This window comes from Acomys russatus, chromosome 6 (genome assembly GCF_903995435.1).
Source record: "Acomys russatus chromosome 6, mAcoRus1.1, whole genome shotgun sequence".
NCBI lineage: Eukaryota > Metazoa > Chordata > Mammalia > Rodentia > Muridae > Acomys > Acomys russatus.
The window spans coordinates 17,461,179-17,605,357 of NC_067142.1; positions in this window are offsets into that span (position 1 = coordinate 17,461,179).

Genomic DNA, 144,179 nt, shown 5'->3' on the forward strand with positions numbered 1-144,179 from the left:
TTGGGTTAGGCATCAATCTATGAGTATGGGAGAATACCATTAGGCATAATTTCAGTTGTGTAGCTTTGTCTTCTTGTGGGACTCCTACACTGGGAGCTGGGGCTATCTCTGACTCTTGACAGCTTTTAGAATCCCTTTCCTCACACTGGATCACTTCATCCTGCCTTAATATGAGGGAAGGTGCCAAGTCTCACTGCAGCTTGTTATGGCAAGTTTGGTTGATATTTATGGGAGGCCTGCAATTTTCTGAATAAAGACAGAAGAGGTGTGTGTGTGTGTGTGTGTGTGTGTGTGTGTGTGTGTGTGTGTGTGTGTAGAGGAGCAGAGAGGAGGTACATGAAATGAACTTGAAGAGAAGAGGAAAGGGAAATTGTGGTTGAACGTAAAAAGTTTCTTAAAAGACAATATTTATGAATAATAGAGGAAGAAAAAACCAAGCTCAAAGGCACAGAAAATATTTTCAACAAATTCATAGAAGAAAACTTTCCAAATGTAAGAAAAAAGATGTCTATCAAGATCATAGAGGCATAGAAAACTCCAAATGGGCAGGCCTAGAAAAAGAAGTTCTCTACATCACAGAATAATTAAAACATTAAATATTCAGAATAAAGGAAAATATTTAAAATGACAAAAGACCAATTCACACACAAAGGCAAGTCCATCAGATTAACACCTGGCTTTTCAATGGAGCCCTTGAAAGGGAGAAAGGTAGAGGACGATGTTATACCAGCTCCAACTTTCCAGAGACACCGACCCAACCTGCTATACCCTAGCAAAACCACCAGCCATAATTTAAGGAGGGAAAAAAGTCTAGGATAAAAACAGATTTAGGGAGGATCCAAGATGGCGGCGAGCAGTGTGGACCGCGTTTGGAGGCTCCAGTGAACAATTCAGGGAATTGCACAGATTTCTGAGCCAGGAACACCGAGGTCCAAACATCACGGCAGCGGGAGTGCTCCATGGTTCAGAGGGACCAGGGTGCAGAGGACCTGCGTGCCCCTGCACACGGGAGGAGCGTGGTTTTTCTCTGATCAGAGCGGCAGCGGCAGAGGCAGCAGCACTAGCGGCACCAGCAGCGGCGGCACCAGCAGCGGTGGCTGAGGTTTGCAGCTCATAGCCTTCCGGTGGAGGCGACTGGTGTGGTAGCTGGTGGGAGTTGCTGCGGGAGAGGGGACTCGGGGCAGGATTTGGGTTGCGTGGAGCCTTTGGACCCAGACTGTACTCGGCGGACAGTTCGGCCCCAGAGTCCCGGGTACTGGCCCGGCCCAGCAAGCAATTCTGCCTGAGGCACTAACTCACCGTGGCCACAGCTCCCCTGCTGTGGCACAGGCTTAGTTGAGCGCGCAGCTCCACCCTAGGCAGCACCTAAACTCAGCGGCAGCTCCCCTGTGGTGACACACTATGGGCGGAGCACTTGGTTTCACCACAGGCGCTAACTCAGAGCAGCTGCAGTTCTCCTGCTGTGGCGCAGGCTTGGCCGAGCATTCAGTTCCACCCTAGGCGCCACCTCAGCTCAGTGGCAGCTCCCCTGCAGTGATACAGTCTGGGCAGAGCACTTGGTTCCACCATTGGCGCTAACTCAGAGCAGCCGCAGTTCTCCTGCTGTGGCGCAGGCTTGATGACGTGCTCAGTTCCATCCTAGGCACCACCTCAGCTCAGCGGCAGCTCCCCTGTGGTGACACAGTCTGGGCGGAGCACTTGTTCCACCACTGGCGCTAACTCAGAGCAGCCGCAGTTCTCCTGCTGTGGCGCAGGCTGGACAGAGCTCTCGGTTCCACCAGCTCTAAGACTCTGGTTGGAAACAATGTGCAGTTTGAATCCAGAGTTCCTGGCTGAGATTGGTGGTCAGTTCGGGACCTGAGTCAATAACTGACCAAAGCACGCACTTTGGGCCAAAAGGCCCTAGCGGAGCTTGGTGCGTAGTCCCAGCCCAAAAATTCTGGCTGGACCCTGTGTGCATTTTGGGCCCAAAATCCCTAGCTGAGCTTGAAAGACGGTTCAGGCCCTGAGAATCTAGCTGAGTTCAGCCCGTGGTTCGGTCACAGTGCTCCTGGCTGGACTTGGCAGGGAACACAGAAGGCTATGGATACCTTGGCCTGACCCAACGCTCATTCAGAGACCCAGAACAATTGCAGGATCCACAGCAGAGAGGGGCTGAGGATCACTGGCTGTGAGAGACCAGAACAACAGGGCTAACCTCCTAACATCCACACCAGTGAAGCTTTGAGCTCGCAGCCTAGGGAAATCATGAGAAAACAAGTGAATCTATCGTCAGACACCCTCCATCCAAACTCTGGAAGCTACCCAATAAAAAGAAGGCGGCAAGATATCTAAACGACAACGAAAAAGCATACGCAAAAAACCCCAAAACAACATGGCGTCTCCAGTTTCCAGCTATCCCAAAGAAAACAACCCAGAGAACTCAAATACTACGGAAATACAAGAAAATGACCTCAAATCCTTAGTAATGAGGATGATAATGGAGGAAACAAATAAATTCGTAATCAAATGCAGGAAGACGAAGACAAACAGGTGAGAGACATAAAGAAGCACATAGAGTGGAACTGGGAAAAAAAATGCAGGAAAATGCAACAACCAGATGAAAGAAAGAAATAAAACGGTTCAAGCTCTGAAGACCTATAAAGAGGCAATGGAAGAGAGTCAGGAATATACAAAAAATCAGATGAAAGAAATCACAAAATCAGTTCAAGATCTGAAAATGAAAATGGACTCAATGATAAAACACCAGGACAGAAGAAAACGAGAACGTGAGACCTCAGAGAAGAAGGCGAGCAACACAGAGGTGAGCTTTTCTAACAGAATCCAAGAGATGGAAGAACGAATCTCAGGGCTAGAAGATACAATCACAGATATTGAATCAACCATTAAGAAAATGCCAAATCTGGAAAATTCCTGACACAAACATCCAAGAAATTAAGGACACCATGAAAAGAAGAAATCTGAGGATAATAGGCATTGAAGAAAGAGAAGACATCGACTCCAGGGCCCAGAAACTATTCTCAACAAATCATAGAAGAAAATTTCCCCAATCTAAGAAAGAAATGCCTATAAACATACAAGAGGCCTACAGAACACCAATAGAATTGACCAGAAAAGAAAAACAGCCCGCCACATAATAATCAAAACACAAAACATGCAGACAAAGAAAAAATATTAAAAGCTGCAAGGGAAAAGGGCCAAATAACATTTAACAGTAAACCTATCAGAATTACACCCGACTTCTCAGCAGAGGACCATAAAAGCCAGAAGGGCCTGGACAGAGATCCTGCAAACCTAAGAGACCAGAGATGCCAGGCCAGACTACTTTACCCAGCAAATTATCAATAAACCATTGATGGAGAAAACAAAATATTCCATGACAAAAACAAATTCAAACAGTACCTATCCACAAACCCAGCTTTACAGAAGGTACTAGAAGGAAACTCCATCCCCAGGGTCAAGCTAAACCAAAACTACCCAGGAAATAGATAACTATCCCATGGCAAAACACAACTACACAAACGCTCGACAGGAACCAACATCAAAATTAAGACTCTTAACAGTCACTGGTCATTAATATCTCTCAACATCAATGGCCTCAATTCTCCAATAAAAAGACACAGACTAACTGAATGGGTGCATAAACAAGATCCAACATTCTCTGCATCCAAGAAACACATCTCACCCATAATGAAGGCATTACCTCAGGGTAAAAGGTTGGAAAAAATATTCCAAGCAAATGGTCACAAGAAGCAAGCAGGCGTAGCCATTTTACTTGAACAAAATAGACTTTCAACCAAAATTAATCAAAAGGGATGAGGAAGACACTTCTACTCATCAAAGGTAAAGTCAACCAAGATGACATCACAATTCTGAACATCTATGCTCCCAATACAAGGGCACCCACATTGTAAAAGATCTCCTATAAAAGCTTAAACCACACATCGATCCCCACACAATAATAGTGGGAGACTTCAACACCCCACTCTCACTGAAGGATAAGTCATTGAAACAGAAACTAAGCCGAGAATAACATCATTAACCAATGCCATGGGTCAAATGGATCTAACAGATATCTATAGAACCTTTCACCCAAACAAGAAAGGATATACCTTCTTCTCTGCACCCCATGGAACCTTCTCCAAAATTGATCACATCGTAGGTCACAAAGCAAGCCTCAATAGATACAAGAGGATTGAAATAATACCTTGTATCCTATCAGATCACCATGCTCTTAGGCTGCAATTCAACAAACAACAGAAATAACAAAAAGCCTACACGTACGTGGAAACTAACAACTCTGCTAAATGACACCTGGGTCAGGGAAGAAATGAAGAAAAATCAAGGAGTTTCTGAAATTCAATGAAATGAAGAACAACATACCCAAATTTGTGGGATACATTGAAAGCAGTGCTAAGAGGAAAATTCATAGTACTAAGTGCCTTTAAAAAGAAATTGGAAACATCGCACATAAGCATCTTAACAACACAATTGGAAGCCCTAGAAAAAAAAGAAGCAGAAACGCCCAAGAGGAGTAGACGCTGGAAATAATCACTCAGGGCTGAAATTAACAAATTAGAAACTAAGAAAACAGTCCAAAGAATCAACAAAACCAAAGCTGGTTCTTTGAGAAAATCAACAAGATAGACAGACCGTTAGCCAAACTAACTAAAAGGCAGAGAGACAGTATTGAAATCAACAAAATCAGAAATGAAAAGGGAGACATAACAACAGACACTGAAGAAATTGAAAGAATCATAAGATCCTACTTTGAAGGCATATATGCCACAAAATTTGAAAATCTAAGGAAAGGACGATTTTCTTGATCAATTTCACTTGCCAAAGTTGAATGAAGAACAGATAAACAAGCTAAATAGTCCCATTTCCCTACAGAAATAGAAGCAATCATCGATGGTCTCCCAACCAAAAAAAGCCCAGGGCCAGATGGCTTCAGTGCAGAATTCTACCAGATCTTCAAGGGCGAGCTAATACCGATACTCTTCAAGCTACTCCAAAAGATAGAAATGGATGGAAAATTACCAAATTCATTCTATGTGGCCATAGTCTCATTGATACCTAAACTTCACAAAGACTCAACAAAGAAAGAGAATTTCAGACCAATTTCTCTTATGAACATTGATGCAAAAATACTAAATAAAATACTTGCAAAACGAATACAAGAACACATCAAAGATATAATTCACCATGTCCAGGTAGGCTTCATTCCAGGCATGCAGGGATGGTTTAATATATGGAAATCCATCAATGTAATCCACCATATAAACAAACTGAAAATAAAAAACCACATGATCATCTCCTTGGGTGCAGAGAAAGCATTTGATAAAATTCAACACCCATTCATGTTTAAAGTTTTAGGGAGATTGGGGATACAAGGCACTTTCCTCAACATAATAAAGGCTATATACAGCAAGCCAATAGCCAAAATCAAAGTAAATGGTGAGATACTCAAGGAAATTCCTCTAAAATCGGGAACAAGGCAAGGCTGCCCACTCTCTCCATATTGCTTCAATATAGTACTCGAAGTTCTAGCCAGAGCAATAAGACAACTAAAGGAGATCAAGGGTATCCAAATGGGAAAGGAGGAAGTCAAATTATCCCTCTGTGCAGATGGTATGATAGTATACATAAGTGACCCTCAAAATTCCACCAGAGAACTCCTAAAGCTGATAAACACCTTCAGCAAATTGGCTGGATGCCAAATTAACTCAAAAAGTCTGTAGCTTTCCTATACACAAATGACAAGCTTACAGAGGAAGAAATTAGAAAAATCACACCCTTCACATTAGCCACAAGCAATATAAAATATCTAGGAGTTACCCTAACTAAGCAAGTGAAGGACTTGTATGAAAAAAATTTCAAAACTCTGAAGAAAGAGATTGAAGATGAACTGAGAAGATGGCATGATCTTCCTTGCTCATGGATCGGGAGAATTAACATAGTAAAAATGGCCATCCTGTGAAAAGCAATCTACAGATTCAATGCAATCCCTATCAAAATACCTACACAATTTTTTAAAGACATTGAAAGTTCAATTCTGAACTTCATATGGAAAAACAAAAAACCCAGAATAGCTAAAACAATCTTGTACAATAAAAGGTGCTCCACAGGAATCTCCATACCTGATCTCAAATTGTACTATAAAGCAATAGTAATTAAAACAGCATGGTACTGGCACAGCAACAGGCTGGTTGATCAGTGGAATCGAATCGAAGACCCAGATATGAATCCACACACATATGGTCACTTGATTTTTGACAAAGAAGCCAAATCCATCCAATGGAAAAAGGATAGCATCTTCAACAAATGGTGCTGGTCTAACTGGAGGTCTATGTGTAAAAAAATGCAACTGGACCCATATTTGTCACCTTGCACAAAACTCAAATCCAAGTGGATTAAAGACCTCAACATAAAACCAGAGACACTAAGCCACTTAGAGGAAAAAGTGGGAAAGAGCCTGGAACATATTGGCACAGGAGACAACTTCCTGAACAGAACACCAACAGCCTAGGCCTTAATGTCAACCATTAATAAATGGGACCTCATGAGGCTGAGAAGCTTCTGTAAGGCAGAAGGCACTGTCAAGAGAACAAAGCGACATCCTACAGACTGGGAAAAAATTTTCACCAACCCTACATCTGACAAAGGTCTAATATCAAAAATATATAAAGAACTCAAGAAATTAAACACCACCAAACCGAATAACCCAATTGAGAAATGGGGCTTGGAAGTAAACAGAGAATTCTCAACAGAGGAGTATCAAATGGCTGAGAAACACTTAAAGAAATGCTCAACCTCCTTAGTCATCAGGGAAATGCAAATCAAAACAACTCTGAGATTCCATCTTACACCCATCAGAATGGCTAAGATCAAAAACTCAAGCGACACCACATGCTGGCGAGGATGGGGAGAGAGGAACACTCCTTCATTGCTGGTGGGAATGCAAACTAGTACAGTCACTTTGGAAATCTCTCTGGTGCTATCTCAGAAAAATGGGAATAGGGCTTCCTCAAGACCCAGCTATCCACTCCTTGGAATATACCCAGAAGATGCTCCAGCACACAACAAGAAAATTTGCTCAACCATGTTCATAGCAGCCTTATTCATAATAATACCAGAACATGGAAACAGTTAAGTGTCCCTCAGTAGAAGATGGATAAAGAAACTGTGGTACATATCACTATGGAATACTACTCAGCTATTAAAACAAGGAATTCCCAAAATTTGTGGATAAATGGATTGAGCTAGAAATCATCATAATGAGTGAGTAACCCAGAAGCAGAAAGATCAAATGGTATATACTCACTTATATCTGCATACTAGCCCAAGGGGCATGTCCCACGAAAGCCTTCACTTACCAGGAAACTGGGACATAGGGGAAGACATCCTATTGGGACTCTAAATGAGAGACACATGGGAGAATAGCAAAATAAAAGGATACAGATGGTCCTAGAAATCTACTAGTAGAACAATATGATAGGCAGATTTGGGCCCAGGGGTCCCGCTCAAACTAAGGCACCAGCCAAGGACAATACAGGCGGTAAACTTTAAACCCCTCCCAGATCTAGCCAATGGTCAGAACATTCTCCACAGTTGAGTGGAGAGTGGGATATGACTTTCTCACGTACTCTGGTGCCTCACATTTGACCATGTCCCCTGGAGGGGGAGACCTGGTGGCACTCAGAGGAAGGACAGCAAGTAGCCAAAAAGAGACTTGATACCCTATGAGCATATATAGGGGGACGTAATCCCCCTCAGGAACAGTCATAGGGGAGAGGAATAATGGGAAAAGGGGGGGGGGAAGAATGGGAGGATACAAGGGATGGGATAAACATTGGGATGTAACAAGAATAAATTAATTAAAAAAAAAAAAAATACAACAACAGATTTAGGGAACTGTTGCCCACAAAACAAGCTTCAGCAAATATTACAAGGGCTACTTTAGTTTGAAAAGAATATTAAACACCCCCAAGAAAGCCCAAAATTATATAATCTTCATGTTTTTCTGCATCTGACTGGTGAGCCTGGAGTCCACACCCAGTTGGTCAGTCTAGGCGCTGCTTGCTTCCAGAGGAGAGTGGGTGGACCTCGGGAGTTCAAAGACCCCTTTTCTCTCTCAAGGGCAGCTAGAAAGCTTTAGGATGAGGCTTGTACGCTGGGCACTAGGCTGGCTTCCTGGCTTCTCTGGGGGAGGTGGAAAATTGATCCCCAATGTAGGCAGAGAGACAACTGTGAGTGATACTGCATAATCGCAAAATTATATTTTTAAACAGAAGGTATCGTAAGTTTCAGAAAATGTAGATCAAAGCAGTGTTATATTATTTTCTCATACTTTTATTTGTCTTCAAATTTATATGCATATATAAATATGTGCATTTTGTATTTTTAAAATATTTTATTTATTATTTGTGTGCATACACACATATGTATACATGCTGTGGAGGTCAAAGAACACCTTTTTCTATGTGATTTATGTACTTATTTTTTACTAAGGGAATTTTTGTTAATATCCCAACCAGTTTCCATTCCCTCTTCTCCTGGTTCTTCTACCCTCCCTTCTCCTACCTAGCCCCAATCCACTTCTTTTTCTCCCTCTTCAGAAAAGGGCAGGCCTCCCATGAATATCAACCAGCACTGGCTTATCAAGTTGCAGTCAGACTAGGCACCTCCTCTCCTATTAAGGATAGACAAGACAACCCAGTAGGAGGAAAGAGTCCCAAAGGCAAGCAACAGAGACAGTTCCTATCCTCCATTAGGAGTCACACAAGAAGAACAAGCTACATAGCTGTAACATAAATGCAGAGAGCCTAGGTCAGGCCCATGCAGATTCCTAGTTGATGGTTAAGCCTCTGTGAGCCCTTATAAGCTCACAGGTTAGTTGAGAGAACAACTTTCTTTATGAGATGATTCTCTTCTTTTGTGGAAATCTAAGAATGGAACCAAGTTGTCAGGCATGGGCAGACTGCACTATAACCTGATGCGCCCCCTCACTGGTCCACTTGTGTAATTTTGGATGGATGTGCAGGGACCCATGCTCAGCAGCCACTTCTCATGAGGATTAGGCACTGAGCATGGAGGGGGACTAAATTTTCACAGTAATTATGCAGGACTCATTTTTTAAGTGCAATTTTCTTCAAAGGAGACTGTATCATGGATTTATAATATTTTATCAGTTTAATTGTACATATAAGTTAATCCACTCAACATTTAATTTTCTGAACCTAATCTCCTTTATTTCCATAAAAATTGAAATAGAACAACAACCTATGAATGCAATATCTTTATGTGTAGGCAAGCTCATCAATCACTTAATACAGAGCAAAACCAAAAACAAGTTGCCAACAACTCTTCATCTAATCAACTTCTTTTCTTGTATATTTATTTAATTTCTATGACTTGACCTTGCTAGGTATCCAAGCTAGCCCAAAGCTTACAATCCTCCTGTCTCAGCCTCCTGAAGAGCTTGGATAACAGGCATGGTTGCCCATACCTTGCTTTCTCTATTTATTACAGAGAAATAACATTCACAATCTCTAAGACAATCAATGCCAATTAATGTTTGGCATTTCAGTGAAGAGCCGTGAAAACAAAGTAAGAAAAAACAACAAAAGACAAATGGAAAGGAAAATACACTGTCTGTTGGCAACTATGTTTCATAAACTACAAAGTAGGTTGTAATCTCCAATTTCAAAGTTATGTGAAAATGATTATTAGGAAATAAAGAAAAATATCAAAACATCTCCCATCACAAAAAGATGACAAACTTCAATTATGCATTGCAGTAGCCATCACATAATAGGACATTTTTTCCTTTCTATACAGGCCCTTCAGTATCACAATGGCAGGACCCTCCACTAAGGAAGGCGTCTGGGCAAAAGGCAGGCACAAAAGGGAGACACATTCAGGTGTTTTGCCTAACATGTACCTATGTAGGGGACAGACTGATTCTCTAGTGAATACTTAGTACAAAACTCCATGGAAGATAAAAACAAATAGAAGGCCTCTGACATAGACAGAATAGCAGCAGTAACAGTGGTGCAGGGAACATAATCTCGGGTGACAAAAATATTGGAGCCACAGATTCACGGCAACAAACATGACCATATGTTCATCATGACAAGCACAAAATGTCTCTTTTCTTAAGTATATTTTTTTCACAGAGCATTCTTCAGCTTTCCCTGGGATTAACTGCAAATTCTAGAATGGGAATAGAACCAATCTGAAAAAAATTTTTAAGTGTGAGTGAAGTTGATGTCTCTTGGTATATGCTTTTCCCATTTTCCAGTTTATCTCACAGAATCCTAGTGCTATTGACTGCTTGTGTCACTCTATGGTGCTCATCTTTACTAGGTTCTGGGGAGGGAAATTAAATATGTTGTTATAATCCATTGAGATTTAATGGAAGACACCCACAAAATATTCCCTCTATAGACTGCCCTTCCTGTTATATTTACCCTTAATGAGAATGTGTCCTGCTTGCATGCACAGGGGAGGAAAACCCAGGGCCTGAGCTCCTAATGATTCTGGTAGAATTACAGCAGATGCTGCTCTTTATCTTTGTTTCGCCATTTGTACCCTGCAGTAAGAACCCACCTGGGACTTCAGATTTGGCTCACTGAACTGTTCCCCTTGGGTACTAAGCCAATTGGACATTTTTAGCTAAATAAATTGTATTCATATGATCAATTACTACATCCACTGATCATTTTCAAACTAGTCTGTATATTTGTGACCAGACAGTGCACTTAACTTCCTCTTTTGTAAAGTTAAGAATATCTGAACATGGGAGAGGATTTTCAAGCAACTGTAAACATTTTCCATTTGTGTGGCTAGAAAGAAGCTAAAGTTGCCTGTCTCCTTCACTGATTGGCCAGGTATCTCCTAAAAAGGCTTCTAAGGTAACTAATTCACAGCAAGCCCACTAACAAGCATTCAGTCTCTCCTCTGCGTGTTTGCATGTATTGCATTAAATTGCAACCGTGGTCTGATGAAGTATGTGCTGGGATTAGCCAGTTTCTGTCATGAAGCCTGCATGGAATCAAAGAAATGAATTCAGTGCACACAGGCAATCAGTGAGCAGTGGGTGTTGACTTCACGGTTCCATCTCCTTTGTTCTACCCAGTTCTAAGAATGTTCAAAACTCAGGGTTCATATATGTGGTCAGAATCTGGTTCCACCCTGCCCTGTTATATGCTGTGGGAAATGGCTCTAGTTATTAACAAGTATTCCTTAAATAGTGAGCTAATCACACACAAATGGCATCTCATACACCTTTAGTTTTGTCTTGGATGTAGTTAGCACTCTCCATTTAACATGTAAACACTTTCTGCTACAATTACTACAATTTATTTTAACAAGTTTATCATATCCATTTAGTAAAACAGGAGTACTAGGTTACCCTAAGCCCTAAGCTCTCCAAAGTCACAGGCTTTTGACCAGGTTTACAACACACACACACACACACACACACACACACACAGAGAGAGAGAGAGAGAGAGAGGAGGAGGGAGAGAGATGAGAGGAGAGGAGACGAGGGGAGAGGAGGAGAGAGACGAGAGGAGAGAGAGGAGGGATAGAGGAGTGAGAGACGGAGGAGAGAGAGAGAGAGAGAGAGAGAGAGAGAGAGAGAGAGAGAATTACTTCCTTGTGTAGCAGCCCTAAAGCCAAGCAGAAAGCTGTTGGTTAGCCTTTAAACAACCATGCCACTATTGTCCCTGTCATGCCACTATTGCCTCCATGTCTGACGTTTTTCACGTGAGTTCCGGGGTTCAAAACTCAGGTCTTTGTTCTTGCACAGGAAGCACTTTATTGATACCCATCACTTCAGATCTCTTTTTGTTTTAATTCACTTGTCAAATAGGAAGTACATGAAACTTGGAGAAAGGGGAAAAGGTTGATCTAATAGAGAGAGAGAGAGAAAGATGAACAAAACAAATGATAATAAGAGATTAAAGTGATGGGACTAATGAAAAGAGGCAAGCCATGAAATTCACATAAATGAACCAACACATTCACCTCAGACTCACTATAAGAATCCTTTGAGGATTCTTAGCTACCCCTTTTCAATATGTTGATGCATATTTTCTAGGAGTTGGCTAAGTGATACATTTGGCTCACGACAGGGAAGTTAATAGTGATTTTTGTAACTTGCAGAGCCATGGTCCAGCTTATGTTTTGTGTGGTTTGTTAATTTGAAGTTCTCAGTGTAGTCATCATGGATGAGCACAAGCACATTCTATCATACATGAGATGAACAATGTTTTATATATTGAATTAAAGCAATGATTATTTATGGATTGTCATCTATCCTGCAAAAAAAAAAGCCCCAGGGGCCTTTGCTGCACTTTTGATAATTCCCTTAGAGAAGATAGAAGAATTAGATCATTGGGGCTGGGGATGGAGCTCATGCTGATCAGGCATAAAAACCTGACTCCAGATCACAACACCTGTTGAAGATCCAGGTACAGCAATATCTATCTGTATCCTCAGCACTGAAATGGCAAAGACAGGAGGACCTCTGGAATTTATTGGATGACCAGCCTAATCCTGTCGAAAGCTTCAACTTTAGTGAGAGATCATGGCTAAAAATAATAAGGAAAGGATCTTTAAGAAAGACACTGGATGGGGCTGGAGAGATGGCTCAGAGGTTGACAGCACTGCTGTTCTTTCAAAGGCCCTGAGTTCAATTCCCAGCAATCACATGGTGGCTCACAACCATCTATAATGATATATGGTGCCCTCTTCTGATGTGCAGGCACACATGCAAGCAGAATACTGTAAAAATAATAAATAATAAATCTTTAAAAGAAAAGAAAGAAAGACACTGGATGTTGTTCTTTAGGCTCTACTTGTGTATTCACACATGTGCATATATCTACACTCACACACACAGACACACACACACACACATATATTTATATATATAAACACAAGCATACAAAATTCAATGCAGAGACTTGAAGCACTTATGAACCCCTAGAAGATCCCACTATTCCAGATGCAGTTAAACATGATTGTGTAAAGCTTGTATAGCCTCTATACCATTAGCAAGCCTTTGGAGACTGTGTAACATCTAAAAGGTCAATGGTGCTATGTAATAGATGACAAGTCATTATGCCTTTCTAGGTGTTTATTGTAATGGAATAAACTGTGATGAATCCTTAACAGTCATCTGTACAGTTCCACCGCATTTCCATTGTAGCTTACCAGGAAATAATGCACCACACTTTTACAGCTCTGCTGCCTTGAGAAAGGAGCCAGAGGCGAGGCATTTTAAGGGTAATAGTTTTTCAGTCAATCTCGAGAGCACAACTATGTGTGCAGTTCACCCTGCTCAAGAGGTCACCTGTCTTCAGTAATGGCATTTGCATTTTATTGGCTTATCCCTCATCCAACCTAAGTGCCTGACCCACAGAAAGCATTCTTCAATTCTGTTTTGCTTCCCAGCATTGAGCAGTTAGTTGCTGCAGCCACAGGCCTCTACTAACCTCCCACTTTGAAAACCCTGTTGATGTGAAATATGGCATTTCCCTAGAAGAAAGGAGTCATTTACTGCACAAAGCTTATAGAGTGCTGAGGAAGGTGGGGGCCTGGCACTAAGAACCTGCTTTGGTGGTTAATACTGTCCATGCGGCAAGATTTAAAATCACCATGGAAACACAGCTGGGGTTGGTGGGAAGACCTACCCTGACAGTGGGCAGCACTATGGGCTGGGTGCTAAACACTGTACAAAAAAGGAAGTCAGCAGCCAGCTTTCTTTGACATTCATCTCTCAGCGCTTCCTGACTGTGCATGCAATGTAACCAGCTGCCTCACACCCCTGCCACCTTGCTGTCCCCACAATGATAGCCCTTACCAGTGAACAATGAGCCAAAATACATCAGTCCTTCCTACATTCCCCTTGTCAGACACTTGGTCATGGTACTGAAAGAAGCAACTAATACAGTGACCCCACCATGTCAACAGTACAAGGAAGGAAGCTAGGATCCCCACCATACCCTGCCCTGTCTTCTCTGAGTAATGCTTATAATTTTTATGAAAATATTGCAATATGATACATATACCACCATCATCTCTTATTAGAGGAAAAGGATAGATTGACAGCCAAGGTAATAAATTCTCAAAGGTAATAAATGTCAAAGAAGACACCAGTAAGTTGAAGATCTGAGTCTCTCACTTGACCTAGGCTAGATGTCCAGGGAGCAACCAGGAACTTTATGTCCCCAGCACTAAGATTGCACACATGTGCTGCCATGCCAGCTTTATATACGCATGTTGGGGATCCAAGCTCAGATACCATGGTTGTTCAGAGAGCCCTCTCTCAATTAAGCCAAGCCTCTAGCCTTGTATATAGGGAATCTTATTGTATTTCAGATTTAATTGCCTTGTTTCAGGTCAACAACATCGTGCATCCTAAATACTCTTTTTGAAGTGTTCCATTTTTAAAAAATATGTTAAAAAGCTGAAAGAGTACGTAAATCAATTTTTAAAAGACAAATGTTACCTCCTTTCTCACTTTAAAAGGCACCGTGAGTGTTAGGGCTAGAAATTTGAGAGTGCTTTTTTACTAAAATCTTCATTTAAGATGAAAACCTTAAAATCTAGTAAACAAACCCAGGAAAGCAGAGCCAGCATTGACTGGGATGTATTCTTCAGTGCCCTACCTTGTTTTTGAGACATAGCTCATCGAACCCAGAGCTCACTGATTCTGCTAGACTGGCTATGGGGTGTATTCTACAGCTCCCCACCTTATTTTTGAGACGTGTCTCATTGAACCTAGAGCTCACTGGTTCTGCTACACTGGCTGTGTTGTGAATCCCATGGATCTCTTATCTCTGTCTGCTCAGCATAGAATTTCAGGCATATGCTTTTTATATGGGTGTTGGGGATTCAAACTCAAACCCTCATGTTTGCAAAGCAAATATTTTATGCTCAGAGCCACATCCCCAGCCCCCTTTCTACTACACTCTAGTGAGCATTTCCTGGTTCTTTATCTTTAGATGTCCCTGCTGCTCCCAGGACAGCTAGTCTAGGTTCAGTGAGAGGCTCAGCTCACGAACTTCCTGGTTGTCGTATTTGAAAATCAGTATATTACCTTAGCTATCAATATGCCTTTTTCCTTTAATAACAGATTGTTAACTAGTTCACAGTTAGATGACCATTAATATCATGCCACTGTCAACAGACTTAGACTATAACTCAGCCAGTTATTTGCTTGAATAAATGGAGCCAGCTGCTTCCACGGAGCCATGCTTCCATTGTAATTCTTCGGTAGTGCCCCTTCATCAGGCTCATTGATGCTTTGTCAGTTCATGCTCCCCACTGGCATGCCATAATGACTCCAAATAGACCCAGCCTATTCATTTCAACAATGGGCATTTACTAAGCATCCAGCGTGTGTCAGGGTCAACCCTAGCTTCTGAGGGATCAATAGCAGCTAATGAGGAGAGAGGTAAGAATAGCTAAGTAACTCGATGATCGCAATACTTTCATTTCATTAATTCAGTAATGATTTATTGAACCACTGGCCACCGCTGAGCAGGTAGCTAAATCATGAACAAAAGCAGATGTAACTCCCAGCTCACCAGTGGAGGCAAAGGTGAATCAGATTCCAGAAGAAAGGTGCAAAATTGTCATCTGGATGAGCTACAGGAGAGAAATAGGTTGAGAGTGTCATGAGAGTAAACTGCAAACAGGATGGAGCAAAGCCAGAGAGGTGGGGGAGATAACTGAGTGAGGAAGTGATTTTCATGCAAGCATGAGAACATTAATCCAGGTACCCAGAACCTACATGGAAAGCCTGGGCTTCATGCCAAGCCTGTGGTCCCACTGCTGGGGAGGCAGAGACTGAAGGAGCCTTAGGGCTGGTGGACAGCCAGTCTAGCCAAAACTGTAAGCTCCGTATTCAGTTAGAAGCCCTGTCATAAAAAATACGGCGGAGAACTTAATTGAGAAATGCATCTGATATCAAGTCTGGTCTACACACATACACACACACATAGACACACACGCACATACACACACACACATACACACACACACAGAGGACCAGAAAAGTTAAAGAAGAGTTTCAATTTAGGGGAGAAAGTACGTGAATTGGGGTGTCGGGAGTGACATTCTAGAGTACTGTAATGCAGGCTAGTGCATGAAAACTGTTGCCAAAAGACTGATTTTGGTGAAAGCCAGAAAACAAAAATAACCAAAGAAAGGTTTTACACTTTGCATATCATACCTTCCCAGGATTCGTGATTCAGAGAAGTCAGGAGTGTGTCCAACCTGATAGATTGTACCACAAACAGATTTTAATGTAAAGTCATAACTTCCACCTACTTTTGCCTTCTTATAAGGCATTAAATTCTTATAAACATCTACTATAAAAGCAAATTGTGTCTTGTAAAAGCTCAACATGAGAACTTCTACAATTTGGAAATAATACTGGCTTAATTTCTTTAAAAAAAATACTATCAATCATTTTTTTCCCTTGCAAATGTCCAGGGTTATCCTCTTGAATAAAAGGAATCTAACAGGAAGTAAGTTAAGTTTTCTGTATTTGTGCATGTGTATGCATGCGGGAGGGGCGGAAGTGTGTGTGCATACTCATGTATATGAATGTGGGCACAGGCATTTCACCGCATTAAGGTCAGAGAACAACTCAGGTATAATTTCGTTTTCCACCTTGTTTCTTGTTCACTGTTGTGTATACTAGTCTAAATGGCCTGTGAACTTCTGGAATATTACTGCCTCACCTCCCTTCTCTCCATTAGGAGCCCAAGGATTGCAAATTCCTGCTACCACCCTCCCTTTTTTATGTGGAGTCTGAAGGTTCAAACTCGGGTCCTCACAGCTGCCCACCAAATATGCTGGCCAGTAATAGATCTCTTGGCTGACAGTAGTGACCTTTTAAATTATTTATTTATTTTATTCATTTATTTATTTATTTATTATGTACACAGTGTTCTGCTTACATGTATACCTACATATCAGCAGAGAGCACCAGATCTCATTGTAGATGGTTGTGAGACACCATGTGGCTGCTAGGCTCAGGACATTTGGGAAAACAGGCAATGCTCTTAACCTCTGAGCTCTCTCTCCAGCCCAGTAGTAACTTTTATATTAAAAAAGATTTATAAGCAGTTTTGATTATGTTTGTGTATGAATATCTGCATGGAGGTTTGTACACATAAGCTCAGTGCCTATGGAAGCCAGAAGAGGAAGCCAAGAGCCCAGGACCTGGAGTCAGAAGGAGGCACTAGGCAAACCCAGGTCCTCTGGAAGAGCAGTATGCCTCCTCAACCACTAAACCACCTCTCCAAGCCCACTAGTAGAGACAGTTTAAACGTTTTAAATTTTTGAGAATTCTATACATGAGCATTGCATTCACACGATTAGTAACTTTTTAAAGACAAAAGCTCCTGCAACAATCAAAGCTCACATCAGCATGAAAGGAAGAGGTGTACAAAGGACAAGTGGTGAACACATTTCACTAGTCATAGTTCTGCCACAAGAATGGCTGACCACCTCAGTAACAGCATCAGATGACAGGAGCTCTGAGCATTTGTTGTGACCAATTAGAAGCAGGAGGAGCATTGTCGGCCTCCTCCTTCCTCATCTACTCAACAAACATGTACTAGTTGTCTGTCAAATATAAGACCATGCACCAGAAGAAGTCACTTGATGTTTTAAAAAATTACAGCTAAAATTACTCTTTGTTTAACCTTTGTACTAAATCAAACTAACCTTTTCTTCCTTACCCTTCTCAGTATATCCTCCTCCTTCACACCCATATGCTTGTTATATTTAATTAGTGAGATTGCCCTTTATTCTTCATTGGTAAGAACTTTGGAAATAAGTAAAGACCATGTAACTAAGAACAAACAATCTGTTTAGTCATAAATTTCTGTAGCAAGGGAGTTGGCCACCAGCCCTTGAGCTTGGCAGAGACTCAAAGGAAGGCAGGGATAGGGGAAAGCACTGAGATTAAAAAAAGGAGAGAGAAAGGGAAGGCTTCAAGTCAATGTGATGGGAATGTTGGCATGAGGACATGGAGTGAGCTAAGGAGAAGTAAAGCATCTCATACAATCAGTTTGGGGACCACACTTGACTTTGTCAGGTTATCCCTAAATTGGAAGAAGATTGGAGTAGTGGAAAAATAAGAGAAACTGTTGAACTTTGATGAAGCCGAGGCCTCAGGTATGGAGAGCATGTGGCTTTGATTAAACTCGGGCCATGATGGAACGATGAAGCAAAAGTTGTGACTTGGCTTCCTTGAATGACTGGACTGATGTGCACTTTCTAGTACAGGTGATCTGAGTATGTTCACTTGTATACTCAGTCTCTTGATCTGCTCCTTTGGTCAGCGTCTTCTATATGAAAGCTTGACTGTTTCACAAAAGGATAGCGATCCATATCTACTCTATGATAAGATCATCTAGACCTTTTGGCTGTGGTAGCATAATGACAATTCTCTAACAAGAGAATTCTACATAAGAGTAAGTAGACTCCAGATAGAATGCAACAATCAACAGCATAATGATGTAATAGAATCGGGCTACGGAGATGGCGCCATGTTTAAGATGGATCTTGCTGTTTTTGCAGGGGACCTGAATTTGATTCCCAGTACTTCACAGTACATATGTCATCTCACAACCACCTATAATTCCAATCCCAGGGAATCCAGCACTCACTATGAGTACCAGGCAAGCGCACGGAGCACATACATACATGTAGGCAAGACATCTATACACATCAAATGAATAAATCTTTTTTAAAAAAGAACAATTAATAGTCCCTGTAAGATGCTTCAAATCAATGGCTCAACCTAGACCAAGAGTGAATCAATATAGGACAAACAGCAATCAACAATAGGTCCTTGATTGCAAGCCTGACAGACCACGTGACCCAGGATCCTGTGAATTTGACTTACCAGTCATGATGGACTATACCCTTGAAATGTAAGCCAAAATACATCCTTGCTTCCTGAAGTTGATTTTGTCAGAGCATTTTATCACAGCAGTAGATAAAGAAATCAAGACATAAAAGGCTATGGAAAGATGTGGTCTACCTCATCATTTGAAACTTAGGCCTTTAGAAATGTTTCATAGATGGAATAGTAAAAGATTTTGGAATTTGGGACTGAGGAAGCCCCTTGTATCCTACAAGCAGAGCTTAATGGGTCCTTCCGGTGAGAGCTTAGAAGACAAGAGCACAAAGAGAAAGACAATCAAGACCCAGATCATGAGGATTTGAAGGAAAACAAAGACCGAGGAAATGGATAGGTACCATTTATGTGAGATTTGGGTCAAGTGTCTGGCTTCAGTCTGCCCATAGCCTGACAACTTGAGTAAAGTTGAATTTAAAGATACTGGACTAATGTCTTTATCATTTCAAGGCAGGAGAGCATTCAACCTGAGATGTTAGGCTGTGAAAGCAAGTATATATTTAAGCTGAGATTTGGGACGAGAAAGTAACTGTAATTGTTAAAGAAATCAGCACCACTAAAGAGAAACCTGTGCCACACTGATACAACAGAAAAGATTTCCTGATGGAAATAACCTTCCCTCAAAACTCTATCTTGTGAAGATTCATATTCATTTGAAGAAAGAAAGAGTCAACTGAAAGGGCTCCCTGCTTCTAGAAGGCAACTGCTTAGGAAAGTTTTACCCAGGGCCAACACACAGTAGCAAACACAGCTGTGATCCAAGTGGGACAAACTATGTCTCAAACTAGGAAAAGAACTTTGCAGCAGCACCCACATGGTACTGGTTTTGCAAGCATGGGGGATAAAAGAGGCATTTTGGAATCCTGCTTCACAGTTTTAGAAAGCAACTTTATCAGTTATGTTTTGCTGCTGTGATAAAAGAGCCAAATGAGAACTGATGGAAGAAAGAGTTTATTTTGGTTTGTGGTCCGAGAAGGAGAGTCCATGATGGTGAAAAAGACTGGAAGCCTAGAACGGAGCCAGAAGCTGAAAGGTCACATCTCCAAAGACAGGCAGAAATCACAGAGGAAACTGAAAATTAGACAAGCCTATAAACACACAAAGCCTCCACCCAGTTGTGAGACCACACCCTAAGAGTTCTATGACCTCTCAAATGGAGCCCCAAATGGCAGTCATCATGAGCCCACAAGAGACATTTTCACTCTAACTACCACATTCTGCTGCCTGGCCCCATAGGCTCAAGGACAATCGCCAAACCCAACATGGCCAGGTTCTTCAGCATAAGGAACACCTATTTCCTGATATCAACTTCTGCATTAGTAATTTTTCTATTGCTGTGACAAAAATCCACATCAAAATAATTCTAGTGGCTGGTTTATAATTTACATGAGTAAAGTGAATTATAATTTACTCATGTAAATTATAAACTGAGTCATCTTATAAACTGAGTCTTTCATGGGTTTACAGTTTCAGAGGATTGGTACCAAGGATAGTGGAGCAAAGGCATATTGGCAAGAACAGCTGAGGGTTCACATCTTGATCCACACGCAGGAAGCAGAGAGACAGTACACTATGAATGGCCGGAGTCTTTTGAAACCTCAAAGCCTTCCCATGGTTACACTCCTCCAACAAATCCACACCTCCTCAAGCTTTCCAAACAGTTCCACCAACTGGAGACCAAGAGTGCAAACATATGAGCTGTGAGGGTCATTCTCATTCAAACCACCAGAGTTACTTTGATGTTGCTGTGATAAAGTAACATGGCCAAAAGGAAATTACTGCAGAATTTAGCTTAGATCATGGTTCCAGATGGCTAGATGTCTACAATGGCTGGGAAAGCATGGCAGCAAGAGCAGGAAGCCAAAAGACCACATCTACACACACACACACACACACACACACACACACACACACACACACAGAGAGAGAGAGAGAGAGAGAGAGACAGACAGACAGACAGACAGACAGACAGAGACAGAGAGACAGAGAGACAGAGAACAGGAAGTGGAGCAAGACTATAAATTCTAAAAGCCTGTCCCCAGGAACATGCTTCAGCTAGCAAGGCTCTGTGTCTTAAAAGTTCCGTAACCTCCCTGAAACAGCACCACCCACTAGGGATCAAGTAAATGAGCCTATAGGGGACATTTTTTTTTTTTATTCAAACCACAACAACAGCTGAGACCGGGCAATGTGTGGCTGTGTTGGAGTCCCTGGAAAGAGGCCCCGAGAGACCATTATGTGGCACGGTGAAGATGATGCCTGAATTGGAATAGAGATTTCAGAATACTGGAGATGTCAGGAAATGCTTGACCTTATTTTATGAGACAGGGTTTCCCACTGGCCTGGAGCTCACTAAGCACTTTGGAAGTCTTGGGGATCTGTTTGTCTCCTCTGCTACAGCACTCAGATTACAAGCACATTCCACTACACCAGATATTTTTCGATATCAGTTGTGGAGATCAGCCTAAGGTCCTCATGTATCTCATAGTTCTGTGCTTAACACATTTGCTCTATTTTAATCAGGACTCTACTACATGCAGTAGCTTCTGCCAGGTAGACTGACTTTGCCTCTGGCTGTAATATATGTGGGTATCCTGATCAGCAAGTAGTTGGTTGAGAAATGGGCCACCTACCTGTTTATCTGCAGAACGTGCACTTATAAGTTTTGTCCTATTTTAAAATTTGATTTAAAAAGAAATGTTCTTCCAGATGTACTTCAAGAAACATAGGCCATCTTCCATTATTTTTTTTTCTGATTTTTAATTAGGTCTCCAATCTCAGATTTAAATCCAACAATAAAAACAAAATAGTAACTGTTATGACAGGATTCTGATGAATATGCTCGGAGAATATGCCCTCATCTGTCTGGAAAGTCTTTTACAGCCTTCTGTTCCCTTCCCAGGGGTAAATTATAATTCAGACTCGAGAATTATTTTGGCATGGATTAATGACTTTTTTCTTGACCCTTAAGTTTACTGTAGAAAGAGGCATTCTGTAGGTTCCTGTAGCTTCTGAGGGCTGCACAAAATCTAGCATCAGATACACTGGGTCACATGTATTCAAAACATTTCTGAATTTGATTGTTACTTGCCGGCTTGAGCTGTGTGTATAGAAAAATGTCCAGTCAGCTCAGCTTCTTGATTTAACTTCTTCAGTTATGTGCATACTACATTTATGGTATCAAAGAAACTGACATCAAAGGCATTAGGAAAGCTACCAATGGAAAAAGGGGTCCTACATGAGAGAAGTTAGGTGCATGAGTTCCTGGAGTTGATGAAGGAAAATGACAGAAGCATAAGGAATGAGAGAGGAAAATGGATGGTGGGTAGTCACTGAAAGATAATTGCACTGATTTACCAAAAAAATGAACCTGGTGTTTTGTTTAAATTAGTCTTGTTCCTCATTAAACTTGACCAAAGTGTCTCAGTAAAGAAATTATGCAATCAGAATTTTTGTTTGAAATGCATTTGGTTGCAATCCAATCCAAACTGCCTCCAGAAGAACCTCACAAATCATATTATTGTCTTTTTCTTAGGTGTGTGCCAAATGAACAATTCTCTTTCACCCAAGGCTTCTCCAGAGCGGCCCCTGGAAGCCTAAGGCATGCCTGATGAATGCAACTCATCTCAAGAGAAACACAGATGTAGAATGAAGGGATAAGTAAGGGGCAGGCATGCAATCTGGAGGAGGCAAGATTTAGACCCGGAGAACCCAATAAGACTCAGCAAAGCTGAGACATGAATGTCTAGGCATAGACAATGCTTCTTATTGGCTACAGAACACCTACGTATTATTATTAGATGCCATTCTTCATATGACATGACTGAAAATTTACAGATGTCCTTCTTTCTGCCCATACAAAGAGCAGAAAACCAGCCTTAATTGTTCTATGCATCACACACACTTTATACACTTATAATTTTTAGGACTGCACAATGCTTGTGAGAAATTATATGCTTTCAGAACAAAAAGAACTGGACACTGCCATTGGATCAGACCTGACAGGGCACTTTCCTCTCAGTATGCTGGACACTAACATGCTGTATCCCTCAGGTTCCAGCACCAAGTGCTTCAATTGCTGCTACCCATCAGAACACAACAGCTCCCAGGACACTTTCAAAGAAAGCTTCCAATCCCAATTGGTCCTGCATTTCAGACTGTCCCACACAGAACTCTAATTAAGCCTGTAATTTCTCAACGTTCAGAAACTGGACCACAAATGTGATTCCTAGCTTGTTTAACCATTTCCCTAATTTTATTTGGGCCCCTACTAGATATTTTTCATCCTAGATCATCCAGAAGAAACATTAAGAGAATGATGACTCATTTCCTTTAAGGGGGTCAGGTAGGTTTTGGTTGCTTCCTTGAGCTATGGAGTGTTACTATTAATGAGAGTTGGTTACAAGTTATTATTGGTCTTATTTAAAAAGAAAACAAGGTTAGATTCAACAATGTCTCTCTTTTCCCTTATCTTACATACTTAGGTTTGGAGATAGGGGTTGAAAAGAAAGAAGGGGGAATATAGAAATATATAGGGAAGATAGAACAAAAAGTAGATGAGTGAATCTACTCCTCAACTTAATGCCTCAATTGTGACTCATAAGATTATTTTTAATGCACTTGTATAGTATTTTGTATATAGATGCAAAATAAGTTTAATTCTAGATACAGTGGTATAGAATTCAAATGTAACCTATATATGTTTCTACTCTAATATGAGGTATTATACCTATATAACTCAATTATTATACAAGGTTTATTTCAAATGCCTTGAAAGTGCTATTGAAGGCTGTTTAGGATAAATAAGTTATACAAGTTAATTGTCAGCTGATCAAATCATGGTCATGTCACTAGTCTACTTTTATCACAAGAATATACATCTTGGGCTGGAGAGATGGCTCAGTGGTTAAGAGCACTGACTGCACTTCTAGAGGTTCTGAGTTCAATTCCCAGTAACCACATGGTGGCTCACAACCATCTATAATGTATACATAATAATAAATAAATCTTTAAAAAAAAAAAAAGAATATACATCTTAGGTGTGGCGGACAGATATGATTCTATAGAAAGTTAGGATAGTTAGATAAGGTCTTCAAAAACCTCAGAGTCATGCAGAATATGACATTTTAGAATGTTTTTATTATTTTGACGATTCACTGACAATGAGATAGGTTAAATCCTGACAACATCCAGCCTCCTTCAAAGAGGATGATGAGCATCAAAGAACCTTCTTATGGAGATGGCTTCAAATGTACCCAGTAAAATGTCCTACTACAAACAGAATTCTGCCTTAAAAAGGGCAAGCTTGGATGCAGGCAGTGTTGAAGGCCAAACTCTGCCAAGACAGGGTAAGCAAGTCCTCAATATTTCCTGCCTCACAAACATGTCTGTCAGATATATTGGGCCAGAAGGCTGAAGAAGATGCTCCAACTTAATAGAGAGCTTTGGGTGACTCTTTGTTCTCTTCTCATTTGGAAAGCTACTAGCCTGCACTCCCAGCATACTCAGGTAATCAAGTTTATTCCTTCTCAAGTCTCTGATGGAGTTGAAGACCAGATAGCTTAGTTTTACAATGAAGCTTAGTTGTTTAGGGATTAAGATGTTTTTAGGTCTAGATAGATGTTTTAAGTTGATAATGACAAGATGTGACCGAGACTGATTTACATTCAGACTTTCAGATGCACTAAGATAGGAAAGATGTTTTCTTCAAGGCTATCAAATACAAATGGCCAAAAGACTAAGAATGTAACATTTATATAATTCCCTATTGTGTCATGGTTCTTCTTGCTATAGGTAGTTTATTGTTTATATGTGTAATAATATAAATGTATATGTAAAAAATAAAAAATGTTTAATTTTTAAACAGACTGAGTAAAATTCAAAAAAAAATGTGATGCTCATGTACTTCACGTTTTAGATTTCCAACATGATAACTGCTCTTATGGAAATGAAGCCTTTACATGATCCACCCCTAGCAGACAAGCAATAGAGAGTAACAACAAAGCTCCTAGCTAAGCACTTAGAATAGAAACAGTAAGATAGACTAAAAAAATCTAATTATTTGGACAAACAGGTAGCAGTCTAGTGGGAACCACAAACCCATGATCTCTGAAGGTGGCTTCAACAGGAAGCTTTGTAGTGTCTATCCCCCACATTATACCCTGACTCCCATTCTTATGATAAGCAACATTTGTAAACAGCATGACATAAACCAGAAGTGTAAAAGAGTGTAAAGAGAAAATGAGCAAGTATGGGCTGACTCAACCAAGAATTCAGTCAAAAGGGAAACATGATAAAACCTACTCAGCAAACTGAATAATGCCCAGGTGCTCAATGCCAAGGCAGTGGAATGCAACTAATGCTGCCTTGGTAAGCTGGAGCTACACGACACTAATGCTGCCTTGGTAAGCTGGAGCTACAAGACACAGGGCCCTCGTACACATCTTACTTCGATGCAGGAGGAAGCCCAACAGCTGGTAGTGCAGCAGAATCCCGTTCTCAACATAAGCTATCTCTCTGTGATAGTTTCAACTTCAGAAAATCCAGAGTCACTTATGAGACAAGTCTCCAGAAATGCACAAGGGATTATCTGGATGAGGATACTTCAAGGCAAATATCCAAGAGGTAACTTAAATCAGATTTATTGAGGTGAGAAGACCCACTGTAATTATGAGTGGTTGGGGTTTTGGACTAACCACCAAAGAAGAAAGTGACCTGAATACTAGCCTTTATCGCACTCCTCCTCAGCTAAATTTGAGGCAAGCCCCTCTCCACTCCTCACTGGGATTTCTTGGCTTGAGTTTTCACAGGTCTTGTGCATGCTAACACATGTGCTATGAGCTCATATTGTGGCTGCCCTACTGTGTTTAGAGAACATTGTTTTCTAGCAGTTATCCACAACCTCTGGCCCTTACAATCTTCCCATCCCTTCTTTCACAATGGTCCCTCGGATTGTAAAGGGAATGTGAAATCAATGCCTCAGTTATGTCTGAACATTCCACATTCTGAACAGACTCCCATGTGGGCCTCTGTGCTAATCACCATCTACTGATGAGACCTGAGAGATCTAACAGTGCCATAAGCAGTCAGTTTAATAGTATATCCATTTGAAAGAATGATAGGAAGAGGGGCTTACTACCTCTCTAGCCACAGTGTGTTGGGCCTGATAACAGTACCAGGCATAAGATTCTTCTTGCAAAGTGGGTCTTAAATGCAATCAGAATCTCATTGCTATGGCATTTATGGCACAATTGCACCAAATGGGTATGCCTTACCAAGCCAATCATTATTACCACTTACAGGTATCCTATGATAGATATTCCCTAGGGAAATGAAATGCATACACACACCTACCTACCCCAGATAAAGACCTCATGACAGACCAAAGTTTAGATGCCTCTCAAGTCCAACTTGGTGATCCAATTTGTTTTATTAGGGTTTCTTACAATACGAGAAATGACTCATGCACAGCAGCATCTCGGTGAGTCTAAACCTCTTTCAGGCAGCTCTGCTGCTTTCTGCTTCTTCCAGGTATATGAATCTGGTCTTTGCAGATTGGCTTGTCTGAGAGTCACTCTCCAAGGTATTTATTATTGACTTCTGGGAGCAGGGACCTAGCGAATCTGATAACTTTCAGGGATGTCCTGAAGCTAGTTTTAGTTGTTTACATTTTCTTCTGTCAAGGAGCTCCCCTGCAAGATGGACTATTTCAATCTAGAATGAGATGGCTGCACAACATCCCTCCCCTTCTTCCATCTCTTACATGTTTTTTCTGTCCTGTCTTCCACAACAATCCCTGGGCCTTGGAGCAGGTGACTATGTAGACATGCATTATGGCCACAAATTGGACCATTGTACCACAGGAACGGTCACTTGCCCTTAGGAGTTTCAGCAGTGGTTAAGAGTCGTGGCTAACAACAAGAGTGATTTATGGCTGTAAACATGCATGTTTAGAATGCGTTTAGACATGTGCATCACATCCAGCTAGTAAACCAATACAAGTTGCTTCCCTAATGAAACCTATGAACTTCCCAGCTATAGGTTTTTGTTCTGGCTTTCAGTACCAGATGTGAACTCCTCTTGTGGAGCAGACCTTAAGTCCAACTGGAAGGCTCTGGGTCTTACCCATGACATCTATACCATGCCACTACTGCACAAGCAGGTGCGTCTTTCCTGGCATGTTGGTATACATAACTGATAAGAACTGTCAATGACAGTTCTCCACCAGCAGTCTACATGGCCCTCTCCTGCACTGTGACAGCTAGTGACAAGGATGTTTCCAGTTCAGTACCAGCTTAATTTCTCCATGTCCTGAGTCAAAGTATGTGGTGTATTTAGCAATAGAGTCTCACCATCTAGTTCTGGCATACAACCAACAGTAGTAGCAATACCCTTTATGGTGTATGGAGTCTCTGGGGCTTCCTCGGCTAACAATTCATAGAGATTTTCATCCAATAACATTATGGCCCTAGTAGTCTCTTTTTCAACCTATATAGGGTACCTTTTGTATTTAGACTCTTTAGATGTTTTAACAACTAATTTTTTTTCTTTCAATTAACCTAGCTTCAGTAGATAGGAGGAAGTACCACTATACCTGGTTGCCTTCAACCCAGTTCTATACACAAATGTTAATAAAAAGACTATCTCTGTCACTCTCAATTCTTCATGAAGTCCCTTACATTAGATTTAGTTGGGTGAGACCCATAATGGTGGCCTCACCTAGTGCTTGCTTGCATAAGAATGCTTATTAAAAAGTCGTATGATAGTGTCCACATGGGTGTGGGCATATTTGCATCCCTTACTGACAGGCATAGGCCCTATGAACTCTGTCTGACATTCCCTCATAAGACAGGCTGATTTGTGAGTCTGTCCCATCAGAGTATCCATTTGTCAAAGCTGTAATCAGGAAACAGGGCTTACATCTCTGGACATCATGCAAAATATCAGAATATTTCACATAATTCCAGCAGCCTTAGATATATTAGCTTATAGTGGTTCCCGTATGGCCAGACTTTATATGATGTAATTGGACCCAGTGCTCAGCTTTTGAGGGTACCTGAGAGGAAATGGTCTATACTTTGATAAAAGCGTTTGCTTCATGATTTCCAGGGGGACTCAATGGGCTGTGGGCTACCACATGGAAAACTACCAGAAGTTCTGGTTCCTATTAAACTCTGGTTGTGTATTTCTCTCCACACTTGTTGGCCTCCCACCCAGTCCTCCTTTCCCACTAGGTCATCCATAAAGTGAATCCTCAATATACAGTTCAGCTGTCAGTATATATTGTCATGGCCAAGTCCCATAAGCTATTACTATCCATACCACTCTTAACTCGGTCCATTGGCTACTTTTTCCTTCTCCTTTTTCTAGCCACATGGTATCTGTGTTCATTTGTGTTGCTACAGCTACCCATTCTCACTTGGTGTGCCGACTAGTACCATCTGTGTATGAGGCATCTACAGGAGTGGCTGGTATTCCTTTCAGTACTTTATTATCTGGCTTAGCCATTGGGTCAATTGCTAGGGGATGCTCAGTAGCTTAATAGACACTGATCCTACAACAGCCTTCATGGCACTTATGATGGGCTTGCAGACATCACATCTCATTGCTATATGTGTTCATCCCTCCTTTGTATAATTTGAATCTGTACCATACCAGAAAGAGGTTTGCCCAGAAGACCTTCACTAAAGCCCATCTTCAGGCAATCTTGTTTTACAGTAGCTGAGGTTTACCCTGTTGTAGATTCCACCTGCTGCAAGGCTTTATTCAACTCTCATATTTGCTGCTTTCCTGCTGTGCGCCAGGCTTCTGCTACTTTCCATGACTGAAACTAAAACCCCTTTGTGACCATTTGCTCAGCTTCCTTTTGCCATAGTCCACAGCTGTAGCCTTCTGAACTCCTGATGACTCCTAATATTCAGGGATACTGGGGTAGTGGGGCACACAGCTGTGTAATCTGTCCTATGAGGATATTAACCTACTCAAATCACCCTTGAGTCTCTTTGTTTCAATCCTATATAGTAATCTTTTTTTATCAAGTTATACAGAGGATGGTTAGCTTGGGCAAGACAGGGTACTAAAATCTTCCAATATCCACAAATCCCCCTAAATACCTATATCTTCTTTATTTTTACAGACACAGACTAGTGTAAGATTTAATCAATAAGTCTTAGCAGACCATAATACCCACAGGAATTTCACAGGTGTGCTTGGCCCTTGTACCATGTGTAGACTACTGTATCATTCCTGTTCCTTTAGATGCTCCTGTATGTCCTTTATATACCCTTCTAAATCTGTAAAAGACTCAAACGTTAGCAGCATGTCATCGTAGAACAAAACCTTCTCCAATGGATGGGCAGCACAAGAGGGCAAAGGTTACAAAGATAACCTTGGTGATGTAAAGAGACACCCGAGCCAAGGCAACTCTTATAAAAGAACCATTTAATTGGGCCTTGCTTATAGTTTCAGAGGTTTGGTCCACTGTCAAAGTGGGAAGCATGGCAGCACACAGGCAGACATGGTGCTGGAAAAGTAGCTGAGAGGTCTACATCCAGATCCACTGGCAGTAGGAAAAGAGAGACACTGGGACTGGCATGGGCTTTTGAAACCCAGAAGCTCACACCCAGTGACAGGCTTCCACAGGCAAGGCCACACCTCCTAACCTCTCTCAAGTAGTGCCACTCCCTGATGACTAAGCATTCAAATATGAGAGCCTATGGGAGACATTCTTATTCAAACCACCACAATGAAGGGCTCTGGAAATCTGTTGGCATCTGTTCTGGGGAAGTATCAAGTCATCTCAAAAGTTCAACACTAATATTTAAGTTCTATGATGTCTGAAAATAAAGGCATTCTGGGAAACTTTCAACTGAAAAAAAAAAAAGTTCACAACTAAGAAGACGCTAAAGTCAAACATAAACAAGGCCCAATATTAACATGGAAAGGCCCCATGCAATTACATCAGTTGCTTCCTCCACTGATCAAGGTTTCATAGAAAGTACAGATAGGAGATGCTAATTTAATTAGCTCTGTAATCCTAAATCATTCTCTCTGAGCCTTACATTTCTATAACCTGTACCTCTTCCATGGAGCCTCCCTACATTTCCTCATGCCAGAAGAACTCACTGGGCCTGACTTAAACTTCTCAGTTTTACCACCCAGGACCAAAGGAGAACTCACCCTGCCTACCCCTGCTGTGCTTTCTGGATCCCTGCATTTCCATAGACCCTGTTTTGGCACTGTGGCTGCAGCTATAGACGTTCTGCCCTCATTCTCCATTCCTAGGATTGAGGGAGGTCCTGGGCAGCAAACCTTCTCCACCTGAAGCATAACCTTTCGCTAGCGAGAAATGTGTCCTCAGCCTGTGGTGTAATTACCCGCTCCTAGCACATGCTTGACCATCTTCACCTGTGTTGTCCTAACTCTATGTCTTCTGTGAACTGCTCCTCCTCAGGCTTTATAACTGCCAAGCTCCTTGGCACAGAATTTGGCTTCCTGTAATTTTTTTTTTAAGGAACTGCAGTCTACCACAAATCTTGCAGCCTTTATTAAGTAATCCAGCTAGACCTTTTCCTCTGCTTTGCCTTTCTTTTATCTCACTTAGGTTGCTCTTTCACTTTTTGGACACTCTTTACCTGCTGTTCTAAGCCACTGAAATCTGCCAAAGCCTGCCCTACTTTATAAAGGCCTTGGCCCAACAAAGCCACTAAATCCCTACACCAGTCTCCAGGTCCCTGCTTAGTCAGCCTCTTCTTCAACATCTTTGTGAGCATAGTTCAACCTGTCCCAGAGAACTGGGGTGCCAATACAGCTTTTCTTATAACTAGTTCCCTAGACAGTAACTGTTTTTCCTCTACGGTCTTCCAGCCTCTGGTATTTGTGGGGAGCTCAGATAGAGATGACAAAGTGTTCCCTAATTCCAGCAGGTCAGGTGCTGAGTGCTTCCTGACTACCTTAGTTTCTTGCACTGGACCATTGTAAAGACTCTCATCTGCAAGTTGGATCTGCGAAAGGTTAGACCTACCGAGTATCTTTTACCACCTCTCTCTCTCTCTCTCTCTCTCTCTCTCTCTCTCTCTCTCTCTCTCTCTCTCTCATCCTCTCTTTTGTCTAATTTACTTGCCAGATAAGAGGTTAACAAGGAGGATTCTGGTTGAGTCTGCCTCTCTGTTGTAATTTCTCCTTTACATAAACAAATTTCTGCTACTATCTTGGCCTCAGTTTCATTTCCATCCATAGATAATAGTTGCCAGGCAACCTCCAGGTCCAGTTGCCCTTGTGCTCTAATCTCAAAGACTGAAAATTTCCCTCTAAACCTGGGCATCACAAACATTTTCTGGAAGATGCAACACATCTACCACCCCAGACAGGAATTCCACAACAGCCCAAAGTACAGATGCCACCAAAGTCTAACTTGATGAACTAACGAGTCTTATTGGGATATAGAAAAGTGAGTGGGGGATTACTCACAGGGATATAAATAACTCAAGACAGCAGTACCACCAAGCTTCACCACAGAGAGTGACAGCTCATAAAAGCTGGAAACCTGGAGCATGCTGCATAGTCTTAGGGCAGCTAATAGGTTGGGGAGTGTCATTTTCAAGTGCCTTGGTAGCTTGGCTGGTTTCATCTCCAAAGCAGCTGGTCTGATCTCAATCTACTTGGCAGTCATCTGAGAGTGATTTCTTGTAAGACTTTATTGTATACTCTTGGAAGAGAAGACCCTAGAAAATTTTGTTAGCTTCAGGGACTTCCTAAAGCTATTTTGAGTATTTCTATCCTAAGGAGCATCCCTACAGGATGGAATGTTTCAATCATGGAGGAGACTGTGGTGCAAGAACAGGATTCGGGGCTGGACAAGATTCATGATTACTTTTCTCCTCTGGTAGTATGCACAGCACCTTCCAGGGTTTTGAAAGCTAGCCAGTGGAGATGAATTTTCTAGGTTAGTACCAGTTTGGTTTATCCATATATTTATGATTCATATATGTGGTGTCTTCATCAATAGGATGTTACTATCAAGTTCTGTAGAGTAACCAAGAACATTGATTTGGGGAGACTGTGGGACCTCACTCAGCATCAACTCCAAAAACTCAGCAACTCCAACCCCATTTCTGACACTGTGATGGTTTATTGATTTTTTTTTCTTAGCCTGTGATGTCTAATAGAGGCATTGTCACCCCATTATAGGGTAACTCTACTTGACCTCTTTTGATGTGTATGTACTTTAGGAAGTGCCTACAATAGTAGATTTGTTATGACTTCTACATAAGGTCATTAGCATTATTTATCCCTCATATCCCCACCCTATGTACATTTTTCTGTTATGCTATTTCTCTTCATCCCTTTATACCACTCTCTTGAATATAACCCTGGTATCTTACTGATTTCCTGACCCTGTGTGTACTCAAATGAAAGCTACATATTTAAAGAATCAAAGTTAACGTCCATAACTGATATAAAACATGAGTCATTTTTATTTCTGAGTCTAGATTAACTCACTCAAAATTGTGTCCTATTGCTGGACCATGTGATAGATCTGTTTCTAGCTTTATTGATGAATCTCCACACTGACTTTCATAGGGTCTGCATGATTTTGCAATTCTAGGAGAAATGAATAAATATTCCACTTTTCCTGTATTCACACTAGCATTTGTAGTCATTTGTTTTTGTTTTTCTTTTGTTTTGTTTGAGACAAGGTATCACTATGTAACTCTGGATAGCCTGGAGTTATTGCTATGTACATGAGGCTGAGCCTGAATTCACAAAGATCCTCCTGCCTTTACCACGTGAGTACCGTGGTTAAGATGTGTCCCACCATGTGTAGTCCCTGCTTTTGGTTTTTTGTTTTTCAATCTTAACTGTTCTGCCTGGGGTAAGATGAAATTTCAAAGGCATTTACTTTTTACATTTCTGTGATGTTTAAGAATTCTGACCATTTTTAAAGTTTTTTCAACCATTTGTATTTTACCTATTTAGTTCTGCGCCCCATTTTAATTTAGGTTGTTTATCTTTTTATGCTTATTTAGTTGCTTTAGGTTTCTATATACTCTATATACTAACCTTGTGTCAGATGTATAGACAGTAAAGATTTTTCCCATTATATAGGCTACCCTTCCCCTCTAATGATAGTGTCATTTGCTATACAAAAGCCTTTTAGCTCCATGAGACCCTATTTATTAATTGTTGGTTTTAAAGCCTGTGCTAATGAGATTCTGTCCAGAAAGGCCTTTCTTGAACCTAAATCCAAGCAGATTCTCTACTTTCTTCTATAACATTTGAAGGACAATGTCTTAAATTGACATCCTTAATCCACTTGGAGTTGAGTTTTGTGCAGGATGAAAAAATAAGAATTTATTATTATTTCTCTACGTGTAGCTACCCAGTTTGACCAGAATTATTTGTTGAAGATGACTTCAACAAATGTCCTTTTGGCCACTTTATTTAAAAATCAGGTGGCTGTAGGAGTGCGGGATTAGTTGTGCATCTTTGATTCTATTACATTGATCATACGTCGGTTTTTATGACACCATAGTGCTGCTTTTATTATTGTAGCTTTGTAGAATAACTTTAAATCAAGAACAATGTTACACCCACAGTTTGCTGCTGTTGTTATCCAGGTTTGTTTTGGCTACCTTGGACCTTTGTGGTTCCAATTGAAATTTAAGACCATTTTCTCACATTTGTGTGAAGAATGGCATTATAAGTTTGACTTGGATTGCACCAAATTTGTAGATTAATTCTGGTAGGATGGCCATTTTCACAGTCTTAATCCTACCAACATATGCACAGGGGTTAGTTCCATCTTTTCTTCCTCAGTGTCATCTTCAATTTCCTTCTCACTGTCTTTTTTTTTTTTTTTTAGAAAAATCTGGGGGGTGGAGAAAGCACTATTTCTTTCTTTTTTTTTCTTTATTTTAATTTAATTTTATTTTTTTATTAATTTATTCTTGTTACACCTCAATGGTTATCCCATCCCTTGTATCCTCCCATTCTTCCCTCCCTCCCATTTTCCCCTTATTCCCCTCCCCTATGACTGTTCCTGAGGGGGATTACCTCCCCCTGTATATGCTCATAGGGTATCAAGTCTCTTCTTGGTAACCTGCTGTCCTTCCTCTGAGTGCTACCAGTTCTCCCCTTTTCACAGTCTTAAGATTTTGATTGTAAAAAGCATTCATTCCTGTGGTTAGATTTCTTTCTTTCTTTTTAGGGGTTGTTTTTTTGGGGGAGGGTCTTTTTTATTTTATTAATGTATTCATATTACATCTCATTTGTTATCCCATCCCTTGTATCCTCCCATTCCTCCCTCCCTCCAGCTTCCCCTTACTCCCTCCCCTATGACTGTGACTGAGGGAGACCTCCTCCCCCTGTATATGCTAATAGGGGATCAAGTCTCTTCTTGGTAGCCTGCTAACACTTTTACACTATTATGAATGGGATTGTTTACCCAAATTCTTTCTTGTTATATTTGCTGTTTGTAAACAGGAAAGCTACTGATTTTTATGTGTTGATTGTATATCCTGCTATTTTGCTGAATGTGCTTATCAGTTATGGAAATTTTTTGTTGGAGTATAGTATGATTTGCAAATAAGGAACTTTGACCTCTGCTTTCTCTATTTGTACCCCCTTTTATCCCTCTCTTGTCTCATTGTTCTAGTTAAGACTTCAAGCACTATATTCAATAGAAGGGAGAAGAGAAGGCAGGTATCCTCATCTTGCTCCTAATAAAAATAAAATACTTTGATTTTTATATATAAATAAAATAAAATAAAAACTTTGAGTTTTTATTCATTTAATTCATGTTAGGTATGACCTTCCTTTGTAATGCCTTTATTTTGTTGAAATATATTCCCTGTATCCCTAGATTACCCAGAACTTCTATCATAAAGTGATATTAGATTTTTGTGAAGGGTCTTCCTTGTCTGTGTCTAATGAGCTAATCGTGTAGTTTCTGCACCTGAGTAAATTTATATAGTGTATTGTGTTTAATTTATTGATTTGCTTACATGGAATCATCCCTGCTTCTCTGGGATAAAGCTGACTTGGTCATGATGGATAATCTGTATATATGTTATAGAAGTTGGTTTACAAGTATTTTATTGATAATTTTGCATCTATTTGTTTTTTGTTTTTTAATTAATTAATTTATTCAGATTACAACTCAATTGTTTTACTCCCTCCCTCCCACTTTCACCCTATTTCCCTCTCCTAAGTCTATGACTGAGGGGGACCTCCTGCTCCACTATACTTTGAATTTATTTTCATCAGGGATATTGGGGTATATTTCTCCATTTTTGTTTGGTTTCTTGAATTCTTTGTCTGGAAAATTTTCTGGGTCATTTTTATCAAGATTCATTACAATGGTATTCTATTTGTAGGGTTGGTTTTTTTTTTTTTTTTTTTTTTTTTTTTTTTTTTAGGATACATGCGCGTGTGCGTGTGTGTGTGCGTGCGTGCGTGCGTGCGTGCGTGCGTGTGTGTGTGTGTGTGTGTGTGTGTGTGTGTAATTCTTATTTCCTTGCTGGAATTTCTACATCTGGAGGTAGTTTAGTTGGGTTTTTCTTTCTAAATTTGTTGAGCGCCTTCTTTTCTTTTTTTTTTTAATTTACAGAGATGTTGAAAATGTTTATCCAGGAGCTGATCCATAGCGTGGTTGGGGTAGCTGGGATGTCAGTTTCCGTGTTTGTCTGGGGCTTCGAACCACAGCATCTATTCCAGCTCTCAAGTATCAGGTACAGTCTGATACCTTCAGCAGCTTAGGCAAGGAGCATGGAACAAGTTTCCACTGCCAGTATAAACTGATCCATGCAATGCTTTTTTCTTTCTTTTCTGTTTGAATTCAACCAAAGTACTATCTCACCAACACACAGGGGAGAAGTCTATGAAATGAACATTGGTCTGCTCACCTAATTATTCAGGTGGTCTTTGAGAAGTGAAGATGTGTCTGGAAAGAAAGGGCGGTCTGGACCTTACCAAGTTCTGAACAGGATTTTCCCCATCATGTGGGGAAAAGTCAATAGACTTTTTTTATTCACAAAGCTTGCTATTCTCAATTCAGTTTAAATTAAGCTTCCTGAGAAGGGGAACTAGAACTGGACTTTAAGAAAAATGTGTAATTGTAATTTTTAATCTGACATTTATATATGAGTGGTGTGTGTGTGTGTGTGTGTGTGTGTGTGTGTGTGTTATGGTTTCTGCACATGAAACTGTGGGTGTTTATACCAATACATGCATGCAGAGATCAGAACAATATGTCAGGAGACTTTCTCTATCACTGCAACTATGACCTTGACACAGGGTCTTTCACTAAGCCAAAAACTCAGCATTTCAGGGAGGGTTGGTAGTCAGCAAGCGATACACTTGTCACCTCCCTCCAGTGCTGGGGCTAGAGGCACATAAATTGGCCAAGCATTTACATGAGTAATGGTTATTTGAACTCAGGTCTTTATACTTATTTGGATAGTATTTTATAATATACTTTATACATGCATATACAGCTATAATTATATTTCAAATATTTTATAAACATGAAAATTTATTCTATGTGTTTAATGACAGAAAGATTGATATATAGAGGGAAACTCCAACATGTTAAACTCCATTATGGAATAATCTGGAATAATAAATAACAGAGGTAGGAATATTGACTGATATGAAATTAGCTGAAGACCAATTCATTTAGAAACCATCTGGTTCATATCAAGAAAATGTGGTTATTTTAATCTCATATGTACACACACACATATGCAGATGCTCACACATACACTTTATACACCACTTAGTAAGCTTTGTGTTGTTTCTTTGCTGTCATCTCTCTATGAAGAAATAAATTGCAGGTTGTCAAACAAAGCATGCACAGCAGAGATCTTTGTCACCTACATCTTCAAAAGCAACAGCTGCCTCCTTAAGGATTGCTATTTTTCCTTCCTCTAATTAATGCAAGATAGCCATCTGGTCTCCACACAAAGCCACTTCATTTTATTCTACCTGAAAAAATTACAAAATAGGGAATATCTGGAGGATTTCATAGTAAACACAAGAGTGAAAAGAACTGCCGGGCTACAGACTCACAACTAGTCCTGGGAACCAAATGGCATGTTCCAGTATAGACAGTTGTAAAAATAAGTGTCATAGTGAGAACAGAATAAGAAGAACCATTTATTGAGGGCTTAGTGTGGGCTGAGCACTGATACAAAAGCTTTTCAAGTAATGACACCTCAATTCTTTGAGCATCGACACTTATTAACAGACTGCCTCAGACAGGGCCCTGAGGTAACGAGTATTTATGGAAAGTCATAGAAGTAGCAAAGTGTAATCATAAGTCTCATCCAGGCAGTGCTTCTAAAGCCACAACTCCAAGCCATGTGGTAGGCAGAAGCACATATGAGCATCATGGGAAAAGGAAAGTTTTGAATGTTGAAGATACCTAAACATCAGTGTAGCAGTTAATTTTCATTGTCTCTGGATTGGATTAAGAAGATGAGGGCATGAGTGAGGCACACCTCCCAGAGTGGTTCCCACAAAAGGTAAGCTGAGATGAAAAGCCCTTTCCTGAATGTGGGCACCATTACTCCATAGGCTGGAGACCAAGACTGGATATAAAGGGGGTAAGTGGGTCTAGAGATAGCTCATTGGTTGACAGCATATCCTCTTACAGAGGAGCCTACTTCAGTATCCAAGCCCTGGTTTGAGTGGCTCACAAGCACCTCTAACTCTAACTCCTGTGACCACTGCAGGTCCCTGCACTCACTTGCACACACCCACACAAAGACAGACGTGCACATAATACAAACAATCTATTTAAGGAGCATCTGCATTCCTCTTTCACTATGTCCCGAGCCAAGCAGCTTTATATGGCTGCTGGCACAGATAGCAACTATTCCTGCTGCCATGCCTTTCTTGCCATGACGAACTATACTCTCAAGCCCTGAGGTAACAGAAATCCTTCCTCAGCAATTCCTTAGTGCCAATTATTTGGTTACAGAAACAAGAAACCTGACTAGAGAAGCCAGTGAGGATCACATTTTTTGGGCTGGGAAAGCAGTTGACAGAGAACAAGCTTAGCATGCACAAGGCCCTTGGTTTGCTTACCAGCATCACATAAACTAGGCATGGTGGGAAAGCCTAAAGCACCAACACTGAGCGGCAGACACAGGAGGTGAGACACCAGCCCATCTCCATTTTGTAACTATGATCCCTTTCGATATTCTAGGTCAGTTAGTTTCTAGTTACTGTTACCAAGAAGAGACTTGATACCCTATGAGCACATACAGGGGGAGGAAATCCCCCTCAGGAACAGTCATAGGGGAGGGGAATAAGGGGAAAATGGGAGGGAGGGAAGAATGGAAGGATACAAGGGATGGGATAACTATTGAGGTGTAACAAGAATAAATTAACAAAAAAATTTTTTTAAAAACTTAAGTTTCTGTTTCCTGTAACTTCAGGTATGCCTTACCCCTATATTCATAGATTATACTACAAACCAACTCTTCAAAGCTATATGTTCTTGGAAATAGTCTATACCCATTGTTTCCTGAACTAATTTCCTTAACTGCCTGGTCTTGCTTCTGTAACCAGGCTTATGTGTAAAGTCCCCAATCTTATGGTTTTGTGCAATAAAAGGGGTTTGAGAAGTTGGCTCGAGGCTGGTCTCATGAACCCTGCCTTATGGAGAGACAGCTGTCAATCAGGCTCTGATGTGTACAAGAATAAAATTTGTTTTATTTTGGCCATGAGTCAGTGAGCTTTCTCCTATCATCTGGGGATTAACAGAGCAGCAATCACAAATTCAAGGTTATATTGGCTACATGGAAGTTGTGGGCCAGCCTGGGCTACATGAGACCCTGCCAATCATAAAAACAAACAGCAATAGCAACAGCAACAACAAAATGACCCACTGAACTGTGTAGAATAAGGTAGCAGAAGGAAGGCAGATTTCATGAGCTTCTGATATTTCCAGAATCTATACGTAAACAGAGATGGAGATGGCCATAATTATTCAGTGAGAGTAGTTTACCACTTAAGACCTTGATGGTAAATTGTGATTTAATTATAAAACAATGGAGAGGCTGTCCTTTGTCTTGGATAAGAACATATTGCAGATACTTGAACCTAAGTCTCATGAAAGGATGTGAGGAGGTAAAATCGGCGGTATTATTCTAAGTAGTAAAATGTTTAAAATATTTTAGCAGAAATTCCTATTAAGAACCCTGTTTAGATTTCCTGAAAGCCTGAACATTTCAGAAAACCATTGCCCAGAAAGCAAACTAACCCCAGAATAAGAGATGTGAGTTAAATGCATTTATTCCTCAACATGAAAGCCAGAATTGCAGTCATGCTGATTTAACAAATAGCTGGAAATTGGAACTAAGCACATTCCCAATAGCAACTGGTGTGGCTGCTTGCTTGATACATATTATAAATCTTGCTTGCAATAGTAATATAGTAAGTACATGATAATAGGAATTGCAATTACTTTAATAAAGAAGGATGAGGAATGGAGGGGAAAGGCCAGCACATGGGGCTGCAGAAATGGTTCAGAAATTAAGAGCCCTTCTGTTCTTGCACAGGCCCCAAGGTTGGCTCCCAGAACCCATGTCAGCAGGCAGCACAAAACCAGCTATAATTCCAGTTTGAAGAGTGTCCTATACTACAAATACACACATACACATATATATGGATATATACTTTTTTAAAAAGCCAATATGGGTTTTTTAGCAACATATATGTATAAATAAATTAGAAGTTTAACTTATTTTCCCACTTCTCTAGAACTGCATTGTACCTATTAAGCCAAATACAATTAGATAATCACCACCACCCTCACCCTCACATATAAAGCTATACATGGCAATATGCACACATAATCTCAGTGCTGGGTACATGGAGACATATGAAGCACTGGGCCTTGATAGCCAGACAGTCTAGAAGAATAAGCAAGCTATATATTCAGTGAGAGGTTCTGTCTTGCAAAATAAGGTGGAAAAACAATCAAGGAAGACACAGACATTGATTTCCAGCATCCATATATACATGGACACATGTGCACCCACACACATAAACATGAAAACACATATTTTAAATCCCAATGTGAGGAGTGATTGAGGAAGACACCAAAGGCTGATACATGGCCTCTGTACTTTACATGTACACATGTATGCACACATATGTGAACATATACACATGTGTATATTCATAAAGTTCAAAATCCCATCTGAATGAGATATAAATGAGAATCAAAGCACTATCCATCATAAAGCAAATCCCTTCCATCTGTTTCCCTAAGGGAAAAACAAATTTCCAAACTATAACGCTAGGACAGACAGGAGATACTCATTCCCATTGTAAAGGGGAGAGAAAGAGGTGTAGAGAAATGGACAGCAGTTTTCAATTTCAAGCAAAACCCAGCAAAGTGAGCATCAGTGCATCCTGAGATTGGGGAATGAAAATGATTACCTTTGATTCCATGTCCTCCCACTGGGTAGGTACACTGAGGCAGAGGTGGGACACTCACAGCTCCTGGCTGCTCAACTCACACAAACTACATTAATCTTCTAATTTATGATTGATTCCCTGTGTTTTTCTGGCATGAAGATGACTCTCTCACTCTGGGGGCCCAGGACCAAGTTTCCTCAGGCTCAACAGGGATTGTCCTAGCAAGGAACATCTGCCCAGGTTCACTTCCATGACAGCTCTCTACAGCAGTGTTTATAGCTAGATAGAATAAGCTGTGTCTCCATGACTTAAGCACTGAAGATCTACAGGATCCACACCATGTAGAGAGCCAAGACTAATAGCTTATACCTTCTAAAACAGGCTAGAGCCAGACCCGAGCCCTCCTGAGAGATAGCTGGGGGTGGCTGGGAAAAGTGCACTGGAATGTGAGGAAAAAGAACACAAGGTGACCCTGAGCAGCAAGCCTTGAGGGCCCACAGCAGCCCTGGATCCCTTCATTCTAATTATTTTATCCCTGACACCCTAAAACTCATGGATGGTTTAGGACAAACAGATATTTTTTTTAATCAACTCTGAAAAGAAATCCCTTTGCTTCCAAACTTTACTGTGGCCCTCCATCTTCAGGAAAGCAGCTCCCAGGCCTTGCTGTTCACCCTCAGAGCATCACAAGATTCCTGGGCAATACTGTTGGGGTTTGGGTTTTTTTCCTAAACTTGAATTTTATTTTTTTTTTTAACATGTCCAAGGTGTGAGTTTCTCAATCCTTTGGGTTCTGTCCTTTTAAATCAGGCTTATTTTCTTTAAATAATTTCTCTCATTTAACATTTGCTACCTACCTGCTCTCAAGGGAAGCCACAAACCCTTAGCATCTTGTTTGGAGACCTTTTTAGCAAGATATAATTCTTTACTCTTTTTTGTTTTGTTTTGTTTTGAGGGATTGTCTGTTCGTTTGTTTTTGTTTTGTGACAGGGTTTTTCTGTGTAGCCTTGGTTTTCCTGGACTTACTTTGGAGACCAAGCTAGCCTTGAACTCAGAGATTGGCCTGCCTCACCTCCCTGAGTGCTGGAAGTATTTTCTGTAACAGATGACTTCTTCAACCACTCTTCACCCATTTTTTTAATTTTTAAAATTTATTTTTATTTCATGTGTATGACTCTTTTGCCTGAATGTATGTATGTGCACCACATGTGTGCCTGGTATCTGCAGAGGGCCTTAGATACATTGAAACTGGAGTTACAGACAGTTATGAGCCATCATTGGGATCAAGTCTGAGGACCTCTGCAAGACCAAGAGTGCCTTTAAACCCATCTCTTCACCAGAACCTCACATTGCTATTTGACACAGTGTCTCTGATTAAGTCTGGAGCTCACTGGTTCAGCTAGACTGACTATCCAGTGAGCCTAAAGAGTCTTCCTGTCACCTCCTCTCCAGTGCTGGGTGACAGACTTAAGCCACCATAGCCAGATTTGCACATGCGGGCTGAGAACTGAAGCTCATTTTATGGACTGGATCCCTCTTTGCCCACTGTATAATAGGAGTGGCCTTTCTCCAGTGTCTTTTCTGTTACTTGCCAGAATGACGCTGAGTACTTGTGGCTCTGTTATCTGATGCCATGTCCGCCACTTATGTGATCTCTGGGAAGTTTTAAACTTTCCTAGCAGTCCTCTTCTGTATCCTTGTCAGAACTACTGTTAATGCTCCATTATTAACAATAGAATCTTTTTTAGCTTGCACTTCAGACTTTTCCAGCCTTTAAGTATTACCTATTCTAAATCCACTTATATATTTTAGGTATTATAACAATGCTCTGGTTTGTCTTACTCCATTTTATCCTGCTAGAAAAACTGAGATGTGACAACTTATTTAAAAATAAATTTATTTACTCATGGGTCCCATGACTGGGAAATCCAAAAATCAAAGTACTGATAATTGACAAATGGGTTTGTAGGTTTGTGTGTTGGGGTGCATATGCAGTGTTGTGAGCTGGTATGTGGGTGTCAGAGGAGAACCTTAGGTGTTCTTCAGGATTCCATCTACCTTATTTTCTGGAAACAGGGTCTCTACTGATCTGGAGTTCTCAAGTGAGCCCCAGAAAACCATCTCACTTCCTAGTGCTGGAATTACTGTCATCATGACCTAGTTTTTGTTTGTTTGTTTGTTGGTTTGTTTGTTCTTTAATATGGGTTCTGGAAGTAAATCTCAGGCCTTCAGGCTTGCATAGCAAACACTTTACTGACTGAGCCATCTCCCCAGCTCAGACAAAGGGACTTCCTGTTAGATCCTTAGATGGTCAATGGTAGAAGGGCAGAGAACAAAATTCCTCTATGAAGTTCTCTCCAATAACATTGATCTCTTCATGATGGTAAGACCTTCATAGCCTAAACATCTCCCAGCACAGTTCCACTGAGGGTTAAGTTTCACCATGAGGTTGGGAAGACATAAAACTTTCAAGGTATAACTCATTCCATAGACAAGAAAGCAGAAAAAAATTTGACCAAAGACGCTATAGAATCAAATAGAATCTTTGAAAAATTTAACTTGCATCTCTGGGTAATGGAGGAGCTACAACAAACATGCGGATGTTACTATAGTGATCAAAACCAGTGGGCCTGGAGAGGACAACGTGTTCCACACTGCAAAGAGACAACCCTAAAACAGATGATGAAGAAAAATTAATGGGAGTTGGCATGCCAGTAACCAGGATTCTAGACAGACAATGAGGAGTGAATTCGAGCTGCAGGGCAAGGCAAGCATCCAGAGACAGACATCACTCTGTGGAAGGGAGGACTCAGGGCAAAATTATAGCTAACACAGACACCAATTTTGCAGAAGCAGTTTGCATGGAGACACCTGCCAGGCATTCAGAGAGGCTTTTGGTCCACTATACAAAATACATGGCAGAGTCAGAGGAAGGCTTTGCCTTTGTAGGTGACTTTTCCATCACTTGAGGTCAACGATATTGCCCAGGAAGAAAGAACAGATGAGAAATAATGGCCAAGGATATGATTTTAAATGTTTATTCTGCTATCACAGAGCAAAGACAAATAATTCAGTCACAAGGTACTGTCTGACTTGATTTGTTTGAAAGATAAATAGAGGGAAAACACCTCAAATGAAGAAAAGTTCTAAAACCACACACGAAGACAGTGTATTAAACTTTCTCCAAGTCAGACATGGCCAAGAGCATTTTATTTCTGGACCATTCTTTGTTGAAATCAAATCACCCAGGATTGTGTTCTGGGAAATGCTGTAGCAGATGCTTATTAAACATGTTGCAATGCAGTTTGTTTTTGCTTTTCTCTTAAGGGAAACAATTAACCTTTGAGGAGACTGACCTTTCCTTAAAGGCAGGCCTGTTGACATGTGCTCTCTGAGGTGCTGGTTAAATGCTACAGAGAAGCATTGGCTTCACAAGAAACAAACTCAGCAGTATCTCTTTTAACTGCTTTGCCTCTAACACATTTTTAGTTTGTGAATGAAACTTTCAGCTTGAGTCACAGATATCAGCTTGTTTCAGAGCAAAGCCACCCACTTCACAGGGGTCCATGTCTCACACACTCACTAGGGGACACATGAATCATGCCTGGGCTGGACTGATATTATAAAGCTTTATATCTGTCATTCCTTCTGTGCCTATTCCAGTCCAGTCTAGTGGCATCAAGAATGGAATATCATTATTCTTTGTTTGTTTGTTTGGTTTGGTTTGGCTTGTTGCTGTTGTCATTGTTTGTAGGGGGTAGGTTATTGTTTTGGTTTGATTTAGTTTAGGTTTGAGTCTTGGTTTTGGTTTTGATACAGGATCTCCTGTAACCAAGGATGGCCTCCAATTCACCTGATGATGATCTTGATTTCCTGATGCTCCTACTTCCACCTTCCAGCTGCTAGGACTAGAGGGGTGTACCCACATGCCTTGCTTGATGTGATCCTTCCACTTAGAAACATTGCCAAGTATTCCATGATTAATATTTCCAATGTTCACAGATTTTTTTCTTAGGACACCCATCAATATCTTGTGATCTGGCCTTTGGTTGCTTCACAAGAATTACCTGTTTTTCCACACACTGCTTCATTACCTCTGGTACTACAAACACACCAAAGCCTCTGTCCTCACAGCATGCATCTATATATGCTATGCTGCTGTAGAAACCTCTGAGTTCATCCATGATGTCTTCTTTTTCCTCTACATCATATGATAAGTTGCATGTGTGTGTTGCATACACATATGTAAGTATGCACATGTATGTGCTAAAGTATGTGATTATGCATGGAGAGACTGCATTCATATGTGTGCAGGTACATAGGGAGGTCAGATGCTAGCCTATGATGTGGTTCTGCAAGTGTTACCTACACTGAAACAGAGTCTCACTTAGCCTGAAACAGACAAATTTGCCCAGGGTGGCTGTCTAGCTAGCCCCAGGGATCTGACTGTCTCTGCACCCACAGCACTGGTATTACAAACATGTGCTACCACACTTGGATGTTTTTCTATGAGTTCTCAACATAAAACTCAGGTTTTCAAGTTCATAGGGAAAACACTTTAGTAATTTAGCCATCTCCTCAGTCACATGGGGACATTCTAAAGAAATGTTCATCAAATCAGTACATAATTAAATGAATAAAAAAATTTTTTTCTGGAGGAGATGACCATGAAAATCATATGGCATGCATTCATGGCTACTTCCAGAACATGAAATTTTTTAGTGTCAGTAAGATTCTAAAAGAAAGTGGATCCTCAAAGGTTCTTCTGAAGAGAGTCCGGATAAGGACCTCCGGTGATGGTTGGACATCATCATGAAATGTAACAAAGAAGATGTATTACCCATCCCTCTCTACATGGCAGGATGAACAGAGCAAATGTGCATTACAAAGATAGATTTGTCAGGCTGGCTTACATGATACAATGTGGTCCAACAATGGTCATCTTCATTCAGAGAGACTGGCAACTCTGTAGCTGCTCAGTTCACAAGACTGCACTCCTCCATACTTCCAGTCACAATACTAAAGCCTAGAGAACTCCAAGAGATCTTCTTGTCTTCATTTTGTGTTGGAAGGCTGAAGAAACTGGATTCTGATGTCAATGAAGGACAAAGACACAAAACATTTAAGATTGGAAACACAATGACTACTGAAGACCTATCACTTTTGCACCATCACATGGCTGAAAACTCACAAGTTGAATACTATTAAGTTGGGAAGTATCTGGCTGCAAATCATAGTCTTCATTTTATCGTTAGAGCCACATAGTATGAAATGTTTGCCATATACACATTTGCTGTGATTTTCAGAGCCCTGTTCTAAGAGCACAATCAATAGCCTTCTTCCCTCTCTCCAACATCTCAGTACCTCCCAAGAGCCAAGCTCAGGTGAGAAAGAGAGAAATAAGCATATAGAGTTCAGCTCTTCAGGACAAAGGAAGCAGAAAGACAGAGAATCTTCACAGGGAAAACAGGGATAGCCAGCATATTGCACATTCTCCTTTCAGACTGAAGAGCTCACTGTGTTCTTTTGCACCAGTGAGATAGAAGCAACAAAGGCAGCACAAGGGACAAGGGACTCTTAGCATGTAGAAGCTAAGAGAAGCAAAGAAGAGAGAAAAAAACATGGGCTAAAGTCCTAAATAACAGAAGCTTTGAGGATTCCAAGACGGCAGCACTGAACAGGCATTGTATCTGATCTACAGGAAGGATGCTAAAGACCTGACTGGGAGCCACAGACCATGAGACCTGGAGAACAATAGGTGAGAAGGCTCTGCACAGTGTAGACTACACGCAGGTCTGGTCTCGGGTCATTCAACAGCCCATGGAGGATGAGGGGCCAGTCCCCAGAGTCTGGGCCAGAACCCACCTGCGAACTGCAGCCTTGATCTATCCCACTAACTCGGTATATGAGGCTGAACTCTGGGAAGTGAAGCACCAGAGCCCCTGGTCTGGAGAAATCTCTGGAAAATGGGTGGATCGGTCCTTGGACCCCTCCACCCACCCTGTGCCAGTCCACAGAAAGCCCCAGGTGCCATACAGGGGCCCGGGTGGCTGTGGACATTTTATCCAGCAATAGCTATGCAGTCTGAATGGGACAGGACAAAAACCTAGCAATCTGCCCCAGCAGACTGGTCCTGCACAATTGGGCAGAACTGATCCAGCCTAGCCAGGCTCTACAGCCCAACAGGGCCTCCCACACTCTCAGGAGAGGCTGGGCATACCAGAGGGGATACGGTATAAAACTAACCAGCCATCCCAACCCAGCGAGACTAAGTCACCACAGTTGCACATCTGAACAGGACCAGGCAGAAACCTAGCAATCTGCCCCAGTGGACCTCCTGCCCAATCAGGCAAAACTGACCCAGCCTAGGCAAGATCCACAGCCTCACAAGGCCTCCCATGCTCTCAGGAGAGGCTGGGAATGCCTGAGGGGATAAGGCAGAAATCTAGACAATCAACAATAATCAGAAGGCAGTAGCTGCTCTTTCCCTGGTGGGTGCAACCTAGGCCCCACTGCCTGGATGGATCAGGCAGAAACCTAAACAACTGCTAGAAGCCAGCAGGGGTTCAGGAACTGTAGGGTGATCTGAGCCTGGGACCCAAAGCCCCAAAGCCTGAGGACAGGATATTCAAAGCCCAGCCAAAAACAGAGTAACTGGCTCTAATATACTATCTTGAACTGATCTTGGGGATGCAGAGCACCAGTACCTAACTTTGCTGACCCAGTGGACAGCCCAGGGTGTGGAGCAAAGACTCCTGGAGTTAAAATCAGGACACCTGCCTCTTTCAGGGAAGAGTTCCCTGATCCCAACAGGCAAGGGCCCTCAACCTATAATCACTAGCCAATAATCCACTCTCTATGACCAATGAAGAACACCAGAAGCTACGTTCCAACATCAGAGACAGCAAGATGACTAACCACCAGCATAAAAACCCAAACAACAAAACCCAAAACAATATGGTATCTCCAGATCCTGGCTTTCCCTAGGAAAGCAACTCTGAGAACTCAAAGACAACTGAAATACAAGAAAATTACCTCAAATCTTTAGTAATGAACATGATAAGGGAGGAAATGAATAAAATATGTGAACAAATACAGGAATATGCAGCCAAACAAGTGGAAGACATAAAAGAGGCCTATAGAGAGGCACTGGGAAAAAAAATTAGGAAAATATGATCAGATGGAGGAAATCAGTAAAGCAGTTCAAGATCTGAAGGCCGATAAAGAGGCACTGGAAGAAACTCAGGAATATACAAACAATCAGATGAAGGACATCAATAAAACAATTCAAAATCTGAAGATGAAAATGGAAACAAGGATAAAAGCACAGGCAGAAGAAAACCAGGAATGGGAGAACTTAGAAAAGAAAGCAAGCAACATAGAGGTGAGCTTCTCTAACAGAGTCCAAGAGATGGAGGAATGAATCTTGGGACTAGAAGATACAATTGCAGAATTCAAAGCAACCATCAAAGAAAAGGCTAAATCTGAAAAACTCCTGACACAAAACATCCAAGAAATCAAGGACACCATGAAAAGGTGAAACCTGAGGATAATAGGCATTGAGGAAAGAGAACATGCCCGACTCCAGAACCAGAAAATATTTTCAACAAAATCATTGAAGAAAACTTCCATGACTTAAAGGAGAAATATATAAACATACAACAGGCCTACAGAACACCAAATAGAATAGACCAGAAAAGAAAAAACATCCCTCAACATAGTAATCAAAACATAAAACACACAGAACAAAGAAAAATATTAAAAGCGACAAGAGAAAAAGGCCAAGAAACATTTAATGGCAAACCTATCAAAATTATACCTAACTTCTCAACAGAGACCATAAAATCTGGAAGGACCTAGACAGAGGTCCTTCAAACCCTAAGAAACCACAAATGCCAGGCCAGACTACTATATCCAGCGAAACTATCAATAACCATTGATGGAGAAAACAAGATATTCCATGACAAAAACAAAATCAAACTGTACCTATCCACAAATCTGGCCTTACAGAAGGAAAGGAAAACTCCATCCCAAAGGGACAAGCTACAGCCAAAATTACATGGGACATATATAACTACACCATCACAAAAACATAACCACACAAACAATCTACTGCAACCAATATCAAAATGAAGGGACTTAACAGTCATCGGTCTCAACTTCAATGATCTCAATTCTCCAATAAAAAGACAGACTAACTAAATCGATACATAAACAAGACCCAACATTCTTCTGCCTACAAGAAACACATCTCAGCCACAAGGATACACATTACTTCAGGGTAAAAGACTGGAAAAAGGTATTCCAAGCAAACAGACAGAAGAAGCAAGCTGGTGTAGCCATTTTAATATCTAATAATATAGATTTTCAACCAAAATTAATCAAAGGAGATGAGGAAGGACACTTCATACTCTACAAAAGTAAATTCAAGCAAGATGACATCACAATTCTGAACATTTATGGTCCCAATACAAGGGTACCCACATTTGTAAAAGAACTATTAAGAAAGCTTAACCACATATTGTTACCCACGTATTAATAGTAGGAGACTTCAACATCCCTCTTTCACCAAAGGATAGGACATTGAAACAGAAATTAAACCAAAAAATAATGGCACTAACCAACATCATGAATCAAATGGAGATAGGAGATATCTACAGAACTTTTCACCCAAACACAAAGGATTATCCCTTCTTCTCGGCACTTCATGGAACCTTCTCCAAAATTGATCCTATAGTAGGTCACAAAACAAGCCTCATCAGATACAACAAGATTGAAATAATACTTTGAATCCTATCAGATCACCATGGTCTAAGACTGGACTTCAACAACAACAGAAATAACAAAAAGCCAACACATACATGGAAACTAAGCAACTCTCTACTTAATGACACCTGGGTCAGGGAAGAAATAAAGAAAGAAATTGAACACTTCCTAAAATTCAATGAAAATGAAGGAACAACAAGTCCAAGTGGATTAAAGATCTCAACATAAAACCAGAGACAGTAATCTATTAGAAGAAAAAGTGGGAAAGAACCTTCAACTCATCGGCACAGGAGACAACTTCCTGAATAGAATTCAAACAGCCCAGGCCTTAAAGTCAACAATTAATAAATGAGACGTCATGAGGCTGAGAAGCTTCTGTAAGGCAGAAAACACTGTCAACAGAACAAACCGATAGCCTATAGACTGGAAAAAGATCTTCACCAACCCTACATCTGACAAAGGTCTAACACCCAAAATATATAAAGAACTTAAGAAATTAAACACCACCAAACCAAATAATTCAATTAAGAAATGGGGCTCAGAACTAAACAGAGAATTCTCAACAGAGGAATATTGAATGGCTGAGAAACACTTAAAGAAATGTTCAACGTCTTTAGTCATCAGAGAAATGCAAATCAAAATGACTCTGAGATTCCATCTTACACCCATCAGAATCCTAAGATAAAAAGCTCAAGTGTTAGCACACCCCGGAGAGGATGTGGAAAAAGGAGAACACTCCTTCTTTGCAGGTGGGAATGCAAACTTGTACAACCACTTTGTAAATCTATCTGGCACTTTCTCAGAAAACTGAGAATAGGGCTTCCTCAAGACCCAGATATTACACTCCTTGGAATATACCCAGAAGATTCTCCACCACACAAGGAAATATGCTCAACCATGTTCATAGAAATATTATTTGTAGTAGCCAGAACCTGGAAACAACTTAAATGTCCCTCAGTTGAAGAATGAGTAAAGAGACTGTGGTACATTTACACCATGGAATACTACTCAGCTATAAAAAAAAAAAAAAAGGAAATCTTGAAATTTGCAGGCAAAAGATGGAAATACAAATGATCATACTGAATAAATTAACCCAGACCCAGAAAGACTCACATGATATATATTCACTTATAATCGAACACTAACCCAAAAGGGATGTCCCATGAAAGTTTTCACTTACCAGGAGATTGGAATAGATGTGGGAACTTCCTCTTGGGACTCTAGGTAATAGAAATATAGGAAATGGGGAAATAGATGGATCCAGAGGGTCCTAGAAACCTACAAGAAGAATATCATGACAGACAAATCTGGACCCAGGGGAGTTCTGATAAAACTACTGCACCAACAAAGGACAATACATACAGTAAGTATTGAAATCCTATTCAGATCTAGCCAATAGACAGGACATTCTCCACAGTTGTCTGGAGAGTGGGGACTGATCTGACATGAACTCTAGTGCCCCTTATTTGACCACCTCCCCTTGGTGGGGAGGCTGGTGGCACTCAGAGAAACGATAAACAGGCTATCAGGATGAGACTTGATAGGATGTGACATTATGGTGGGAGAGTCACAGACCTAGAGGAGGGGAATAGGGTGAAAGAGAGAGGGAGGGAGAAATGGAAGGATACATGTGAGGGGATAACAATTGAGATGTAATCTGAATAAATTAATTAAATAAAAAAAAGAAAGAAAAGAAAAAAAAACAGAAGCTTTGAAGCATAATGGCTTAGTTTCTACTTAAAACCGAGCCATAATAGATAATCTATTTACTCTCTCTGTTCCTTAAATGACTCATCTGTAAAAGAGTGGAAATGTGCCTTCATTACAGAAGTGAAGCCATGAATACAAGTTTGCTTTGTAGGTGCTTCATTCATAGTTAAAAAATTAATACTCACAAACTGTATTAGTTACTTTTCTGTTGCTGTGATAAAGGACTCTGATAAAAGCAACTGACCAAAAATTTTAAAAATGGAAAATTTGGGGTTATGGTTCCAGAGGGATACAGTCCACCATGATGGGAAAAGCCTGACAATAAAAGCAAGAAACAGGCTGATCATATGCATCCACACAGAGGAAGCAGGAAATGGAGCCAGGCTATAAAACCTCAAAGCCAGATGCTCAAGTGACATAATTCCTCAAGTAAGGAACCTCCTAAAGGTTTCATAACTTCCCCAAACAGTGTCACTAACCTGGGATCAAGTCTTAAAATACATGAGCCTATAGAGGACAATTCTCATTCAAACAACCATAGGACATAAACAAATCTCACAAGTCTCAAGAACTCTGGGAACTTAAAAGATCTACAAAGCTCCACCCTTAGTTTTATAGACACAGTAATAATTGTCAGGAAGATGAGACTTTCTCATCAGCCAAGCTGCATACAGATTACACAGAGACCCCCAAGGGATGCAGCTCCTGTTGGTCACATTGAGATGTGCTTGTAGTGAGACAGCTGGCATGTCACCCACTGTTCTATAAATAATCCCAATAAACTCACTGATTCACTCAGCTATACTTAAGTAGAATCATTCCTTTGGTCTATCATTGAGGCCTTATTGGTGTGACATTACTGGTGTCATATATATCCATAAAAGTCCCAAAAAGATGGGAATTTCTGAGGACACATGGAAAGACAGCATTCAACAAGCAACAGTTGATCATGTCTATACAGCAGACCACATGCTAGATTGCAGCAATTGTAGCAGGTAATCCAAAGCTCCACTAAAGGTGCTCAAAGCCTAGTAAGTAAAACAGAAATGTTAACAAGACAGATATGGAAAACAGAAAATGGCAACACCCTAGGAAGCAGAACAAGATCCCTCAGCACTAGGCCTAGAAAGGAGGCTTGCAGGAAATTGCAGGCAGAGGAGAAGCAGATAATGAAATCTTTGAAAAGTATTTTTAGGAAGTTCAAGGCAGCTCAGCAAGACAAAACCTCAGAGTTCCTGGCACAGGGGTCAAGAAGTAAGGCCAAGGAGACAAGAACTGGATAGATCATAGTGGGCTATAAAAGCCATGCTAAGGAGTTGAAGTCATGTTCTCCTGCAGGTATAATAAGATTTAAGAGATGGGGAAGATGGCTCAGTCAGTAAAGTGCCTGTTGTGACAGTTGATATCTGGCCTCCACAAGAAATACCTGCACCTGCACAGACTCGTGTACACAATCAAACACACACACGCACGCACACACACACGATAATTGAATAATAAAATAAAACCACTTAGCAAAATTAAATACCAAGCAAATAGGAGAATGAGAGTCCCTACCAGCAGAAACAGCACCTGTGTGTCCACAGTTCCGAAGGTACTTCACACATTATGCACAAGGGTCAGACACAGCAGGACACCTTTTCAGGGAATACCAACAGAAGCAGCCTGGCCCAGGAAGACACACCCAGAAGGCATGAAGATTTGTGGTCAGAAGTTCATGGGCACCAAAGGATCCTGCAGGGACTGGTAAGTTCACCCAAGGTACATACAGGGCAAACCTCTCCTCCCTCACAGGAAAAAAAAAAAACCTATACAAATAAAACAAAACAACAACAAAAACTAACATGAAAAGATACAATACCCATGAAAAAGGCAACAGAGAATCTTCTTTTATCAGATAGTAAGAGTGTTCTTTGGGGGCTGATCAGGATAGACTATCATAAATACCAATTCCAGATGAGATCATCACAAAGTATGAGTTTTTCACACACACACACACACACACACACACACACACACACACACACACACCCGCCTCCCCCTCCTCCTCCACCACCACCACCACCACACAAATCCATAAATTCTAGATACAATTAAAATGCACAGGTAACAAAACCATAGAGAGAGAAAAAGAGATCAGTTCAAGACAGGTGGTTAGCACTGAGGAAACACTAACATTGACAGCAGCAATAGTCATCAGGCCCAGCGGATAAATCAATTAGCAAGCAAGCTTTACCCAGAGCACTGAGGGAAAGCTGACTATGTTGAACATGTTCATAGGCTGATAAATTTAAAATAATTTCCCCCTTGTGGGTTTAGGGTGGATTTTAAACAGTTTTGACTAAAGGGACTGCTTTGTCTTTGCAGCCCACTTGAACATGCAATGACCCCTAAGCCTCAGCCTCCTAGTGATACTAAGAGAAAAATGAGTCATGACTGAGGAGGCTGGGTGTAGCATTTGCTGTGCAAGCACTAGGACCTTAGTTTGTATCACCAGAACCCGTATCATTGTGCGTTTGTCAGTGAACAAGAGATAAGATGGATGACAAGAGCCAATAGCTGATGCCCTCTGACCACCATTTGCATATCATGTCATAGGCATGCCCATATCCCCCCCACACACAAACAAACTAACTAACTAACTAACTAACTAACTAACTAACTAACTAACTAACTAACTAACAAAAAGCTAATAAGTCATTGAGGAGTCACAGACAGGGAGACAGAGGTAAGAACACATGCCTTGGGTGCCCAGCGTCCTTACCACAGGACTGAGACCAGCTCAGTTAGCTGAAGCACAAAGCAATGCTCACCTTCAGTTGGTCTGGATGAGAAAAAAAAATACACTGAGGCAAGAAGCAAATTCAGCCATGTAGCAGCCCATATGTCACTATATTTGAAGAAAGAGCAATCCCAGCCAGCTCAAAACAACCACTTACTTGAGTTACCAGGGGCAGAAGCAGGGACATGAGAGATGTCAGTCAAAAAGAAATTTACAGTGACGGAGGATAGAAGGGTCTAAATGTCTCAGGGCATCCCAAGAGTGTCATGGAGGGGAGGGCTCGTGAAACCACATCCCTTCTTGAGATCTATAAGCAGTTAAAGGTTGCTAGAGAGTAAGCATGTTTTCGTCGGTGGAGTAGCCATTGGTAAGTTGCCTGTGTTTGTGTGAACAGCACTAACCCAAACGATTGGGTAAATAACAATAACAAAAAGACGTGAAAGCAGAAGACAGTGAGCTGGGGAGAGAAATCGGCAAGGATGAGGAAGAAGGTGGGGAAATTATTGGTACGTGCTAGAAAATATAAATAAATGATATAGAATTAACAGAAAACTTGCCCCAAAAGTTAATACGTTAACCAACTTCCCATCAGTGTAGAAAACATGGAGTTCATCAAAGGAGGAAAGACTTGGTTCGATTCAATTTCAGCTGTTTTGGTCGAATGCTGCCTAGCTCCATTTCTTTAGGCAATAGTGTCAGGAGTGTGGCACATGGCTCAGTCTGTGGCCATAAGGAAGCACTTGAGCCTGGCAGAAGAGGAGAGCATTATTTCCTTAGCTCTTGGTGACACTGGGAGAAGCAGCTCTCTTCACACCACCAACTCTGTGGCCCCTTGTTCTCCAGAACCTATAACAAAAAAATTCCAATCCAGCACTGAATCTTTGCTAAAACCCCAACTTTCACAGTCACTCTGTCTAAGTCTAGGAGGGCTTGGATTCCTGTGGAGTGCTCCAGCCATCTCAGGGAAAAATAGAAGTACTGATGTTCTGAGCTATATTTCCTTTCTAAGTCAGAAACATCTATTCACTCATATCCCCGTTATCTTTGTTATTACTTTTGAACACTTGGTTTGTAGCCTGCTTTCATGAGATTCCCTAATCTTCAGTTCAGAAGGCCTAAAATTGTCATTGAGCCTAAATTAATAGCAGTTTTATTGGTTCATTATATCTGACATTTGTGTAGAAGTGCAAAGTAACGGGTACAATAAGGACATATGCTCAGCCATGTTCATAGCAGCCTTATTCATAATAGCCAGAACCAGGAAACAACCTAAGTGTCCCTCAGTTGAAGAATGGATAAAGAAACTGTGGTACATTTACACTATGGAATACTAATCAGCTATAAAAAAAAAGTAAACCCAGAAATTTGTGGACAAATGGATGGAACTAGAAATGATCATACTGAGTGAGTTAACCCAGAAGCAGACTCACATGGTATATACTCACTTATAGTTGGGCACTAGCCCAAAAGGGATGTCCCATGAAAGTCTTCACTTACCAGGAGATTGGGATAGATGCAAGGACATCCCACTGGGACTCTAGGTAAGACAAATATAGGAGATGGGGAAATAGAAGGATCCAGACGGTCCTAGAAACCTACAAGAAGAACATCGTGACAGGTGCATCAGGGCTCAGGGGGGTCTGCTCAAACTCTTGCACTAACCAAGGACAATACAAGCAATAAACATTGAATCCCTACTCTGATCTAGCCAATGCACAGGACATTCTCCACAGTTATGTGGAGAGCAAAGACTGACTCTGACATGAACTCTGGTGCCCCATATTTGACAGCCTCCTCTTGGTGGGGAGGCCTGGTGGCATTCAAAGATGAGACTTGATAGCCTATGACCATATAGTGGGGGAGGAAGTCCCCCTTGGTCATAGGCCTAGGGAAGGGAATAGGGTGAAAGCAGAGGGAGGGAGGAACGGGAGGATACAAGTGATGGGATAACAATTGAGTTATAATCTGAATAAATTAATTTAAAAAGGGAAAAATGAAATTGAGGACTGAGATAATTCTTATCAGAAAACCTTTTCCCCAAAATTGTGCTGTGCTTAAATATGGCTAAAGTAAATGATCTAGCATCAGAATCTAGAAGGCCTGGCCCAGCACCAGTACCAAAACTGGGCTGAACTGAGTTTCATCCTTGCTTTTTTCAGATCGTTTCCCTGCCTGCTATAAAGCTTGATGAGACCCTCCACACGCTTTACCAACTATGTTGTCTCCCCCTCCCCTGCCATTCTTGTGTTCATTTAGTAGCAAGTATTTTATCAAGTGCCTGTAATTTACTAAGAAATTTCCCATAAGGCTCAGCAGATGCAGAATGGGATGCAGTCAGGCATCAGAAACAGACAGCGCTAACTGACTTGCTCACATTACAATAGTTGCCGTTGTTATGGCCCCCTTCAACATATTGCCTCCAAATCAGCCCAAAGGATCTTGTCAGTGTTTGAGTCAGGTCCTGCCATCCCTGAGCTCATAACCGCTAACCTACCTGTTGTTCACAATACAGGAAAAATTTGGCAGATCCACTTACAGTTGCCTAGGGCTCCCCTCCTCTGCGCCACTCTGTCATGCTCCAGCCTCTGTGATGACATCTTCCCCATTCCAGCCAACCTATCCCACAAGCCTCTTCTCTACCCGGTAAGTGGAACTGCAATCCATACCTCAGAACCTTTGCATTAGAATGTTCTCTATAGATTGCCCCTCTGTTTCTCCTCATATAAATACTTTAATAAATAGCTGGTGGTATGTAACTGTAATACATAACATATGTTTTACCCATGTATGCATGGGTGATTAATACCAATCAACCATTCCTCACACACAAGAGTATTGTGACAAGAGTATTTTAAACTAGAGTATTTTAAAACTATTCTTAAACATTCTATCATCTAGGGCTGTGAGAAAGGACATTTGTCACTGACATAAATGCAACGAGTGTGTGAATCCCCTGGTGACATGTCTAAGAGTCCTTGGTCTCATGTCCTCATTTTCTGGCTCAGAGGGTCAAGGGAGGCAGTGACCCAGTTGTTTCTGATGCAGGCCTTCTGCAACCTGCTTTAGGTGTTTAGTAAACAGTCCTATGACTTCCGAAGCTGAAGGTAATTTACTTTGAGTTTTTCAGAGACCTGCTCTGGGATGAAGTGCACTGAAGATCAAGCTCATTGACATTCCACTGGGACCAATGGGAGGAATCACTTCTCCTTAGTTTGCCGGATACATTAGGGGAGTAGATGAGCTGAGTGTTTAGAAGACAAGGTGCATTTGCACTATCAGAAGGGAACTTGATTGCCCCCATCTCTGTGCATATGTGTCCTCTCTCACACCACACTGCATACATGCACTCACACACGTATATACATTCAGACACACACACACACACACACACACACACACACACTGCACAAGCACAGCTCTGCCACATGCATCTGGGAAGTTCTCCTACAAAGACAAATGTCTTCATGTTACCTATTCCATCATCTGTGATAAATACTAACCCGTTTCATAATAAAACAAAGACTATACATCTAGTAAGATGACAGAGGGGAGGTGGAAAAGGAAAAATATTATCTCTTTATTACTATAGGTAATCTACAAACCTGAACTTTCTTACTTTCCTCCCTCTCTGTCCCTCTCTCTGTCTCTCTGTCTCTCTCTCTGTCTCTCTCTCTCTCTCATGTGTGTGTGTGTGTGTGTGTGTGTGTGTGTGTGTGTTCAGGTTTGCGTACATGTGTCTGTAAATGTGTGGAGACCAGAAAACAACTTCAGGTGTCATGCTTCAGGAAATCTGTCCACATATGTTTTGAAACAGAGTCTCTTGCTGTCCTACAACTCACCCACTGGGGTAGACTGGCTGGCCAGTGAGCCTCAGGGATTACTGCTTTCCCTGCACTGGCTATAAGTACCAGGTTTTTATATGGGTTCTGGAGATCAACCCCTGGTCCTTGTGCTTGAAAGGCAAACACTTTACCTGACTAAGCCATCTCCCCAAAGCCTTTTAACATGCAGAAAAATTCAAGACTCATCATGTATTCCTAAGCATAACCAATGAAGTTGCTCTAAGTAAAGAAGAAGATGGAAATATCACTGTGTATGTTGCCATTTCCCTTTACAATGTACAAGCCAGATGTAGATGCAAATGTGAGTGAGACCAGTGAACTACAGCAAACCTTCCACGCATAATGTAAGTTTCTAAATGTACATGTACACATCTATTTCACTCTAACCAGAAGAGTGGAAACTGAGCAAATGCAACTAATTTTTCTTGCTGCTGTGGTAGCAGCAGCAGCAGTTTTTGTTATTGTTGCTGCTGCTGCTGCTGCTGTATCACTCTTCCATATGTATCTCACACATCCATTTCATGGGCATTGACATCTTGCCTAATGCACCAACTCTTTGACTCTCTGGCCACTCATCTGTGAGTCCCTTAGAATAACGCACGCACAGGGCACTGTAGTTTCTGTATGAACATGGGACATCAGTGAACCTGTACCCATTCCACTGTCCCTTTGGGCTTCATTTTTATAGCACAAGTTCAAAGAAAACATTTCAAGAATATGCTCAAAACCTGGCATGGTACCACACCCAGCACTCAGGAGGCAGAAGCAGGTGGATCGCTGTGAATTCAAAGCCAGCCTGGTCTACAAAGTGCATCCAGGCCAGTCAAAGATACACGGATAAACCCTGTCTTGAAAAAAAAAAGAAAAAGAAAAAGAAAACACAAGAAAAAAAAAAAAAACAATATGCTCAAAGACAACTGGAAAATGGACCAGTGAGTAAAAGCACTTGCCTCACAAGCTGGAAGACATGAGTTATGATCTCCAGAATCAATGAACAAAGAAAGATGTTTAATTTACTCAAGCTTCTCCTTGAAGCCCTGGCCAGTGGAGAGCCATACAACCTGAGAACAGCTTTCCTGAGTGTCAGTAGAGCCACACACCTCATGGTCCACCACACTTGGGCTTTGGCTGCCCTCAGAGAGAATAATGACTTCAAGCCACAGGCCAAGGCTCTCAAAAGCCACTTGAACCCTCTGGGTCTACTTGTTGCTACTGATGCTGTTTCTGTCCTCAGCACTTTCATGATCTATCGATGTTCTCTGGAAGTAACTACCCCTCCCCAAGATACACAATGACCAAGGACTAAAGACTTCTTCCTCTCGAAGTAAATACCTTTTCTATTCATCATACAAACCACTCTTATGTATTTACTTATTAAGTGTGTGTGTCTGTCTGTCTGTCTTTCTGCATGTCTGTGTGCTGTGTGGGCTTGTAGAGGTATAAGACACCTTGTAGCTGAAAGTTCTCTTTCTCTACCATGTAGGCCTCGGAGACTAAACTTATCAGACTTGGCTACAAGTGCCTTTAGCCACTGAGCCGTTTCACTGGCCCCACTCTAGTCATCCCCATATCTAGATATCCCCATATCTAGTTATCCTAACTAGAGTGTCCGAAGTTTACTAAAAACCAGGAGACAAGAGTTGACAATGTGAAATGAATTTGTTTACATTTGGGACAGAACTGAGAAGAGAGAGAAACCGTATTTTCTCTCTAGCTTGCCTTTGGCAATGTTACAATTTATAAGAGAAATAAAACGAAAGCTGAGGAAATGTGCGTATGGAGTCAAAGATGAAGTGAGAAATCTTTTTGGGGGGGAAACAGCCCTTCCTCTGAGTCCACATGTTCAGCTTGACCTCACTCTCATCGGATTTCCTGGGAAAAACTTAAGCCCTCTGTTATGATTGCATGATGATGCCTACTTCATGGTGTGAATGAAGCCAAATTGCTTTATCTGCTGAAGAAAGGAGGTCAGCAAAACGCTGCTGCTTCTCCTCCCCCAGAGAAAGTCTCCAACACAAGAAGCTGGTGAAGGTGAGAGAGGAGGTGCCTACTCACTACACAAAAGCCCTGCCTAAGAGAATGCTGTAATTCGCTCCTTCTAGAATCTCCACTCCCACCAAAACATGGTGCAAAAAACTTGAAGACTTGAGTGTCTGGAGCCAGCACATGAGAAAGACTCCTCAGATTCACGCAACAAAAGGCATGGGGAAGGTGGTAAGTCAGGTGTGACAGCTGGTCCTGCCAGCTCTTAGATTCTTTGACTAGAACAGCAAAGGGAGACCTGCATGAAATATCCCAGTTTGGAAATGTCACAACTTTTGTCTTAATGTACACTGTATGGGCCTAATGAAAGCCATTTTCTAGTCAGATATGTAGTAGGATTTCAGGTACATATTTACCAAACTGAGATGCCCTAACCAGCCTGACCAGCAGGTCACTCAGTGGCCCTGGGTAGAGATTGGAACAGAGGGTATGATGTTAGGATGCTCCTGATTGCTGGCAGTGGGGGTGGAGAGTTGGGGGAGGGGGAGGAGTGCTTACGCATAAGCATGTATGTTCTTCTTAAAGCCACAGATCAACCTCAGGCCCTGTTCACTCCATGGTTTTTAATTACTTAATTTATTTTTATGTATATGTGTCTTTTGCCTGAATATCTCTGTGTGTACCACGTGTGTATCTGAAAAAGGTGTGGAATTCCCTGGAGTTATAGATGAATGAGAGGTACTATGTGGGTGCTTGGAATCAAACCTGGGGGTTCGGAAAGATAAGCCAGTGCTCTTAACCACTGACCCATCTCCTCCTTGGCCTCTGCCTATTTGTTCAGACAGGGTTTTTCACTGGCCTAGGAGTCATCAGTTCCACTAAAACCCAGCCACCTGGGATCCTCCTGTCTCCATATCCTCAGTACTACAATTAAAGATGTGCGTGCCTGTGTGTGTGTGTGCACATGGGTACACGCGCGCACGCACACACTCACACACACACACACACACACACACACACACACACACAGAAGCATGTGTGCTTCAGTTCTCACTCCAGTTCAAAGGCTCTGTGACCTTGGGGCATCTCCTTACTTTTTCAAACTGCCAAGGTTCACCACCTCACGTCCATGGCTCAGGATTTCACCTGGCCAAGAGCCCCTGACAGTGGCGATCTGTGATGCTCTACTGATATTTTGCTTTCAGTGTAATTACCAGGATAGCTTTCTGAACACAGTCAGCTCAGAATTGAGATTCAACGAAAGGAGTCATTAGCGGTTTAACCAAGTTAAAAGGGAGAGCATAAAAGAGCTCCAGATCTCGCACGATGCTATCTAAAGGACAAACGGTTGTCATTTAAGTTCTGACATAATTACAACATTTAATGTTAAAATGTGCAGTCGTTAGTTATCCCTCCCGAATAATTGTAGTGTTACCAGCCCATCCAGAGGCCCATAATTGACTTGCCTGGAGGTTGCTAGGGCGACACTTACTCAGTGGAATGAGTAAGAGGAATTAAACAATGAGACCTGGAAGAGACACCTTGTCTCCTTGAGTTAACTACAGCAGGGAGAGGCAGAGCAGGAAGACCTGGAGAGGAATCCTGCTCCCACCCAGGAGAGTCTTGTCTGTCAGGGACCAACAGGGCCTCAGCTGTGCTGGAGAGAGATACCATGCCTCACAGCCTTCTCCTCCTGTTCCTTACATCACGGCCATACTCCATCACGTACCATCATGTCTCTGTACGTACTCGTGAGCTTTTGCTGCAGAAACATACAAAAGCCCAGCTGTATAATAGCAAGGATACATTTGAAGCAAGTGTCAGGGGGGACTTTGGTATGGCTAGTCCCATGGACCTCCACGTGTGTCACCTCCCCCAGGAGCACAGTCCTTCAGAATGACAGCAGGGATGCTAAGAGACAGCAGAACCACTCAGGGCTTTTTAGGGTGTCATCTCACATCAGGAACAGGGAGACTTCCATTCTATTCTACTGCCCAAAGCAAGTCACACTGTAACCGCTCTGACAGGAGGAAATATGTTCTCAGCAGACCCCTGTGCTCCTTTATTCAGCTTTCAGACTATTGAAAAACTGAGGCCTAAGAAATTGGAATTTCCTCAGGAAAATTATGCTGGGAAAAAGGAAGAGCTGAAGCCTGGTGCTAGCCAGAGATGGAGCTTGTCTTCTATTTAACACAGTTCTGAGAGCGTGTCAGATCACCTTGCAAAGGAGACTGGAGTCACAATGGAGGAGACCACATCTTGACCAGGATAGCTTAGCTACCCACACCTCTTGCCTTCTGTTTAAACCTAAGCCTCATATCAAGACCCAAAAGATATATTTGGAGGTCACTGGATGTCTGTTCCTCTTCCTGGTGTAGCCACAGTGACTATACCTCCTTTCTCTGTTTGTTGCCATTATTTGTATGTTAAATTGGCCTATTAAAAGCAGGTGGTTGAACTCATCAGAGTGACCACAGCCCAGGCTATGACCCTAATAACTCCATGGGCAACCTGGCCAATCCAATACCAGGGGGAAGAAATAAGCTCCTCTCATAGTGGGTATATGAAAGAGTAATCCTTTCTGAAGAACCATCTGTCTGCTATCCCTCTGGAAAACCACAAGGTAAAGTGTTCTTTTCCTGCCCCAACATACTGTCTATCACAAATCTAAGAAAATTGGTTCTGGATCAATCAATCACTGAGATTAAATCCAGTGGTACCCAGAGATGACCAATCTGGGATTACAGATGTATATACTAGTTTATCCAGATGTTTTTATATCTATATTTTATTTAGTACATGTAGTATCTTTTAAACAACTCCATCTCATACAAAGCAAAAATATTTAATACCCATTACCATTTTGATAAATATTTAAATGTTAGCTGGTTATAAACTACACACTCATACAATATATCCCGAGAGTAGCAGCCTCCCCTCCAGTTACCCCTCCCAGTTCCCCACCTCACCTCACCTCTTCTACAGAACCACTGCTCCTCCATTTCTCTTTAGAAAAGAACAGGCCTCTTACAACTAAACATGGCATAACAAGATGGCATCCAGTTTTGTATGTGGGTTCTGAGGATCTGAACTCAGGTCAACAGGTTTGTGTGACAAGTGCTTTACCCACTAAGGCACCTTTCAACCCCTGATCTTTCTTTCTTCTAAGATACACAATCAAGCTATCTAGCTTGGGGTAACTACTGACACTCCTCCTTGTGAAGGGTATGGTAATTTGAGACATTGGTCCTTACCACACACTCAACACAAGTCTGTGTTACAGAGCACACAAATGATCTATTTCCAGGAAAGCTCTGGAAAAGAGGACTGTCAACAGTTGGTCATGATTTTTTCTTTCTTTTTGGTCCTATGCCACAGATCTGTTGACAGGCTAGAGGATGGATGGACTAGCCTGCAAGGGTCCCCACTATCAGGCATCACTGACTAAAGGTAAAGAAGGAGGGAGAAACATTTGAAAAGCATTGTTTGAGATGCCTCTCATGTGGCAGGGAGCTGTTCTCTAGCCACAGATTGCTGGAAGGTTTTAAATATATTTTTATATGTGGGTTTCATTTACACATAAATAGAAACACAGACAAGGTCAAGGAACTTTTTCACATGTTCTTCTACCAATCTGTAGTGTGCTCCAGTCAGTCACTGTTATCTCTCCAAGGCAGCAATCAAGCTAGAGAAATGAGCATTCCTGGACAGCATCAGTAACATATACAACCTATATCTGTCCACAGGTTTCCTCATAACAGCTATTTAGAACAATCCATCCTTTTGAAGATGTTACTAGAGACAGTGATATCACCACTTGACCTAAGTGGTCCTCCTTGTGTTTACCTTATTGGAAAGACTGTCTGCCTCACTGGGATCAGGCAGAGCATCACACAGTTCATCGCATCAAAGAGACAAATCAAAGCAGGTTTGTGCTCAGTTTGAAAATCTCAAGCAACTTCCCCCACAACTTAGACCACAGGATCTTGGCTAAAAATAGTACTCAAGGGAAAGAAAAAGGAATCTCAAGTTTATTACATACTTGTGATAAACCAAACGCATTTGGTAGATTTTTAAGACTGACTCTCTCTCTCTCTCTCTCTCTCTCTCTCTCTCTCTCTCTCTCTCTCTCTCTCTCTCTCTCTCTCTCTCTCTCCGCCCCCCCTCTCTGTGTGTATTTGTGTGTATGTGTGTGTATGTGTGTTTGATGTTTCTATGTACATGCCTGTGTGCATAAGCTCAGGTATGCACATGCTACAACAAGTGTGGGAACATCCTTGAATGTCTGCTCTTGCCTTCATCCATGTTTGAGACAGAGTCCTGTGTCACTCCACTGCATATTCCAGGCTGACTGGCTCATGAGGTTCAAGATGTTCTCCTTTCCTTGTCTCACAGCTTCCCATGGGAGCACTGGAATTAGAGACATGTGCCAACACCAAGCTCAGCATTACTTGGCTTCTGAGTATCCAAATCCAAGTCCTGCACCGCTGCACTGCAAATGCTTTACCCTTCAAGCCATCTCTCCACTTCTGGTAGATATTTCTGTAGGCAATTTTGTGAAGTTTACACCCAAAAGCATTGAGGGTAACAGAACTATAAGCCAAGCCATAAGACACTTCACTCGAGTTAGCTCTCCAGCCCTGTGTAAACTCACTCACTAACTCTTCTCATTCTCATTCTCGTTCTCATTCTCATTCTCTCCCCACAAGTGAGCACTTTGAGGCCTAGAGAGACTAACTGATTTTCCCAGATCAGTGGAAGAGCTAGATGTCAGCACTAAAGCCCAGTGTCAAGACTACAGGTCCCCTTTTGGTCCCCTTGCATTTATCTAAGAAAAGAGTCACTCAGGAAAGCATGTCTGACACATCTATCCCATCATATCAGACTTCTTCTCACAAAACAAGCAGAAAGACTACAAGACAGACATCAGAGAGGACTTCTGAGAAGCAGTGTCTCCTGGACATGGCATGGCACTGCAGTCATGAACTCACGGGCAATGTGCTTACATATACAAGTCCTACACAAAGCAGTCAGCACTCCAGCAGGAGTGGGGAAGGAGCTCACTGGGCCCCGAATGAAAACTCCACCCCAGCGGTTTCCATAGACTATCAATACCTCCTTAGCCAGGGGTAGGACCCTGTGAACCCTTTCCCCACTCCTGTTTCATCACACAGTAGAAGCCCTAACTAAGCCAGCCACACTTCTGACTTACTTCTTGGGATCTGAATCACCAATACTACCCTTGTAACACATAAACCACTCTCAGGCTGAATACAGAACATCTTATCAGAACCTCCAAGGTGAGCCATGGGCACCTATAATTTCTCTTAATCTACACAAAGTCTGGGGTGATATTTTCATATAGTTTTATAATATTTGAACCATTTACAATGAAAATGAAAGCAAATACCTCTCCTACAGCAAAAGTAATAAATCACACATCTGCTACATATGTGTAGTGAGCCTCAGTCCAAGCCATGAATTCTCTTTGGTTGGTGGTTCAGTCTCTATGAGTCTCCATGGGCCCAGGTTAGCTGACTCTGTAGGTCTTCTTGGCACCAGCATATCTGACAGGAAAGTCAGTGTTATAGATGGAAGGGTTTGTAGCTAGGCTGGTGTTTACCTTTCTCTTTTGGTAGCATGCCCAATACCATGAATACTCATCCATAGAGTGAAGACTGTAGTTAGGTACCATCCCAACTTCTCTTGTTCAGTAAGTTATGTGGGTATTGTTTTCAGCAATAGGGGCCTTGCCATCAGTTTGTGGAGAGCTACCAATAGCCTTGACAATAGCCCCTGTTGTTTGGGGATTCTCCTGAGACTCCTTTGGCCAACAATTCAACTAATGTAACCCATTCCCAGGACTAAAACCTTTATTTGGTGGTGAGAAATATCCAGCTGAAGCTCTATAACCCCACCACCATTTGGTAATTTCATTTAGAACTAGGGAGGCAGAATGGGGCAGATTCTCGAGTCTAGTCTGTGAGCCTGGCCTATTTTGTGAGTTTCAGGCCATATGAGCCACTTTGCTTCAGAGGAAAATTGGGTGTTGCCTGATAGTGACACTTAAGGTTTGTATACATACATACATACACACACACACACACACACACATACACACATAAGAGTGCAGGAATAGGCACGGGTTTGAAGTCAACAAGATCTGAGGGTCTGGCTTAGCACTTAAGAGTACTAATTGTTCTTCTAGAGGACCTGGGTTTGATACTCAACACATGGCGACTCACAACTCTCTATAACTCCAGTCTAGGAAACACAACACCCTCTTCTGGCCTCTGCGGATACTGCATGCACATGATACATACATAAACACATATATACATAAAATAAATGACAATAATGTTTTAAAACTCCAAGTCTGGATTTCTAGATTAGTATTCTTGGATAAATAACTAGTCACTGTGAGTTTTGCTTTGAAGTATGTACTCTGAGGAAAATACCTCACATCTGGCCGCTACAAAGTATAATGGTACGTGTAGACACCTAAAGCACCATTGGGGCCATAGCTATTTTCATCATCAATTTCACTGCCATCAAGCTAATATTTTATTAGTATTGATAGCTTTTTGCTTCCAAGGATTGAATGAGAGAGGGAGAAGAAACATTCCAGAATCCTCACAATGTTTAGAAAGAGACAACTTATAAAGTATGACAGATAAAAATAGAACAGCATCTGTGGAGCCTTCTCGGGGTTCTCATGAGCTACTTCGTTTTCTTTTATGTTGTGAGTACTCAGGACAACATTCCCTATTATTTCTTGAGCTGATACAGACCTGTTCTGAAGATGGTGTCCAGTAGCAAAATCGTGTTTTTCCTCTCTTTATAGAACCTTGACAGAGGAAAAGTAATTATTCTTCAGGCAATGTTTGTGGAAACCCAGCAGAGGTAAAATTAAGCCATGGCCACAGACTGGGTAAAGTGTTTGCCACAAAAGCATGAGGACCTGATCTTGAGCCCAAATTCTCAGGAGAAAATCAGACGGTGTGGGGGCCACACTTGTAAGCTCAGCTCTGTGGCTACAGAGTGAGGATTACCGCTAGCTGAATTAAGAGGGCCCCAAATTCAGAGAAATACTCTGCCTCAAAAATAAAAAACTGAGGAAGACACCTGAACTTGACCTCTGGCCTTCATATATGTGTATACACATGCACACAGGTACCCACACATACATATACTCCCGTACACAAGAACACACAAAAAATATTAAAAGATGCTTGGTTAGCTTTCTAAACAAACATGTGTTGTGATTTTTCCATTGGAAAACAAAAAGAGAATCCATCAGAAGGTCTCACACCCTCCACACAGATTAACAGCTGGAATCTTGCTTCTAAAGTCATCTTGTCATCTGATGACAAAAGAAGGACATCCAGGGAGCTCTTGCAAGAGACAAATTCAGAGGCAATCACTTTGATAGATGGCTGCGGGCCCTGGGTGCACCTGCAGAAAGTCAGCACGAAATAGCAGGTGGAGGGAATAATAAGGGAAGATTCAGAAGACAAACCGCCAGAAGAAAACCATCCTTTAAGAAGAGGGAGAATCTTTGTCAATAAAAATGTGGCATCAAGTAAAAGGTTACAAAACAGAAAGCCACAGTTGATTCAGTTTGCCAGGGAGCAGATTCACAGCCAGAGAGTTCCCCCTGTCCTTTGCCTCTGCCTGCAGCAAGCCACTCATCAAAGCAGAATCCAGGGTGGGGGGGGGGGCAGTGTAGGGGGGAGCCCACTGCTAATGCCAGCTTTTGGAGGCATAGAGTTCCAGCAAAGTCACTGCTCAACATCCTCATTATGAAGGTAAGAACCCAGCTCTCTCAGTCTTTTCTTTGTACAAACCAGATCATGCCCCAGAAAAGGGTTTGTTTGAACATGGGAACACTCAATGTTCAGAGCAGGTCACAAGGAACAGGAAGCCTTTTGGGCGTAAGGATCTGAGGATAGAATGTTTGGCAGATGATGGCTAAGAGGCATGTCCCATGAAAGTCTTCACTTAACAGAAAAGTGGGACATCCTATTGGGTCTCTAGGTGAGAGAAACATGAGAGAATGGGGAAATAGAAGGATCCAGAAGGTCCTAGAAACCTACAAGAATAACATTATGATGGGCAAATCTGGGCCCAGGGGTCCTGCTCAAACTATGGCACCAGCCAAGGACAATACCTGCAGTAAACATAGAACCCATACCCAGATCTAGCCAATGGACAGGACATTCTCCACAGTTGAGTGGAGAGTGGGGTATGACTTTCACACAAACTCTGGTGCCCCATATTTGACCACATCTCCTGGATGTGGAGTCCTGGTGGCACTCAGAGGAAGGATAGCAGGCTACCAAGAAGAGACTTGATACCCTATGAGCATATACCGGGGGAGGTAATCCCCCTCAGTCACAGTCATAGGGGAGGGGAATAAGGGGAAAATGGGAGGGAGGGAGGAGTGGGAGGATACAAGGGATGGAATAACAATTGAGATGTAATATGAATGAATTAATAAAATATATTTAAAAAAAAAAAGAACACTCCTGAGAAAAATCCCCAGTGTAAGTCATGAGCATAAGGCAATGTGAGATGACTCCATCTATAGAAAGGAACTGGAGCTGGTAGGCAAGAAGTTAGCTCCAGGCAAGACTGACCAACAGGCTCTCTAAAATAGGACATAAAGCACAATAGATGAGCCTGCTCAGATCCCTGTAAAAAGATGTAAAAACAACACTAAAAGGCAAATGGTGGTAAGGATGTGGGCATAATCACAGCCATAGAATCCAGATGGGCCAGGTCAGCCCCACCGCCCTTGTAGGATGTAAATGCATGTTAGGTGATAATAGTGGACTGGGTTGGCCATATTAAAGCAGCTTCTTGACTTGTCTCCAAGGAAGCATGCAATCACTATCCTTCTCTTCCTATGGAGCTTTACAACTTTAGCAGTACCTAACCTTGCATCTTTATGTCTGCTTCTTATGCACTAAATTCCTAGGTAAACTTAACCTCTGAGAAGATCATACCCCTTTGCTGGAAGTGCTCACCCTGGCAGAAGCTCAGGGGAGTGAGTAAAATGGAAAGGAGAGATAGACACCTTATTCCTACCAGGGTTAAGGTCCTAGCTGCTCAGCTTGGCTGGCTCTTTTTCTGAAACATGCTTTCTTGCTTCTTTAGTTCATCTAACTAAGCTCCCCTTCCCTCTCTTCCTCCTCATTGCCTCATTCTCTTCTGTCGCGACCCTTCTGACCAGCGGAAAATAAGGACGCGACCCGAACGTTCTTCTCCAGGCAGTTTATTCAGGAACCTTTTCAGCAAGCTTCTTTTCCTTTCTCCTTTTCCTTTCTCCCTTGCCTTCCTCCCCCCAACACCCCAGCGCCCCTTTATATCCTCTGCCTCACCCAATCAGCAGCCCTTACGTCGGTAGCTCCAATTGGTTCCCGAAAAGGTGGGATGCATATGTCAGAGCAAAGCATGGGCCACAACCCAAATAAGGACTTGTTTACCAGGAGCAGAATTGCAAGTCATTTTGCCTGGCCTGTTGCCAGGCGCCATCTTAGCGAGGGAGATAGCTTCAGCTTCCCACACTCTTCTCTGTTTGCTCTTTCCCCTGTCTAACATCTCATCTCTCCTGTTTTGTTTTGTTTTGTTTTTTAATTACCTTAATAAACAAAATCTGAAGCACAGTTACAGTAAATCTCTGGAGAATCCCAGAAAGAGAAAAAAAAAAAAAAAAATGGGGAGACACATTTCATCAACTCAGAAGCTGTCAGGTGCAAAGCCCAAGAATGAAGTAAAGGACAAATTCCTTGACCCAAGGGTGCTGCAAAATGGCAACCAGAAGCATGCCTGATGACTTTGGCAATGCCTCCTTGACCAAATCAGAACCCATATGATAGCAGCACCAAGCCCAGAAGGAAGACACATTTGTATGGCTTTTCATGTGAATATATTAGTAAACATATATTCACCCCAATGGCAAAACAAAGTCCAACTTAGCAAACTAATAATTTTATTGGGCATGCTTAAAGAATTTGGGCAAGAGGTTATTTACAGGGGCAGGTAGTTGTATCAACAGAAAGCTCACTCCAGAATGGATGACACAAAAGCTGCATTGCTAAAGCTTCCAGACCTACTTTAGACAACTTGGTTGGTAGCAAAGTTTCTTTCCCATCAATTGTTATGGCTCATAAAACCTTGAAAAGAGGACTTCTAAATCTTATAAATTTCTGGAACTTGCTGAGACTTGTGAGTCATTTACTTCCTGAATCTTAGCAAGCCTTACTGTAGGATGGAATGTTTTAATTCAGAGGGAATTACTACACAGCAGACACCAACTAGATAGGACAGCACTGACAAAATCTGAAGCCCTGAAATCTCAAAAGTATGGTCTCCTAAACAAAGCCTGTACAATGGCAATATCAGTTGACATATCAAAACTGATGGAGGAAATATCACTAAGCCTCAACCTTAGATGAGGAGCAATGAGCAATTAATGGATACTGGAAGAGGGAGAATCAGTCTTCTCCAAAGATAAGCCCCCTGATAGGCTATCCAATACAAACACATTTCACACATTTGCCCTAAACACACACACACACACACACACACACACACACACACACACACACACACTGGATCCAGCATCTTGTATTTGTGTGTGTAAAACAATAATTAAAGAAGTCTTATATTTGAGAGGGAGTTGGAAGACATGGGAAGAGTGGAAGGTGGAAAAAAAACAAGGTAAATACAAAACTCATGTATCAAATTCTCAAATTTTTTCTTAAAAATTAAGGTAAACAAAAACCAAAACAGACACAGCCATTGTCACCCAAGCCAGAATCCCAGTCTTGGAGGAAATAACCCATACTTCATAGGGTGTCAAAAAAGGAAACTATCACGAGATGGAACATGGTGTACAACCATCTCCCAATAGTTTGACTTACTGCTCTTGATGTAAAAAAGTGTCTTATTAACACAGGCCTTGCCCACCAGAGGTATAAGGCATCCTGGGTGCCAGAGTCCTACTCCCACAGCCTCTGATTCTCATTGGCTACTGTTTCATGTATGTAACTTTCACTACAGGGAATGCTGGGAAAAGTTCGTTCCTATGGGTGTGCAATAGCCCCATGGCTATCAAGTCATGATCATGCCATCAGAAAAGCAAAAATGTCACGTCTGTAATCAGACTGAACTTCATATGAGTTGAAATGTAATGATCCTCATCGCGATCCTTTGTCAAGAGACATGACATCAATAGGGGTTTCTGAATTACCTAGAAACTGTAGTTTATTTACACAATGGAATAGTACTCAGGCACTGAAAACAAGGAAATCTTAGGTTTTGCATGTAAATGGTTGAAACTAGAAATGATCATCCTAAGTGAGGTAACCCAGACCCAGAATGACACTTACATGCGGATTTTAGCCCAACATAGATGTCCTCTGAGAGACTCCATCCAGTAGGAGATCTGGACAGATGCTGGGACATGTTATTGGACTCTGGGTGGAGTGCTGATAGTGATATGGAGGAATGGGACAATGAAAGAACCTCAAGGGTTCAGGAGCCCCACAAGGAGACCATTAAGGCTGGAGGACCTGGACTCAGGGGTCCTGCACAAACTGTTGCACCAACCAAGGACAATGCATGCAGTAAACCTAACCCCCCCTGTTCAGATCTAGCCAATAAACAGCTCATTCTCTATGATTGTGGGGAGAGAGGCCTCTGACAGGAACTCTGGTGCCCCCAGTTTGATCACTTCTCCTTGGTAGGGAGGCCTGGCAGACACACAGAGGAAGAGGAAGAGGCCTGATAGGCTGTGGTCATATGGTTGGAAGGAGGTTCCCTTCTGTCAGAGGTCTAGGGGAGGGAGAATAGGGTGGAAGAGGGAGGAAAGGTGGGAACTGGAAGATACAAATGAGGGCATAACAGTCTGGATGTAACCTGAATAAATTATAATAAATTAAAATATTAAAAAGAAAAGAGCTGAGTTTGTACCTCCCTTGGCTGACTGACTGCCTAGGTGTTAATAAGTCCAAGATCAATGGATCCCACAACCCCATTCCAGCTCTCCTCCAGCTCTCCTCAGCCTGCTACTCTCCATTCTGTCCTCCAAGTTCCTAAAAAAGCCCCAGTGAAAGAGGAAAATGTGTTGCTGTGTACCTGGGTTCCAGCACTTGGGATGTAGATCTTGAAAGATCAGAAGTTTAATGCCATCCTCAGTTATACAGCAACTTTGAAGACAGCCTGAAATACATGAGAATCTCTTTCCATAAATTAAATTAAACAGAAAAATGGTTGATGGGTCTACTGTATAGCTCAGGTATAGGACAACAGCAAGCATTCACAAGACTTTTGGTTTAATCCTCAGAGCCACAAATAAAGCCACAAGTAAATTTCTAAGTGGGCTATCCACCACTTGGTACTAATTATTTTTTCAAAAGAAAAGAAAGAAAGAAATGGGCTTTCAAAGAGAGCACAATGCAACAGCCTTGTGGAAGGGGCTCTTCTTCCTGCCCCTCCCCCCCCCCACACAAATTTCCGTGGTAGGTTTCTTAGATGTGAATGTGTCCGAGATGAATGGATCCCACAACCCCAATCCAAATCTGTTCAGCCTGGTGTTCTTCATTCTGTCCTCCAAATTCCCAGAAAAAAACCAGAGAATGAGAAAAAAGGAAAAGTGTGTGCTGCAGTGTGGAAGCTCCTTCTGTTTCTGGCTCACCTAATGCTGGGACAAGCTTTTGTTGGTCACAGAAGCAAGCATAGGTCATCCAGACAACCATCTGTAGAACACATCAGGCTCTCTGGAGAGCATTCGTGAGCCTACTCATTGGACTTTACCAGTGCTATGAGTTGGCACAAAAAGAATTCCAGAATTCTCAGAAGACAGTATTTCTGGGATTTTCTTTTTGTTTCATTTTGTTTGGTATTCTCTCTTACAATATATCCTCACCTCAGTTTCCCCTCCTTCCACTCCTTTTAGCTCTGCCTCCACCTCCCCTCTTGCTCAGATCTACTTCTCCTCCAGTTCCATTCAGGAAAGAGTGGGCCTCCCGGAGATATCAACCGAACAGAACCTAACAAGATACAACATGACTAGGCACAAACCTTCATATCAAAGCAGGGTGAGGCAATCCGGTAGGAGAGAAAAAGAAGAGTACTAAAAGCAAGGAAAGGAGTCAGAGACGGGCACCCGTTCCACTGTTAGGAGTCCCACAAGCATACACAACCCTAACTGAGACACACAGGGCCTAGTTACATCCTATGCAGGCTCCCTGAGTGTCAATTCAGTTTCTGTGAGCCCCTGTGAGCCCTGCTTAGTTGATTCTGTGGACCAGCCATGTGCTCCTAGTTTCCTCAACCACTCTGGCTCTTATAATTCTTCCTCCATGAGAATAGGGTATTTCTAAGCTCCCCGATTCTTTTCCTGTGTCTAACTAGGACAGCTTAACCTATAAAGAAGAAAATAAGAATGTTTTCATTACCACTTGAAAATATCCTTGTCAACAACTTTTCAAGAAAGTAGTAAAAATGTGTCTGAAGAATTTATTACATGAAAGGCTGTATTACGTTAGTGTGAAAAATGAATGTGGTTATCACGTCTAAGCCCTTCTCTCCTAATGTAGAAAAACACCTGTGTGATGCTCAACCAAGGGATGGGGACACAGTGGCTCCGAAATTTCCTGTTGCATTAGGTACAGTGTAAGTATGTACTGTGCAGCATCTATAGATGGCACAGTTAGGGTTTATGCAGAGTGCAAAGATCTCTGCCTCAAGATCTTTGTAAATGCAGTAGACAGTTCTTTGATTATAGACCATTCTTTTAAGATTCTTCAAAAACGTGTCAAGAACCATTTGAGCAAAGATTTTAGGAAGACATTCTACTTTGTTTACTTTTCACCAGTAGGTTCCCTCTGAACCCCTATAGCCAGAGACATTTTGCTCTTAGAGCAAAGCCTAAGAGAATTGGGGGTTTTGTAAAAAACAACCTACTGTGAGTCTGGGGTGATATCTCAGTCTATAAAGTACTTGCCACATAAGCAGGTAGACCAGAATTTAGATTCCCAGCACCCATGTGAAAAGGGAATCTAGGTACAGCAGCATATGATGTAAGTCCAGCACTGAGGAAGCAGAAGTCCTCACAAGATTCCAGGGACTCGCTGGTCCTAAGGAATCAGTGAGCTCTAGGTTCAGTGAAAGACTGTGATTGTCCCCAAAAAGTTAGAGAGCAAAGCAATTGGAAAGACATCAGGTTACCTAGCATTAAGATCTGACCTTCATCACTGACATAGGGGAGGGGAATAGGGTGAAAGTGGGAGGGAGGGAGGGAGGCAGGGAGGAACGGGTGAATACAAGGGATGGGATAACAATTTAGATGTAATCTGAATAAATTAATTTTGAAAAATAAGAAAAAAATATAATTACATTTAAAAAAGATCTGCCCTTCATATACTTACATACACACACACACAAACACACACACACACACACACACACACACACACTATGAGAAGGGAAGATAGAAGAGAGGAGAAACTTTAAAGAAAAAGTCATTTACATTAAAGATTGTCTTATCCAACAAAAGAAAGGATCTAGAAGAAAATACATAGATGAGATAGACAATGGGGTGTTTTTCCCCTAGATCCAATGACTGAGCCACCTTCTGTGTCCAGAAGTAAACATGAACACTCTAAGAACAGCAAGAACAGTTTCATCTCTGTCTTTGCAGTGCTTAGCGGTATACCTGACAGCCAGTTAGTACTAGAAAAAGTTAAGTAAACAAGTGTGTGGCCATGCAACCAAAATTTGGTTCTCCTATCCAGAGAAAAGGATGATTGTGATCAATCCCTGCCCTACCAACCTCATAGGACACTGTGAGAATCAGGAAGCAGAAGAAGCCCACTTGGCATTGCGTGGCCTTGGCAATGGCTTCAACTCCATCCAGGCATTTGCTGACATTGTACTTTGAATTCGCTGAGAGTGTGTCTTTGCTGGTATATGTGACGGTTCCAGTCAGTAGCTGGAGATGTTTGTGTGTTGATGCTGACGGGTACAGGTAAATGAGCTCTGGAGAGCACAGCCCTAAGACATCTCTCTGAACCCAAATTCTGGTGATCATATGCAACTGGGGCTTTTGGAAGCTCCAGCATTCCTGGAAACTGGCTTGATCTCACAGGACAGTGATAAGAAAATCAGTTGAATGTCTTCAATCAGAAATGTTAGATGAAAGAAAATCAGTTAAATATCTCCCTCCAGAAATGCTAGATGAATGAAAGATGAAGTGTGGGGCATAGAAGAGTAGACACAGAAAATGTGCATAACCAGGCCATAGGTGCTGGGACATGGTGGGCAGGGCAGCTCTGGTGAATCATATCACTGCAGTGGAGAGGGATGCAGAGAGCTGAGGCTGCTAGCATCCCAACTTCTCATCCTTAATGCCTATTCCCTTCAACTGCTAAAGAGCTCAGTGCTCCCTGGTGGTTAGTGGAAGAGTTTGTCAAGATGAGCAATCAACTCAGAAACATTTTACATCTTCCAAACAATTGCCTCATTCACAATGTAATTGTGCTAAAAGCAAAGGCATTCAAGTACTCCCCAGATGCAGTGTGCTGCTCCTACCCAGATCTGGATAATACTTGACAAACTCTCATATTACCTTCATCTCAGATGTGAGCAGGATGCCCAGGACCTTCCTCACAGCAAGAGATGCTTGAATATATTGCTCGTTTTCAGCAGGAAATATAGTATTTCCAGGCTCATGTTTTCTTTATCAAAGTGGGGAAAGGTACATGATTTTTTTTTCAACATCTGTACTAGTTATTACAATTTAAGACAATTTAGTAAGAATAACACAAATCAGAGTTGATAAATTGTTTATATAAGCCAGAGGAAGAGAAAACTTTCATGTTGTTCCTTTCACATGTACTGCACCTTGTTTCTTAAGACACGGTCATGTTGGAGGACATTAATTAGGGACAAATCCCAGAATTCACCTCTCCAGCTTCCAACACTAGGATTGCGAGCATATGCTCCCATTCCCAGCTTTCTTTCCACAGATGCCATGGCTCAAACACAAGTCCCCTCAATTACATAGCAAGTGCTTCACAAACTAAGCTATCTCCCCAGCCCATGGCCTTCATTTTGAAAAAGCAGTTGAAAGTAATTTATGAGGATTGATTGTCATCAGTTCTACTGAGGCAGTTCCAATGACCCATGTACTTCAACGTGACCATTCCCTTGGTTGGTAATGGATTCCGGAAGGGGTAAGGTGATGAAAGTTCTCTAAGCTCTAAGCTATACGAGGTGAGTCAAGATCCAACCATGACAGGCCAGGACACATGTATACACCTGTTGGACCTGAATCCAACTCGGGAAGGGGGTCATGGCCAGAGACCACACGAGAGACCACACTGATGCAAAAGCAAAAGTTTATTGTATGCTGACGCATCAGGGTCCCTCAGCACTCGGGAGGTGAAGGACCCTGAGTAGCTGGTACAGGCTAGTTTTAAAGGCAGAAGCCACAAAGCAGGCGGGGTTGTACCTTATGACATCTTGACCACAGGTAACCACAGGTAGGTGGGACCGTTAGGACATCTGACCATGAGACTGTTGGTCATCCGACCACAGACGGGTGGGGATCACCCTATGGGGAAGGATATCTGACCACAAGGGGGTGGTGACCCCTAGCTGGCGACATCTGATATTTGGAAACTACCCATTTGTAACTTATTCCAGGAACCAGGGTGAAATATTCGTGGCCAGGAGCCTCTGGGGCCATTCTGTGGTTCCCCATTTCTGGGACCTGGGTGGGGGTGAGTCAAAAGTTTAAGTTCCCAGGCTGTTAGCTGGGGCAGCAGTCAAACTGGCTCTTAAAGGGCTCTTTTATTTTTCTAGTTTCTCACACCCACAAACTAGCGACTCAGTACCTAGCTCTCTTAGTACCTTAGAGGAAGCCATCACAGAGGGGCCATCATGAAGAAAAGGCATCTACACAATAGACTGGACTGGTTACTTTCTTCATTGCAATGGCAATGTATCTGACAAAAGGAACTTAAGGGAGAGAGGTTTTTTGGCTAATAGCTTGAATATATGGTCCATCATGGTGAAGAAGTCATGGCAACATTAGCCTGACATGGCTGGCCACATTGCACCCAGACAGGAAATAGAAACAAAAGAATTTTGGTGCCTCACTCACTGCCTCCATATTTTTCTACAAGAATCTGTCAGCTTTCAGAACCATCTTCTCCTCTGTTATGGCTCCTCAGTCATCGACAGACACTGTCTGCAGACCTGTAACCACAGTGTAGCCTACCTATGGAGCTCCTTTGATCTGGGGAAGTAGCTCAGTCACTAAGGTGCTTGCCACACATGCACTGGGACTTATGTTTGATCCCTAGGACTCTTGTAAAAATAATCTGTGCATGGTGTCATGTGTTTATAATTCTAGATGAAAGGAGACAGAGCTAGGAAAATCCTTGAGGCTCACTAGCCATCCAGCTTAGCTGAGTCAATAGATTCTCTATTCAAGGCTAATGAGAGACTGTCTCAAAAAGAAAACCAAGGGATGGATGGGGCGCCTGAGGTAACTCATCCAAGGTTCATCTATAAGCTCCACGTGTATGTGTATGTGCACACTCATACGTGCACACACACACACACACACACACACACACACACACACACACACACACCTTTCTCAATAAGCTTATCTTACTTCCTTAAGAAGACTTGAACCTGTTGTGTGGCTTCTATAGGCTCATATATTTGAATACTTGGTCCCAACTCAGTCAGTGAGTTGTTTGGAGAGGACACATATGTGTGGTCTTATTGAAGAAGGTATGTCTCACTGGGGATGGGCTTTGAAGTTTCAAAAGCCAACACACAGGCTTAGTCTCAGTCTCTCTCTCTCTCTCTCTCTCTCTCTCTCTCTCTCTCTCTCTCTCTCTCTCTCTCTCTCTGCTCCAATCTTGTAGAGGAGATGGAAGCTTCTGCTCCAGGACCATGCCTGGCTGCCTGCTGTCACATGATGATCATGGACTTGCCCTCTGAAACTGTGAGCAAGCACCTAATAAAATGCTTTTTTTTTTTTTTTTTTTTTTTTTTTTTTTTTTAAGTTGCTTTGGTTATTATGTCTCCTCACAGCAATAAAACAGTGACCGAGATACTGCCCTAATCCTTTCTGGTTTCTGTATATAAAGGCAAATGTGGATTTTTCTTGATACAATGCAGTGGACCCCAACCTTCTTAATGCTGTGACCCTTTATGACAGTTTCTCATATAGTGGTGACCCACACCATAAAATTATGTTTGCTGATACCTCATAACTGTAGTTCTGCCACTGTTATGTATTGTAATGTAATTTTTTTATAAAGAGAGGATTGCCAAAGGGGTTGTGACCCACAGGTTGAGAACCACTAGATTAAGGGATCCTTACAAATATTTCTGAGTTCATTTATAATTACTGTATCAGAACCCATGTTCTTGTAGTTATCTCATTCCCCATGTTTGTACAGTATTTAGGGGAAAATATTAATCTGAAATTGCCATGTGTATATCACTCATAATTCAGAAATTCTGAGCCCAGATGCTAAGAACACCCACACTCTTCCAATGCTAAACCTCTGTTTTGTTTTGTTTTGCTTTGTTTTTTTTTTGTTTTGTTTTGTTTTGTTTTTTGTTTTGTTTTGTTTTGTTTTTTGATAGCTCACATTTTAGCAGTCCTGCCGTGGGGGACACCTGGACTTGTTTCTCTTCATGGGCCAAGAGAAATAAGAGTATAATTGCACTCCCATGGCTAATAACAGATGCCCCATCCAGACACTTTGTCAAAACTGTTCAGTGAGTATATGTGTCTCTCTTGCTCCTTGGTCTCATTACTCTTCTGGCTTTTGCTGGAACACATTTTATGCCCAGGAGAAAATACATCAGCAAGAGAAAGACTTCAGGCAAGAGAGACTTCAACATTTCGATAAGCAAAAACAACTCTAGCAAATCCCACAGAAAATTGCTTCCTTGCACAGCAGAGCTCAATTTTTAACAGCTTTCAAGGAATCTTTAGAAATTTACTAAATTTTAGGAACTTGTTTTGACCAGGACATAAGCCCTATACAAGGAACCAACTCTGGTTTGTTTGTTTTTTCTGTCCTTAGAAACTGCCTTTTCACACAAGAGTAATTATGAGACTTTTCTTCAGCTAAAGATATAATATTTATCACATTTGTAAACTCCTAACCAGCTAGTTCATAGAAAACTCTTTCCTTCCCACTTTCCCACAGTCACCACCTCCTTCTGCTCATAGCATTCAAGTTTCTACTAACAGTCCTTTCGGTGTATTATGGTTAATGTTTTTTGCCAACTGTAACAGGTTATAAAAAGTCACCTAAGAGAGAAATTTCTAGATTGAGGTAAAAAGACCCTTGACAGTTGCCACTTTTTCTAGCATCTTTATGGCACATGGGAAGAGGACAGAAACTATATCCCACAGACACTTTTGCCAGCCTGGTTTGATTTTAAACTTTCCATGGAGATTAGAAAGAGATAAGATGCAGAATCCATTGCTATTCCTGCAGCTAACAGATGAGATGCTGCCTTCTAGAAAATTACCCTAGAGTCAGGCCATTTGATAATAAACAGCTAAGACTATTAGCAGTTATTTCTTATATGTGTCACTGAGGTCATCTTAGTTCCACCCTGAGTGATGAGCCTGAAGGTACCATAAGGCAGTTGAGAAGGAAAATGAAATTATTCACAGCACTGATGTGTATCGCATTCCAGTGAAGGCATCTCAATGTCTCCTTACAAGAAGAAAAGCCCCTTCAGAGAAATACAACTCAGCACTAGTCTCATCAGAATATGCCAAAACATCCCCATTCCATTCTCTGGTCCTGCTGTTTCTCAGCTGATGCACAAAACTTGTAGATAGGCTGTTAAGTCAATTTGAGTCATAGTACTACAATGTGATGGACCAGAAGAGATGTCATAGGTATGGACTTTCAAAGAATCATTGGCAATCACCAATGGCTAGGCTACCTGACTGAAGGCTTAGGATAAAAATCATGGAACTGGTATTAGGAGTTCTAAGGAAGAGGGCTTGCAAAAGAAGAACAGAGCCAGCAGACATTTGTTTCCCAACTGGCTGCTTCCCAAAGGACAGTTGTTGCAAATAACCAAAAGACACTGCAGTTAAAAAAGTAAGCCTCTTTGCCTGTCCACTGGGCTCTTCACCAGAGTGACCAGGACATAAACTGAAGTTATTCATCAGTTCATCAACATGGACTTCTACTGGCTCTTCCAACTGCCAAACGTCCTGCCTTTCTGAAAGGGAAATCATGCCATTATATGGAATCATTCCTCAGAGAAGCAACCAGACACCTGGTGTGTATGTTGGGCCCCTTCCAATGAAGAGCCATTAATTATCCTCACTAGAAGAAAGTTGGTCTAGACTGGGTTTTGGCCTCTGTGACCCTAACACTTTTAGCGAATCATTATCCCTGAACTTAGTGTCTTTACCTCCAAACTACCACTTCTGTGAAATGTGATTTCTTAAAATGAAGTCCATTCAGTAGAAAGAATAAGGTAGGGCTACGGAACATTAATTCAATCCCCAGCAACTGCATGAAAAAGCTGGGCATGGGGAGCATGCACTTGTAATCTTAGTTATGGAGATGCAAAGAGCCTCTGGGATTTGTTGGCCAGGTAGCCTACCCTACTTGATGAATTCTAAGCCAATGAGGGACTCTGTCTAAAACACAAGCAAACAGAATCTGAGGAACAACCGAGGCTGTCCTCTGGCCTCCATTCACATGCACATATACAATAAGTGTGCACACAGAAGGGGACAAGAAAGGAAGACAATGGTCTTGTGCCCTTGGTATCACCCATTATTATTATTTTCCCCATTATTCTGAAGCCACTATCCTTCTAGAATATTAGACTGGCGTAATAGGAACTCAACTGCAGCATAGCCCTGAAAAGCCACTATGCGGAATTTAAAAGTGATCTTTATATTGCCTGGGAACTAGCTATCAATCAAAGACTCTTCCTCTGGCATCAAAATACAAAGGTGGAAGCTCCCAGCAAGGAAAGTAAAAGTGATCACATTGGGTATAATCCCAGCAAACAAACTACAGGCTTCCTCTTTCTGCCTGTATCCCTGTGATCTGATGGTTTGGAGGCACCTGATCTGATGGCTCCTGAGACATTAAGGGTATCCTCAGGGACACAGCAGTGGCTCCATTGAACTATAAATTCAACCAGTCAACCAAAACGTGAGGACAGTGGATACTGCATCAGCTTTAATACTATTTCTTGAGTATGAAGTATAAATAGAAATTTAAAAAATAATCAGGGCAAGGCAAAAAGATGACCAGAATCCAGATTATTCCCTAGGATATAGTAATACCATGCCTAATGGCAAAAGTTATGAGTATTGAAGACCCAATGTAGTCTGACGCAAATTCTTCAAAAGTATGTGTATAAGTCATCCCATTTGCTGAAGAATATTGATCAGGTCAGGTGCTTGTTGAAGGCGAAGGGGATTTGGAACGAATAATGAAAAATTGTAATAAATTACAAATGCCAAATATGATCTTAACCAATTCTGTCAACTAGACTATAATAGATATTTAAACTCTGTTTTGTCTACATACGTATATACCAACCAGTGCTCTAGCCTTTTACTCTCTTTGATTTTATATAATATGATTGGTGATGGTTCAGTCTTGAAGTGACAGGATACCAGAGGAGAATTATTACTAATACACTAGGACTGTGGATATTATTTGGAGCTAGATGCTATTACCATTAGAACTCTGCTAGTCTCATGTCACAAAGAGTGAGAACATCTTTGTTGTGGGACAGAATTCTTAGGTAGAATTACATTAGGGTTATTATTCTCTGGAGGTTTAAATACAAGCATTTGTTTATGAATGCTGTGAAGGCAAAAGACTGGTCTGGTCTAGATGGGGCTGGATCTGTTTGATGGTCAGCACCATCACTGTTCCCTTAAGTTCCACCCTGCTGACGAGGGCTGACTGTCTGAGATGCATGTTTCTCAGATGCTTTCATGTATGGATCCTATGAAGATTCTGCCCAGAGTAGGAGCTCCAGTGATACTGGAAGGCAAAAAGAAGTTGGGGCATGTAAAGGGGCTTTGTTTTTTTTTTTAAATGAAAGTCCTTTCCTTCAGTTTTTAAGTAACACCAAGTATATAAGAAACCTGTATTTCTATCCTTTATTGAAAACAGAAGATACCTCTGGTAGTAAATGAACAAATAAGAAAATATATGCATACAAATGCGGATGGATAGATGGATGGATGTTTGCAATGCATTCACCAAGGACATATGAATTGATACATGAATACTTAGATGCATGAATGGATGACAGACAAAGGGATGCATGAATGCATGGGTGGGCATAGGCTACAGCAAGGACTATGTAATGTATTCAAGAAATTTGATACCCTAAGGAAATTTTTAATGAAATGAGATCAAGTGATGGTTTTGAATTTTGTTTTAAAGATAAACGAGAGAGCATCAAATGCTAAGAGAACATTTAAAATTAAAAGGGAGCTCCCTAGAGAAGGAAAACTGATATGCTAGAGAGAATGCTGATAGCTATTAATGTGAGCTGAGAATAGATGGAGGCATGTGGACACAGCAATTAAAGGCATCTTAAGAGGAAAACACCAAGTCCTTCTGTGGTCTTTTCCCCTACATATTTAGAAACCTGGAGAAGCTTATTGGGGATTTACAAATCATAGAGCTTTCTATCCAGTAGGGCCAACTAACTGTGAAAGGGTAGAACCCCTGACTGCTACAAGTGCCCACACAATAGATAGATGATTAGGCATGGAAAATTACTCCAATCCGGAAAGGATTCTCAGACCAACTAAAAGCGTGGACAAAAGGAAATGCTTAGCTTTTTCCAAAGTATACCCTCCTGGCTACGTCAATAGATGCCTGCCTAGGTATGACAACAGCTTGTGGGGAGCTATTTTTGGATTAGGTATCCATCCCATCACTCTTTAATTCCCATCACATAGGTTGACGACTACTTTGCATATGCAAGAGAATGATAGGAAAAGTGTCTGCTAAATAAAGCAATCTAATTAATAAAGCAACTGTCAAGTGCCTGCCATGCTAATTTCATCTGCTAGTGTTCTCACGCAGAACCCAAATAGGCAACCTAATAAATGAACTTTTAGGAGAAAGTGCTCAAATTGTATCAAATAAGGGTGATTGCCAGAAACTGAAACAACATCTGAAAGTCAGAGTCTCTGCCTTTGATCTTTGCTTCTCAAAAACCAGCTCAACTCTGAAGTACCCCTCTGAGAGGAGAGCAAAAGTAGGGGTGACTTTTCCCTGCCTCATGCTTGAAAGCCTTTTCTACCAGCAATAGACCCAGAGTCAAAGGTGCCCCTGCTACCTGAACATGAGTTCTCCAAGCAAAACCAGAGCCTAACTATCTAGCAGAAGCACCTTTGCTTTCCTTGAGACACCTAACCCTCTGGACTCTAGCTGCAAAGTCTAAATAAGGGACAAGAAAGGTCACCTGTGCCCTAGTTTCAGACACGAGTGATTCTTGGGGTTTTTTGGCAAGCCAGTTTAGCTTAGTCAGCAAGCTCCAGGTTCCAGTGAGTCACTGTGTCTCAAAAGTACGGTAGAAAATGACAAAGATATCCAAGGTTGACTTCTAGCTTCCACATTCACACACACACACACACACACACACACACACACACACACGCATAGTGGTGAGCTGCGAGTGGGAGCAGGGGTAGTGGTGGTAACCATTAGAGTAGACCAAAGTAAAAGATGAATGTCTGTAAACTAAGAAACAAAAATGGGACAAAATGTGGACATGATTTCCTGAGACATAGGAGTTTAGCAAAGACAATGCCGAAGCAAATGTTTGTTTCCTCCAGTCAGTCTGAATATTTGCTATGATGTACGTAATAATTTCTAAAACTTTGAGTCACACATTTGCTCAGATGTTCCATAAAGGAAAGACTTTTTTATTTTTTATTTTTTAAGATGTTCTTTTTTTAGATGTACTTATTTATTTTATGTTTATGATTGCCCTATCCACATGTACAGCTGCATTCCAGAAGAGGGTATCAGATCCCATTATAGGTGGTTGTGAGCTACCATGTGGTTGCTGGGAATCCTCAAGACCTCTTGAAGAGCAGACAGTCCTCTTAACCACTGAGCTATTTCTCCAACCTGAGGAAAAGCTTTTTTAAAAATTTCAATCCTATTGAAGATGACATGAGAAGATGGAATGATCTTCCTTGCTCATGGATCGGGAGAACTAACATAGTAAAAATGGCCATCCTACCAAAAGCAATCTACAGATTCAATGCAATCCCTATCAAAATACCTACACAATTTTTTAAAGACATTGAAAGTTCAGTTCTAAACTTCATATGGAAAAACAAAAAACCCAGAATAGCTAAAACAATCTTGTACAATAAAAGGTGCTCCGGAGGAATCTCCATACCTGATCTCAAACTGTACTATAAAGCAATAGTAATTAAAACAGCATGGTACTGGCACAGGAACCGGCTGGTTGATCAGTGGAATTGAATCAAAGACCCAGATATGAATCCACACACATATGGTCACTTGATTTTTGACAAAGAAGCCAAATCCATTCAATGGAAAAAGGATAGCATCTTCAACAAATGGTACTGGTCTAACTGGAGGTCTATGTGTAAAAAAATGTAACTGGACCCATATTTGTCACCTTGCACAAAACTCAAATCCAAATGGATTAAAGACCTCAACATAAAATCAGAGACACTAAGTCACTTAGAAGAAAAAGTGGGGAAGAGCCTGGAACATATTGGCACAGGAGACAACTTCCTGAACAGAACACCAACAGCCCAGGCCTTAATGTCAACAATTAATAAATGGGACCTCATGAGGCTGAGAAGCTTCTGTAAGGCAGGAGACACTGTCAAGAGAACAAAGCGACAGCCTACAGACTGGGAAAAGATCTTCACCAACCCTACATCTGACAAAGGTCTAATATCCAAAATATATAAAGAACTCAAGAAATTAAACACCATCAAACCAAATAACCCAATTGAGAAATGGGGCTTGGAGTGAAACAGAATTCTCAACAGACGAATATCAAATGGTTGAGAAACACTTAAAGAAATGCTCAACAGGGAAATGCAAATCAAAACAAGTCTGAGATTCCATCTTACACCCATCAGAATGCCTAAGATCAAAAATTCAAATAACACTACATGCTGGCGAGGATGTGGGGAGAGAGGAACACACTTTCATTGCTGGTGGGAATGCAAACTAGTACAGCCACTTTGGAAATCTATCTGGTGCTATCTCTGAAAAATGGGAATAGGGCTTCCTCAAGACCCAGCTATTCCACTCCTTGGAATATACCCAGAAGATGCTCCAGCACACAACAAGAAAATTTGCTCGACCGTGTTCACAGCAGCCTTATTCATAATAGCCAGAACATGGAAACAGCCTAAGTGTCCCTCAGTAGAAGAGTGGATAAAGAAACTGTGGTACATATACACTATGGAATACTACTCAGCTATTAAAAACAAGGAATTCCCGAAATTTGTGGACAAATGAATTGAGCTAGAAATGATCATAATGAGTGAGTTAACCCAGAAGCAGAAAGACTCAAACGGTATATACTCACTCATATCTGCATACTAGCCCAAGGGGCATGTCCCACGAAAGCCTTCACTTACCAGGAAACTGGGACAGAGGGGAGGACATCCTATTGGGACTCTAAATGAGAGAAGCATGGGAGAATAGCAAAGTAGAAGGATCCAGAGGGTCCTAGAAACCTACAAGTAGAACATTATGAAAGGCAGATTTGGGCCCAGGGGTCCCACTCAAACTAAGGCATCAGCCAAGGGCAATACAGGCGGTAAACTTTAAACCCCTACCCAGATCTAGCCAATGGGCAGAACATTGAGTTGAGTGGAGAGTGAGGTATGACTTTCACAAGAACTCTGGTGCCTCATATTTGACCATGTCCCCTGGAGGGAGAGACCTGGTGGCACTCAGAGGAAGGATCACAGGTTACCAAGAGGAGACTTGATACCCTATGAGCATATACAGGGGGAGGAAATCCCCCTCAGGAACAGTCATAGGCGAGGGGAATAAGGGGAAAATGGGAGGGAGGGAAGAATGGAAGGATACAAGGGATGGGATAACCATTGAGATGTAACAAGAATAAATTAATAAAAAATTTTTAAAAAAGAAATAAAAAAAGAAAAAAAAATTTCAATCCTAGAATCATGCCTTCCCAATGTGACTCTCATCTAAAACTTTGAACCCACCCTATGGGAAAAAAAAACAAAAACAAAAACAAAAAAACAAAACTGGTGCTACTCATATGTACTCAGCTTAAATCTAGGAAGTGGCAAATCTCTGGGGCATCTGTGGCCTTATCAGTTACAGACTGTACCAACTCCTTTCTGGAACATATTGTTAGAGTGACTACCATACTACTACTTACATATAGTCACCGGCAATGTCATTCCTGGTGGTATCTCTAAATTTGAAGGCATCTTCTGTAGAAGACCCAGGGTATTCTTGTGAGAGCCTGGTGGCTCTTCATGGATAAAAAAAATGGTGCCACAGCCTTTTAATATTTAAAACCTTTGGCCTTATCTGGGAAGACTTTCAACTAGCTCATCTAAGTTAACCTGTCCACCTAGCCCCATCCAGCCACATGGCTAGCCTTAGTTTCCAGGCATATGGCCATGTCTGCCTCCTCTCATGTCTCCTGGAAAAGAAACCTTTCCTCCTTCTTCTTCCAAGACTTCCTTTCTCTCTCCCAGGAAGTCCTGCCTTCCCTTTTCCCTCCACCCAACCATGAGCTGCCAGCAACTTTTATTACCCAATCAGGGATAATTTGGGAGGCAAGATTTATACATCATTTTGGATATGTGAGAAATTGCTCATAGAACAATCAGGATTTGGGGGGAAGCAATTAACATTTTAATACATAGTAGCTCCAGATCAACCTTGGCAATCTTCTTCCTTGGTGTTAGTATGATTTGATGGTTGATGGCAACTTTGACTCAACATAAGCTATGCATGTGTTGGAGAAAGGGGGATGTAGATAAAAGTGCTAAAACAGGAGACAAAGTCTGGTTCTCTCAAATATGGTCCAGGTGATAATGGCGGGGTGTTCTGGGTTCTTTTCCTGTAGTTGTGATAAAACGCTCTGACCAAAGCAACTTATGGGAGAAAAGATTTGTAGTGGCTCACAGTTGAAGGTACACTCCATCTTAGCATGGAAGTCACAGCACCAGGATATTGAGATTGCTGGGTATGTTACACTACAATTAAGGACAAAGAGCAATGAATCCAAGCCTCCTAGTACTCAGTTCACTCTTTATATTTTATTCAGTCCAGAGTCCCATGTCCAGGGAATGGTCCTGCCCACTATTAAGATGGGTCTTACTGTGTCTATTAATGAAATCAAGATAATCTTCTGAATGATCAAAGCTTGCCTTGAGGTGATTCTGGGGTTGTTAGGCTGAAAGCAATTACTTTTATGGTTATGTAATCTTAGCAAAGCCCCTTTACAAATGAGAACCTCCTTCCATCCCCATATTTTTCCATACCACTCTCACCTACAGAGGGTTCAGAAGTCCCACAAGGAGACCATAAAGCCTGGTGGATCTGGACCCAGGGGATCATGTAGAAACTGTATAGCCAATGCACAGCTCATTCTCCACAGCTGTGGGAAGAACAAGGACTGATTGCCTCTGACATGAACTCTGTTGTCCTCAATTTCATCACTTCCCCTTGGTGGGGAGACACAGTTGACACACAGAGGAAAAGGAAGCAGGCATAATAGGCTGTGGTCATATGGTGGGGGAGGAGGTCCCTTCTGTCAGAGGTCTAAGGAAGGGGAATAGGATGGGAGAGAGATGGACGGTGAGAACTGGAAGATACAAACGAGGGGATAACAATCAGGATGTGATCTGAATAAATTATAATAAATTAAAATTTTAAAAAATCAGACAAAATAAAACCTGGTGCTGAAAAAAAAAAAAAAAAGATTTTAGCCAATGTTCAAACAAAGGAGATAGAAATGTAGCAAGAAGTTCCATTCCAAGCTCCAGGGGCACCAGCAGTGTATGTAAATCACTGCATTGAGGAAGAAACTTCTGGCATCTATAAATTCCTATCTCACTGAGGAGGTATGGTGTTGGAGAGCTCAGCAAGTGAAGGCGCTTGTTCCCATGTCTGACAACCTGAGTTCAATCCTAAGCACCAGTGATGGAAAGAGAGAACAAGTAGGCGATAGCAAGGTTCCTTCTGACCTCCCCACACATACCATGGCATGTGCCCATCCACATACAAACTTACAAGCATACACACACATGCATACAATTCCACGTACACATAAATCAATGTAGAAAATGAAAGGGGGAAAGTATTTGTCTATAATCCTACTCATATAGAAGGTGGAGACAGGTATACTCCCTAGGGCTTGCTAGCCAGCCTGTCTAGCTGAATTAGTGAACTCCAAGTTTAGATTCTGTCTTCAAGAAGTAAGGTGAAGAGTGACTGAGGAAAATACTGAAGTCAACCTCTGGACTTCAGACAACTATGTACACGCATGCACACAAAAGTGCAAATTATACTGGTGCAAATACCCAAACAAATGCATAACTAAACACACACATATACTTACACACACACACACACACACACACACACACACACAGTGCTGATTGAGTGACTACTGAATTTTGCCAAGGAAGCACCACTCAGTTGATCTAAAAACAAGGCATGCACTGTGTTTACATGAAACTTCTGCGTGCATCATTTTATATGGTAGACCAGGAAACCTTAAGTGTCACCTTTGCTGAGGAAATTGGAGCTCAGAAAGAGTGCAGATCTACGAGTCAGCACAAACCAGCACCGAATCAGAAGATATACTTTCCCAAAGTGTGTTGTTCTGTCTGCATCCACTGAGATGTCCCTAGGAGGTGCACTGGGGTCATCTAGGGCTTGTTCCACTTGGAGCCCATCAAGAAAGGAAATGACAGGTAACTTTTCTTGTTGCTACAACAGAATTCCTGCCACTGGCATCTTAAGGAAAGAAAGGCCCGCATGTGTCTCGGGTTTGAAGGAATAGTCCATCCAGGTAAGAAGGCATGGTGATAGGAACATGAAGCAAGTGGGTCATATGAGAACCACACTCAAGAAGCAGGGAAATGCAAATGCCAGCACTCAGCTCACTTTCTTCTTCTAATTCAATCTGGTACGCCAGACCATGGGATGGTGTTGCCATTTTCAGGGTAGGCTGCATGGTCAGTTAAGCCTTTCTATAAACATGTTCAAGTATGCACTGAGAGATGCATTTTGCATGGTGATTCTAAATTCCAACAAGTTTAGAGTGAGGATGAACCATGGGAGCGTGGATCTGGGCGGAAGTGTGTCTGTGTAACAGAGACACATCCATTTCCCTTTCTACTTAGTGGCAACACAAAGTGTCTTTCTGCCTGCTGCTCCGACTGCTGCCTCTTCAGCGGGTATAGATGGTCAGATAATGAAAACAAAACACTGCACACGTTGGAGCAGAGCTGAGCAGAGGATCTATCTCGTACGCAGGCTGGGAGGGCAGGTTGAACAGGAACTCATGTAAATCTGGAAGAGTCAGATAAGAAACACCTCTTAATCCAGTGGCTCATACATCAATCAAATATAACTTTTATGTCTCATAAGATGGACGTGCTGATCCATGATTGCTTTTGTGAGAATGTGGTGAGGATAGAATGGCATCTATAAAGAATAGATGCAAATCTGTGATTCGGAATGCCAGAAAACATCCAGCCTACTGTGCTAAGGCAAGGCAGCGTGTGTCCTGATAGTATGACACAAAATGCAAACACAGGAATCTCATACAAACCTTTTGGGCCAAGGTTGAAATGAACACTACAAGGTTACCATTGACAATGTAGAATAAAAATAGCAGTCTACAATATAATTATAAATAGAATGGCCATTAATTTTTACAATGTATATATACATATAATGTCAAACCTTACACATCGCCAATTATATAACAACTTTTACATTGGCATGCTGAGAAAAGCACCATATTTCCTGGAGGATTTTTTTTTCCTTCTTTTTCAAAATAATAGAGAGGCTGCTGCCATAAACATCATTCAAATGTATAGATTTCATCTCTTCAGGCACAAATGAGTGCAGCCTGTGTACATGGACATGCTAATAAGAACTGGAGTTGACAGAAAGGGCTAGAACAGCATTGCCAGAGTGACCTTTAGCAGAAGCAGGGGGCAATTCTAGAACAGCACTCCTTCACTTCCCCCATCCAAGCTAAGAGATAAAGGAAAGAAGAAAGAGGCACCCTGACCATTCTCTGTAGCGTTGCCTGACATATGGTAGATATGACCCAGAGTCACTGAGATCCAGCCTCATCGTGTGCCATTTGGACCGTGGTTTTTAATAGATCCAAGGGTTACTTTATGCTTCCTGGTCAGCCTCTGTGATGGTTAATATTGACTGTCAATGTGACAGGATCTAGAAATACCCAGAAACACAGCTCTGGGTGTGTCTGAGTGGGTTTCTACATAGGGTTAATCTCTAGAGTGGAAATGTTACTGGAAGCCCCACAGAGATGATTGCTGAGACACAGTCCATAGCCAATTGAAAGTCTCAGATGGCTGGAACTACACTCAAGTATTCAGGGACCTCAGCAGCTGCAGGAGGAATGGGGGCTTCACAGAAGCCAGCAGTTTAACAGAAGCTAAGACGAGCAGTTAGCTGGAGGGAATTTTGCACAAACAGGCAGTTTAACAGAAGCTAAATTAGCTGGAGCATCTTGACATCAGGTTTCCAGAATAGAGTTGGGTATTTCCATGGGACTCTCAATCAAGGAGATCAAATTCCAGTTAAACCTGAAATGGCCTCATCAGAAGTACAAGATGGAAGAAGCTCAGGGATTATCAGCCTCCAGCCATAGTTACATCTTATTTGCATTGCTGTGACCATATAAAACTTAAGCTTTTGATTGGAGATCAGGCCACAGAGTCCATGGCAGAGACAGCCCCTGCTCCTCTAAGCAGGGGACCCATATGGAGGCTGAGCTGCCTGTTGGCTCTAAGATCACTTGCCCCTAGAAGGGTGCCCTACCAGGCCACAGATGAAGAGGATACAGGCATTCCTGATGAGACTTAATAGGCTCCCCCTCTCAGAGGACTATAGGAGGGGCATGGGAGGATGGGAGAGGATCAGGAGGAGATGAGGGAGGGGGCTGCTACCAGGACATAAAAATGAATACATTTTAAAATTAATTTTTAAAAATTGAAAAAAAAACTTAAAGTTTTAATTCATGGTCTCAAAGGGTTTCAGTCCATCATGATGAACGAGGCAGGGTGGAGCCAATGAGCTGATAGTACTGGGAATGTGGGACAGAGACTATTCGTGTCACAGTTGCCCAGGAATCCAAGAGAATGTAGGAACTAGGGCTGGCTGAGTATATCCTTTAAAGACCCACCCACTCCTGGTGACATACTTCCACCAGCTACACCCCACCTGGTGAAGGTACTACAATGTCTCTAGATAGCACTATCTACTTGGGACTAAACATCTAAAGCAGGAGGCAACAAGGACCTTTCAGATTCAAATCATAACAATTATCCCAGGAGGAAATTAGTGTAAAGCACTGGGCCCAGTATTTGGCATCCTAGTGAGTAATTAATAAGAATTAGCTATTTATTTTCACTCTTACTCAGCATGTTGCTATTAAATGGATGAATTCAATAGAAAATATTGTTGCACTGAGGCATAGCCTGCCACAAGGGACAGCTTGCAGGCACAGACAAGCTTTCGATTGGCTGACTTGCCAGGACCCTTTCCATCCTAATCAGTTTCTAATTTGCAGGCGTAAAAATTACCCAAACACATCAAAACTGGAAAAGGTGACTCTGCCAAGCAGTTGCCTGTACATTGACTGATAGAGCAGGAAAGTGCTGGAAATACTACTGCCTTCCTACTAAGCCAAAGAAAGTTGCCCTGTGTGCATGCAGAAGAGTCATTTAGATAGCAACCTGTGTTATCTCCTTCACACAGGGTCCGTGCAGGCCAAGAGCTGATTTACTTCCACGTTTTTGACAGAAATCTGTTTTTCAAATTTGCAAACACATTCTAAAAGTAGCTACTTACTAGGCTGGGGAAATGGCTTCGTCAGTGAAGAGTTTGCCACATGAGGACCTACATTCTGTCTCCTAGAACTACATAAATAAGCGCAGCATAGGAACATTGCTATGGTCTCAGGACTCTGGAAAGTGAGAGGCAGGTGGGTCCCTGGGGTTTGCTGGCCAGCCAGTCCAGCTGAGTTAGCAGCCCTGGATTCAGTGAGGGACCCTGTCTCAAAATAAAGGACAAGAATACTGTATCAAGTGATTTTTTAAAAAATCCAATGTCAACCTCTGACCTCCACATGCATATTCAAATATGTGCTTGCATTCATCTCACACACGCACACGCACGCACGCACGCACGCACGCACGTACTTTACTTACTTACTGGCTTACTGATAAACACTTTTACTTTGATGTTTCTCTTCTGGGTTTCATCATTTCTAGAGTATTCTCTCCCACCTTAGAGACAGGGCTGCCCAACCCTGTCATTCACAGTATAAGTGAAAGGCAGGGCGCTTAAGGTGATCTGGTTGTAAGGACAGAGTGATATTATCAAGTTTCCTTTGAAAACAAGATGGCACTTGTTTGACAAGAACCAGCATGGGATTGCTGAGTGTTGCTGCTCTAGTGACATATTTGGGTAGGGAAAGTATTGTTTCATGATCTTGTGATCTCAGAATCTGTGGGCAAGTGGCAGAGAGCAAAAATAACGGGCCCCAACCAACTCTGGTGAGGAATTAGAGAAAGTGAAGTCACACCCAGTGTTTGGACAACATGCCTTGGGTACTCACTGGAACCTTTAGTCTTCACTAACCAGGAAACTGGGACAGAGGGGAGGACATCCTTCTGGGACTCTAGATGAGAGAAGAATGGGAGAATAGCAAAGTAGAAGGATCCATAGGATCCTAGAAACCTACAAGAAGAACATTATGATAGGCAGATTAGGGCCCAGGGGTCCCACTCAAACTATGGCACCAGCCAAGGACAATACAGGCAGTAAACTTTAAACTTCTACCCAGATCTAGCCAATGGACAGGACATTCTCCACAGTTGAGTGGAGAGTGGGGTCTGACTTTCACAGTTACTCTGGTGCCCCATATTTGACCATGTCCCCTGGATGGGGAGGGCTGGTGGCACTCAGAGGAAGGATAGCAGGCTACCAAGAAGAGACTTGATACCCTATGAGCATATACAGGGGGAGAAAGTCCCCGTAAGTCACAGTCATAGGGAAGGGGAGTAAGAGGAAAATGGGAGGGAGAGAGGAATGGGAGGATACAAGGGAGGGGATATCCATTGAGATGTAATATGAACAAATTAATAAAATAAAATTTAAAAAAATAAAAAATAAATAAAAGTTTTACATCATTATGTTTAGGTTAGCCTTAAAAGAGAAGGGTTTTAATGACCCTGGCTTACCAGTGAGAAAACTGAGCCTATAAAAAGGGTGAGTCCCAAGCCAAGCATGTAGTAAGTAATAGGTCAGGACATCACATTCAGCTTTCTTCCATCTGAACATCATGCCTTTGGGATCAAGCAGGGAAATAATTTAAACAAACATGCATCTCTCAAGAACTTCAGGATTACCATGGATTTTATTTTTATGTAAATTCATCAGAGAAAATGCCATGTGTTTGTGGAGGTTTCTTACAATGCTACCTACATTTACAATGCTTTTTTTTTTGTTAATTTTCTTATTAATGTGACAAAATTCCCAACAAATGCAACTTCAAGTAGAAGGGGCTTATTCTGACTCACAGGTTGTTCAGTCCACTGTGGTGGGAAAGGCATGGTATTAGGAGTATGAGGCAGCGCCTGGAAATAATCAAACTCAGGGCTGAAATTAACAAATTAGAAACTAAGAAAACAGTCCAAAGAATCAACAATACCAAAAGCTGGTTCTTTGAGAAAATCAACAAGATAGACAGACCATTAGCCAAACTAACTAAAAGGCAGAGAGACAGTATTGAAATCAACAAAATCAGAAATGAAAAGGGAGACATAACAACAGACACTGAAGAAATTCAAAGAATCATAAGATCCTACTTTGAAGGCATATACGCCACAAAATTTGAAAATCTAAGGGAAATGGACGATTTTCTTGATCAATTTCACTTGCCAAAGTTGAATGAAGAACAGATAAACAAGCTAAATAGTCCCATTTCCCCTACAGAAATAGAAGCAATCATCGATGGTCTCCCAACCAAAAAAAGCCCAGGGCCAGATGGTTTCAGTGCAGAATTCTACCAGACCTTCAAGGGCGAGCTAATACCGATACTCTTCAAGCTACTCCAAAAGATAGAAATGGATGGAAAATTACCAACTTCATTCTATGAGGCCATAGTCTCATTGATACCTAAACCTCACAAAGACTCAACAAAGAAAGAGAATTTCAGACCAATTTCTCTTATGAACATAGATGCAAAAATACTAAATAAAATACTTGCAAAACGAATACAGGAACACATCAAAGATATCATTCATCATGACCAAGTAGGCTTCATTCCAGGCATGCAGGGATGGTTTAATATATGGAAATCCATCAATGTAATCCACCATATAAACAAACTGAAAATAAAAAACCACATGATCATCTCCTTGGATGCAGAGAAAGCATTTGATAAAATTCAACACCCATTCATGTTTAAAGTTTTAGAGAGATCAGGGATACAAGGCACTTTCCTCAACATAATAAAGGCTATATACAGCAAGCCAATAGCCAAAATCAAAGTAAATGGTGAGATACTCAAGGAAATTCCTCTCAAATCGGGAACAAGGCAAGGCTGCCCACTCTCTCCATATCTCTTCAATATAGTACTCGAAGTTCTAGCCAGAGCAATAAGACAACAAAAGGAGATCAACGGTATCCAAATGGGAAAGGAGGAAGTCAAATTATCCCTATTTGCAGGTGATATGATAGTGTACATAAGTGACCCTCAAAATTCCACCAGAGAACTCCTAAAGCTGATAAACACCTTCAGCAAATTGGCTGGATACAAAATTAACTCAAAAAAGTCTGTAGCCTTCCTATACACAAATGACAAGCTTGCAGAGGAAGAAATTAGGAAAACCACACCCTTCACATTAGCCACAAGCAATATAAAATATCTAGGAGTTACCCTAACTAAGCAAGTGAAGGACTTGTATGAAAAAAATTTCAAAACTCTGAAGAAAGAGATTGAAGAGGACCTGAGAAGATGGCATGATCTTCCTTGCTCATGGATCAGGAGAATTAACATAGTAAAAATGGCCATCCTACCAAAAGCAATCTACAGATTCAATGCAATCCCTATCAAAATACCTACACAATTTTTTAAAGACATTGAAAGTTCAATTCTGAACTTCATATGGAAATACAAAAAACCCAGAATAGCTAAAACAATCTTGTACAATAAAAGGTGCTCCGGAGGAATCTCCATACCTGATCTCAAACTGTACTATAAAGCAATAATAATTAAAACAGCATGGTACTGGCACAGCAACAGGCTGGTTGATCAGTGGAATCGAATCCAAGACCCAGATATAAATCCACACACATATGGTCACTTGATTTTTGACAAAGAAGCCAAATCCGTTCAATGGAAAAAGGATAGCATCTTCAACAAATGGTGCTGGTCTAACTGGAGGTCTATGTGTAAAAAAATGCAACTGGACCCATATTTGTCACCTTGCACAAAACTCAAATCCAAGTGCATTAAAGACCTCAACATAAAACCAGAGACACTAAGCCACTTAGAGGAAAAAGTGGGAAAGAGCCTGGAACATATTGGCACAGGAGACAACTTCCTGAACAGAACACCAACAGCAGAGGCCTTAATGTCAACCATTAATAAATGGGACCTCATGAGGCTGAGAAGCTTCTGTAAGGCTGGAGACACTGTCAAGAGAACAAAGCGACAGCCTACAGACTGGGAAAAAATCTTCACCAACCCTACATCTGACAAAGGTCTAATATCCAAAATATATAAAGAACTCAAGAAATTAAATACCACCAAACCGAATAACCCAATAGAGAAATGGGGCTTGGAACTAAACAGAGAATTCTCAACAGAGGAGTATCAAATGGCTGAGAAACACTTAAAGAAATGCTCAACCTCCTTAGTCATCAGGGAAATACAAATCAAAACAACTCTGAGATTCCATCTTACACCCATCAGAATGGCTAAGATCAAAAACTCAAGCGACACCACATGCTGGCGAGGATGTGGGGAGAGAGGAACACTCCTTCATTGCTGGTGGGAATGCAAACTACTACAGCCACTTTGGAAATCTATCTGGTGCTATCTCAGAAAAATGGGAATAGGGCTTCCTCAAGACCCAGCTATTCCACTCCTTGGAATGTACCCAGAAGATGCTCTAGCACACAACAAGAAAATTTGCTCAACCATGTTCATAGCAGCCTTATTCATAATAGCCAGAACATGGAAACAGCCTAAGTGTCCCTCAATAGAAGAGTGGATAAAGAAACTGTGGTACATATACACTATGGAATACTACTCAGCTATTAAAAACAAGGAATTCCCAAAATTTGTGGATAAATGGATTGAGCTAGAAATGATCATAATGAGTGAGTTAACCCAGAAGCAGAAAGAATCAAATGGTATATACTCACTTATATCTGCATACTAGCCCAAGGGGCATGTCCCACAAAAGCCTTCACTTACCAGGAAACTGGGACAGAGGGGAAGGCATCCTATTGGGACTCTAAATGAGAGACGCATGGGAGAATAGCAAAATAAAAGGATACAGAGGGTCCTAGAAATCTACAAGTAGAACAATATGATAGGCAGATTTGGGCCCAGGGGTCCCGCTCAAACTAAGGCACCAGCCAAGGACAATACAGGAGGTAAACTTTAAACCCCTTCCCAGATCTAGCCAATGGTCAGAATATTCTCCACAGTTGAGTGGAGAGTGTGATATGACTTTCTCACGTACTCTGGTGCCTCACATTTGACCATGTCCCCTGGAGGGGGAGACCTGGTGGCACTCAGAGGAAGGACAGCGAGTAGCCAAGAAGAGACTTGATACCCTATGAGAATATACAGGGGGAGGTAATCCCCCTCAGGAACAGCCGTAGGGGAGGGGAATAATGGGAAAATGGGGGGGAGGAATGGGAGGATACAAGGGATGGGATAAACATTGAGATGTAACAAGAATAAATTAAAAAAAAAAAAAGGAGTGTGAGGCAGATGTCACATTGTATCCACAGGCAGAAAACAGAGAGCAGTGAATACTTGAAGATCAGTTCATTTTCTCCTTGTTATTCAGTCAAGACTCTCATCTATGGATCCATGTTGCCACACTTACCATTAATCTTTCCAAGTCAATTAACCTAATCTATAAAAGCCCTTACAAACAAAACCAGAGTATTGTCTCCTAGGTGTCAACCTTAATTATCAAATGTATCCAAATATTGTCAGATATCAAACTCATCCACATAATGGCAATGGGCCCATGGGACAACCCAAATATTTTCTGTTTCCAAGTCTCTAAAGCAGTTTTTCTCACCCTGAGGTCTGGGACTCCTTTGGGGTCATGTATCAGATTTTACATTACAATTTATAAAAATAGCAACATTATAGTTATTAAGTAGCAACCAAAAATAATGTTATAGTTGTGGATAACTAAAACATGAGGAACTGTATTAAAGATTCACAGCATTAGGAAGGTTGAAAACCACTGTTCTAAAGCCTTGGCCTCCAAGTGTTGCATTGAAAGCAACCAGAAAAGCCTGGTTGATGTGACTTGCAAGGAGGTGGGACAGGCTGATTTTAAATTAAATTACCCGATTTTTGATTCTAAGAAACTTGAAGTAACAGACTTTTTTCCTCTGATTAGAATCTAGAGCTTTGTGTCAAACAACTACCTAGGGCTCCCGGCCTATATGCAGTGCGAAAGGCAAAATAGTTTTTTGATCTTTTAGCAAAAAGGAGCTCCTCTCTTTCTCACATCTAAGCTACAAAGAAAAAGCCAACTGAACAGAAGCACACTCATACTCCAGGAACAACTTGGCATGATCATCAAAATTGATTTCTCTTCCCCTATGCAAGAAGAAGCTCTGGTCTGCTTGTTGAAGCTAGGCAGGACTAAGAAGGCCTACAGGCTAGGAGCTCATGTGCTATGTGTTATGTGTTGCTTCTAGTCTCAGAAGCAAGACCCACCAACATCCTCTTTTTCTACTCCAGCATTCTTGGACTACGTGTCATACATGCCCTCTGTGCTAGTGCAACCTGCCTTAGACCAGAGACATGACAGATTGTGGAAAGCAAAGCCTACTGTTGAACTATTGCACCTGAAGAATGGGTAGTAAAATATATGTTTATTGTGTTGAAATCATGGAGATGGACTTCATTGTAGCCTAGGCTAGCCTGACTAACCCATTCCTATGTGAGACATAGTTTCCTTGGAGCAGTAAAGCTCAAGACTGCCCTGGCTTTGGTCATTTCATGGCCACTGCCAAGAAAGCTACACAGTGATCACTGCTATCCCTCAGGAGAGTTGGTGATATGAATGTATTACTGTTTTGTGTCGAGAGCATCTGTCTGGTGACATGCAAGTGTAAGTACTAACAGCAGACAGCAAGCTGGATGGATAGCCTTTCCTTTCTCTACTTAGGGTACAAGTAATGTTTATTAAGTATTTACTTTGTGCTGGAAATGTTAAAATGGTTCGTTCTTTTCCTTTCCTTTCTCCCTTCCTTCTTTCCTTTCTCTCTCTCTCTCTCTCTCTCTCTCTCTCTCATCTATTCATCTATTTTACTTTACATTATTGATTACAGAACCCAGGGACTCCCCTACACTAAGCATGCACTCTACTTTAAGCTATATCCACAGGCCCCTTTTTACTTTTTATTTGAGACAGTGTTACACTTAGTAGCCCAGGATGACCTCGAACTCACAGAGCAGTCCAGGAAAACCTTGACCTTTTGATCCTCCTGCCATAGCCTCCAAAGTATCCAGGGTAACAGATCTTTGCTACCAGATCTGGCTGTTGTAGTTCCAACTCTACAATATCCCTGCAATTAAAATAGGCATTATACACGGATCAAGACTTAATATGGTAGCAATTAATATACATAATGTTTATCACCAGTCCTTTAAAACAAAAATATTAAGAAACTACGGTGTGTGGAGACTTTCTTACTTAAGGTCACATATGCAAACTGGGCTATAACTCTAGGTGAATGAGGCTTTCAGGACATGTCATGAATCTGCTCACTTAACATATTCTGAATTAATGATTAAACAGGTCATATGTATATAGATTAAACAGACAGACAAACAGATAGATGTAAATTATCGTGGTATCTTCCTTTAGTAGGAAAGCTAAATATCCTGGGAAATGTGCAGAAAAGAGACCTATTTTTTTTTCATTTCATAAGATGAAGAGTTAAATGAATATTGAGAACTGGCTATTTAAAATCCAGGTTTATTAATAGTCATGACCCATGTGTGCAGCTCCCCATCTTCTCTGTGTGATGGTAAAAATAGCTTAACTTCCTCCCCTGGTTTTTGTGATGATTTGGGCAGCTAGCTTAGGTGAGGCTATGGAAAGGGCCTTGGTTTTGTTATTTATAGGTGGTCTGAGGAGAATAGAGGGAAATAAGAAGCCACTGGAGCCAAAGGGCAGTGTCTCCATGCTCTTTCCTGTGGCAGAACCATCTACCTCATCCTCCCCAGGCCACACCAACTCCCTATTCCTTGAGGAGGAAGATGAGATGAGAACAGTGTCCCATGGGGAAAGATGGCCCTACCCTCCTGGCTCTTTAAGCTTCTTTAGAGACTGAGGCCATTCTGTTCCTTAAACACCAGGTTCATTCCCAGCTCTGAGCTGCTCAGCAGAAGGTGTGGCAGAGCATCAAGCACCACCTGGAACACACAACAAAGAAATAACTGCAAACCCGTTTCTGACGTGCGACTCCCAAGCCTGCAGGGCGGCTGTGTGCACTTCCTGTGCAGTGTCCTATTCAGCACTGCTCAGGGATTTCTACAGGCTTCTTTCTCAAAGGCACTTCTTCATCTTGGCCTTATCAGCCTTCCAGCTGAGAAAACCCAAATTGTAATGGCATAACTACTATAACAGTACCACTTGAGATCATTGTTTTATTCTTTATGTTATTCACTTACCCAGGAGGATACACGTACAGATGATGAAGCTCTTGCCTAGGAACAGGAAGTTCCATGTCCATTCTAAGAAGAGACAGACCAGCGGAGATAGTGGAGAAAAAAAAGCACAGATCCTGTCATGGCATGAATGTGTCACCTAAAAAACACGGCTTGGAAACTGCTGGGTGCCTTTTCTTGGAACGATGTGAACATTGTCTTTTCACTCCAGATAGAGTATTGCCAACACAGCAAAGGAATGTTTTCATCCAAGATTAGCTCAGTGAACCAGTGAGATGAATGAGACAGCAGGTGACAGGAGGCATCATTAGAAATCTCACTGCAGTATAGAAGACCACTTAAGAAAGCTACATCTTCTTCAGTTTCTGTGTCCCCTACTACTAGAAATCGCAAGTAGAGTCCCCCTCATATCTTCCTAGAAGCCTGACCTGGCATAGGTCTCCAGTTAGTCATAGAGCTGCCCCTGCCCACAGTTTCTCTTTTCTCTGCAGGACTTCTGTCCTCCTGCCCTGTTCTCCCCAGGTATGGTCTTCACCCTCATTTCTCTCTGCGCTCCCTCTTCTAATAATGTTCCCTATCTTCAACAACTACTGCTGTCTATTCTGTTTCCTCTTTTGAGTGAGAGTTAAGAATCCTCCCTTGGGTTCTCCTTGTTTCTTATCTTCTTTCCATCTATGCATTTTAGTATATTTTTCCCTATTGTATGGCTAAAATCTGCTTATAAGTGAGTACATGCCTGGTGTGTCTTTCTGCATCTGGGTTACCTCACTCAGGATGATCTCTTCCAGTTCCATCCATTTGCCTACAAATTTCATGATTTCCTTGTTTTTAATAGCTGAGTAGTATTCCATTGGGTAAATGCACTACAGTTTCTTTATCCATTCTTCAGTTGAAGGATGGGCATACCAACTCTTCCACAAAAACTTCCATCCAAAGTTTATGCTACCTACAAGATGTACAGGGATAAAGATAGTGAAGACAGAGCAGAGATTAATGGAATGTCTAACCAATGCCCATCCCAACCCAAGACCCACCCCATGAAACAGAGCCAACCCCTGAAACTATTAACAATACTCTGTTATGCTTGCCTATAGGAGCCTAGCATAACTGTCCTCTGAGAGGCTCCACCCAGCAGAGTTTCAAAACAGATGCTGACACATACAGCCAAACATTAGGCAAAACACAGGGAATCTTCTAGAAAAGTGGGAGGGGGGACATGGAGGTGACAGGAGCTCCACAAGAAGACTAACAGGTGATACAGACTGTTCAGATGAGACTTGGTGGGCTGTGGTCAGATGGTCGGGGAGGAGGACTCCACCCACCAGATGTATAAGAGAGGGAAATAGATTGGAAGGGTGGAGAGGATGGGAACATGAAGACAAGAGCAAGGGTATTACATTCAGTATGTAATGTGAATTAATAATAATAATAATAATAATAATAATAATAATAATAATAATAATAATGTAGAGGCTACAGAGGGCATTTCAGTCATCAATATCCCACTGCCAGGAATAAGGTTAAAGAATTTGAGGCAGCTGACTCCATCTCCTGCACTTTCCACAGCTAGAAGACACTCACCAGATGCCCACATTTACACACTGGACTTTCCACCCTTCAGAACTGTAAAAAACAAATGTATTTTCTTTCTAAATTTCACAGCCCATAGTATTTTATTACAGAAGGACAAAAGAAACCAGTACACCCTTGAAGTGGCTATCCATGGCCAACCTGTGGTATAAGTTGAGCTGAAGAAAACACAAAAGTTCTATAGTCCACAATTCCCTTTTCTGCCACCACAGGCATGACAAAGTTTCTGTGTTCACCTGCACAGGACCTGGGAGCTGTAAGCCCCAATAGAATAATAACATGTGGGTATTAGTCATTTTTCTGCAGTTATGATACAGTCCTCTAATAAAAGGAACTTATGAGAGAAAGTTTATTCTAGCTTACAGTTCTAGGAAATCATTCCATCGTGTGTTTGGGGTGAGGAAGGCCTGAAGAAGGAAAGGGAAGCCAGCTAGGCACAGCACATCTGTACTAAGGAAGAGGAGGGTAACCAGAAAGCAAGAGCAGAGGTATAAAACCTCAAGCCCTACCCTCAGTGACCCACTTCCTTCAACAGAACTCTGCCTCCTAAAGCTCCTGCAACCTTCCCAAACAGTATCACTAGCCAGAGAGGAAGTGTCCAAACACCAGAACATTTCTCATTCCAAGCAAAGCACTGTGTTTCTCTGTGGTTATGCCACCTAGAGGGGTTTTCCATGTCATGGAGATTTGAAATGAAAAGGGAGAGAAGGAGGGAGGGAGGGAGGGAGGGAGAGAAGGAGAAAGAAACAAAGGTAGGAAGGATGAATAGATGAGTGCTGCCTATAGATTAATGAGTGATAAGCTGAGATGCAGTTTCCATGATGCAGCTACACTACCTTTCATGGAGAAGGTCCATTTTGTGTCCCTTCACAATGATGAAAAAGACCATTCCCTGGCCTTAATGGAATTCTCTTAGAGTTTTATATGCACATTAATTGCTTTTAAAATTTTATCACAGATTATGTCTTCTGCCTTTCCTTTCACCAATAAAAAGAAGTAGAAATTGTTCCTTAGTTCATGGTCCTAGAGGGCTTTCTGTTCTTTGCTTTATAAATTCAGTTTCTGGTTAAAAAAAGAAGAAAGAAAGAAAAGAAAAGAAAAAGAAAAATTGGCCAAGGAGAATGAATCCCTGTGTGTTTGAAGATGTGCCACAAAGCTGCCTGAGGCAGGAACAAAATTTCTTTTGTGCTCTAGTGTCCTATCTTTTAATAATTCATGCAGATTTCTTTCACATTTCAGTTCTTAATGGATCTGTATTTGGTTAATATAAAGATAATGATATGAAATCACTTAGCAATTAAATTATTTTAATTTCTTTCATCTCCTCCACAATCTTCAAGAAGCTGTGCTATGCCTTATTTCTTGTCATGCCTCAAAGGTGTGACACCCAAGTTTAAATGTCAGAGATGGGGACAGCCTCCTACACTTGTCATCCGTGGCTTTCTCTTTTCTTAGTGTTCCGACCTACTCCTCTGTGTTCATTCCTCTCACTATTACATTCCACAGTTCCGGATCTGGATCCCAATGGTTAATGTGTTAGAAACTTGATCCCTCAGTAGGAGGTGGAGGTTAATAGGAGGTGATTACAGGATTAATATAGTAGTTCTTGTACAGCTATGGTCAGTGTGTATAAAAGAGCAGGACTGGCCCTTGCTCTCTCTGTTTTCCTGTCTTGCAGTGTGAGTTCTCCCTCTTCTGTATGCTCCACCCACCATGACGCCATCTTCAACAAGGTATGCTGCAGAGCTGAGCACAAGCCACCTCAATTGGTCGTGAGCCTCCAGGGCTATGAGCTAAATAAACTTTTCTTTTCTTTCCTTCCTACATATGGCTGCATAAGGTCATCTGCATTGGTGTATATATTGTACTTGGAGCATATTTTCCCCATACCCCACTACCCTGCCCTCTGGCCTTCTCCTCTGCCATTAGTTCTTTTTTGTTCCACTAGTCGGTTTCACTTCTACTTTTGTGTCATCTATACAAGTATGGTTTTAAGTATCTGTAAGGACTAAGGCTCACCAATGAGAAAAAACATGACATTTGTCTTTTTGAGACTGACTTGGATCTCAATATAATTACCTCAGGTTGCATCCATTGTCCTGCAAATGGCATAATTTCATTCCTTCTTACGGCTAAAACAATCCATATATCTACATATGGACCACAATGTTTTATTTATCCATTGCTCTGTAGATGAACGCCTAGGTTGGTTACTGTAAATAGTGTTTCTTTATTTATGAATAGGAACCTAGTTTTGGTTCAACCATTTCAGTTAAAGCTAGCTACCTACACCTCCCTGACACAATTCCAGAGACCAGTACTCGGAACTCTTCAGGATACAGCAAAACCGAGCCACAGGTCTGAAGTCAATGGGGAGTCACAGAATCCTTGGTCCACAGTTGTCTTTGAGTCTGAGCAGTGCTACTGTGGGTCCTAACATTCTCTTTCTATATAAGCTACAGGTTCACAGCAGCTTCTGTGTGGAACAGAAACCCTAGCATCTGGGTCCAGCTTGGACCCAATGCTACCTCTATCAGAGCCTCTTTTCTCTTGTGAGCCTTTGTTACCATAGTCTTCAACGCAGCAAGTCATCCTTAGCCTTACAGATGCAAAAATAACATTATCCATTCATTTTTCCATTATAAAAGCACTATGTTGTCAGTCTAGGCTATGTAGAAAATATAATAGATTAGAAAAACCACCCAGAGCAAGCCAAGGAGAGAACAAGTGGAAGCCACGCTGTTAACTGGTGAGTAGACTCCACCTGCTTTAGTCTGCCGATGCTGCCATTGCTGTGGGTTGGCTCCTGTCCTCTCTTTGTATGAAGACATGTTGATGATGTAAGCTTGCTCTTGTCTAGCTGGCCTTGCATGTTTGGATGTTTATGCTCCTAAGAAGAATACCAAGCCCATTTGTGAATGCCAAGCAATGTCTGGCCCATGGGGAATGTTTTTCCCTCTCAACCTCATTAAAAAGTTGCTATACCTTGAGTAGTGTGGTGGTATGAATAGGTATGGCCCTCATAGACTCATATGTGTGAATGCTTGCCCCATAGTGAGTGGCACTATTAGTAGGTGTGGCCTTGTTGGAGTAGGTGTGGCCTTGTTGGGGGAAGTGTATCACTTTGGAAGTAGGCTTTGAGGTCATACACACACACACACACACACACACACACACACACATATGTGCTATGCCCATTGTGGGACACAGTCTCCTTCTTCTGCCTATAGATAAAGATGCAGGACACTCAGCTTCCTTTGCAGCAGACCTTCTCAAGCGCCATGTCTGCCTGCATGCCATCATGCTTCCCACCATGATGATAATGAATTAAATGTCTGAAAGTGTAAGCCAGCCCCAATTAAATGTTTTTCTTTATATGAGTTGCCTTGAGTATGATGTCTCTTCACAGCAGTAAAACTCTCAGGCAATTATCAACTTGATTAGATATAAAAACAACTAGGAGATATGCTATTACATTGATCTGTGAAGATATTTCTGAGAAGAACTAACTGAAGAAGAAAACCCTCCAAGAGTGGGCAGCATCTAGAAATACAGAGAAGTCCATATATTTTTTTAAAAAGTCTTAGGAAAATGAACTGTTGCTTGTTTGCCTTAACATATTGCTGGTGAGTGCATCTATTCTGTTGTTGCTGCTGCGGCCGCCGCCGCTGCCGCTGCCGCCACTGCTGCAGCTACCACCACCACTGTCATCCTTCACTGAGCCCAAAACTCAGATTCTTTAACCTGATAACTTGAAGTTCAGAAGCTCTCAAAGAATCCTCCAGGCCTGTAGCACCAGATCGGGACTGCTAAGACATCAGTCCCATAGACTGAGCAACTACCAGATTCTCAGCCTCCCCCATGCAAAAGGTCATTGTTAGACTTCCAAGCCTGTATTATATGAGTCAACCTAATAAATTCCCCTTTTTAGTATTATATTCATTCTATTGTTTCTGTTTCTCTAGAAAATCCTAACTAAAATATAATTATGTTTCTACTAAGATGGAGAAGTCTAGGTTTAGATAGGCTAAGAAAATTGTCAAGTTCATACAGCTATAAAATGACAAGAAACATAAGGCAAATGCCAGTACCACCCAACCTGAACTGTCCATATAAAGACTTTCACTTTTATTTTGTTTTTGTGTGGTTGACTGTAGATGAACCTTGAATGAACCATGGTACAACATCAAGATGTCAAAAAGACAACTACATAAAGTCTTTAATCCCTGTCTGACTCATTAGCACCATCTCCTCTCAGAAGGACATATTACCCCCTGCCGTTAGGGGTCTGTCACTCATGACAGCACTTTGTAGTATGAAGAGAAAGCCAGAGCCATATCAGAGCATCACAGAGCAAGAGACAGCCTCTAAATTATGGCTTAGCCAATGGCTACCTCTAGTCCTGCTCTTCCAAGATCTATTTCATGAGGTTTCCATAATTCAAGTATCAATGAGATGCTGTCCTTAGCACAGAAACAATATGAAACAGAGAAATATTCTGAACCTGAGGGAATCACAGTCTGGTGGAGGGGTTAGCGTAGATGATTCTGGTCAGGCATAGAGTGGGAGAGAGGATGCAGAAGAACTTGGGGGGAAAGACTGATGGAGAAAAGACAGCATGAGAAACTGAGAAAGGGTAGGGCGGAATTCCAGAGACAGAGAAGTCAGTATGAACTAAGGCTCATTGTTAGCACCTCCATTTTGTAAGGCACCTCCATTTTTGTTAAATGGTGATGATTTCACTAAGCTGCATGCAGTAAGAACTAAAGTGATTTGTTTCCCATCCTGCTAACATGTTTCTTGATCACCTCACATTCTATTACTCAGTACTAACCACTCCCTTGTCAGACCTACACACAATGAGTCTTGGGCCCAGACAAGGTTTTTTAGCCCCTCTCACTCTCCCATAACTACCTCTAGTTTGAAAGCCAACAACTAGCTTTGGTTTCTCAACTTTGTGCCCTCCCTTCTGCAGGGTTCTCAGAGAGCTCATTCTGCAGGTGGAGTCTCTCATGTCCTTGTCTGTATTCCTTTCTCTGACTTTTCATGTGCTAATCAGGGTTCTCTGGAGGACCAGAACACAGAGAATGAATGCATATTACAAAGAGGAGATTTATTAGATTGTTTTACACAACATAGGCCGAGTAGTCCTGTAGCAACTGTCGATGTACTGGAGAGCCACGAAAGCCAGCAGCAGCCCAGGAGGCTGCACACTCCATAATTCCCAGGGAGTTTCTGGCCATATTAAAGAGCTAAAGAAGCTGGCTTCTGATAACAGTAAAGGATGGAAAGGATGGAGCAACATGGCAGGAACAAAGTAGATGCACTTACCTGCAAAGAGTGAAGGCAGGCAAGCAAGCAGCACTGATTTTTCCTGGGAACTTCATATCTGGGAGCTTCCAGAAGGGTTTGCCTCCTTACAGGGAAAGATGTTCGCCCTCAGTTAATCCTTCCTACAAATAAATGCCCTTGAAGATGTGCCTCTTACTTGATTCCAGAGTCAAGCATCTAACAAACAAGAGTAACCAACATAACACATGATGCACTAGAAAGGCTGCTGATGGCTGCAATTCCTCTGGGACACTTGGAACAGGATGCAAAAGTAACTAGAAATGTAGCCAACTGTCCTTTTATGGCAAGATCAAGAAAAATGTTGTTAGAATTAAATAAGACACACCGAAAGGAAAGGATTTGAGCACTTTAAGATAATTAGGGGGGCTGGAGGGATGGCTCAGTGGTAAGAGCACTGTTCTTCCAGAGTCCTGAGTTCAATTTCCAGCAACCACATGGTGGTTCACAGCCATCTATAATGTGATCAAGTGTGCATTGTATACATAATAAATAAATAAATCTTTTTTTAAAAATTAGAAATGATGGACATCCAAGATGGCAGCACCAAACACTCACTGTGTCTGATCAGCAGAACAGCAGTGACTGCACAGCAACCTAAGGACCCAAGTGAGAACTACAAAACACAAGTGCTGGTGACTCCTATGTGAGAGGAGTCCAGACTGTGCAGAGCATAAGAGGGTCCAGCCTTGGGTCACCCAGCTAATCCACGGAAAAATCCCTGTGTCTCTGCAGGCCTGAGCACAGCCTCCAAAGTCTAGCCACTAGCCTGCATGCATAGAGCACCTGTGCTCTGGCAATCACACTGAGCTGAAGATGAAAAACCTCCAGTGTCTGAGTTTCCTAGCCCAGAGTACACCTCATGGTCTGGAAGACAAGTGAATCTGACCTTATGTCATCTGGCCAATCCACAAAAAGTTCCTGGGTCCACACAGGCTTAGGGTGCACACCACCTGAACTCTGTGTCTCAGATGGAACTATGGACCAAAAAAAAAAAAACCAACAAGATAAAAACACCAGCATCTTAGGCTTGTAGCTGAGAGAAGACCCTCACCATCTGGAACACAAATGGATCTGACCTCCGGTCACCCAGCCAATTCACAGAATGTTCTCATGTCTATGCAGGCATAGGTGGAAAATTTCAATACCCCCTTACACCAAAGGAGAGATGAATGAAACAGAAGCTAAACTGAGAAATAATGACACTAACAGATGTCATGAATCAAATGGACCTAACAGATATCTACAGAACTTTTCACCCAAATACAAAATATTACACTTTCTTCTCAGCACCTCATGGATCCTTCTTCAAAGTTGACCACATAGTAGGTCACATAGAAAGCCTTGACAGGCACACGAAGATTGAAATAATACTTGTATCCTATCAGACCACCATTGACTAAAGTTGGTCCTCAACAACAACACAAATAACAAAAAGCTTGCATATACATGGAAACTAAACAACTCCATACTCAACAATAACTGAGTCAGAGAAGAAATAAAGAAGCAAATTAGGGACGTGCTAAAGTTCAAGGAAAATAGAGGTACATAATACCCAAATTTGTGAGACAAAATGAAATCAGTACTAAGAGGTAAGTTCATAGCACTAAATGCCTTCATAAATAGATTGAAAACATTTTATACAAGCAAATTAAGGGCACATCTGGAAGCCTTAGGAAAAAAAAAAAGCAGTCACACCCAAGAGCAGTAGACAGCTGGAATTAAGTGACCCACAAAATTCCATCTGAGAAATTTTGCAGCAGATTAACACCTTAAGCAAAGTTGCCAGATACAAATTGTTTCAAAAAATCAGTAGCCCTCCTGTATACAAATGACAAAAGGAAATAGAAACTATAGGGAAAATTAGGGAAACTATATCCTTCATAATAGCTACAAATAATATAAAGTGTTGAGTAATTCTTACCAAGCGAATGAAAGACTTCTATGAAAAAAAATTCAAGTCTCTGAAAAAAGAAAATGAAGATGACATCAGATGGAAAGATCTCCCATGCTCATGGATCACGATGATCAACATAGTTAAAATGCTAAGTGCCTTTAAAAAGAAATTGGAAACATCGCACATAAGCATCTTAACGACACAACTGGAAGCCCTAGAAAAAAAAGAAGCAGAAACACCCAAGAGGGGTAGACCTCTGGAAATAATCAAACTCAGGGCTGAAATTAACAAATTAGAAACTGAGAAAACAGTCTAAAGAATCAACAAAACCAAGAGCTGGTTCTTTGAGAAAATCAACAAGATAGACAGACCATTAGCCAAAATAACTAAAAGGCAGAGAGACAGTACTGAAATCAAAAAAATCAGAAATGAAAAGAGAAACGTAACAACAGACACTGAAGAAATACAAAGAATCATAAGATCCTACTTTGAAGGCATATATGCTACAAAATTTGAAAATCTAAGGGAAATGGATGATTTTCTTGATCAATTTCACTTGCCAAAGTTGAGTGAAGAACAGATAAACAAGCTAAATAGTCCCATTTCCCCTACAGAAATAGAAGCAATCATTGATAGTCTCCAAACCAAAAAAAGCCCAGGGCCAGATGGTTTCAGTGCAGAATTCTACCAGACCTTCAAGGGCAAGCTAATACCGATACTCTTCAAGCTACTCCAAAAGATAGAAATGGATGGAACATTACCAAATTAATTCTATGAGGCCATAGTCACATTGATACCTAAACTTCACAAAGACTCAACAAAGAAAGAGAATTTCAGACCAATTTCTCTTATGAACATCGATGCAAAAATACTAAATAAAACACTAACAAAACGAATACAAGAACACATCAAAGATATCATTCATCATGACCAAGCAGGCTTCATTCCAGGCATGCAGGGATGGTTTAATATACAGAAATCCATCAATGTAATCCACCATATAAACAAACTGAAGAGAAAAAAACCACATGATCATCTCTTTAGATGCAGAGAAAGCATTTGATAATATCCAACACCCATTCATGTTTAAAGTTTTAGAAAGATCAGGGATACAAGGCACTTTCCTCAACATAATAAAGTCTATACACAGCAAGCCAATAGCCAAAATCAAAGGAAATGGTGAGATACTCAAGGAAATTCCCCTAAAATCAGGAACAAGGCAAGGTTGCCCACTCTCTCCATATCTCTTCAATATAGTACTCGAAGTTCTAGCCAGAGCAATAAGACAACAAAAGGAGATCAAGGGTATCCAAATGGGAAGGGAGGAAGTCAAATTATCCCTATTTGCAGATGATATGATAGTGTACATAAGTGACCCTCTAAATTCCACCAGAGAACTCCTACAGCTGATAAACACCTTCAGCAAATTAGCTGGATACAAAATTAACTCAAAAAAGTCTGTAGTTTTCCTATACACAAATGACAAGCTTGCAGAGGAAAAAATTAGAAAAACCACACCCTTCACATTAGCCACAAGCAATATAAAATATCTAGGAGTTACCCTAACTAAGCAAGTGAAGGACTTGTTTGAAAAAAATTTCAAAGCTCTAAAGAAAGAGATTGAAGATGACCTGAGAAGATGGCATGATCTTCCTTGCTCATGGATCGGGAGAATTAACATAGTAAAAATGGCCATCCTGCCAAAGGCAATCTACAGATTCAATGCAATCCCTATCAAAATACCTACACAATTTTTTAAAGACATTGAAAGTTCAGTTCTAAACTTCATATGGAAAAACAAAAAACCCAGAATAGCTAAAACAATCTTGTACAATAAAAGGTGCTCCGGAGGAATCTCCATACCTGATCTCAAACTGTACTATAAAGCAATAGTAATTAAAACAGCATGGTACTGGCACAGCAACAGGCTGGTTGATCAGTGGAATCGAATCGAAGACCCAGATATGAATCCACACACATATGGTCACTTGATTTTTGACAAAGAAGCCAAATCCATTCAATGGAAAAAGGATAGCATCTTCAACAAATGGTGCTGGTCTAACTGGAGGTCTATGTGTAAAAAAATGAAACTGGACCCATATTTGTCACCTTGCACAAAACTCAAATCCAAGTGGATTAAAGACCTCAACATAAAACCAGAGACACTAAGCCACTTAGAAGAAAAAGTGGGAAAGAGCCTGGAACATATTGGCACAGGAGACAACTTCCTGAACAGAACACCAACGGCCCAGGCCTTAATGTCAACCATTAATAAATGGGACCTCATGAGGCTGAGAAGCTTCTGTAAGGCAGGAGACACTGTCAAGAGAACAAAGCGACAGCCTACAGACTGGGAAAAAATCTTCACCAACCCTACATCTGACAAAGGTCTAATATCCAAAATATATAAAGAACTCAAGAAATTAAACACCACCAAACCGAATTACCCAATTGAGAAATGGGGCTTGGAACTAAACAGAGAATTCTCAACAGAGGAGTATCAAATGGCTGAGAAACACTTAAAGAAATGCTCAACCTCCTTAGTCATCAGGGAAATGCAAATCAAAACAACTCTGAGATTCCATCTTACACCCATCAGAATGGCTAAGATCAAAAACTCAAGTGACACCACATGCTGGCGAAGATGTGGGGAGAGAGGAACACTCCTTCATTGCTGATGGGAATGCAAACTAGTACAGCCACTTTGGAAATCTATCTGGTGCTATCTCAGAAAACTGAGAATAGGGCTTCCGCAGGACCCAGCTATTCCACTCCTTGGAATGTACCCAGAAGATGCTTCAGCACACAACAAGAAAATTTGCTCAACCATGTTCATAGCAGCCTTATTCATAATAGCCAGAACATGGAAACAGCCTAAGTGTCCATCAGTAGAAGAATGGATAAAGAAACTGTGGTACATATACACTGTGGAATACTACTCAGATATTAAAAACAAGAAATTCCTGAAATTTGTGGATAAATGGATTGAGCTAGAAATTATCATAATGAGTGAGTTAACCCAGAAGCAGAAAGACTCAAATGGTATATACTCACTTATATCTGCATAGTAGCCCAAGGGGCCTGTCCCCGGAAAGCCTTCACTTACCAGGAAACTGGGACAGAGGGGAGGAAATGCTATTGAGATTCTAAATGATAGAAGCATGGGAGAATGGGGAAATAGAAGGATCCGGAGGGTCCTAGAAACCTACAAGTAGAACATTATGATAGGCAGATTTGGGCCCAGGGGTCCCACTCAAACTAAGGCACCAGCCAAGGACAATACAGGCGGTAAACTTTAAGCCCCTACCCAGATCTAGCCAATGGTCAGAACATTCTCCACAGTTGAGTGGAGAGTGGGATATGTCTTTCTCACTTACTCTGGTGCCTCACATTTGACCATGTTCCCTGGAGGGGGAGACCTGGTGGCACTCAGAGGAAGGACAGCAGGTTACCAAGAAGAGACTTGATACCCTATGAGCATATACAGGGGGAGGTAATCCCCCTCAGGAACAGTCATAGGGGAGGGGAAAATGGGAAAATCGGGGGGGGGGGGGGAAAGGGAAGAATGGGAGGATACAAGGGATGGGATAACCATTGAGATGTAACAAGAATAAATTAATAAAAAAAAAATTAAAAATTAAAAAAAAAAAGAGTGACTGGAGAGATAGTTTATAAGCTAAGAGAATATATGCCTCTTGCAAAAGATCTAAGTTCAGAATTCAACACACATGTCAGGCAGTTCACAATGGCTAATCCAGCTCCAGGGCGAGACTGTCTGCCTTCTGTAGGTGCCTGCACTTACTAGGACATACTCACATACAAACAGATGTATACTTCAAATGAAAAATATCTTTTTAAAAATGCATTTAGATAACTTGTGTGTGAGAAAGAAGCCCTAAAGTCATAGAGTCTTTTTCAATCTCAGAGCATTGTGAGTGTGGTTTTTTTGTCAAGCTAGACAGCCAGAATTTGTACTCCCCAGCCACACTAAAAGCAGAATCTTCCACCACTCAGCTATGCCCTCTGCTAAGGGATCTTAGGTGATTTATTTTAATCCAATGGTCAAACCATAGGAATTGGCATCAGTTTTTCTGGGCTCTGAGAGACACTGATGACTTGAGTGAAGAAGCTCTGCCGTGCATGTAAGGTTAAGCATCACTCCTTTAAGACCAAAATTCAGGGCCAGAAATTATGAATCTTTATATATATTAGCCTCCCTAAATATATTTCTTCCTATGGAGGACATTGTCTGTTACTAATATCCATCCCACTCCTGGACCGCAAATGGCAGCACTGGTGCTCACAGCAATGACAGGAGACAGCATGCTGCAGCCTCCAGAGTGCGTGATGCACAGGATGGGCCAGTGAGCTGCAAAATTAAACTCCTCTTTTTAGAAGCCATTTGTGTGTTAAGGAAGAGAATAAATAAGCTAACACCATGGCCACTTTAAAAATGCACGGAGACAGAGAATTTATTTGACTATTTCAGACCAATGGGGGGAAATGAGTTTTATAATTGAAATGATAATGGTATGAGTTAGTATGGGGGTGGTCAGGGCATTCTCAGAGGTGGTGTCCTCAATAAGTTGGCCTCTCAGACAGAGGGTTGCACAGAGGACAAAGAAAAGAGAATGCTTTCTGGATGAAACATGGGGACCCTGGGCACAGAAGTGGTCTGGCCTTCTGAATACAGCATCATTATAGGACCACAGTGAAATTGCTTTATAATTAATGACAATGCTTATCTGTCCTTTGTCACATCTTCCTCTGTCTTCCTTTTCTATACAAAATGCAAACTACTTGTCCTACCCTCATGAGCCTACTGACATTAAAAGGCTATACATGCTTTGACCTTCCCCACTTTATGGTAGACAGATTGTAGTGTCAACTACTGTTTACACATTTGTGGAGAACTTTCTCTGTGCCCTGCACTGATGGACTCCATGATAAAGACAGTTGCTTACAGAAATGGATCCACCGCTGTACTAGCTCAGCAGTTTCTTGTGGGTTCTAATGGAAAAGCATCAGAAAAAACCAACAAAGAGACAGTTTGGGGAGCAGCCCCTCAAATGATGCCACACAGAACCAGCCACTTAGACTAGTGAGTAATTCTCTGCTCTGAATTCAACCATCCCAATCTAACACTCTGGAAGTAATGGAAACAGAAAGCTCGTAAAGTAAACAAATTTACAAGGTTCAGGAAGCTCCTGGAGCTTACACCATTGCAGTTGAAGCTACAATAGCTATGGAGAAGAAATGGTCTGTCCTTCAAGTCACCTGGGATTTTTAGGGATATAGCTCTCACGAGTCATCCCCCATTCTGGGGTAGAATTTTCAGTGATTCAGGTGTTCTTGAGTCATCTATGACACTGTAAGTAACTCTAATCAACACAGTGGTTCACTAAGCTAGGTGGGTTTTACATTTCTTTGGTCTGTCATTGTTATATATGAGGTTAAAAGACATTCATCCATGTTTGACAAGGAAAATTTGCACAACGACCTGAAAGTGACCTTGATTCAAAGGTTACAGATGTAAATACATGTCAGCCCATTTTCCAAAAGATCTCAGTTTTCTAGCATTACAACGGCCTCATTATAGGCAGGGATCCTAACATGGGAGTTGGTAGAGAGGGCACAGGAAGCTACTATGTGTCCTGGCTTAGCACTCAGTTGGTCTTCTACTACAAATGCTTGGCACTGCCATGATCTGAGCATCAAAGGGGACTATAGGAGGTGATGCTCTAAGCAGCCCTGACAGGCAGCCTGGTGAATTAGAGGTCAGACCTCTCTGCCTTGCCCCAGCTGCTAACAAGGGGAAATAGCACTGCATTTAAATGGAGGTCTAGAGTTGTGCATAACTAAACAGTGCCAGTCACAATGTCACACACATCAATAAATGACTCACTATTGTTCAGGCCCCAGGATGTCCTACAAGATTATCTAATAAGTTGCATATCTTCTCTCTCAGAGACAATCCCCTCCGCTGGCTGTCCCCAGACCTCAGCCTTTCCTTCTCTCAGCACAGGACTAGTAAGGAAATTTCAGTTTCTAGGATCCATTGTTTCAATAGTCAGATAGCCCAAGGCAAAGAAGTTGTGTTAAAAACAATCTCTTTTTTCCTGCTCTTGGGACTCTATTACTCCTATTGGGTTGCCTTCTCCAGACTCGATAGGAGGGCTTTTGCTTTGTCTTATTGTATCTTGTTTTGTCCTGTTTGGCTATTGTCTCTTGGAGATCTTCTCTTTTCTGTAAGAGAAACTGGGGAGGGGGGAATCTAGGGGAGAGAGAAAGTGGGGGGAGCTGTGAGGAGTAAGTGGGGGAAACTGTGGCTGGGATGTATTGTAGGAAAGAAGAATCTATTTCCAATGAAAAGACAGGAAATCTTCCTCTCCTCTTGATGAGTCAACAGGCTTCCCGACTCAAATGTCTCTCACCATTTACATCCTAACCATTCCCATTTCAATGTGTGGAATATTCATTGAATTCCATTTCTTGAGTAAAATGAGAAGCACAGGCTTTGAGGATCAAAGAGTGACAAATTTAAGTCAAGCTGCAGCACCCACCTTGCTCGGTTCTGATTGTAGGTCCTCCCCAGGCTCAGTTTTCTCAGGACCAAGTGGGAATGATAATCCCACAGGCTTACTGGAAGGATAAAATAGCCTAAAACCTATGAGGTGCTCGATATGGCACTTGTTCCGTGTCATCTCTGAGTCAGCACGGCCATCAAGCCTCTTGAGAGTGTTGAGGCTGCTCAAGAGACTACTGTTCACTTCTTCTCTGTCACTGTAAAGTAAATAGCTCCATCTTCACATGGTTGCCCTGGGATACCAGCACCACACAGGGTCCATCATACAATGCTTGGTCCCTGGTAGGCACTGCAGAGATGCTGAATGCCTTCCTCCATGCAAATATGTGCATGTGTGTACATGTTGACACTTGATTGAAATTGTTATTTAGTACATGTATTATAGTTAGCTTTGGATTTCAACTTGACACAGTCCAGAGTGATCTGAAGAAGTCTCAACTGTAATATTGCCTCAATCTGATTAACCTAAGGGCATGTCTGTGGGCATTTTCTTTATTATTGATAGATGGGGAAGGGCCCGGCCCATTGTGGGTAGTGCCAACCCTGGGCAGGTCGGCCTGGGATATGTGAGTTCCTGCCCTGGGAGCCAGACAGTAAGTAGCATTTGTCTGTGGTGTCTGTTCTAGTTTCTGCCTTGAACTCCTGCCCTGGCTTCCTTCAGTAATGAACTATAAAACCTGTAATCTAGAATAAACCATTTCCCGCCCAAGATTTTTTTTTTTGTTATGGTGTTTATCACAGCAACAGAAAGCTATAGGAGATGTCTACAGACAAGATGTCAGCACAAGGCAGGCTTCTGTGTGAAGGAAACATTGATATATTCAGGATGCCCTTTACCACCACAGGAGTCCCTGATGTCATGAAGTTTGCCTCCTGCTCATCCCCAGTGGTCTCTCTAAGGCCCTAGAGGATATAATTCTCTGTCCCCGACCGCGGGTTCAGTTATTCGTGGAGTGGCGAGGAGGGTCGCGACCTGTGAATAAAGAATTGGGCGGGAGAGAGAGACACGAGCCCAGGAAAAACTTTGCTTATCAAGGGCTCCTTTATTGTGAGGGGGTATCCAAATTTATAGTAAGCTTCTGAAAGGGTGGGGGTAGGAAGGAATGCAGTGGGAAAGTACAGAATCTTCTGGGGTAAGAACCCCTGGGACAATGTGTGGGGCGGGGGGAGGAGACAGGTGGCCCCGCGGTCCTTTCCCAGAGACCACAGCATGTCAGATGTTCATGTACCGTGACTTCTGAGAAAGGCTACAAAGCCACGGTACACTGAGTGTTCCTTTTCTCAGGGCCAAGTTCCCCTCTCCTGGGGCCAAGCACACTGTTTGCGGTTTGTCCGTTGCCAGGCAAAATGTTTGATAAGTTCTTTCTGTATAGGCTGGCTGGAAAGGGTCAGCTGGAGTTCAACGCAACCAGGGTCTCTCAGCTCAGCCAGGGTCTCTCAGCTCCCAACATCTCCCCCTTCCCTATTTAATAAGGGCCCAGCACACCACATGCCAAGGAAGGTCTCACACATTCCCGAGAGCGCTCGCCGTCGGGGTGGCGGAAGGCGAAAACTGGTGCCGCATGTGGGTGCAGTACTTCGCAGCTCTCCATAGGGTGTTATATGGGCAGTGAGCTTAGGAAAAGGAAATGGTCCGATCAAGGCTGGAGCATGTCTCAGAGCCAACCGATCGAGGACCATCTTAGAGGTGCCACTCAGTGCCATCCTGCGTGCAATGGGCAAGCTTCCCTGCGGGGTGCAATGCCACTGGGTGCACGCAGATATAGGGTGCCTTACGACATGCAATGGCAACCAGGGCCAGTCGAGTGCAAAGGCCACGCAGAGAGAAGAGAGAGAGACTCACTGCAAGTTAGTTATGTAGGACTTACAGGCAGCCTGCCAGGCCTGGGGGAATGATCTGACCTCTAAGGCAAAAAGGCTGTGCGGTAAGAACTGAGGATGATGGGAAGGGGTTTAATGAGGTTACCAGAAACGCCTGGGGCAGAGTCGAGCCCTCCATTTGGCATCGCGTAATGCCTGGAAATGTAGGGGTTGTCCATAGGGCTGCTGTGAAGGCTGTTGGACCCTTGAAGTCTCTGTTTCGGAGGCATTATTTTGAAGATCTTCTGAGGAGAGGCGGTGGTAATGGACCTGTATATTCTTGGTAGCAGAGTCAACCTGGCTTTTAACAAAGGTGGTTAAACGATGGAAGGCCCAAGGCCCAAAAGAAAGGAGGAGGAGGATGACCACAAAGGGGTCCAGGAGGCTGGGCAAGAGGGTAGAGAGCCAGGGGGAGGAGGAAAACCAATTTTGATACCAGGATTCTTGTTTCTCTCTGGCTCACCGACGTTCCCTCAGGGCCTTGGAAACTTTGTCAAGGCTCTTTTGTGCTAAGCCTGTTTTACTGACATAGAAGCAACATTCCTCTTTAAGAGCAGCACAGAGTCCCCCCCCCCCCCTCCTTGAGGAAAAGGAGGTCAAGGTCTCTGCGGTTTTGAAGAACTACCTCTGCAAGGGAATCAAGGGAGTCCTTTGCCTCTTGAATCCCATCTCTCATATTAGAAATATCTCTATCAATAATTGTCTGGAGTTCAGCAAAACCTTGTTTGGAGGTCACCAGGGAGGCAATTCCTGTACCTGCCCCCACTGTACCAAGGCCCAAAATAGTGGCTATGGTGAGGGTCGTAATAGGCTCTCTCTTAGATCGGGGGTGGATGGAGATGCCCTTATCTATAAAGTTCAGGAAATCTTCAGGGTTGTGGACGGAGAAGCGAGGGAATAAGAGGACTGTCACACACCAATCACGTTTGTGGATAAATAAAGGGGTAAAGATAAAAGAGGCCAGGCCTGACGAGCAGGCAAAATAAGTGCCATTAGGGGCCAAGGCAAATTGGAAGGTGGTATTTACAATCAGACAAGAGTCTGATTGTAAACTTCCAATAGGTCTCTGGGGGGAACCATATTTGGGCCCAGAAGGCAGGTGCCGAAACCAGAAATAGATTGAACTGTAATGGAGTTGTCAGATTTGGATGTGGAAAGGGCGGAAGATGTCTCATTGGTAAAGGAAGGGGTGGAAAAGAGCGCGATGCCCTCATAGTAAGAGGGGGTGGGGGAGAAACATATCCAACATTCTGGGTAAGTGGAGGAGTTAGTACTTTTAAGGGTCTGGATAGTGGCATTAGCAAGATCAATAATGAGTTCTGCAGTACTAGGGGGACCAACAGGGATGGTGGGTTGGAACAGGGTAGGGAAAGAAGAGTGGAGGGTGGCAGAAGAATGAGGGGTTGGCTGTAGCTTAGGAGCAGGAGGCTTAGGGGCGGCTGCTACAGGCTTATGAAGCATATTATTGGGGCCTGCAGAGGCAGCATTATTATTGGGGACTTCTTTTAAGAGCCTGATTTTAAAGGTCAATCCCATGTCATAACCTACTTTATAAAGGTGTAGACCCCACTCAAAGCCCCTGCCAGTCCAAGTTTGACATTTACCTGGGGCGGTGAAGGAGATGGATAGGGGATTGCACCAACCGAGGGTGGCAGAACGAGCGCTATTGCAAAGGTTTTTTAAGTCATCAGGTGTATAGTAATTATTAACTTCAGGGTGTATCCAAGAACTAGTGACAGATATATAATCCCAGGGGGAAGATGGCTTCCAATAAGTGGTTCCCGATGTCTCACATCCCCAGGAGGCACAAAAGAAATCATTAGAGCCTCCGCACTTGTAATCAGTGGTCCGGGGACAATGAGAGGTGCCAGGGCAAACATATAGGCCTCCATTTCGTCTCCAGTACCCTTGTCTTCTTAAAGCCTTATTGAGTAGTATTCATTCTAAATCATTGTGGCATCTGACATAGTCTTTTCCTCTTTTGGGCTGTTTGGGAGCCTTAGACTCACGCGGGGGCCAAAAAATGTCCTCAGTACCCCAGTCGGGGTCAGCCCCGAGTGCCAGTGTGCAGAGGTCTACTTGGAGGACCGACCAATGGGGCTGAGCCCCCAGGTGGCTACTGGAATTAACGATGTCGCCAGCCTGGTTTTTAATGACCCATGTGTAATTAAATATCACGTAGGGATTATAGCGGGGGAGGGGGGAGTACTTACCACTGGGATCAGGAGAATGAGGAAGAAGATGAGCAGGGACATTCTATGAGAAAACACATCTATTGATCTTCCTCAGGGATTTTCCCTGGGGAGGTCATTGGGTTAGCCAGTTTGATTAGCCTTTCAGGAAGCCATTGAGCATTTTGTTGAGTCTGGTCATAGACACAGGCGTGTCCTTTGTCCCAAATGAGCACAGGGTCTGGTCCATGCCATTGATGAGTCAATGGATCTTTCCATAGTACTTGAGCATAAATATCGGTGGTTGAAGGATGCCAAAATCTATTGGCAGCCGATTTTCCCTGACTATCAAGGGTTTAAAAAATTAAGGACAAATAAGACATGATTTAATAAATTTTTATGATTATTATTGGTGGGGTATAATATCCCCCCAGAATTTTTGAGTTTGAAAATCATATTTTTTAAGGTTTGATGAGCTCTTTTTACTATGCCTTGTCCTTGAGGATTGTAGGGAATTCCAGTAACATGTTTAATTTGTAATTGGGCGCAAAAGCTTTTAAATGAGGAGCTAGTATAGCCAGGCCCATTGTCTGTCTTAATGGTGGAGGGCCGGGGCATAACTGTAAGGCAGGAGAGAACATGGCTGATTACATTCCTTGTAGTCTCCCCGGACTGAAGGGTGGCGTAAAGGAATCCACTAAAGGTGTCTATAGACACATGGATGTATTTTAGCTTCCCAAAAGGGGCAAAATGGGTAACGTCCATTTGTCACAATTTTCCTGGGGTGAGTCCCCGAGGGTTAATTCTCAGATGTGGTTCAGGGAGGAAGGTAATGCAGTGTTGACATTGACGTACAATCTGTCGGGCCTGTTCTCTGGTAATGCAGAACATTTGTCTCAGGGTTTGAGCATTTAGGTGGTGTAGTTGATGAGCCTGTTGGGCCATCTGAAGGGGGTGCCATTCTTGGGATAACAGAATTAAGAAGGTGTCTCTGGTGGCTAGATTGGCCAAATGATTGCCCTTGGCCAAAGGTCCAGGCAGACCAGTATGGGCACGAATATGTCCAACAAAGAAGGAGCATGTTCTTTGTTGGATACTTTGTTGCATTTTAGCAAAGAGAGGGGAAGTATTAGTATCTGGCCGAATAAAGGTCACAGTTTCTAACAGAGGAATGGAGCAAGCGACATAAGCGCTATCAGTATAGAGATTAAGGGGGCAGTCCTGTAGGGTTTGAAACACTTGGAAGACCGCAGTCAGTTCCACCAGTTGAGCAGAAGATAGATTAGTCTGAAACCTGGTAGTTTGTCCATCAATAACATAGGCCGCCACACCGGAGGAGGAGCCATCAGTAAAAACCAAGGGGGCTTGTGGGATAGGGGTACTCTTGGTATGTTTAGGAAAAATTAAGGCTTGTTTACTGAGAAATTGGATAAGTTTGTCAGAGGGGAGATGGTTATCAATTTTTCCCTGGAAGGAAAAGCAATTGATGGCCCAGTCATCGGATGTTTGTAGTAGCCATTGAATTTGGGCGGGGCTATAGGGTTGGCTGACTATGTCTGGGTCTTTTCCAAATATATTTTTTTTTATTGATTTATTCTTGTTACATCTCAATGTTTATCCCATCCCTTGTATCCTCCCATTCCTCCCCCCCCCCATTTTCCCATTATTCCCCTCCCCTATGACTGTTCCTGAGGGGGATTACGTCCCCCTGTATATTCTCATAGGGTATCAAGTCTCTTCTTGGCTACTTGCTGTCCTTCCTCTGAGTGCCACCAGGTCTCCCCCTCCAGAGGACATGGTCAAATGTGAGGCACCAGAGTACGTGAGAAAGTCATATCACACTCTCCACTCAACTGTGGAGAATATTCTGACCATTGGGTAGATCTGGGAAGGGGTTTAAAGTTTACCTCCTGTATTGTCCTTGGCTGGTGCCTTAGTTTGAGTGGGACCCCTGGGCCCAAATCTGCCTATCATATTGTTCTACTTGTAGATTTCTAGGACCATCTGTATCCTTTTATTTTGCTATTCTCCCATGCGTCTCTCATTTAGAGTCCCAATAGGATGCCTTCCCCTCTGTCCCAGTTTCCTGGTAAGTGAAGACTTTCGTGGGACATGCCCATTGGGCTAGTATGCAGATATAAGTGAGTATATACCATTTGATTCTTTCTGCTTCTGGGTTAACTCACTCATTATGATCATTTCTAGCTCAATCCATTTATCCACAAATTTCGGGAATTCCTTGTTTTTAATAGCTGAGTAGTATTCCATAGTGTATATGTACCACAGTTTCTTTATCCACTCTTCTACTGAGGGACACTTAGGCTGTTTTCATGTTCTGGCTATTATGAATAAGGCTGCTATGAACATGGTTGAGCAAATTTTCTTGTTGTGTGCTGGAGCATCTTCTGGGTATATTCCAAGGAGTGGGATAGCTGGGTCTTGAGGAAGCCCTATTCCCAGTTTTCTGAGATAGCACCAGATAGATTTCCAAAGTGGCTGTACTAGTTTGCATTCCCACCAGCAATGAAGGAGTGTTCCTCTCTCCCTACATCCTCGCCAGCATGTGGTGTCTCTTGAGTTTTTGATCTTAGCCATTCTGATGGGTGTAAGATGGAATCTCAGAGTTGTTTTGATTTGTATTTCCCTGATGACTAAAGAGGTTGAGCATTTCTTTAAGTGTTTCTCAGCCATTTGATATTCCTCTGTTGAGAATTCTCTGTTTAGTTCCAAGCCCCATTTCTCAATTGGGTTGTTCGGTTTGGTGGTGTTTAATTTCTTGAGTTCTTTATATATTTTGGATATTAGACCTTTAAGAGATGTAGGGTTGGTGAAGATTTTTTCCCAGTCTGTAGGCTGTCACTTTGTTCTCTTGACAGTGTCTCCTGCCTTACAGAAGCTTCTCAGCCTCATGAGGTCCCATTTATTAATGGTTGACATTAAGGCCTAGGCCGTTGGTGTTCTGTTCAGGAAGTTGTCTCCTGTGCCAATATGTTCCAGGCTCTTTCCCACTTTTTCTTCTAAGTGGCTTAGTGTCTCTGGTTTTATGTTGAGGTCTTTAATCCACTTGGATTTGAGTTTTGTGCAAGGTGACAAATATGGGTCCAGTTGCATTTTTTTACACATAGACCTCCAGTTAGACCAGCACCATTTGTTGAAGATGCTATCCTTTTTCCATTGAATGGATTTGGCTTCTTTGTCAAAAATCAAGTGACCATATGTGTGTGGATTCATATCTGGGCCTTCGATTCGATTCCACTGATCAACCAGCCTGTTGCTGTGCCAGTACCATGCTGTTTTAATTACTATTGCTTTATAGTACAGTTTGAGATCAGGTATGGAGATTCCTCCAGAGCACCTTTTATTGTACAAGATTGTTTTAGCTATTCTGGGTTTTTTGTTTTTCCATATGAAGTTCAGAATTGAACTTTCAATGTCTTTAAAAAATTGTGTAGGTGTTTTGATAGGGATTGCATTGAATCTGTAGATTGCTTTTGGTAGGATGGCCATTTTTACTATGTTAATTCTCCCGATCCATGAGCAAGGAAGATCATGCCATCTTCTCAGGTCATCTTCAATCTCTTTCTTCAGAGTTTTGAAATTTTTTTCATACAAGTCCTTCACTTGCTTAGTTAGGGTAACTCCTAGATATTTTATATTGCTTGTGGCTAATGTGAAGGGTGTGGTTTTCCTAATTTCTTCCTCTGCAAGCTTGTCATTTGTGTATAGGAAGGCTACAGACTTTTTTGAGTTAATTTTGTATCCAGCCAATTTGCTGAAGGTGTTTATCAGCTTTAGGAGTTCTCTGGTGGAGTTTTGAGGGTCACTTATGTACACTATCATATCATCTGCAAATAGGGATAATTTGACTTCCTCCTTTCCCATTTGGATACCCTTGATCTCCTTTTGTTGTCTTATTGCTCTGGCTAGAACTTCGAGTACTATATTGAAGAGATATGAAGAGAGTGGGCAACCTTGCCTTGTTCCCGATTTTAGAGGAATTTCCTTGAGTATCTCACCATTTACTTTGATTTTGGCTATTGGTTTGCTGTATATAGTCTTTATTATGTTGAGGAAAGTTCCTTGTATCCCCGATCTCTCTAAAACTTTAAACATGAATGGGGGTTGAATTTTATCAAATGCTTTCTCTGCATCCAAGGAGATGATCATGTGGTTTTTTATTTTCAGTTTGTTTATATGGTGGATTACATTGATGGATTTCTGTATATTAAACCATCCCTGCATGCCTGGAATGAAGCCTACTTGGTCATGATGAATGATATCTTTGATGTGTTCCTGTATTCGTTTTGCAAGTATTTTATTTAGTATTTTTGCATCTATGTTCATAAGAGAAATTGGTCTGAAATTCTCTTTCTTTGTTGAGTCTTTGTGAGGTTTAGGTATCAATGAGACTATGGCCTCATAGAATGAATTTGGTAATTTTCCATCCATTTCTATCTTTTGGAGTAGCTTGAAGAATATCGGTATTAGCTCGCCTTTAAAGGTCTGGTAGAATTCTGCACTGAAACCATCTGGCCCTGGGCTTTTTTTGGTTGGGAGACCATCGATGATTGCTTCTATTTCTGTAGGGGAAATGGGACTATTTAGCTTGTTTATCTGTTCTTCATTCAACTTTGGCAAGCGAAATTGTTCAAGAAAATCGTCCATTTCCTTAAGATTTTCAAATTTTGTGGCGTATATGCCTTCAAAGTAGGATCTTAAGATTCTTTGAATTTCTTCAGTGTCTGTTGTTATGTCTCCCTTTTCATTTCTGATTTTGTTGATTTCAATACTGTCTCTCTGCCTTTTAGTTAGTTTGGCTAATGGTCTGTCTATCTTGTTGATTTTCTCAAAGAACCAGCTTTTGGTTTTGTTGATTCTTTAGACTGTTTTCTTAGTTTCTCACTTGTTAATTTCAGCCCTGAGTTTGATTATTTCCGGGCGTCTACTCCTCTTGGGTGTTTCTGCTTCTTTTTTTTCTAGGGCTTCCAGTTGTGTTGTTAAGATGCTTATGTGCGATGTTTCCAATTTCTTTTTAAAGGCAATTAGTGCTATGAATTTTCCTCTTAGCACTGCTTTCAATGTATCCCACAAATTTGGGTATGTTGTTTCTTCATTTTCATTGAATTTCAGAAACTCCTTGATTTCTTTCTTTATTTCTTCCCTGACCCAGGTGTCATTCAGCAGAGAGTTGTTTAGTTTCCACGTACGTGTAGGCTTTTTGTTATTTCTATTGTTGTTGAATTGCAGCCTAAGAGCATGGTGATCTGATAGGATACAAGGTATTATTTCAATCCTCTTGTATCTATTGAGGCTTGCTTTGTGACCTACGATGTGATCAATTTTGGAGAAGGTTCCATGGGGTGCAGAGAAGAAGGTGTATTCTTTCTTGTTTGGGTGAAAGGTTCTATAGATATCTGTTAGATCCATTTGACCATGGCATTGGTTAATGATGTTATTTCTCGGCTTAGTTTCTGTTTCAATGACTTATCCTTCAGTGAGAGTGGGGTGTTGAAGTCTCCCACTATTATTGTGTGGGGATCGATGTGTGGTTTAAGCTTTTTTAGGAGATCTTTTACATATGTGGGTGCCCTTGTATTGGGAGCATAGATGTTCAGAATTGTGATGTCATCTTGGTTGACTTTACCTTTGATGAGTATGAAGTGTCCTTCCTCATCCCTTTTGATTAATTTTGGTTGAAAGTCTATTTTGTTCGATACTAAAATGGCTACACCTGCTTGCTTCTTGTGACCATTTGCTTGGAATATTTTTTTCCAACCTTTTACCCTGAGGTAATGCCTTTCATTATGGGTGAGATGTGTTTCTTGGATGCAGAAGAATGTTGGATCTTGTTTATGTAACCATTCAGTTAGTCTGTGTCTTTTTATTGGAGAATTGAGGCCATTGATGTTGAGAGATATTAATGACCAGTGACTGTTAAGAGTCTTAATTTTGATGTTGTTTCCAGTCGAGCATTTGTGTAGTTGTGTTTTTGCCATGGGATAGTTATCTATTTCCTGGGTAGTTTTGGTTGTAGCTTGACCCTTTGGGATGGAGTTTTCCTTCTAGTACCTTCTGTAAAGCTGGGTTTGTGGATAGGTACTGTTTGAATTTGGTTTTGTCATGGAATATTTTGTTTTCTCCATCAATGGTTATTGATAATTTTGCTGGGTAAAGTAGTCTGACCTGGCATCTGTGGTCTCTTAGGGTTTGCAGGATCTCTGTCCAGGCCCTTCTGGCTTTTATGGTCTCTGCTGAGAAGTCGGGTGTAATTCTGATAGGTTTACCATTAAATGTTATTTGGCCCTTTTCCCTTGCAGCTTTTAATATTTTTTCTTTGTTCTGCATGTTTTGTGTTTTGGTTATTATGTGGCAGGCAGTTTTTCTCTTCTGGTCAATTCTATTTGGTGTTCTGTAGGCCTCTTGTATGTGTATAGGCATTTCTTTCTTTAGATTGGGGAAATTTTCTTCTATGATTTTGTTGAGAATAGTTTCTGGGCCCTGGAGTCTGATGTCTTCTCTTTCTTCAATGCCTGTTATCCTCAGATTTCTTCTTTTCATGGTGTCCTTAATTTCTTGGATGTTTTGTGTCAGGAGTTTTCCAGATTTGGCATTTTCTTTAATGGTTGATTCAATATCTGTGATTGTATCTTCTAGACCTGAGATTCGTTCTTCCATCTCTTGGATTCTGTTAGAAAAGCTCACCTCTGTGTTGCTCGCCTTCTTCTCAGAGGTCTCACGTTCTCGCTTTTCTTTTGTCTGTGTGTTTATCATTGAATCCATTTTTATTTTCAGATCTTGAACTGATTTTTTGATTTCTTTCATCTGATTTTTTGTATATTCCTGAGTTTCTTCCATTGCCTCTTTATAGGTCTTCAGAGCTTGAACCATTTTATTTATTTCTTTCATCTGGTTGTTTGCATTTTCCTGCAATTTTTCCAGTTCCACTCTATGTGCTTCTTTTATGTCTCTCACCTATTTGTCTGCATCTTCCTGCATTTGATTACGAATTTTATTTGTTTCCTCCATTATCATCCTCATTACTAAGGATTTGAGGTCATTTTCTTGTATTTCCGTTGTATTTGAGTTCTCTGGGTTGTTTTCTTTGGGATAGCTGGAAACTGGAGACGCCATGTTGTTTTGGGGTTTTTTGCGTATGCTTTTTCGTTGTCCTTTAGACATCTTGCCGTCTTTGTTTTTGTTGGGTAGCTTCCAGAGTTGAATGGAGGGTGTCTGACGATAGATTCACTTGTTTTCTCACGATTTCCCTAGGCTGGGAGCTCAAAGCTTCACTGGTGTGGATGTTAGGAGGTTAGCCCTGTTGTTCTGGTCTCTCACAGCCAGTGATCCTCAGCCCCCCTCTTCCGTGGATCCTGCAATTGATCTGGGTCTCTGAATGAGCGTTGGGTCAGGCCAAGGTATCCACAGCCTTCTGTGTTCCCTGCCAAGTCCAGCCAGGAGCACTGGGACCAAACCACGGGCTGAACTCAGCTAGATTCTTAGGGCCTGAACCGTCTGCCAAGCTCAGCTAGGGATTCTGGGCCCAAAATGCACACAGGGTCCAGCCAGAATTTTTGGGCTGGGACTACTCACCAAGCTCCGCTAGGGCCTTTTGGCCCAAAGTGCGTGCTGTGGTCAGTTATTGACTCAGGGCCCGAACTGACCACCAATCTCAGCCAGGAATTCTGGATTCAAACTGCACACTGTGTCCAACCAGAGTCTTAGAGCTGGTGGAACCGAGAGCTCTGTCCAGCCTGCGCCACAGCAGGAGAACTGCAGCTGCTTTGAGTTATTGCCAGTGGTGGAACAAGTGCTCCACCCACACTGTGTCACCGCAGGGGAGCTGCTGCTGAGCTGAGGTGGTGCCTAGGATGGAACTGAGCACGTCACCAAGCCTGCGCCACAGCAGGAGAACTGCGGCTGCTCTGAGTTAGCGCCAATGGTGGAACCAAGTGCTCTGCCCAGACTGTGTCACTGCTGGGGAGCTGCCACCGAGCTGAGGTGGCGCCTAGGGTGGAACTGAGTGCTCGGCCAGGCCTGAGCCACAGCAGGAGAACTGCAGCTGCTCTGAGTTAGCGCCTGTGGTGAAACCAAGTGCTCCGCCCAGACTGTGTCACCGCAGGGGAGCTGCCGCTGAGCTGAGGTGCTGCCTAGTGTGGAGCAGCGTGCTCAACTAAGCCTGCGCCACAGCACGGGAGCTGTGGCTGGAGCTGAGTTAGTGCCTCAGGCAGAATTGCTTGCTGGGCCGGGCTAGTACCCGGGACTCTGGGGCCGAACTGTCTGGCGAGTCCAGTCTGGGTCCAAAGGCTCCACGCGACCCAAATCCTGCCCCGAGTCCCCTCTCCCACAGCAACTCCCACCAGCCACCACACCAATCGCCTCCACCGGAAGGCTATGAGCTGCAAACCTCAGCCACCGCCGCTGGTGCCGCTGGTGCCGCTGGTGCTGCTGCCTCTGCCCCTGCCGCTCTGATCAGAGAAAAACCACACTCCTCCCGTGTGCAGGGGCACGCAGGTCCTCCGCACTCTGGTCCCTCCGAACCGTGGGGCACTCCCGCTGCCATGATGTTCGGACCTCGGTGTTCCTGGCTCAGAAATCTGTGCAATTCCCTGAATTGTTCACTGGAGCCTCCAAACGCGGTCCACACTGCTCGCCGCCATCTTGGATCATCCCCTTTTCCAAATATTTTAAGGGAGCTCTCTCTCCCCAACCTGAGTATTTGGGCCACTAGGAGAGGATATGAGGAAAGGACTTTTTAAGGGGTAGCGGGTAAATGTAACCTGTATAACGGTTTATTTTGCCATAGCAAACCTGTGGGTGAAAAAGTGATGGGGAGGATCAACAGCCAGAGAGGGGAAGAGGGGGAGTAATATGAAATCGTCTGATTTGAAATAGCAGCCTCAACAACCTGTAAGAATTTTATAGCCTCAGGGGTCAGTTGTCGAGGGGAAGAGGGGTCAGGATCGCCCTGAAGAATAGAAAAAAGGGGCTTAAGGTCCCCAGTGGTGAGTTTTAAATAGGGGTGCAACCAGTTAATGTCCCCCAGGAGCTTCTGGAAATCGTTTAGGGTATGTAAAGAATTTCTTCTAAGTTCCATTTTTTGAGTGAGGATCTTATGAGAATGTAACTCGTATCCCAAAAACAAATGAGGGGGCTGAAGTTGAACTTTTTCTGGCGCAATATGGAGCCCAAACTCTTGGAGTCTGGCTACTAGGGAGGACGCAACTCGCAGGAGCTCCTCACCATCCGCTCCTGCCAAAAGGATGTCATCCATGTAGTGGATAAGGTAGAGATCAGGATGTTCAAGGCGAAAGGGATCTATGGCTTGGGCCACATACTTTTGGCAAAGGGTAGGGCTATTGGCCATACCTTGGGGAAGTACCTTCCACTGGAAGCGAGGGGAAGGTCCTACACAATTAACAATGGGTAGGCTAAAGGCAAAGTGCTTGCAATCCTCCGGATGTAAAGGGATGCAAAAGAAGCAGTCTTTAAGATCAATATCAATTTTTGAAAATCCCTTGGGAATGGCGACAGGGGAGGGGAGTCCTGGCTGAAGGGCTCCCATGGGAACCATAGTTTTATTTATTTCTCTAAGGTCTTGTAGTAGACGCCATTTACCCCCCTTTTTTTTGGATGATAAAAATAGGGGTGTTCCAAGGAGACGTAGAGGGTTCAATATGGCCTGCGGACAGCTGTTCTTGCACTAACTGCATGGCCGCGATGAGTTTTTTGGTGGGGAGGGGCCATTGGTCGATCCAGACAGGGGAGTCATTTTTCCAAGTAATCTTATCAGCCTGGAGTGCAGGGGGAGCAACGGCCCTTATAAAAAAGAAGTATGATAACCCAATCCCGTTTGATCTAGTTTGGGGGTGGTCTGGACAGGGGTTGGGCGTCCCTGACTATTTTTGTCCAAGCCCTGACCAGGGAGAAATCCCTGATCTAGCATTTGTTGTGTCACAGTAGGAGAGGGGCTGAAAAGGTAAACCCCCATCTGGGTTAATATATCTCATCCCCAAAGGTTAACAGGCAGGCCAGGGACGATGAATGGCTGGATACAGCCCGTATTGCCATCAGGATCCTCCCATGTCAGAATCTGGGAACTTTGGAGGGTGTTGGGACATGCCTATGTCCTGGAGGTGGGTTAGGGAGGGCTGGCACGGCCAGGAGGAAGGCCAGGAGGCATGAGATAAAACAGTGGAATCTGCTCCTGAATCAAGAATGCCTTTAAAGTATTTGCCATTAAGTTTAAGTTTAAGGTGTGGGTGTTCTCTGGTAATCTTCTGGACCCAATAAATGTCAGAGGATCTGGGAGCAGAGGGCCCCTTGGGCAGCCCCAATGAGGGCGTGGAGGTGTCGAGGGGAAGGGGTAGGGCCTGAACAATACGTTGGCTCTGACCGATGGTGAGGGGCCCTCTCGTGGAGGAGGCCAAGATTTTAATCTCTCCAGTGTAGTCATTGTCTACAAGGGAAGGAAAAATGGAAATACCCTGAAGAGCCGCAGAGGCATGTCCTAGGATTAAGTAATAGGTCTTAGGCGGTGGGGGCAGGGGCTAAGGGGGAGGCAACAGTGGGCTGGATTGGGGCTGGCTGACCCCCAAGGCCAGCACAAATTGGACAGGCTGGGGGGCCCGTTGTGGCAGCTGAGGCTTTAACATGATGGCAGAGAAATTAAAGAGTGAAGGGAGAGGAGGGCCCGGGGATGGGCCCCAGCTGGAGAGCGCGGGAGCGTGTGGCAGATGGGGAGGGTGTAGGATCTTTGCTCGCAGTCTCAGCTTCTCCGGAGGATGGGGGAGGAGCAGGAATAGATTGAGAGCGAGTGGCAGGGAAAGTAAGGCAGGGAACTGAAGTCTGTGAAAGACGAGAAGTTTAAAAGCGAAAGCTGTTTTTGAAGGCGAGCGATTTTGAAGTTGGAGGACTTCCGTAAGGTCTTGAATCTGTTGAGTCAGGCGGGATTTCATAGCGGTGAGTGCATCGGCAGGCAAAGAGGGCGCGGCAGGCAAAGAGGCAGTGAGGGGAGAGGGAAGGGTCGTTATAGGCAGACGGGAGGGACTCACACAGGCATAATTCAGCAACAGAAAGAAGTTGTTTTTGGCCACTATCGTTTTCAGCCGATTCAATTACATCTCTAATAAGCCCCCAGGAAGAGAATACACTGTATTTGACTGCATCATTGCCTTATTTTTCAATTAAGGCGTTTAGTTCCCTGTCTACCTTTTGCCATTTTTTAGAGTGAATAGTAGTACCATCAATCATAAACCATGGACATGTATCAGCAATAAAAACAAAGAACTGTACCAAGTTTTTCTTTTTAACCCTAATGTCTCTCTCTCCGAGAGTTTCCTTTAAGTCCTTAACGAATCGGACTTCCTTGGACATAGAATGGCCCATTCTTGAGAAAATGCGGATGGATGACTCATCTAATAACAAGACCAGCCGGGCGCGCAGGACGAGTTATGAAAAACCAAACAGGATCCCTTAATCCATCCAGGGGCGATCCGTGCCTCGGTCCCATGTTGGGCGCCACTGTCCCCGACCTGCAGGTTTAGTTATTCGTGGAGTGGCGAGGAGGGTCACGACCTGTGAATAAAGAATTGGGCGGGAGAGAGAGACACGAGCCCAGGAAAAACTTTGCTTATCGAGGGCTCCTTTATTGTGAGGGGGTATCCAAATTTATAGTAAGCTTCTGAAAGGGCGGGGGTAGGAAGGAATGCAGTGGGAAAGTACAGAATCTTCTGGGGTAAGAACCCCTGGGACAATGTGTGGGGCGGGGGGAGGAGACAGGTGGCCCTGCGGTCCTTTCCCAGAGACCACAGCATGTCAGATGTTCATGTACCGTGACTTCTGAGAAAGGCTACAAAGCCATGGTACAGTGAGTGTTCCTTTTCTCAGGGCCAAGTTCCCCTCTCCTGGGGCCAAGCACGCTGTTTGCGGTTTGTCCATTGCCAGGCAAAATGTTTGATAAGTTCTTTCTGTATAGGCTGGCTGGAAAGGGTCAGCTGGAGTTCATCGCAACCAGGGTCTCTCAGCTCAGTCAGGGTCTCTCGGCTCCCAAGAGTTCTCTGTCTCATTTTCAATCTTTGTCTCAGCTGTTCCTAAGACTCTGTCCTGAAAAGGAAGGACTGGAGCAGTGTGATCATGTTCATGTGTATTACAAGCCAGTCAGCTGTCCACTTTAGACAGCCTGTTCAGTGGATAAGCATCATAGCCAGGTCTTATACAAATGCATCACCTCTCACTTTAAAGCATCTGCTTCCACCCTCATTCAACACCTTTTGCTTCCAAAAAAGTATTAAGGCAGTATTATTAACCAAGTCCTTCTGGGTGTTTGTTTTGTGTCACATTATACTCAGTGTGTTATTTAATCTTCACAAGAAGCTAATAAATAAATATCAGGCTACTTCTTCCTAAAGGAAGGAACTGAGACACTGAGAAGTGGAGTGACTTGTCTCTCAACACAGATGACAAATTAAGAAAAGGAGCCCAAATTTGAACCTGGACAGTCTGCCCTTCAAAGCTTCTTACCTACTAGGTGGCTTTCTGTTTTCATCTCTCTCTCTCTCTCTCTCTCTCTCTCTCTCTCTCTATCTATCTATCTATCTATCTCTATCTCTGTCTCTGTCTCTCTCTCCCTCTGTCTCTCTCTGTCTCTCTCTCTAGCTCTAGCTCTACCTTTCTGTCTCTCTCTGTCTCTATCTCTATCTCTGTCTCTCTCTCTCCCTCTGTCTCTCTTTGTCTCTATCTCTCTGTCTCTATCTTTGTCTTTCTCTCTGTCTCTATCTTTCTCTCTCTCTCTCTGCGTGTGTGTGTGTGTGTGTGTGTGTGTGTGTGTGTGTGTGTGTGTTTAGTGATTTTTAAAAAGCTGAAGTTCCAGGGATTGGGGAGATAGGTTAGTGCTTCCCCTGCAAGCATGGAGACCTTAGCTAAAGGCCCCAACCCTACATTTTAAAAGTCAGCTGTGGTAATGCATGCTTGTAATTCCAGGACCACAAAGGAGTAAATGGGGAGCTCCTGGGGCTCACTGGCCAGCCAGCTTAGCCAAACCAGCAAGCTCCAGGTAATGATGAATTTGATCTCAAAACTGTGATGAATGGTACCTGAGGAACAATACCTAAGGTTGATCTTTGGCCTCAACACACATGTGCACATGAACACACACACAACAAAATCCTGAGACTCTACCTGTCATGATACATGCCTTAGACAGTGCATCTAAAATTCAAGTATAGCACACCCCCAGTACACCACCCTCTTCACAACCAGTTTCACTTGGGAATCATCTGCAGCTTAGAGGAAAGGCATGCATATTCATAACTTTTCTCCTTGCTGTGAGAAAATACCTAACAGAAGAACAAGGAAAAGAACAACGAATGGGGGCTGGAGAGATGGCTTAGAGGTTAAGAGCACTGTCTGCTTTTCCGAAGGTCCCGAGTTCAATTCCCAGCAACCACATGGTGGTTTGCAACCACCTATAATGAGATCTGGTGACTTCTTGTGGTGGACAGGCACACGTGTGGACAGAATACTGTGTAAATAATAAATTAATCTTTAAAAAAAAGAAGAAGAATGAATGTGTTTGGGCTCTTGATTTTGGAGGGTTTTTTTTATCATGGAGGGGAGGCTATTGTGGGGTAGAATAGTTCACATCATAGCAGTTGGGGAAAAAAGAAACAGATGGAAAGATGGGACCAGAAATAACCTTCACAGCCCCACCCCCACTGTGCCATACTTCTTCCAGCTAGACCCTTGCTCCCAAGGTTTTCATAGCCTCAGCAAATGGAGCCACCAGCTAAGGAACAAAAGTTCAACAACTGAACCTGTGGCAAACATTTCAGTGTTCAAATCAATGTAACCCCTGTATCTCCTAACATAGATATTGTATGTTTACATTGCACCTCTGATGCCTACTCCAAGAGAATGCTGGCTTTCCTAGAGAAAGTAACTGCTTTAAGATGATACCTAATAAGAGGGGATATCATGAGGATTTACTCAGACCTTCCTGCCATAAGAACACATATTCCATTGGCCAGTGTAGATTGCTAAGTCTGTTAAAATTCAGAAATGGGGTCCCTGAACACAGCATAAGTCCATGAACTTGACTTATAAAACACAGGCTTTCGGGATCTCCAGGCATTAGTATCCATAAAAAACCAGCACTGAGTACCCCTGATGGATGAATATGTACTTTTATGTCACATATACATAGGCATCCTAGCAAACAGACACAAAAATAATTCAAAAGTTTATCATGAGGGTCTGTGACCTGGAAGCAGAATCTCAAGTAGGCCACGTTCCTTCTTGTAGATTCTGCAATAAAGCCTTTCTGCTTAAAATTTCCAACTTCCAAGGGCTACCTGAATCATTAGTTCCATCCTCCAAGCCAACGGCATGTCTCTACCTAATTAATCTCCCTAGAAGCTGAAAAATACAGGAGAAGGTGGAGACATCAGAAGCTAGAAGTGTGAAGGATATTCTCATGAAGCTAAGCCCACTCTCTGTCGCTAAGAGCTGTTGGGCTGCCACTGGCAACTGAAGAAGAGTCAACGGAGTAGTGAATGAAGACAGAGGATAAACCACTGCAGGGTGTGATGTAGGAGTCAAAAGAGACAGGGAGTAAGACATGTCCACTCCTAGTCTCCTTAAAGCACTTGCCAGGGGTCAACCCTAGGAGGGAGACATTGGCACTGCAGAAGAACAGTCTGCAAAGACCCATCTACATGTACCAGAATTAAGAATAATACGCTGGGAGCTCAGGGGACAAGAGCTTACCGTGTTCTATGCCTGCTGCCAATCTCTCTCTCTCTCTCTCTCTCTCTCTCTCTCTCTCTCTCTGTGTGTGTGTGTGTGTGTGTGTGTGTGTGTGTGTGTATGTGTTCATACATGTGTAGGTACATATAGAGGGGTGCAGACCAGAGGCCAACCTCAGATGTCCTTATCAGGTATCACACACTTTGGGACAGGGTCTCTCATTGGCCTAGAACTCAACAAGTATACAAGGCTGATTGGACAGGAATCTCCAATGGTCTACTTGCCTCTGCTTCCCCTGTGCTGAGATTATAAGTGCATGCCACCACAGTAAGATTTTACAGGAGTACTAAAGAAGGAACTCATGTCCTCAACCTTGAAAAGCAAGCATTTTACCAACTGAAGTCCCTTCTCCACTTCCAGTTAAGAAAATCATTATAACTTATCAATTGAGCAGGTCTACTTAGTCCCTTGGGGGAAACGGGTACTAAGAGATAGATGTTAAGGAAACCTTCCAAACACCACCTTCCTGAGAGATATCAGGACTGAGTTCTAATGTTCCTTTATTCTTTTCTCTATGACTTGGATGGCCAATTCTGAATGCACAGGCCAATCGCCTGGGAGAGCACAGGATAGAACAGATATAACCATGCAAAAGGGGAGGAGAGTCACTCCAGCAAAGGCAAATGACTGTAGGACTTCAAAATCCTGATCAAGTCCTGTCCCTGCAGAATCAGAGAGAAGGAAACCTGACCCATCAGCTAGGCTCATCCCTACCTACCCAGTGCTCTTCTCTTCACAGTGATCAGCCTGCTTGTAACCAGCTCCCGTGGGCATGACTGCCTTGGCTGCAACTACTGGCAGCCACTACAATCCCTTCAGTGAAAGCAAGGCCCTGCCCTCCACTGCTTGTCTTCATTGAAAGATAAGACATACAAACCCTAGTGGTTACTTTCCTGTGAATGTGAAAAAAAAACAAAAAACCAATCTGACCAAAAGCAATTTATGAAAGTGAGTGGTTTACTTCATCATCAAGGTTGTCTATAATTGAAGGATACCAAGACAGAAAGTTGAATCAAAAACTATGGAGGAATGCTACTTACTGGCCCACTCACTGGCTCCTGCTTAGCTTGTTTTATTATAGAGCCAGGGCCCAATTGCCAGGAGATGGTAGTTCTCACAGTGGGCTGAGCCTTCTCACATCATTCATCAGTCAAGATAATATCGCACAGACATGGCCACAGGACAATTTGATCAAGGCATTTCCTTGGTTGGGGCTCCCTCTTCCTAAAAGATTCTAGGCTGTGCCAAATTGAAAATGAACACTAATCAGTATACAAACCAAACAAAAAAAAATCACAACACCACATCCTCAAAAGATAATTCATATTCTTTGTAAAGTGTTGAGATCTATTTTCTTTTTACCACAAGGTCACAAGAATCCCAGGCTTTCCTCACAATCACTATATAACTGAGTATGACCTTGAACTTCCAATCTTCCAGTCTGTACCTCCCTCATACTAGGATTCCAGGTATGCACCACCATGCCAGGTTTATCCATGTTTATCAAACCCAAGACTTGGTGTATGCTAATGGGCAGTTTCCAAACTGAGTGACATTCCCAGCCCAAGGAAGAATTTCTAATATTCTGCACTATCCTTAGAGGGTAAACTGCATCTTCTTGTGAGAATATTTGAGTGGGTCACCTGAATGTCTCAGGACACCACACAGGAGAGAGCACACTGAATCCTAAATGGAACCATACATCTTCTTCTGAGTTTATTGTAAAGAAGCTGTGCTGCCGTGTACATGCATATAAAAGTCCAGAAGCCCTACATAGTATAGAGACAAGAGCATCTGCAAAACAGCCTCTTTAAGTACCAGATGCTAAATGCACCCACAACAATTGGTTATCCTTACAAGCGGCAACAGGACTCCCAACAGGCCTAGAACAACAAAATTAATGAATTGGAAAGCAAGAATCTAATGTATGAGCTCTCAAAATTCCGCAGGCTGGAAGACTCATGGAGCTCATTATGTAAGTCAGTGATGGGGTATAAGGGATATGAGGCAGCCAGGAGGACTCCAACGGGAACATGGTGAGGACAGAAGAACAGCGGGAAAAACAGAGACAACTGGTCAACCCAGATCAGCTCCTCCAACGAGGTAAAACTCCATTTCCAATGTGAAGCTTGTTTGAGTTTCAATAAAACAAATAGTATTTACACAAACAGACTCCACATACACATACAAAAAAATGGCATAATGAGAAAGCAAAACAGCAGAATTATATCCAGTTTACACACTTAACAGTTAAATCATTTCATATTGAATTCAGGTTTCATGGCCCATTAATGGTCTGGAGGGAGAATTCTCAGGGATACTTCTAGACTAATGAGTGTTTTGCAAATTGTTTTCTAACATATTTGTTCTTTTTTTTTCTCATGGGTATAATAAGAATCTTTGGTTTATGGAATTTGGCCATACACTTGAGAAACAACAATGTCTATTTTAATTGAACCTAATTTATTTTTATTAGCAGAAGATGTTGGTGCTTTTTGTCTTTGAGATACATTCTTGACATTGATAAACAAATGATGTAATCAGTCAAACTATTACAGCCTCCTACACAAGTCTCTACACATCTTTCAAATACCCTATGAATAATGTTCCTTGCCTCGTACATAAAGATGTGGGTATATTTTTGTGGCTCCAACAGGGAAACAGAACTGACAGAGAAGTCTGTGTCATCTACCAATTTCCTTCTCCATACACACACTCTAAAAGGAAGAGCACAGCATACCACTAGAAATCTTCTGCCTAACCAGGGCCACAGATAACAACACACCAGACCTTCCTTGTCCTTAGATGGCAAAGTCTTCTAGGAACTCTCCCCTGCAGCCATCAGGAAGGCATTAAAGCAATTATTTACAAGTCCTGTTGGAAAAAACAACTGAAAATGTGGCTTGGAGAAACTCTCTTGTAAAGGATTTGCCTTAACTAGTTATATATATACTTAATTTATAAATATATGGATATAATAGCCATATTACTTTTCTCATTGCTCTGACATAAATGTGCTAAGAAAGGAAAGTTTTGCATTGGATTACAAATTAAAAGTGCAGTCCATCATTGCAGAGAAGTCATGATGGAAGATGCTTATGGCAGCTAGTCACATTGACTAAAGATAATGGGTGCTGATGCTCAAAATCACTTACTCCTTCTGATTCAGTCTAAGATCTCTTCCCATTGCATGGTGATCTATATATTTAGGGTGAGTCTTTCATGCTCAGTTAAGTCATTCTGAATAAAACCAGACATACTAACACATGTGATTCCAAACTGATTCTAAATTATCTCATATTGACAGAGATTTGCCATCACAGGTGCCAATAAGTTGTTTAATTTGCTCATCAGTGAAAGGTGGTTTGTCAATGTGCCTACTGTTGGAAATCAACATATGAAACCTATTGATTAAGTATTCTTCTTACACTGAATTCTATTCTATGCTCTAGACCTCAGAAAAATCAAAGCAGACACTCCAGGTGCTAATCAGGCTACCTTCTCAGGTGTGGAGACTAACAAATTTATGAGTAAGCATAACATGGCAAGTAGCAATAAGTGCCCTGAAACAAATTAAACATCATAGAGAAGAAAGTGGAGGGAAGAAAAGAAATAAAGCTCTTTCTTACTTTAAAAATCGCTAAGAGGTACAAAAAGAAACCTATTAATGCCCAGGAGAAAATGCAGCGTGAAGAGAAAGGAAAAAAGAAGATAAGGGAGAAAAAGAAAAGAGGAAGGCAGGGAAAACGGTGGAAGGACAGAGAAAAATGAGGAGAAAAAAGGAAATGTGTAGCAATTTCCTCCCAACTAAAACATTCCATCTAAGAGAGAGGCTCATCAAAATACTTCATAATGCTCAAGAAGGTCCTGAATTGACAAAATTGACAATGACCTCCCCCAGTGCTGTAAGAAGTGATGGTTGATGGGGAAAAAAAATGCTGACTTTCTGGGTTTTCTGTATGTCTTGCAGAGAGCTTTAGGAATGTAGTATTTGTGAACTGTCACTCAAACTGGTGTGACCTTTTCAGTACTTGCAGCTTCCTTTATGTCATAGTAATAACCCCAGTAAGCTCATCAGTTTGTCAAGATGGACTTCAATGGAGTTGTTTCTTTGGTTTGTGGTTTTTCCCCTATGTGGAAAGAGACAGAGACAGAAATAGAGACAAAGACACAGAGATAGAGACAGAGGAGAAAGAGAGAGAGTGACAGAGAGAGACAGAGAGACAGAGACAGACAGAGAGAGAGAGAGAGAGAGAGAGAGAGAGAGAGAGAGAGAGAGAGAGAGCACAAAGGCCATGAAAGACTCACTAAATAACTAGTACTTAGTCTTCAAAGCAATGGACAGCTTATAGATAGACTGGATTGGCTTAGAGTGTGACGAAAAAGGTCCCCATGACAACTGACTGAAAGAAGATTTGCAAGAGTAGTATGGAACAAACAATGGGGCTGTGGTCATCCCCGTTAATGAAAGGACCTAGGACATAGCAGAGTGCACTTAATGGGAGACATGTGATCCAACTCAGATACCTGGAAACGCTCCCAAACAGGAGTGAAGAATGAAAATCGTCACCATCTGACTAAAGCATACCAGCTTTAGTTGTCATATTTTCTCATGTAAGTGAAATCCTATCCCCCCACAGGACCAGTCTTACCTCCTGGCCTCATGGCATCCATCTCATTTTGTCACCAAAGCTAGGTGACATATCCCCCAACCCACACAACACTCTCGAGACCCTGGTCTCTATATGAGTGTGTACATGTGTATAAGCTATGTTCTGGAGTCAGCAGAGGTCAGAAGAGGTGCTGGGTTCCTGCAATTCTAGTTACAAAGACTTGTGTAACATCATTTAGGTGCTGAGAACCAAACCTAGGCCCTCTACAAGAGCAGTAAATGCTCTTAACCATTGAGCTATCTCTCTAGCCCTTACGGTTTTTTGTTTGTATATTTGTTTGGTTTGGTTGGGTTTTTTCCAATAAAGGTTTGTGTAGCCTTGGCTGTCCTGTACTCATTTTGTAGACCAGGCTGGCCTCAAAGTCACAGCGATCCACTTGCCTCTGCCTCCCTGAGTGCTGGGATTAAAGGCATGTGCCACCAAGCCTAGAGCCTCAAGTTTTAAATACTCATTTCCTTAGTTTTTTTTTTGTCACCCAACAACTCTTGAGGCCAGTGGGACTTTCAGCACAACCTCCATTGACCATGATATTCTGAGCACAGGACAAGTGTTTTCTTTTCTGAGGACTGGTTTACTTAATATTCCTCCAGCCTCAAGTGAACCACAGCCCCCTCTGTCTCTCAGCGTCCTCTCAAAAAATGCCTTTTCTGCTTGTGCAGTTCCAAGTACCCCATGCCTGCCTTCCCTGTGCCTTGTTTTGTTTCTTTGACACGAGATTGTCTAGAAGGTAGATATTATGGGTCTCCTTATCCAGGTCTTCATCATCTCTACTTCCTCATGCCTGCCCTGTGTCGCATCTTGTGGTATCACTATAGTAGAGAAGTTTCTCTGATCATGAACCCAACAGTAGTCTTGTTTCTTGTGGTCCTGAAAGAGAATTTGACAGGACACATTAAAAGATCAAGCAGTCAGGAACTTAATGAGACCAAGAAAGGAACTAGAATACACCATTTAGGGGGAGAGGAGGCCCAAATGAGCAGCAATGGCTTTGACCTTGGTGTGCAAGGGGATCATACTTTTCCCTCTCCTCCCGTTAACTCCTCCCTTGAGTCTACTCCGGGATGATCAGTTCTAGGGAAAAGGTCTGCTTTTTGAGGAAGTCCAGTTTACCCATAATGCAGTCTAAGTAGATGTATAAGATGCAGAAATATGTACAGGGGTTTAAGCACACTAAAGTTAAAAAGTTTACTGGGGAATACGGTGACAGCAGTCTGTTCATGCTGTCCTAAGGCAGATGTTTTTGTTTTGTTTTGTTTTGTTTTGTTTTTCTTGTCTAATATATTTTTTTATTAATTTATTCTTGTTACATCTCAATGTTTATCCCATCCCTTGTATCCTCCCATTCCTCCCCCCCCCCCCATTTTCCTGTTATTTTCCCTCCCCTATGACTGTTCCTGAGGGGGATTACCTCCCCCTGTATATTCTCATAGGGTATCAAGTCTCTTCTTGGCTACCAGCTGTCCTTCCTCTGAGTGCCACCAGGTCTCCCCCTCCAGGGGACATGGTCAAATGTGAGGCACCAGAGTACGTGAGAAAGTCATATCACACTCTCCACTCAACTGTGGAGAATATTCTGACCATTGGGTAGATCTGGGAAGGGGTTTAAAGTTTACCTCCTGTATTGTCCTTGGCTGGTGCTAAGGCAGATGTTTTAAAGCTTCTTTCGTATGACCTGCCTAGTATAGCCCCTTATTACCAGTTCCCCCTTACATCATGTTTTAGTGTTCCTGAGCTCTAAGAAACCAGATGAAGCAGCCAGAGAGAAATCAAGCTGATCCTACCTCTGCAATCTATTCTAAAAAAAAAAACAAAAAAAAAAAAAAAAAAAAACAGCCCTGCTGTGAGGTTACAATGCACAAATCTCATCTGAAGTGCATCACTGCTGTGAGGTTACAATGCACAAATCTCATCTGAAGTGCATCACTGCTATTATCTTTATATCTGGACCATTAGTTGACTAACATGATTATCTTTACATCCTGTTTCAGTCCGTGAGCTGGCCCATCCATTTTTATTTATGTCCTATCTTTGGGGACCTATTGGTCAGTCCCTCCTGGAGAAAACCTTCTGACTAACACCATGATTTTCCTTACTGGTTCCACAGAGATTAAAGATGCTGCTATTCCTGGCGTAGTTGCATTCCACTTAGATTTCCCTCCACGTGATACTTTGATGAGGCTTGCATCTATCCTTTGCTGGAGAGGTCCATATGAATATACAGTCACCTACTTCTGTGATTACCACTGTAGCCACCACAGAGAATGGGAAACAAAGAGGCACATAGTTCTAAGAGCTTTGGGCTGGATAAGGGATGGGAATGGAATTATAGAAAACCAGAAGTTTATTTTTCTTTGGTGTCCTTTCCCTTGGTAGTTTCCAGTAAACACCAATACAATACACACTAGAACAACAGAACAGGAGCCTCACCTTTAACATCCATCCCCACAAACAGGGGTCTCTGTCTTTGGGGGTGCAATATAGGCCCTCCCTCCTGGGTCCCTTGCTGTTAATAGAGCTATCAAGGTCAGAGTCTGGTTGTGGCAATTTTAACATACAAGGCTCAGTACTCATCCTTAATGGGCCAATGAAATGAGAAACAATGAATTCAGAAAATGGAGGGTTATTCAAGGTGGTTACTTTGGGAAGAGGAATAAAGAAATTCAGTGATTCCTGCACTCTAAGGCCATCTTGGAGGTCTTTATTGTTAGGTCTCAAAGAAAACCAGAACAAGTCTCACTCATTACCTGTGGCTCCTCTCAGTACTTCTCGCCCTACCCATGACCCTATGCCTCTCCAACCATGGCCTGGGCTTCAGCTTCCCTTCACTCAGTTTTCAACCATTTAGACAAGGTGCCTTCTTAGTCTTTTGGCTCACTCTTGGCCACTTGGTCCACTTGCTCCCCCCCCTCTCTCATATCTCTCTCTCTCTCTCTCTCTCTCTCTCTCTCTCTCTCTCTCTCTCTCTCTCTCTCTCTCCACCTCCCCTTCTCTCCTCTCATGGCCCAGTTCTGTCTGGGCCCTTCCAGATGCCTCAGGTTGTTTTCTCCCTCATCTACAATGAAAAAACATACTCCTCAGCCATACCTCGAAGCAGTCATGTTATCGTTTTTCATTCACTGACATGAAGGTTTAAAAGGAGGCAAGAGAAGTTCCATTCATTCGTTCCTCATTGTGTTGGTTTCTGAGAGTTGTCAGAACTATGTGACATGTCTTTTTGGAAGAGTTGCCCTCTGGTTAGAACCAAGATTTTAGGTATTTCCTCACATTCCTGGGAAATTCTAATTTCTTAGAGAGCATTATCTCAATAATTTCATACCAAAGAGGAAAATGGGGGCCTTTTTAGAATATCCTCATTCCTGACTGTATAATATCATTCCATAGTTTCCCCCTGAAGACAGTGGGTGTGTGAGGAAAATAGAAAAGCTGAGAATCCTCTTCTTTCGGATTCTGGGGCCACAGAGACACCCAAGCTCTTGCCTCCCTTGCACATGAACACATGACTTCCTTCTCCTTTCAGGTTAAGTTGTTCCTGCTATAAAGATGATTAGTGAAGTGGGCAGCATAAAACAAATGGGGCAGAGACCATGGACAGCTGAAAATGGTTTTCGCAAATTATTTCCATTCAAGTTGAGAACAAATTCCCAGGACACCTTGCCTTTGGTGTCTCTACATTGTAGAAATTAGATTAGCATTAACTGTTACAAAAAGATCTCGTGACACCTCAGAGCTGTGCCATCCACAAAAGGCCCTGTGAGCTCAAGCTAGGCTCACTGTGGGAGGCTCACAGTGCCTAAGTATAGGTGCCTTCAAATTGAGGCTGCCACCTCTCAGAGACTTCAGCAAATCTATGTGGGCAGAGCAGTGACAAGTAGGCTAACAGGGACCCTACCACCTCCCTCTCTGGAACCTGCCTCACGCGGTTGTTTAGCTTCTACAAAGGAGCAAAGAAGAATAACTCTGGGCAGCACCAGCCTCTCTTGAATCAACCCTGTTTGAAATCATAGCCACTTGGGATTACGGAATGAGAATGATTGTTTTTTAATTGGCCTTTGTGCTAAATCAGTGGTGAACTGCTAGTAAGCCTGCTGGAAGAAAATTGTTCTTATTTTTACTGAGAGGTGAATTGGTCCTTTTCATTGCTTTATGGGAGAAAGAAAGAATATCAACAATATGTCAAACGGAGCAGTAGGAATAAAAGAAGAGGTGGAGGTGGGGATGAATGTTTTGTCTGGCTTGAATGCAGTCATTTATTATGCCCTCTTTTAATTATGAATTATTTTTCCAGCTATTACTGGAATAGTTGTCAACTGCTAAATAACTGTGTTGCAATCGCTCAAACTAAGGCACCAGCCAAGGATAATACCGGCGGTAAACTTCAAACCCCTACCCAGATCTAGCCAATGGTCAGAACATTCTCCACAGTTGAGTGGAGAGTGGGATATGACTTTCTCACGTACTCTGGTGCCTCACATTTGACCATGTCCCCTGGAGGGGGAGACCTGGTGGCACTCAGAGGAAGGATAGCAGGTTACCAAGAAGAGACTTGATACCCTATGAACATATACCGGGGGAGGAAATCCCTCTCAGGAACAGTCATAGGGGAGGGTAATAAGGGGAAAATGGGAGGGAGGGAAGAATGGGAGGATACAAGGGATGGGATAACCATTGAGATGTAACAAGAATAAATTAATAAAAAATTAAAAATAATAAAAAATATAAAAAAGAAATTATTTGAGTAAGCATTAAGCCAAACTTGCCTTTAAATGCCTTTGCTAAGGCCCTGCATAGCAGAGCAGTCCTATACTAGGCTGAAGAGATTGAGGATCACAAGGCATCCTTCCCAAAATCCAGCAGCATAAAAATTACCAACTGAAGACACTCTTGCTGACAGTGAGCAGAAGTACTCACTATTACAGACTCACTATCAAGACCAAGCAGAACAGCCAGAACTGCATGTAGTAGTACATTCTCCTAGCATGCATGATGCCCTGGGTTCAGTCCTCTGCCACAAAAGCCTGTCCTGGTGATGCATACTTGTAATCCCAGCATGATGAATGTAGAGGCAGAAATATCAGAAGTTCAAGGTCACTCCCATCTACATAGTTCAAGACTGGCTGAGAATGCATAAGACTGTCCCAAAAATATATGTATTGGTGGAGATGCTTTCTTCCTTAGGGGAGGAAAGAATGTTTTGGCATTTGAAGGCAGAACTTTTTTCTGTCTCACTGATCTATCCATTGATGAAAATGGGATGTTGAAGTTTCCCACAATGAATGCATGGGGCTCAACATGGAATTTAAGTTTTAGTAATGTTCCTTTTACAAATGAAGGTGCCATTTCTTTTGGGTCATAGATATTCGAAACATTTTTGTAGGAGGTTGGGGCTTTTGCTGTCATATATGTCTATCCCACCTCTCCCTGTTCCTGCTTTCTTCAGGTTGTGTCCAGAAGACTCAAAGGAAAAATCTGGCTGAACTTCCCCTTGAACAACAAAATGCTC